Source organism: Cryptomeria japonica, chromosome 6, assembly GCF_030272615.1.
Source record: "Cryptomeria japonica chromosome 6, Sugi_1.0, whole genome shotgun sequence".
Lineage (NCBI taxonomy): Eukaryota > Viridiplantae > Streptophyta > Pinopsida > Cupressales > Cupressaceae > Cryptomeria > Cryptomeria japonica.
Genome location: NC_081410.1, coordinates 302,771,080 through 302,915,258, shown reverse-complemented (window position 1 = coordinate 302,915,258; position 144,179 = coordinate 302,771,080). Strand labels below are relative to the sequence as shown.

At 37.0% G+C, this 144,179-nt stretch overlaps 1 protein-coding gene across 4 annotated transcripts; it reads right to left on the bottom strand.

Annotated features, from left to right (window-relative positions):
* Nucleotides 1-23,349: 23,349 nt before the first annotated feature.
* LOC131031467 (uncharacterized) lies at nt 23,350-135,107 on the bottom strand. Of its 4 annotated transcripts, XM_057962607.2 has the most exons (14): nt 134,559-135,107; nt 128,035-128,209; nt 127,300-127,383; nt 126,958-127,199; nt 126,616-126,853; nt 91,872-91,951; nt 91,652-91,736; nt 70,520-70,651; nt 70,260-70,373; nt 31,337-31,384; nt 30,300-30,384; nt 29,802-29,925; nt 24,339-24,392; nt 24,086-24,223 (listed from the first exon to the last, which is right to left on the bottom strand). In XM_057962607.2, exons 1-13 carry the CDS (start codon nt 134,774-134,776, stop codon nt 24,371-24,373), a joined length of 1,647 nt encoding a protein of 548 aa, XP_057818590.1. In that variant the 5' UTR covers nt 134,777-135,107; the 3' UTR covers nt 24,086-24,223; nt 24,339-24,370. The 4 variants fall into 4 exon arrangements, with proteins under 4 accessions (XP_057818571.1, XP_057818580.1, XP_057818590.1 ...); XM_057962588.2 differs by lacking the exon at nt 29,802-29,925 and having other exon boundaries at nt 23,350-24,223; nt 134,559-135,106; XM_057962597.2 differs by lacking the exon at nt 29,802-29,925 and having other exon boundaries at nt 23,350-24,223; nt 24,339-24,389; nt 134,559-135,106.
* Nucleotides 135,108-144,179: the final 9,072 nt, after the last annotated feature.

Below are 144,179 nucleotides of genomic sequence, written 5' to 3'. Positions count from 1 at the left end.
AACCCCTTTGACGAGGATCCTGCACAGTCTCATGGATCGACAGGTATAAGTCAATACACCTTATAGAAATAATATATTTTAAAAAAATTACAAAAAAAACAAACTTCCTCAGTTTTTCAAACCTCAACATTAGTAGCAAATCTAATACAGTTATCAACACTTGAGGCCCCAGTTGGACTTACTCAAATTTTAATCTCAACATCAACTTTATGGCTGACTTCTTCATCAATACTACCCTCATTTGCAAAATATCTCTCTCATTACCAACTAACTCTCTCATTTGATGGTGCACAGGTATCACCAAATAGGTATTTGTCAGATGTGTCTTCCTCGAGTGAGGGAAATGCAGGAATAAAAGAGGAAAGTGAGACATGTAGTAGATCTCAAATAGGGAGATCAACTAGAGGTCAAAAGATTAGAAGAAAATTCAATAAACGCATGGAATTTTTTCTTGCTCAAGGGGGGTCATGTTCTTATGATGATGAGACCAAAGGCGACATTGAGGTGCCCTTGAGGTACAAACATCTACTGAAACAATGTGTACCCAAGGAACTTCCTCCAATAAACACTGATTTTTGTGTTAATGAGAGGATATATCGCATAGCACCTTCATCGTTACATGGTTTGGGCCTATTTTCCATGGACAGCATAAAGGTTTGTTACAACAAAGTTGTTGAATTGATGGAGTTTGTTGGACCTTGTTACAATTATAATGATTGGATGCAGATTGTTTGATATAAAAAAAGTATGCGTAGGTATGCACTGTCAGCCAATTATATACAACAAAAAGATAATGATCAAAGTAAACGAATGGTTGTATACATTGATGGAAAGCCAAAAGCAACAGGGAATATTGCAGGTTTTATAAAGAGTACACGACCTGGGTCAACTAATAAGCAACCTAATTGCATATTTGAGACACATGAGGGAAATTGTGTGTTTGTATGTGCGATAAAATCAATAAGTGCAGGGGAAGAGCTGCTAATCGATTACAATTTGAATCATATAGATACAAACAAAGTTACTATCATGGGGGTGGTACGTACTATATATATATACCATTTAAGCCAACTTCCAATTAATGAATCCAATAAACCATTGTATTATTAAGTTTTTTTGCTAAGTCTATTGGTTTCATTTCGCTAACGTTTTTATATTTTTTCTTTGTCACAGGGCCACATGGATCCACCACATAGCACAGATAGGGGTGTAGGTCCCGACACTTCTATGGAGCAGGTAAACCTTATTGTAATTGTACAAATTAGATAGAATCAAACTGTTACATTATGATCTTTTCTTGAGTGTTTTGAATTAATTTTGATAGTGTTAATTATATTCTTGTCACAGACGGATGTTTGGGATAAGGGAAAGGAACCTGCAGTACCTCAGCACCTCCATAGGGATGTGGGGCGCTCGACAATGTTATGCGTTGATGACATCGCACTTAGCGCAAACTCTATGCAATTTGTACAAAAGAATATTAGAAAAATTAGGCAAGAGATTGTTGATTTGGCAACCATAAGTCCTCAGACTGATGAGATAACAAAGAGGGTGCAACTATTGTTGACGACAATGGAAAACTTGCAAGTAAGCAGTAATGAAAGATTTAATCATAACAAAAGTTCAATAATGGTTTATATTTTTATCTCTTTTATGTCATTAACTAAAATATGTATGTGTTGTTTTTACAAAAATTTATAGGGCCTCATCATCCTGGTGGCAATGATCAGGGTATTGCGAGTAGTTCAGGTGATGACCATGTTCTATATATTAAAACCACTCATTTGGACTTGTGAACTTGCTTTTTTAATGTTTTACATATTTAATGTATTACTCTTCAGGTGCTGACATGGGTCCGAGGTCAAGCCCAACTGTATTGCTGACTGCAATGTCGACAACACGTAGCATGCAGACATTATCTGTTGCACCGGCTCGTGTTGACCCACCCACTCGTGGTAGATCCCTCTTTTTCTCTCTCTTTCATTATGTGTTTATTACCCTTGAAGTGTTCTTTCTTGGAGGCATTTCATAGTGGATTCATTTACTGTGGCAGGAGATGCACATGAGGATGCGCCAGAGGCGAGTACTGCTGATAACATACCATCATTTCCTGGATCTTCCCGTATTGCTAGTACGAGAACGTTGCAGGCCACATTGGTGGTGAGCGATGAAGAATTGATTCCCTTGAAGATACAGAAGGTTCCAGGTACTTTAAAAATATTATTATATATAGTCTAATTGTAATTTACTTACTGATCACTCATTTTGGACTAATGATCCCATGTTTTTTTTGCAGGAAATGATATTTTTTATAAAAATCTTAATGACATTTCATTGCAGATATTTGGGCCCACCATACGTAAAAGGTGGAACATCATATGTGAACTAACCCTTATCCACTATTTTGATTAAATATCATTGCTAGAATAGTTTTCCTTTTATCCATTTCTTGAACTATATCAAAGGTAGCTTCAGTTTCTTTCTAAATCTAACAGGTTTGTTTTTGCTTTAAAGGTGGAATGACCAAGAAAAAAAGTTAAAAGATGAACTCACAAACCGTATGGTAGGGTTGTTTGGAAATGACACATTCGATAAGACTAAGCTCCTGGAAAAAGCTGGCACATATCTAAAGTATGTGAGGGACCAATACAAGACACATTTAGAGAAGAACGTAAAGTATGAGCATCCCCCCATGATTCCAGAGAGGGAGTGGAAGGACCTGATTTTGGATGCAAAGGAGAGAATTGAAAGGAAAAAAGGAAATACACCACCAGACGCCAGAAGAAGGTATGTGATACTATTAAGAATGTGAATATGTACTAATTATTCATTATATTTATATAATCTAACATATTTCAAACTTTTCATAGATTGAGTGACATGTCAAAGGCAACCAAGGCAAGACAAGAAAAGCATGGGCAACACAAACTCGGCTCTGGTGGTTATATGAAACTTGCCGCATGAATTGTAAGAATCAGTAAATTAAGTATCACATCAAAATATTTATAAATTGTAAACAATTTTTTTTTTATCAAACAATACAAGCAAAATTCACAATACTAAGCAAAAATGCAGGGCTCTGAATTCAATAGAGCGCCCATGGAAGATGACAAGAGAATTGGCTACCAGCAAGGCTATATAGCCATGGCTAAATGGCTACGAGAATTGAGTGGGCAAACACGAGATTCAGATGCATCTGTCACAATGGTAATTAAGCTAAATGAAAATTATTTCAAATTGAATACTTAACCAATAATCTATTTGATGTTAAGTTTCAACATAAAGTGACTATATTTTTTTTAAATAAGCAAGCAATGATAACACTGCGCGTGACATTGGAATGCAGCATGATAATCGTGGAACAGAACCTGTACATGAAGGTCTGCATGTGCATCCTAGTAGTGGAGGTATTCATTTGCTATTCAAATTTTTTTATGTAATTATTAATACAATTAAACATCTTAAATTGAAAATTAGTGTAGTAATTAATGTAACTTTTATTGTTAATATTTTAGAGCATGTAGTCGGTGGTGACCGAGTGGAGCATGATCCGGGTAGACAACATCAGGAACGTGATGTTCCCCAATCAAGTAAAGAGGACCACTGTTATTCCTTTAAACAAATTTAATTGCAATTGGTGTATTGATTAATGTAACGTTTCGTATTTCAACTCCAGAGGATCTAGAGGGTGCTCAGCATGTCGAGGTTGAGGCTAGACAAAATGATGTGGAACATGATGTGGCTCCATCAGGTAAAGAGTGTAACGGTTGTGTTCTTTAAATTAATGAAATACTTGTAACAATAAAAAAAAAATGTTTTGAATTTAACCCAATTCTTTGTTATTGCAGAGGACCCCCCTTTGGTTCAGCATCCTTGTCCTTTGTATAGGACTAGGCATACATCAAGAGCATGAAAAGAGGGCATAACATCCGCAGATGGGGGAAATGATGAAGAAACCGATGTTCCACTTAGTCTTTTCATAGCTTCAAAGAAAAAAAAAAGAAAGAAATGATTGTAATCTACTTTATTTGATAATGACTGATTTTTATGTGTAATGAATGTAATTATGTGCTAATGAATGTTCATGAATGATATGTGTTGATGATTATTGATGAATGTTGTGTTTTAATGAAAGTTAATGAATTTTATGTGTTAATGAACGTTATGTGATAATGAATGAATGTTATATTTTAATAATGGATGAAATAATGAATGAATGAATGTTAGATGTTAACGGGGAATTTAGAGTGATGTTGGGGGGGGGGGGAGGTGCCAAATGAGCTTCCACCTTCACATGGTTGGCCCTGTTAAGTAGAGAATATTAAACTATTCTCGAAACAAAGCGAAGCTCACCTTCACATGGTTGGCCCTGTTAAGTAGAGAATATTAAACTATTCTTGAAACAAAGCGAAGCTAAATTATAAGATGTAAAATGTTTGAAAGGTGAGAGTCCACAAACAGATGTGAAATGTTTAAGTAGGCCTCCCAATGAAGTGGATCTCATAGACACGAAGAATCCTATATAGAGAATCATTGAGAGCCCTTGAAGAAGAAAATTTGAACTTCGATGAAGCAATACATGATGGAGGAATATCTTGCAAGAGGAAATCAAAGTCATTATGGTGTCATCTAGATCTGAAATGTGGTCTACTTTTCAAAAAAGTAAAGATGCTTGATATGAATGTGTCCTAGTGGGGTGAATCTAGAAGACATATAATCCTATTGCAAAGAATCATGGAAAGTTCTAGAAGAAGCAACTTTTAATTTTGAAGTAGCAACGTGTACAAGAGATGTTCTCATTTGTAGATGGAGTATCAAGAGGAGGATCACTAGTCCATGGACCATGTGATTGTTGTTAAATACCTACTCTTTTGTTCATAGTCACTTGGTGTAGGAATGAATTCAACGAGATAGGGTAGGAGATCCTACATAATGTAATTGTGGTTTCCCCATCAACCTCTACCATTGTGATTAAAGGGGTCTCAATCATAGAGGGGTGGATAAGGTAGCATGGATAGGGAGGGCAGGTACAAGTTTACCCACTAAGCACACCACCTCATATGGATGGTGGACTGCCACATGGGGCCAAGAGGGATGGTATATCCGCTCTTGGGCTTAGCATGTGGACAGCTTTGGGTGCCCTATCATGTTTCTCATCTAAGCCGTATTATGGTTTAACTCCAATTATGCATTATAGATATTGTGTAGTTCACATAAAATTGAAATAGTTATGAATATATGCTATCTAAACCTAGTTGAAATGGTTGCTCTATGAATTATACTTTCAATACTTGTCTAACATTATTGCAGGTTTTATCTAACATGATTGCAGGTTTCAAAATTTATTCTAATACCCTGACGGTATTGTTTCTTCATTGGGACTACTCACATGCATTCGAGGACTGCTAAACTATCATATTCACATAATATTGTCTCAATAATAAAAAGAGAACCCTAGGTCATCTTTACCATTATATGTTTTTGATCTTGCAACTCTGCGACTGCAAATAAGATTTTAGTGGGATTCTAGGACTTCTCCTATGTTTTGATTTTTTCTCTCTCCATTGGGGCTATATTGTTCTAGGGTCTTAAACTAAGACAGTGATTGTCTCCTGTAGCTTCATCCCTAGTTGTCATTTGTATAATTTGATGCCAATAAGGATTGATATGTTTCTCCTTTCAGTCAAGTGTCGTAGTTCTTTGGACTGCTCATACCATATTCTAAAATTTTATGAAAACCCTACAATGAATGACTCCTTGACTATCATCGTTGTTTGTATCTTACCATTGTGGATTTGAGTCTTGATTTGACTATATGGCTTCTCTCAATAGAAAACTGTTTAAGGCATTTGTAACTTCTAATCCATGACTTCTCATCAAGCTTTGGCACATTGAGATTGGAATAGGGATCCTATACACCATCACTAGAGATTATCAACAAGAGAAGATTCACCTATTGATCCTTTGAACTGATAATTCTTGATTGCCTTTTTGACTCATCGTGCTTTGTAATGGTGATTATCTTATTTATGGCTTGATGGATATTGATCTCTCTCTCACAAGTGTTTCAACTAATCTTTGATGAATACAAACCCTTCTCTTTTGTTGAGTGCAAATTATCATGAATGCATTTATTTTTCTTAACTATCCATAATGACATTTTCAAATATCTGAGACTACACTTAGGCCTGTTGTCTCTTGATTCTTCATTGGACTGTGGTTTCTTTGATAGTTCTTTGTAGCTTTATCTTTGAATGGTCGCTGTCTTATTTGTAGCTTTGTATTTCCTTTATGGTGGCAGACCTCATGCAATGTTTTCACCTTTAAAACCAACACTAAACCTTTCAACAACCATCTTCATAGACAGTTTGATATCAAATTGTGATACAACATTAATCATTTCACCACTGTTATCAATTATATTTTTGCATGCTCAGTGTCCATGCCTTCATTATGCTTGAGTTGATGACTGCTGCAACTTTATTACTGTCAAATCTGCTTCATGATGTCCTGTATGCATATGACATAATGCTAACCTATTTATAAGTGCTATAGACTTTTCACTTTGTGTCATGGCATCCTTTTATCTTTCATCAAGATCTGGGGGTGAAGAAAATAATTATGACACTAAATACCTATGACCTTGCACTATGAACTGCCCTTTCACATCTTCTAGAACTTCATGGGCTATGGAAATACTGTGATTTTGACCTTTCACAGCCTTTTGATTCTTTTTTGGGCTGCTAGATGGTTGTCTCTGATCTGACTGTAGACCTTGGTGCTTCATATTTATTGTTCTCTCTTGAAAAGACTCAGATTAGGACCTCTATTCATGCTTTGACAGTGATACTCGACACTGTCATCTCCATATCATGGCCACTATCATTCATCAAATCTCATATATTGTTTCTCGTAGTGTTATACCTATCAGTTATCCATGTTGAAGACTCTCACACACCTTCTAACACTATCTTAGACTTGGCTTTTTCTATTTAATACAACATAAGATTGTAATGAAGCTGCTATGTGTCATTGATTTGACAATTTCTAATGTCTGGTAGATGACTTTGATGCTCTCAAATTGTTCTTGAAGCTTATATGGCTTGGTTCTGATCCTTATAAGCTTTTAGACTGATTTAGGCACTATGATCTCACTGCAAATTTATCATTTATTGGTTGTTCTTTTGTTGATAGTGACATTTATCACTACTTTCATCTGAGGCAATCACTTCTCGACAGTCAAAAGGTTGCCCATCAATTAGTTTTCATTGTCTTTAGCTTCTTGAGACCTCTTATTTATTGATAGAGAAACACAATAAATTCTTCAATAATCAATCAAACCTACTCAAATAAAGAAGGAGCTTCTTCTAAAGTTGGCAATGATCCCATACTCTAAGAAGAGGGTTTCCATTTCTTATCCATGTTGATTGTTACAAGTCCTATGAGCTGTTCACGTGGCTATAACAGTGAATGTTACTACAAAAATTCTAAAATCCACCTTTCTATTTCAATGTAACCCTATAACTTGTAATTTTCTGTTGTGATTGTCTTTGTGTTTTGAACCGTAAAAAAACTCTTATCATTGTCTTTTTAATTAAAAACCCTTCTTCATTACAAGCTCTAAGTAATCTATTCCTTGCTATACTTATGATTATCTATTAATGCTATTCAAGAATTGGGGAAAACCTAGACACTATTATCAATGTCTAAACCTTCTAACAGACTACTCTACTAGTCCTTACTGTCATTGTTATTTTGGTGGAGGCTGGACTATACTTCATTTGAAACAAACAAACCATCCATACAAATCATGCTTTCTCAAAAATGTGAAATCCTAGACTAGAGTAAAGAAGATAGCTAGCCCAGACATGAAATGCTTTGAATGTTCCAGACACGTAGCTACTCTTTGTTAGAATTTCCCTTCTAATTTTGCAACATGTCATGGTTCTCCTTCTACATGGTTGTCATACTGCACTTTCGACTAGAGCTTACCAAACTGAATACTAGGGTTTTCTCCCATCAAAAGTGGAGTCCTCTACCAATGAACTCGAGATCCTCATCTTTACCATAGGTTTATCTTGAATTTTGATTGACCTTAGTTAGAATGAGCATTGAATAGTCTAAGAAAATTACCTCCAAAATGTTAAACTCAAACCTCAACTCATGAATTATAAGGCCACGCAAGTTTTTATTTCTCTTTTGATGAAAGTTTAGCTCCCCACTTTAAATATTTTGACAATATTACCATAAAACAAATGTGACACCTTTGAATAAATTAAGGCTTTAAAAACCTTAATAAAACTTGGAATGAGCCTGAAGCTTAGAATATGAAAAAGAACTCTAACAAAGAAGCCTATAGAAAATGTGTTCCACAACAGAAAGGCAGATTCAAATTCAATTTTGACATTGCTCGAAAGGACAACCCAGGTATTGCAGGAAGTGGAGGACTCATTATGGATAGTGAATGTAAAGCCCTTCGCATTAATAAGCTTTAGCCCTCCACTTTGGCATTAGGGGACTAGAGATAGAAGAACGCTCACTCCTTGTGATCAAAGGAATGCAAAAGAAGGGAGTGACCAGCAGGAGGTTATATAATATTAGAACAGTATCAGTGCTAAGCACAGACATAACTTTTGCACATTGTTATGAATAGGCAAAGTTGGCAAACAAACCAGCGGAACTCCTCGTCTCCAGAGGAACCCTTCAAAGCAATCAAATAATTTACTAACGTCATTACAGAACTATCCAAAAGCAAACATTGGATTTCACTTATAAGACGAATAATTTCAATAATTTGAGCGAACAGCCGTCTATGAGTTCATCACCTTCATTCTTCATCATTTTGATGTCTTTTGTACATTGGAAGGTAATTCTTGACCACCATACCTCAATCTTGACCTATGCTACCATAAAACCCTACAATCTAGTCATGTTTACAATTGAGATCTTGGTGACTTGATCACTTAATACAACTTAATCATGCAGGTCTCATCTAACTCCGACTCCAACACTTAAGCAAATCAACCCTACCAGCCAAGTACTTTGGGAAATATCTTGCAACTTGACAACATGGGTAATGATGGAGGAATGGAAGGTGAGACCTATAGAGGTGAGAGAGAGAGAGAGGGTTAGAGGAAGAGATAATAACCTGGAGAGGGTAGAGAAAGAGAAGTAGAGAGGGAGAGAAGAAGAGAGGGATGGAGAAAGAGACCTAGAGAGGGGAGAGAGAAGAGAGATAGTAGAGAGGGATAGAGAAGAGAGATAGAAGAGAGATACCAATGTCAATCTTTTTCTATAAAAAAAAATTCTGAAAATCAGCCTACCATCAGAATTCCGACATCAAAGGGTAAAAGTTCCGAAAGAGGAGTGTCATTGGATGCACAGCATCCTCATCGGAATTCTCCTGGAGGCCGTCGTAATTCCGACACAGAAGGGTTAAAATTACGACGGCCTCCAGAAGAGTTCCGACGAGGATGTTGTGCATCTGACGGCACTACTCTGTCGGAATTTTTACCCTTTGATGTCGGAATTCCGACGCTAGGCCGAGATCGCGACGGTATTCTTTCTGGGTATGAGCATCCATGGCGGCCGTCGGAAAGGTTGGAGCTTATGTCAGAATTGCGATGACCACAAGGATAGTCAGAACTTCTAACAAAAAGTTTTCGACAGCTTTTTTTGTCGATAGTGCGACGAAATTGCGTCGGAATGCCAACGATTTGCCGTCGAAATTTTGACCAGAATGTACTAGTGTATATATATGAAGATTTTTATTGTAATAAGGATATTTTTCCATCATTATTTTTTGCAACAAAACTCTGCCAAAGTGAAGAGCAAAGTGAGACTTGGTGTTCATATTGTGAATTTGCAAACTTAATAAAAGAGAAGATAAGTTAGGCTTTCAAAATTTGTGTTGGAATCAATCTTGAGTATGATATAAATTTTCTTATGCCATTTGTGTTATATGTTCTTGAAAGATCTAAGTTGTGTATTTTTATTGCTGCAAAATATTGAGGAGAAACTTAAGTTTATAAAAGTAGACTTTGTGTTACTTTGAGGATTCAAGAATAGGAAATTGGTGTCGATAATATTGTGAAGTCCTTGAAATTTTGAAAATTCTTTTTAAAGTTTATATTAAGTGAATAAGAAGGTAAAGTCTTTGTGCTATACTGAGTTATCTTGTTAGAGAAGAAAATCTTACGATATATTTGAGAGTCTTTGAGCTAGCAATATATCAAATTGTGGGCTACAATAGTTGATAGGACTTAGGTATTTGAAAGAGCCTTTAAATTCTTCGTATATATAAGGCTTGTCCCTAAGTCATTTTCAAGAAAGGGAAGTAATAGAAGACTTTTTTCATTCACAGACACTTTACTTCCTAATTAGCATAGTTTTAATATTACTGCAAAGTTGAGTTGTTTCGATTGAAAGAAGAAATATGTTCAAAATAGAGAATTAGATAAAACTTGTTTTGTAAAAAGAGAACAAAGTTGTGGCATCTTGGATTAGTGTAAAGTTAGCAGGTAGAATAGGGAAAATAGAAATTGTAGTGGAAAGGGGGAGCCTTCCCTTATAATTAGGAGAGATTGTACTTTGCCTTCTGAGAAGTATCATCTCATGTACTGTTGTGAAACTCAAATTTTGTAACCCTTCACAAGCTTACAAAAAATTTCACCCAACACTACCATAAAATTTTCTGATGGAGTTTGTGAAGGTTGTGCTCTTGGAAATCATCCTCAAGAAACGATTCAGAAGAGGAATGCATAGAGAGCCTCTTCTCCTTTAGAACTTGTTCATAGTGATCTTATGGGTCCTTTTCCAGAACCTTCCACGAGCAAAGCCAAATATATTCTTACATTCATTGATGATTGCACATGATACACAAGGGTGTATTTTCTCAAATTCTACTATTAAGTGTTTAAGAATCTCAAGGTTCTCAAAGCCCATGCAAAGAAGCAGTCTGGGAATTGAATCAAGATCCTTCGAACAAATAATGGGGCGGAGTATATCAATAATGATACCCAACAATTTTGTGATGAAGTAGGAATACATTTGTAGAACATGGTTCCTTAGACTCCACATCAAAATAAGGTAGTTGCTAGGAAGAATCGATCCTTGAAAGAGATGGCCAGTTGCATGTTGTATGTAGGATCTCGTAAAACAACTGTGCTTCATACATACAAAATAGATTTCCTCACAAATCTATTACTGAAAAAACACCCTTTGAAATAAGGAGAGGGATGCAACTAAAAGTCATACATTTTTTGGATTTTTGGATCATGAGCATGGACCTGCATTCTCGTAGACAAGAGGGAGGTCTTACAGCCTCAAAGAAAAGAATGTATCATATTTGGATATCCAAATGGTGTTAAAGGATACAAACTACTAGATATTTCAACAAAAACACAATTTATTGAGAGGAGTGTCTACTTTGATGAAAGTCCCATGCATGCATCTCTGGAACAACATACCACCACTTTTGTGATTCCTTTCTTACAGATCTTAGAGATGACACATGTATTCATTTAGATCTAATTTCATATACTTATGAATCTGATATAAAGGAACATTAAGCATGTATGTGTTGATCCACATCCAATTCCTAAATGAGCTTCCGATGATGATTCAATATACCTATGAGAAATCAAAGAACAAGAAGCTTAGTTGAGATATATGATGTCCCCATGCACTCTCAACTACCAAGCCCATCATGCTTATGCATGTCTATGTGGTTCTATCATCTAGCCCTCAGGGTTATGCATAAACTACAAGGAATCCTCTTTCTAAAGCAACCATGGACGAGGAGTACAACTCCCTCATTGCTAACCATACTTGAGATTTGGCTTTGCTTCCTTTCAATCGCAAGTTTGTCAAATGTAAGTGTGGGTCTATGGGACAAAGAAAGCAGCAGATGGACATGTGAGAAGATATAAAGTAAGAATGGTAGCTAAAGGATTTTAACAAGTTTATGGCATCAACTATGACGAAACTTTTGCACCAGTGGAAAAAATTGACTCCATTTGCTTAGCTCTTGCCATTGCAATAGAAAGAAGGTGAGAGGTTCATCACATGGATGTGAAGAATACATTTCTTCACGGTAATCGCGAGGAAATATACATGGAGTAGCCACAAGGGTATGTACAAAATTCATCTTTGGTATGCAAACTCAAGAAGTCACTCTATGGCCTCAAGTAGAAACCTAGAGCTTGGTATGCTAAAATGAACTCTTTTCTTCTGTCTCAAAATTTCATGTGATGCAAATTTGATCCAAATGTTTATATGATGAGAACATCTGACTCTTTGTTGAACATAGTGCTCTATGTAGATGATCTATTAATAACAAGCAGTTCAGCCACAACCATTGTTGCAATTAAAACTACTTTGTACAACAAATTTTCCATGACAGACATGGGTCTCCTACATTTTTCCTTAGACTTGAAATCAGCCAAAACAAATCAAGAATCAATGTTGCTTAATCCAAGTATGCAAGAGATTTCCTAGCTTGGTTTCACCTGATTGAGTACAAGCCACCAGCCACACCTTTCCTATTGGGGGTAAAGCGTGAGGATGGAAGGGATACAACATTGGTTGATTGCACTTAGTACCAGCAACTTGTGGAGAGTCTTTTTTATCTCACTCACTCTAATTCAAATCTATCATATGTAGTGGGGGTTATTTATAGATACGTGTAGGAGTCACATGAGCTACATTAGAAAGCTACCAAGCAAATACTTCAAAATGTTTGGGGAATCATCATTTATGGGATTCACTATTAAGTAGGATGTACTTTGGATCTCATTGGCTACACTATTTTCGATTGGGATGGAAATAACATTGATCACAATTCCACTTCAAGATGTGCTCTTAGTTTGGGATTTGGCCCCATTTGTTGGTCAACCAAGAAGCAATCCACCATTGCTTTATCATCAGTAGAGGTCGAATATAGAGGTGCAATTAACGTTACCATTCAATCCATTTGGTTGCAAAACTTCCTAACTAAGCTCAAACTTCTTTTCCATCCTCTTAACTATCATTTGGTGTGACAATTAGAGTACATTGAAGTTTAGTAGAGATCAAGTACATCAACAATGAACCAAAGACATCAAGATCCACATGCACTACATCCGAGGATTGATCCATGATGTGGTCATCGACTTACAGTTACATTGAAGTTTAGTAGAGATCTAGTACATCAACAATGAACCAAACACATCAAGATCCACATGCACTACATCTAAGGATTGATTCATGATGTGATCATCGACTTACAGTATTGTCCAACTTCTGAATAGACTATTGACACCTTCATAAAGTCTTTCACTGAACAAAAGTTTCACTTTCTATGAGACCTTCTTGGGGTGAATGACACTACAACATAGTGTTGCGATACACAAATAGTGTATATTTTAAGGGGGATTTGTTCCCACAAGGTTTTTCCCTTTGTCCTTAGGCTTTTGTCTCCTTAGCTAGACTTAAGGGGGGGTGTTAGCGCATATAGAATCTTTCCCAACTTAGCAATTGTTGTTTTCTTTTCCTTGTTTAACAAGTGATTTGTTTAAACACGGGTTATTTCCTTCATGTGGGTGCTTTGTTTATTTTAAGAAAACTAAGGAGGATTCCAGGCTTTAAAACTATTGTTTCCATATTTTTTCTTTTCCTCTATTTTTTATCCTACATTGGGGTTCATCATTTGTAATTATATACTTTATAATTTCTGCATTTCATAGTTAATGAAATAGTTTTATTCAACTTGCTCTAAAGTCCTCTCTGATCTAAAACTTTTCTTCTTATTTTCTAGCCACATCCTACTATATTTTTCAAGATTAGATAAAATTTTACACATTCAAATGCCCAATTTTATTTATGCAATATAAGAGAGGTGATTACAGAGCATTGTTTTCAATTTTCTACCATATACATGGGCCCAAAAACTTCATACATCCCATGCGTATAGAGTGACTAATCTGTGTGATCTTCCAATGATTGATTGAACCTTCCATAGTGTCTTACTTTACAAAACACCACTCCCTATGCCTGTTACGAAATCCAGCCTTCTTTGTTTTCAAACTTTATTTTAAAAAGCCCTCTGATCCATCATTCTATCCAAAACAACCACCAAAAATTGACACACCTCTCTCTCTTCTCATTTGTTTCAAACTAACCCAATTGCCCAGCCCATGGAACCATGCAACCCATAACTGATTGTCAATGAGTAACAGATTGATAAAGAGGTATTTTGTTCCACAAAAGTATAAACATGTTGACAGAGTTTGGAAAAATTCAACTGAAAGAAAGAGAAGCAAATTCCAACCCCTAAACCCTCAACAAACTAAAACTTAAGAAAAGATATAAAAACAAAAACAAAATAGAGGATCGATGCCCTTGCATCAAGCTCCCCCTAGAACAAAAAGAATAATGAGCTCTAACTCACAAGGTCATTAATGGAATGACCATAGGTGGATATTTTAGATGCAATGAACCAAGAGGCATCCTCCAAACAATCCTCTCTTTCACCAAATATTTTAAATACTCCTTTCCATAGGTCTTCTCCAATAGTTGTTTCTCTAAAATGCATTTGATGTCTAGTGGAGTTGGGTTGATCACTTGTTGATCCTCATCCATTATCAACTTCATCTCTCCTACTTCCTCATCTTCAACACCTTTGTATGGATACAAATCACCTACATTAAGGATGGGGAAAATGCCCATGCTTGGAGGAAGGTCATTCTCGTAGGCATTCACTAAAAAATTTCAGAGAATCTTGCAAGGACTAGTCTTCTTCATTTTCAGTTTGTTATATTCACTCATAGGAAATCTTTCTTTCCTAAGATGAGACAAAACAAGATCACCCACCTAAAATTGAACTTATTTTTGCTTCTTATCAGCATACTACGTGTATTGTTGGTTACTTCCTTCAATGTTCATCTTAACCTCTTCATGAAGGTCATGGATGACTTTAGAAGTCTTCTCCATTTGCACCTCTCTTATACAATGCACCAAGATCTCTGAGTTTGAATACACCCTTAAGATGCATGCCATAGACAATACAAAATCAGCTAAAACATGCACTCCTATTTAGTGAATCATTATAGGAAAATTCACCTTGTGCTAAAGGCATATACCAACTCCCTGGTGTGTTTCCAATAAGACACCTCAACATATTACCCAAACTTCTATTTACCACCTTAGTTTGGTCATTCGTTTGGGGGTGATAGGATAAACTAAAAATTGAGATGAATTCTCAACTTCTTTCAAAGGGTTCTTCAAAAATGCCCTTTAAACTTTGTGTCTCTATTTAATATACTTTTCGGAATATCATGATATTTGACCACTTCTTTGAAAAATAAATTAGCAATATTGGTTGCATCAATATTCGTCTTGCAAGGAATTAAATGGACCATTTTAGAGAACATATCCACATTTATAGATATAGAATCATTGCCTCTTTGAGTCCTAGGCAAGCCCATAACAAAATTCATATGTATAGAATCCCACGGTTTAGATGGAACTAGTAATGGTTGGTACAAACTAGTGTTTTCACTTTGTCCTTTTGCATGTCAACATACTCTCCATCTTTCCACATACTTCTTAACATCAACCTGCATCTTTGGCCAATAATAATATGTACCTAACTATAGTTAAGTCTTATCTTGTCCAAAATGTCCTGCTAGGCTACTACAAATCTTCTCCTTTAAGAGATTCTTGTTGGCAAAAGACATTGTTCCAGTGGTGTTCCGGTAAGGATTGATGATGTTAGATGCATAGGGGTTGCCATTGATGGCAACTCGGCCTAGTAATCCTATCCGGTATATGGAGATTGGGATTACCAGAAGTCTTAAGTCAGTTTGGTTATTCATGAGCATGAGTCTAGTCGGTGTAAAACAGTGTATGAATCCGGTAAGCATTATTCATTTCCGGTGATGCATTTTTGGTTGTGGTGATTGGAATAGTTGATTGGATATGTGAGGCAGCTTTTCATGCAATTCTAACCTTCGTTGTTGATTATAGAACAAGTTTCTTGGTCCAGTATCCGGTATTGCAAGGAGAACAGAGTTATTCTTATGTTTGATGGTGTAGCGTGTGATCTAGATTCCTTGAGGTGATTTCGGTATACGTTGATGAGTTTGAGGTGATTGGGCCGGCCTATTTAAAGCTTTTGATTATATGTTTTAGGTTCGGTATAAGGATTTGCAATGGTTTGAGACGACATGAGCCTACACGTTTCATATTTTTTAGTTTTGAGAAGTCGACTAGTTGGAGATCTATTTTGGTGTTGCGGATATATAAGACCGACTTAAATGATCATTTTTGGTGATAGTAGATATGCGAGATAGTGTTGGGAAGCGATCGAGTGCAATTTCACGTGTGCATCTTATGTTTTCATTATACGGTACATGTAGCAGAGCAAAGCAAAGCAAAACAGAACGGTGACAGCATATCATTCTTGAGCCTAACCGGGACTGTATTTTGGCATAGTCAAATGTTATTCTTTAGTTCTTTTATTATTGTAATCATTTTGTAATAGTGTATACGGCAGTGAGCCTTCCTCCGGGGTTGCAGCCCTGCTTTGTAATTGAGCAATCAGCTCTAAGCAGTGAGCCTGAATGCAAGTGCATTCCAACTTTTGTAATATTGTTCTACTACTGGCCATAGTATAATAATATTGTGAATACTCAATCCCACCGTGGTTTTTCCCTTTCCGGGTTTCCACGCAAAAATTTCGGTGTTATGGTTGTGTGGTTATTTGCTTTATGTTTCTACATTATAGTTTTCGTTCTTTGCATCCAGTGGTCAAAGAATCAATAAAAAAATTTGTGAATACCAGAACACTAATTCACCGCCCCACCCCCTCTCAATGTTCATTGATTCCAACAATTCTCTCTCATTGACCCTCTAGTTAAGCACAATCTATTGCCTTTGAACAAAAAACCTTCATGTAACATAAAATCCATATAATATCCTCTATCTCTATTGATATGACTATTCCAAGCTTCATATGCATCTTTGAAATCTAGATCATCCACATATAACTCCTTCAAACTATCAAACCCAATACTATTATCCTCTCATGTAACGATAAACTTCTTCTACTCAATGCATCAGCAACCTTATTTGCTTGCCCACTCTTATGTTTCAACACAAAATTAAAACTTTGAAGGTATTCCACCCATTTTGCATGCCTCTAAGTCAATTTATGTTGGTTGTTTATGAACTATAATGCATCATTATTTATATGGACAAACAAACTCCTTGGAAAGCAAATAATGCCTCCACTTCTTTAAAGATTGAACCAATGCATAAAGTTCAAGGTCATAGGCTGAATATTTCTTCTTAGCATCATTTATTTTTTCACTATAGTAAGCCATCGGTTTTCCTTCTTGACTAAGAACAACACCTATAGCCAAACAACTAGCATCACATTCAACTTGGAATACTTTACTACAAACATGTAATGCAAGGAGAGGCTACTCGGTTACCTTTTGTTTGAGAAATTTGAAACTCCTTTCAACTCCTTGAGTAATAGACTCAAGTATGGATGCAACGACATCACTGAAATTCCTTATAAAAATTTTTTAGAAACTAGCAAGTCCATGAAAAGTACATACCTTGAATGCACTCTTTGTTGTAGGCTAGTCAATAATGGGTTGAATCTTCTCCTTATCCATTTTTAGTCCATCCTTGGATACTACAAAGTCCAAATAAACCATTTTAATCTTCATAAACACACTTTTTCAAATTTATCAACTTCTCCTCATGCAACCTTGTCACGACCATCCTCAAATATTGTAGATGCTCTTCTTTAAACCTGCTTAAAACTAAAAGATTATCCAAATATACAATAAAAAACTTCCCTAAAAATGATTTTAAAACTTCATTCATAAGTCTCATAAAAGTGCTAGGTGCATTCGTGAGCCCAAAGGGCATAACCAGCCATTCATAAAGCCCAACATCAGATTTAAATGTTTTCCACTCATCTCCAAGTTTGATCCTAATTTGATGGTAGCCAATTTCAATCAATCTTCGAAAAATACATAAAACCACTAAAACAATCTATCAAGTCATATGTTCTAGGAATAAGAAACATATATATGATTGTAATCTTATCAATGGCCCTAGAATCCATGCACATTCTCCATTCACCTTTTTTATTAGGTACTACGACTGTAGGAACAGCACAAAGGCTAAGAATCTCCTTTATCAACCCTTTATCAAGCAAGTCTTCAACTTGCCTCTGAATCTCCTCATTCTTCTTAGGAGTCAATATATATGCAACCTTGTCTGGAAGGCTAGCTCCCCGAATCAAATCCATATGTATAAAACCGCTCATGGGTGCCAACCCATTAGGCAAATTTGCTACCACAATGTCCATGTGCTTTTTCAATATATCGTGTATCTTCGTAAGTAATTCATCTAACTTTGTAGAGAAAGTATCGACTTGGGTTTAAGTACCAAAGAAAATCCAATTTCGTCATCCTTCATGTAATGTAGAAATTTCTTTCCACTTAATAACATTGCCTTTCTACTACTGCTACTATAGTTGCCCTCTTCTTGTTCTTGCAAGGGTAACAAAGTATGCTTGACACCATCCTTCTCCAAAGTGTAAGTATTTTTCCTTCCATCATGTATGGCTAACCAGTCAAATTGCCAAGGTCTACCAAGCAACATATGACACATCCATGGGCGTGATATCACACATTACACTATCCTGATAACTAACAATTTGAAATTCTACTAAGGAATGTTCATCTACCAACAATTGATGCCCCTTCTATAGCTAAGAAACTTTATAAGAAGGATGTTTCATTCTTTTAAGGCCTCGTTCATCCACCATATCAATAGCCATGAGATTATCAGTACTACCATTGTCAATAATTAGTTTGCAACACTTACTTTTAGCCTTGTGTCTTGAATAGAGTCTTTCTTTGTACTGCTTCTTGACTCTCTTTTGTTGGCTTCGAAAATACTCTTGAACAATAGAAACTCTCCTATCTCAAGTTCCTCATTGTGATGAGTAGGTGACCCCACACTTTCTTAGTTTGGTTGCACAATTTGATTGCTTATTTCAGGCCTTGTACGTCCTTCTGAGAACTATGACATTCCCAACTTTTATGACTAACATATTGATTGCATTTTAAATATTTACCAATAAAACCTCTTCATCTTCCTTGATAACCTCGTGTACCAAATGATCTTCCTCCTTTGTTTTGATTGCCTCTTTCATGATTGGCTAGTCCACTAGAACTACTAGCCCCGTCATCTTGATGTTGTTGTTGTCCTCTACCAACCGGTCATCCTCTTCCTCTATTTTTTCCTTGCTAGTTTTTCTTCCTCACAAGCTTCTCCTCTACCTTAATGGCATCCCGGTAGGCTTCTTCAAGAGATCTAGAGGACACTAGACTCAATTCATCATGCAAACTTTATTTCAAACCATTAAGGTATCTTGATACCTTTTCCATATCCTCTTCACTATGGCCTAATCAAATCTCCAGTTAGTAGAACTCTTCGCATATTCTTTCACTTACATATCCTTTTGTTTAAGATTTTGCAATCTTTTGAAAAGATTTGTTTGGTAATCTTCGAGAAGGAACTTTTCTTTTAGTTTGACAACCATCCTATCCCAAGAATTTATCTTCTCCTTATTCTTCTTTCATCTTTCTGACTGAACATAATCCCACCACATAGTAGCATGGCCTTTAAGCCTCATATAAGCAAACTTGACTCTTCTTTCTTCTGCAGATACTTCATACTCAAAATACTTGTCAAGATCATTGATCCAATCAATGAGTTCCTCTCCATTGAGGCTTACAAAATATTTGGGAGCCTCTACCTTTGGCTTAGCTCCAACACTCGTGACTACTTTTATTAATCTCTCTTCAACTCCTTTTGGTTCTGGTAGAGCATCATCAACCACTTGAGGCTCCTCTTCTTCTTACATATTACTAACATGATATGCTACAACTCCTCTCCTTTGGGCCTGCTCCATGGCATCCAATCTTGTTGTAATGTTTTGCAACATCTTGAGAACCCCTTCTTTGTGGTCTCTTTGACCACCTCCTCTAGCACCTCTTTGTGCATCCTTCTTGGTGGCATTTTGCTCACTCCACAATCACCCCATCACTTAAGGCTCTGATACCAAATATGATGGCTACATTTTCCAAACGACGACAGATGCAAACTATTTCCAAACAACGACAGATGCAAACCATCTTTGAGTTTAGAGGTCGTAGGGTTCCGAAAAGAAAACAGAAAATCATTGAAGCGATACGAAGTTAAGAATATTAAGTAGGGCAATGTTGAATATGATTATGTGCGACAGGAAGCAAAACAATAAATCAGACATCAATGCATCCAAATGCCCAATTATATTTCTACAATATAAGAGAGGTGATTATAGAGCATTGTTTACGATCTTCTTTCATATACATGGGCCCAAAGACTTCATATATTCTCTTGCGTATGGAGTGACTAATCTGCCCGATCTTCCAATGACTGATTGCACTTTCCCTAGTGTCACTCTACAAAACACCACTCACTATGCCTGTTACCAAATTCGTCCTTTTTTGTTTTCAAACTTAATATCAAAAAATCCTTTGACGCATCGTTATGTCCAAAACAACCACCAAAAACCGACACACGTCTCTCTCCTCTCATTCATTCCAAATTGACCCATGGAACAGTGCACCAATGAGTAACGGATTGATGAAGAAGAGGTATTTTGTTCCGCAAAACTGGAAACATGTTGACAGGCTTTGAAAAAAGTCACTAAAAGAAAGAGGAGCAGATTTCGACTTCTAAACCCCCAACAAACCCAAACTTAACAAAAGAAATTTTCCAAACAACGACAGATGCAAACTATCTCTAAGTTTAGAGGGGACAGGAGTCCAAAAAGAAAACAAAAAATTATTAAAGTGACGGGAAGTTAGGAATTCAAACAAGGCAACAATAAATATGATTATGTGTGATAGGAAGCGAATCAGTAAATCAGCCATCAAAGCATCCAAATGCCCAATTATTTCTGCAATATAAGAGGTGATTACAGAGCATTGTTTTCAATCTTCTTCCATATGCGTGGGCCCAATGACTTCATACATTACCCTACGTATGAAATGACTAATTTGCCCTATGTTCCAATGACTGACTGCACTTTCCCTAGTTTCTCACTCTACAAAACACCACTCACTATTCCTGTTACCAAATCCGACCTCCTATGTTTTCAAACTTAATACCAATAATCCCTCTGACTCATTGTTTTGTTTTAAAAAAAAAAAAAAAAAACCTCCAAAAACTGACACACCTCTCTCTCATCTCATTCGTTTCAAACCGACCCTACCCATGGAACCATGCAACCCATAACTGATTATTGATGAGTAACATATTGATGAAGAAGAGGTATTTTGTTCCACAAAACTAGAAATATGCTGACAGAATCTGGAAAAAACTGACCGAAAGAAAGATCAGATTTAGACTCTTAAACCCCCAACAAACCAAAACTTGACAAAAGAAACAAAAACCAAAACAAAACATAAGATTGATGCCCCTACATCACATTCCTTTCACCTCTTCACCCTATGTAGCTACAAAAGATAATAGTAATTGTTCTTTGGCAATTTGTTTTTACCTCAACGCAGTAGTCCAAGGTAGTTAGAAATAAAATTGGTTTTCTATTTCTTTAATATCTTTTGTCCAGATGTGCATCCTTACAAATGGGAGTGACTTTGAATAATTGAATACTTAATAAACATTTTTAAAACAAATGTTGATAAAATACTATATAACGTGGCAATGGGACACGTACACAGAACTAAAATAAAATCAAACGAAATGACATTGACAACAACACAAACAAAATTGGATTGATGTGGATTGTCCTTTGTTGACCCGAATGCTCTAGCATCACATATGCATTCTAATGATTTTCAATCGATATTGACAAGTTTATTCAATTTTTTTATGATTCTCCAAGAATTAGGCTTTAATTATTTAGATTTATTCTTTCTCTACCATGGTTGTGATGGCTTGTGTTTTTAAAAGCCCTCCAATTTTCATTGGAACTTTATTAATATGTCCATCTCATAAATTGAGAGCTAATAGTTTTGTTTTTTTTTAAAATAGGAAATTCCTGAAGTAAATTCATGTTTCAATACGTAGCTTTTGATTTGCATTTGCAAGCATTTGAAGGTCAAAACCACACAAAGTTTCAATTCCTTGTACATTACACACACCAAGGAATTGTGTATGTCATGGGATAGAAGTAATTTTGAAATACAAACCTGATATTAATGTCAAACTTGACACACACTAGAAAAAAAATCCTACTTATCACTTGCTCTTCTGCATAGTTGCAGTGCTTCTGAGCTTATTAAATATAACATCTTGAAACTACTCTAGAAAATGCACCTTTATGCTTAAGTTGTGAACCAGTTTGATGACACTTCATCTTACCATCGTTAATGGTTAAAAAACCTGCAAGAGATGCATCGGATTTATGATAATATTGTAGCATTTGTCCTTCGAAGAAAAACCATCATTGTGAGGTCATTGATTCAAGAAAGAATAGGACCGGTTGCTTGATTCAACTACCGTCAGAAGATGGAAGATTGTTTTGATTGTTAGCAGACTACGGATAAGCACTAATGTGCAATAACAAGTTACTTTTGTTGTTGTCGGGAACAGAAAAGTGGGAAATTTAATTCAAACGATTAAATAATCCATGTCTCGATTCTATTGACAACACAACAGGTATGCGCTTGTCAGTTGGTCAATAAAAAATACTGTCCACGTCTACAATAGGGCAAGTCGGTTATTTTTGCCAATAAAATGACCTGTCAAAATATAATTGAAGTCATATTTTACCACTAAAATGATCTCTTAAAAAAATTATGATTTTTGGTTTTAAATATTAAGTCAATTATTCATCGGCCTCTGTTCCATTACACCATAATTACTAGTGAAGATTTTCATTAGAGTAGAAAAAGCAAAATGCATGTAACGCGCATATATACAAGTCATGATCAAAACCTTCTGAAGTTCATTTATTTCAATTAAGTGATATTTTGTATCTTATACCATGTATAAAGGGACACATTAAAAGCTTTCCTTAAAAAGAAACTCCACAAATTATAAAACCTTTCCAGTATTTTATTCGATCCAGCTCTACCATATTCAAACTTAATGTATTGAGAAAAAATACAAATCAAATGTTCTGTTTGAAATCATGTATCCAGACAAAGTTAATAATCCTAGGATGAAAATCTTTAATTCATGACAAAGAGGCAGAGCTGAAAGGTTGTATATTTTTTAAAATGCTTTACTTATAAAACATTCAAGAAACAAAAATGGGCATGACATGAATGAATCTAAATAGAATAATAAATTTGAAAAACCTGATCTTTTTTGGTCTTTCTCCAAGATCATCGCTACATTTGACGAAACAATGTGGCTACGAATCTAGGTTCACATGTCACCACGTGCATGTTCACCAAGCAAAGAAGAAATGTTCTGAAGATGAAAATATTGGCATGCCAACTTCTCATACAAACAGCTGCAAATTGAGGAAGAGAACCTCACCTTGATTTACTATATGAAGCTTCAAGTGAATAGATCATAGAACAACAGGCACAGAGCCCTGGCAATAATATATGACACAAATTGAAAGAATTTCTGAGGTAGTTCAAACTCATATACAGAACTCCTCATTCAATTAGACAAGGCAACTGAAAAAACTGCTTAATAGCAATTTATACTTTCACGTGCAATTCACAATAGATCCTACTTAGGGTAATTCTAAATTCCAGTCTGGATCATTGGTATAGCATGTAAAGCAACAATTGACACCCAGAAAAGCTGCCTCATTTGACCAGATGCAGGCATATTTATTGCAACAATTTCATCCTAAAACTGGGAAACTTTATCCAAAAACTTACAATATCAGCATTATGTCACACTGTGGCCCACAGGTTCCTATATGATTTCCTAGATCCCAACTTGAGTACAAATATGTAGATGGTTCCTCTGCAACATTTTCGTTGTTGTATGGCAATAACTCCATAGTAGATTGTGACTGGTCATCTGGGACGCAGAGGATGTGGCTGAAAAGAAGACAACCGATTTGGTGAAGAGATACTACCTGGTGGCGATGGCTCTGGACTTTCAGATGTTTCAATTTGTGTCGGCAACATGTTTAGAAAACTTCCTTGGATTGGTTCTTTACCAACAACAGTTGGATCTGCAAATCAATGTGTCATACTATAATATGTCAGAGATAAAAAATCATAGTCTTGAACATGCCATCCATTTAGTGACCAACTGATCAATTCAATTTATATATGCTCATGCCATACCAAATAAAGTTTTGATGGAAGGCCGCTTGGGTTTACTTTTCTTCCTCAACTCTGCTGAAGAAAGAATGAAGGAATCAATTTATCAGTATTTAAATGGACGATAGCAGTGGGTCACTAACCATACAATTGTTTCATGAAACCTAAAAAACTTGCTAATTTCTTCAAAAAATATTTTACTCTAAATTGTAAGAAAATTCGAACTTGAACTATATAAAGTTTAAACAAATTCAATAAAGAGGTGCCTCCGTTAAAACAATGCTTCTTCAGTGAGAAGAATGTTAAGAAAATAGAGTTGCAACTGACAATGGAAAAACACATTGAAATTATCAGGTCCAGCATCAAGTGAAACATACTCACAAGAGACTGCTTATAAATTTATATAGTTGTCTGCCAAGTGCATTTAGTGATAAAATGCAGATTTACACAAAAAATCACAATATATCACACATCTTGGACCAGAGACCAATAATTTCATCAAAAAAATCAGACATTTTCAGTTCTTTGAGAAATATTGTTGAAACACATTTTAACCAGCATTTTCCCATCATTTTCCAATTTTTATGAGATTTTCCAATTTTCTCTGAAATTTTTAGAGTTCTGATTTATTCACCTTACTGCAATTATTTTCTTATTTAGACTGTAAAACGCTCTGATTTTTTCTGCAACAAAACAAAGTAGACTTTACAATTTCCTAAGCATGATTTCCAGCATATACATTGGAGGAATCACTCAGATATGAGGGCACATTGATCATATTGACAACTCTTCACTAAAATCTTCAAAATCCAGAAAAACGAGGAAAGGGTTTTATTTATTAATTGATTCACATGTTTTTTATTATTTTTGCTTTTATGTTAAAAATAAATAGAACTTAAAACCCTAACCCTAACCCTAACCCTAAACCCTGATATAACGGCACGATCACCTTCCCATCCCACCCAACTGTAGATATGGTGGCCGGTAGCTTGTTTGGAATAGCTTGAACTGATCGATCATCTCGCTCCAGAAGTGGATATATTCAGAAGTATTCTGTGCTCGTGAAGTCGTAAATAAAGGGGAAGTCTATTCCTTCAATTGATCGATTGCCATCCAGAGATTGATTCATGTTTGTTGATGCAGATATGGATGGCGAAGAGAGGGGAAAGAAGAAAAGACATGTCTTGGCAAACGGGTCTCATTGAGTCTACCAGCAACGGGTACACGCTTGGGATCGCAGACGGAAGGGAGAAGCAACTTTTAAGGGTTTAGGATTAGGAGTTTTTTTAAAGGGTATGCAGTATTTTTTTCTAATAATAAAAAAAATTCAAATGTTCTTTTTGTTTCGTTTTAATGGTCAAACCCTAACCCTAACCCTAAACCTGAAATTTTACACAATTTTTTTCTGAAACTGTATTATGTTATGTGTTTTGAATTTTGATTGCCCTAATCTATAATCCTAATCCTAATCCTAAGCCCAGAATTATTTTTGCAAGCCAATGGTTAGAATTAGGCCTTCTTTAGTAGCTACATTTTATGGATAGGGTTAAGGTTAGGGCAAACTAAAACCTCAAAATTAAATATTTAATACTAACTCTAAATACTGGTTTCTCTGTGTTTTAAGTTAAGGGGCAGAGAATTTTGTGCCTTTAATTTAGTATGCTCTATTGCTAACTATAAACCCTACACTTTTTGAAGGTTCAAGGCTCACACAGACAACTGAGGATAACCGTGTCTACAAATACAGTTTGAGAATGTAAGCAATGTCGTTATGTACCCCCACAAGGAGTGAGCTAGGACAAATTGCACAATAATTTCAAATGATGGACTAATGCAGTTATGGATTTAAGCAATGTCCTCACAAATCATCATAATGAGTCGACTAAAACAAGTTGCATGATAATTTCTAATGGGTGCACAAATGGGAAGAACTAAACTTAACATTTTTTTGTTACGTTAGAGCTTGGCACTTTGTCTTTGAGATCAGTGGATGCATCAAATTAAGTGAAATCATTGCAAACACTATTGACTCTATTTGACGGGGTGGCCGTTGAGATGGGGCCACAACATGTCCACTTTGTTCAACCTATGTTGCTACTAAGAGATTGTTAATGGACAAGTATTGCATTACCTCAATTAAACCCTAGAAAAGATTGTGAAAATTTCATGGGTTAAATCTATATTGAACAAAGCCAAAAGCATCATAATTCATCTACAATCATATGAGGGTGTTACATATGATATAGACCTTCATTGATGGAAAGAAACGTCTTCAATCAAGCTCACAATATTTGTGAACCACCTCCTACAATTGTAAATTATGTGATGAAAAAATGAATTTGAAATGAAAGTTTGTTTCAAATGAGTGGTTATAATTTCGCTTTGCCAAGCATACAGATGGTTAGAATGTGGCATAACATGCTTTTGCAATGAGTTTTTTGGCAGAGGCGAAAGAGATCATGCTATTTTTTAAACCTTTAGTCAAATTATTGCAACTAATTGATGGGATAAACCCCATCAATTTGGGATTTTATTAGCAACATATTAAGCCCATTGTGATGTGGTGGTGGAACACTATAAACTCCCCATTTCATATGATAGCCTTTGCTCTAAATCCCAAATGGTATGCACCAAAGGCTGAAAGGTTACCTCCTTGTGATCACAAACAGGAGTTGATTTTATCAATTGTATTCTCTGCCAAAGGGAGCCACTTTTCTCTCTATTCAGTGAGATTATTAAGCATTTATATCAATTGAATTTTATATAGAATGTACTCATTCCCACCTTCAGAGAGCAGAAATCCCAAGTACAATAAAGCTTCCCAAAGTTCATATCCAAAATCCTGCATATGTCAGCTTGTAATTGGCTACTAATAGAGAAGAATGGTTTGAATTTTTCCTTATCGACCTTTTGACCAAACATTATTTCATACCTTTCTAAAGTTTATATCATCCGATGTACTTCCCAAATTTATAAAGCTCCCAGTCAAAAAACTGTCATCTACAAACAGCAGATGTAAAATTTTCTCAATTCCATTAGCAACAGCCATTACTTTTTTCATTCTAATTAAAAACCCTGAATATTCTATCCAACACTTCAGCAGCAATGATGGATAAAAAGAGGAGATAGGATCTCCTTCTCTTAATCCCCAGACGGTACTAAAACACCACCTGCAGTTTCGCTGTTTATGAACAGTGAATTTTGGAGTTCAAGTGCAATATCTTACCCAGCCTCTGTATTCTACGTAAAGCCAATTTATTATATTAAACATCCAGAAATTTTATCAGGCATTGTTCATATCTAATTTGATCATAAATCCTTCTATCTACAATTAAATAGAATTGATCATATCATTGGCAAAGATTATTCCATCTAGAACCTGTTTTTATTTGGAAAACACATTCTGTTATAATAAGATTGAATTGGGCAGAAATTCCTTAAGCTAAGTGGCCAGTACCTTCAAAATGAGATCATCTTGCAAAGAGAAGTAAGCCTATATGCATAAATATACTCAGCATTCTATGGCCATGAAAGTGATAAGTGTTGTTAATTTCCTTTAACATGGTTCAATTGCTTCTAGATCATTATACAGCTTTAGTTATGGTCCAATGTTATGCCAATATTCTTGGGAAAAATCAGCTAGGAAACTACAGAATTGCTTGGAAACGGATATGGGATCAGATACACATATGGTAACAGATACGCAAAAAGCAAATTTTGAAGATGGGCATGATGAACCATGGCAATTATGAAAAAATATATGTATATTCAATTAGTAATGCATCTAAAAGTGCATATAACATAACATTAGATACATTTATTTATATAATTTTTTGTTTTTACATTTTAGTTTATAATATTGATTTGTTTTATTAGATTTATGTCTTTAGTGTTTTAAAATACATATATGTGACCATTCTTTCTTCCCTGCAAATTTTGAATGATATTTTGTAACACTAAACCAGAGCACAGGACAGTATGGTACCATGTCCAAACAAATCGAATACAGCCAAATATGGGCTTGTATGTGGCTACATCTGGATATAGTACCTATAGCATATGCATATCCAGTATCCAATACAAGAATTAAGTGTATTTTGCAATCAGAAGTGAAGTATCTGGCAACTCTGCTTGGACACTATCAAAGCCGAGGGATTTATCCCTTTGAAAAAAAACACACTGCTTCACATCTTAGAAATTCTGGACATTTCTCTAACACAATTTACAAGGCCTCCGATCTGCCTATAACATCTTTAATGAAGAGGCACTCGAAGCATATGATAGCTTTGGATCTAATATTCTCTTTATCCTTGATCTCGTCTTCTTGACCTTGTGATCCTAGTCATCTTATTGAATTTTTTTCTCATTATAGTTACCTTATGGAAGAAGACTCTATTTTTGCTCCCTTCTCTTATCCATTAACCGCTTGTTTTCTGTTTCCAATGAATTTATTCTTGCAAAACAACCCTCTTCCTATCATCATTGATCCATGTTTCATTGTCTTTGGCATCTTTCAACATCCCATCAATTTGAATAGTTTATGCACCTCTTCAAGCTGAATTTAGATTTCTTATGTCTCCTTATTTATGTTGCTGAAGACTTCTTTAGTGAATTCTTTTATTTTTACCTTTGTGAATATCACTTTCTGGGCAATCTTAAACATTTTTGTTGGATGTCAATCCTTTTACCATCATCCACTGATATTATGTATGAAGACATTCTTCTTTAAAACACATCAATTTAAATTCAGAGCGCATCTTTTAAGACTTAGCTTCATCCAAGATTAAGAGCTTACTTTAATGAATGCTCTGATCTAGCAAAATTAAGTATGTCAGCTTCACCAAAGATATCTTCTTGGATCTCACTAGTACTCATTAAAAACTGTCAAAGCATTGTGCAAGAGAGATTTTCCAATCTCTTATTTGACTACTAGCCCTTGATTATTGACGAAGAGCCCAAATACTTTAGGTAATTGAGATAATAAGGAGAAGCCTTAATTTTTCTGTAGGAAAGAACAGATCTAAAACCCCACTACATATACACATACATTTGATTTCTATATAAAGATCCCTGAAACCTTCAAATACTTCCAGCAAATCTATCTACCCTATACAATACAGCCAAAAACTGGAGTTGGGTTTGTTTTGGGTACATCCTTACACAAAACATATAGAAGTCATAAATAAATACATATTTACAGCCTAAAAACAGGAATTAGGTTCAGAATACCACATAATATGCATATAACAAACAAAACTACCATAAACATTAAAAATACTACTCCAATGCCAATTTATAAAACTTGAATGTCATGACAAATATTAAAATAATAAAATTAACAATTAGCTATTGTTTTTAGAGTGAATTTTAGATTTATCATTGTTTTTCTTGTTGAAAGGTCAATATAGCAGGTCAAAAAGGTTTTTAAGAATAAGTGAATTGTATGCCTAGTTCTGCTCAGATCCACCCTGGTTCCTCTAAGTGCACCTGAGTTTGCCCAGGTATACTGTAGAGCATATCCAGATGAACCTAAGTGTACTTGAGAGGATATTGTCTGAGCGCACAGGGGACCTGTACCAGATCCTGGGCTGTGTACAAACTGGACTGGTATCTGGTCATAAACCCAAGAGTATCAGTAACTTAATTCCAAATCACTTTTACTGCAGATTAAGCTCAAAACTAGATCCTTCATGTATTTCTCCAATGGTAACTGACAAATAATAAGGAAGGCTATACTTGTACTTCAGAACACATATCACTTTGTAGATTCATAAACAAAAACATTTTTGAAAGAAAATTAATAGATGTCCCAAATACCCCCCTTCATATTATTTCAACTAGCAACATGTATAGAGATTAAAGGAAATACCAAAATTTAAGTGTTAAATAAATCATATATGATGTGCACATTTGCAGGCATATGTGTTTCTGTAAATGTGCATGTCTTTTATGTTTCAAGCCAAAACAAGTGGGAAGAGAACCTACCAATACCGGGTACTTGATGATCATTAACAATTTCAAAGTTTTTGTAGGTATAACCTACAAAATTTACATCCTTTGAAGAAAGCATCTGCCACCACAGGAGCCTGATATTAGACAACCATACACTCATACCATATGGCCAGTGGCCATCAACAACGACATAAGCAAATTTTAATCTATTTGCATCCAGCCATATAAACCAATTATTCTTGACGATTAAACATAACATTTTTAAGCAATCTTGTACCATCGACCAAAAGAAAAAGTTTATGCTAAAGATGACATCAATATCCTAACTGCCTTTATTTCAATTATTTAAAATTTTCAAACCAAAACATGGACTCGATAAAATGTTTTAGGAAAAAGAATTTTAGCCAGAAGGCCAAGAAATGATAACACAAGAAAGAAAGATTCAAAACTAGCAAAAAATGACTAAGTATATAGTGGAACAAGATGGAGCGTTGTTTAAGCGATCAACATCTGATGAATGGTCATGGCTAATACGAGGTTGACAAAATGCAAAAAATGAGACTGATCATTCCAAGTGGATTAAGATTACTACAAAAAAATCATTCCCAAGGCTACATAACATTCCCCTCGCCTCTAATCTGAATTCAACTCAAAAGGAAGCATTGACTGGAAATTTCTATAGATAAAACAAATAAATTTTCCAGCTTCGTATCTAAAATAAAGAGTTCAATTTAGTCCTTGCAGCAAAAATTTCACATATGCAGAATAGACAGAACCAATCATTCTATGTGGACTTAATAAAAAGTTACTATGTAAATAATTACTAGCAAATAGACTGACTTTAAACTCAGTAGGAAGGATCGACGAAAATTTCTATAAATAAGATCAATATTGTTTTAACCTTCAAAGGCAGAAAAAAGTGTTCAGTTCCATGCTTGCAAAAAAAGGTTTGCAAAATGCGACAAAGATGAGACTGATTGATCTACATGGACTAAGTATAAAATGTACTAAAATAAAATATTTCCTCATAAATGTTATATATCATTCCTCTACAGAAATCGCACACTTACCTTTCTCCATGGACCTGTCCTGGATGAAGATTGCATTTGTGATCCAGTCTGCACAGAAAATGTAATTATTTATATTTATGGCATTTTAAAACAACTCATGTCACCAAATTAATTAATTAAACACAATAACCATGTCAAAAAACTAAAGATTCATGAAATGGTAAATCCAAAGATCCATTCCAGAAATCTCAGTAAAGAATCCAAAGAGAAAGGATGTAGCGTCTGAGATAGCTGGTTTTGTGCATGTAGAAGCTGATAGAAAGGATAAAATGACTGAGACAAAGCTAAGTTTGTTTTTTGGAATATAAAAAATTACTGTTGTAATGTTCAACAATAACTCCTTTTCTATGCAATTATTGTCCTATATGTATAAGAAGTCTAATGTAAGTGCAGGCATGCACTTCAACGTAGTTTATTTTGGTTTATAGCATTTCTTCTCCCATTGAGAATTTTTTTCATAGAAGCAATTCTTACCATTTCTCCGCTGCTTATATAGAGTGCTGGAATGCTATAATATCTCTCTCATTTTTAAAAACTATACGTTATGCTGACTATGTTGATAACAATCGTTATTGTGTTTCATGGTGTTCTTATTTGAAGTTGCACTTTTCTTGCTCTCTTTCTTACTCAATGACGGAACCTGTAATTTGGTATTTATGATATCCCCAGGGAAAACTCATTAATTTATTAAATTAATATGGATTAATGTTAGCATAAGCATGTTGTTGTAAGTTGCTTCAGGTAAGTTGTAGGTTGGTGGGAGATTGCTCCTAAATGATAGGGTTGATTGTTTCATTCTTTGGCTTATATAATAAACCATTCCCTAATATTATATTCATTGGCTCAAGAATATAATGAGAAAATGGTCTCAGAGCCCAGAGAATTGCTGATCCTAGATGAAGCTGTGAGAGAGCTGTTATAGCATGCAGCTGTAAATTTATTTTGAAGAGTGGATTTGATTTTGTTTTCTTCAGTGTGAGCAGAAAGAAAAGTTAGAAGAAATAAATCAGGGTAGCAAAGTGATTTTAAACACCAGCAAATAGAGACGTGGTCTGTGAAGCACTTTGTGGCTTAGATCTGATTGTATAACATCCAATTAGAAACAAAATTTGTGTTTTCTGACGACCTGAAGGTAGCAGGTGTGACTATGGCACAAAAAGTCCTGAGAATTTGGAGTATTCCTTTGCTGTCTTGGCTAGGCAGAGTTGAAGTTCTTGTAAGATGTGGAAAGGTGTGAAAGGTGGCAATCAGAAAGAGGGAGTCAATTGTGTACAGACTAGGCATAGGCTGAGACAACAACATTCTAAAGTTTCCCCGTGGACAATAACCTGATAAAGTCCCCAATCAATTTATTTTACAGCAGCATTTTCCAGTCTCCAGTTTTAATTGTTACAGTAATTTACTTGAAAAGATATTGTTGATATCTTTTAAATCTTGAGTAATTTGTTTCCTACAAACTTGCCATATTGTAATGTCCCATTTTCGACAATTTTCTATTAAGAGACAATTACTTGATTTCTCAAAATTATCATATCTGATTTACTCGTAATAACAAGCAGATTGTTGATCTTGATATCACTCGATCGTGATATGTTACCTTTCCTAATGATGACTTTATGCACTTGCAACTTAAATGGTGCTGTCTCTGATTTGTGATTGTTTTCCTTTTGCAGCCGATATTTTGACTACAGCATTTGTTCACTGAGAGCGATCCAAACCGGATGATAAATAAAGATACAAAGTTCCACGACCCTAAAAATGAGTAGGGGTTTTGTTAATGTGTTTTTTATGCACATGCGAACACAGAATAAAATACCCAAAAGTATCTTATCCTCTCTTGAATAAAGTTTCTCAAATGCTGAAGATTGGCTTAAGGATCACTTGAGACAACTCCAAGGTTTTTATATGTCAGGTCTTGACTTGTGGATAAGCACAATTGGTTGATGTGATTGCTGGTATCACAAGGGGATTTACGTTGAATTGTCAAATGCTTGAATCGCTGGAACTTGATCATCTACTATTGCAATCTTGTGATGCTTTTCTATTCTAAACTAACTTGAGTTTGAAAAAAAAAGGCAAAAAGGAAAGGGTTGAGAGAGTCTATTCTAAGACCTAGAGTGTAAGAAGATGGATGAATGATTAGATGGAATCCGACCGAGCAAGGTCTCACCATCAAACTGAACAATTTGACACAAGCTCAGTGCAATCTTCTAAGGACGTTTGAAAGATGTTCAAATCATTACCATCAAACATTGTTCACCATTCAAGTTAACACATAAACAATGAAGCATAACAATTTGAATTTAAGCTCATATCACTCCAGTTGATCACGCAGGGCACACTTACAATCAACAAGAGGCTAGTGGTATGGACTAAACAGATTCCACACAAATACATTCAACAAATCCTTCCATTCAATCTAATCAACATGAAAATAAATTGAGAAGTAGAATCATGAGGCTTGTTGAAACAACAAATTTCACCACAACTTCAATGAAAAGAGTATCTCATTTACAAGTCATAACAACAATTCCCCCTTCTCCTAATCTATTCTAACTTCTATTCTACTTTCTATTCTATTCTTATTCACTAATTTGTCCTGCTACTAACTATTAACCTTTACAAATGAGAGACTTGAGGCTTTTATAGTGCTCTCAATACAATTCAATGGCTCAAATCAACTTGAGATCAATGGCTGAGATTTTACAATGAAAACCTTGATTAGGGTTTGTTACAACAAACTTAGTTCTGGCCAATGAAATAATTACAACACTTTGGCATGACCAATAGGTAATAGGGGTAGGTGTCTCAAAGTTTGTGCCATCACAAGTGAGTCAGGTACATTGTATCTAGACATGCTGATGTGGAACTTCTCTAATTGGTAGAGATAGTGACTGGGATGATGACTAGGATTCGACCTTCAATTTGCACTTGTAGGCTTGATAGATCATCATGAAGGAATATTTCTTGATACTCAACATTGTCCAACCTCAACGATGATGACGATGATCTTCTAACTTTGATTAACTCTTTTGAAAGTATGCTCTTGAAAACCTTGATCATGGAAATGCAAGGTATAGATCTTAGTTTCGAAGTATTGATGTTGCCTTAGAATGAACTTTTGATGTCACCATTGCTTCTCTTCTTTGGAATTCCTTCTCTATGACTCCGTGGTGCTGTGAGAGTTGAGATTCCTCTTGGGCATTCTATGCTTGTAAATGAAGTTTTCTTCCTTGCATGGTGATGTAGATCTTACAATCTTTCTCCTTCCGCTTTGCAATCACCATCCTCTCTCATCTGCAAAACAAAACAAACATGATATCAAATACCTAATATATAACCTTGATAGTTCTTCTAACTTGATATATCCCTTGATTTTGTGTTTGATAAGAGGATTTAGAGAGAATTTGCCTTCATGAGGGAGCACTTGAAGTTGTTTTCGCTCCTAGAGAGGAGCTCTTAAAGTTTACTCAACCCCTTGATGTTCATGAAATTACCCTTAAGTTGCCTTTGAACTCACTTTCATTCATTTATCTTCATTCTATGGGTTCCAACATTGAGCCTTTTAGTCATTAATTGATGACAACATGACGAACTACCTTTAGGAGAGGCCTCTTTAGGAATTTTGTTGTCAAAGTGGAGCACATGAAGTTCGCTCCTCTTCTGCTCATGAAGTTCACCTTGACCTTGAATTTTCACCTTCCATCTTCTCAACTCAAAATGACTCTTTCCAATCATCAAATCAGTCCAAGGTAGTGCCCCTTCAACTAGGAACACATGGAGTAGAGTTCACTCCATACTTGAAATTCGCTCTTGAAGCTCAGAACATGAAGTTCGCTCATCTCCCTCAACTCATGAAGTTCGCTCATCTTGTTGAGTTTGTGAAATTTGTTTCAAATTGAATCCATTCAAGGTAAATGCTATCAAATATCCTTCGCTCCTATACTTTCAATTTTGCTCATGTAGGATTGAAGGTGAAGTTGGCTCATGTGGTTGAGATCATGAAGTTCACTCATCTTGTTGAGTTTGTGAAGTTTGTTATGTGTACATGAAATTCGCTCATGTATGCCAAAACATGAAGTTCGCTCATATGACTTGATCCTTGAAGTTCGCTCATCTCCTCCAATTCATGAAGTTTGCTCATATGGCTTGATCCTTGAAGTTCGCTCATCTCCTCCAACTCATGAAGTTCGCTCATCTCCTCCAGTTCATGAAGTTCGCTCATCTCCTCCAGTTCATGAAGTTCGCTCTTGAGGGTAAGCACGTGAAGTGAAGGTTCTGACTTACTCATTTCACACCTTACACAAGACTATCCACTTGACTCCTGGCTTTTTGACCACCTATACCTCTCTAATGCAAAGGCTAATAGCTAAGGACTCAAAACACTACCTAGAAAGCAAGAAAAAAGTGGGGGGTCCCCATTTGCGATGGGGCGATGTGTGAATACCTCACAACAGGTTCCATATCAAATACCTCCTAATCCTAATCGGTTGCATCTCTTCAAATTGGTAAGATGCATCTCTCTCATTTCTCTGCATAACAAGGATGGATTAGTTTATAATATTCATCATGTCTCTTCATACGTTAATGTGGATTTGTCCTTATTGCAGTGTTCCACGGAGACGCGTCCCCCCCCCCCCTTTTTGGCCTCGTCCCCCCCCCCCCCCTTTTTGGCCTCGTCCCCCCCCCCCCCCCTTTTTGGCCTCGTCCCCCCATAAGAAACGTCTCGGGGACGGGGGAACAGGGATGCGATGTCCCCCTCGTCCCGCCACCGCCACCCAAGCACCACCGGGACGCCAAGACGCCCATTCCCGTCACCCACGTCAAAAGCAAACAAAAAAACTTTTTTTTATAAACATGTGACTTTTTGGGGGGTTAAGGGGTAACCCTAATTGGACGTGGGCCAATAGAAAAATAACACCCGACGTCTTTAGAAAATAATAATATTTTTGGGGAATGCGCAAGGGGCGCTGCCCCTTGACCCCAACTTGGGGGCGCTGCCCCCAAACCCTCGTTGAAAAATATAGGGGGAAACCGCGCCGATAGAAGTAGGGAAAATCTAACCTCCGAGTTTGATTAGGCTCCATATAACAACACAACTTAGAAATCTTGGTATTTAGATTTAGTATTTCTAATTTCCTATGGTCTCATTTGAAATGTAATTCTTATACTGTAATACTGTCATACATCTTTTCAAAACTAGTTTTTCAAGTACTATATGTATATGTATAACTATTATCAGCACCACCACCCCGCCACCCCCCCGCAGTCCCCAAACTTAGGCCCTTGGTCCCCCTGTCCCGGAAACGCGTCCCCGTGTCCCCCCTTCCCTCTGTCCCCAACGCCCATGGAACACTGCCTTATTGTCTAATCGCTGTCATTAAATCATACATGTTTTAACTGGATTGCTGATTAGTATTTGTCTCTAAATCATGATCTTATTAGTCTATCTTCATAACCAATTCGGTTTTGGCATACCGAACTCCTTGTTCAATTAATCATTTTCGATGGCATGACTAATCATTAGATTTCCTTTGATTATCACTTGATACTTTAACAAGATGCTTTCTAGACTCATTGATGTCATTATTCTCCTTCAATGCGTATGCCTGACTGAGTCAACTGATTACCAACCCCGACCTGTATTTCAGTTGATATTATATTGGCTTGATATCTTGAGTTTGTTACGTGCTGCCTTCATTTGGGAATATCGAAGAGGACTTGCTCTTATCAGAAACAGACACCTATTACTCCTTATTCAAGTGGCTATTTTCTCCCTTGATCGATGCTTAATAGGATTGCTTAATTTTTTATTGGATAGTATAAAGATAATTGTTTTCACCTTCCCTTTAACGCTTTATAATTAATTGATAGTTAATATCAATCCTCGATTTCCAGTCTTCAATTGGGATTGATCTTTTTATTCAGTGACGGTCAGTGACGGTCTGTTGATACATTGACACCATGTTATTCTTAATGGATGTCTACCCCTTTGATTAGAAACTGTAACTTCCCCTGCTAGGAGGCTGCCAATTCCTGTAACTTAATAACAGTTCTGATCAATGGTCCTGTCACTGGATGCTTTTGATTCCTTTCCTTTATATCTCTCAATGTGAGGGAGAGGTCACACCTCTTCATTATGTATGCCCTTTAGCAAGAGACACACCCTTTCACCATTAGCTCCCTTTGAAAGGGTGCAACTCTTCATCACTTGTGCCCTTTGAGAGGGACACAACCTTTCACAATCAGATCTGCACTTTTTATTTAAATCAGATCTTCACTTCTGATTCCCCCAAATCAAATGAGATTCTCTTCTCCCTTTTATATCTCATGTTTGCAGGAGTCACAACTTTTCATTTCATGTCTTTTGACCATTCATTAACTTAATTAATATTTAATTATATTTAATTATATTTAAATATACTTGTATATTTTAATTTTAAATTTTATTATTATTATTTACCATTGACTTGTATTTCGAAGGTGGGGACATGACACATATGTTGTCTAAATGCAGTCTAAAAAACCTCTATAAAGTGATTTTATTCCATTTTATTCCAGCTCACACAGATCTCTAGATTTAATTGTTTTGGTCAATCTTGAGTCTAGTGTTGTGTCCTGAAACGACAGGATATCAAACATCACTTTTTACCGGAACATAAGAAGTTGACTGAAAGGAATTATAGTTTATGGAGTCGTAAAATACACACCACTTGTTGGTATTATTTTCTTGACCAATTTGTGTTGAAGGAGTGAAGACTTGTAGATAATAATGAGGATTATGACAAGAGGCATAAGAAAGCTTTAATGCTTCTAAACTATCTGTTTCTGATGTACTAGTACTAGAGGTTAGAAATGCCACTACTGCTTCTGCATAGTGGGAGAATCTCAAGAAAAAATATCAAGCATCATAATCTGAGAGGGCTTTTTATTTTAAAAATCTTTTGATTACTACTAAGTTGTACGAAGGAAGATGCATTTCTGGCCATCTTTTGCGGTCGAAGGATCTTAGTGATCAACTGGCAGCCATTGAGAAGTCAGTAGATGGTAATAATTTGGTTGCTTTGGTAGTACATAACTTGCCATCATCATTTGATTCCTTTGTTTAGTCTTCGCACTTCATTGCAGAAACTTAAGAGCAACAACTTCAAACATCACACACAATGCATTCAATGCACAAGCAAAAATGGAGAAAATAATAATACAGCAATTAGTTCATTAGATCAATCTTCAAAGAGTAGTAAGTCAATGCAAAGATCCAAGTGTAAATTCTACTACTGTAAAGAATCGGGACACTTCAAAAAGAGATTGTCATAATCAACAAGACTTTGCAAGTGGTCATAATAAGTCATGATATGCAAATGTTGTTGAAAAGAATGAACAAAGAGCAATGGAAGAATTTACTTGTGTAGAATCACAAGACCAATCTATTGAGACTACAACTTTGTACTTTGACTTCGGCACATCACAACATTGTCTCAAAAACTAGTATGCAAGTTTTGTTGAGAGTAAGAGTACTAATGAACCCTTCTTTGGGTGATGGTTGGACTCACTTTGAAAGAGGATATGAGAATGTTAGGGTGACAATGAATGATAGTGTAAATTTTCGGTAAGTCCCTCACATGAACAAAAACCTATTATCTACAAGTCAGATTACAAAGAATACTAATCTTTGTGTAAATACTATTTTTTCACAAAAACAAATGTAACTACTCTTCAAGATAACAAAGTAACTGTTGTTTGCATTAGTGAAAGGGATTCTGTAACCCAGTTAATCCTGAAACAGCAAAGACACATACACTACCAGCAATTGAGAGTACCAATAAACTTTCGCATGAAAGGTATTCTCACTTGAATTATTAGTATTTGTCTATGCTTGGTAAGACTAATATGGTGGATGGGCTTCCATCCATTCAATAACGTTAGAATGTATGCATAGGGTGTCAAATGGGCAAACAAAGTCAACATCCATTTGATACTAATAAGGTGTGCTAAATCAAAGGGGCTTTAGATTTCATACATGTTGATTTGCATGGGCCTGAAGACTCCTATAATGTCAGGAGCAAAGCATTTCTTGTACTTGTGGATAACTTTTCTAGAAAAATGTGGGTTTATTTTTTGAAGAATAAGTTGAGTATTTTTCTAAAGCTGTGGTATGGAAAGCTTTTGTTGCAAAGCAAACAAGTGAACACATCAAGACACTTAGATCGTATAATGTCATGTCCCCTCCTTGATCATTATATATATATATATATATATATATATATATATATATATATCCTAAATAAAACAATTATTATTAATTAATATAATAATTGCCAAATAATGATTATTTGAGATTTATTTATATATTAAATATTATTATTTAATTAATATTTATTACTAATAAAATCTTGAAATATTCAAATAAAATAAATTAATATTATATTATAAACATATTTATATATTATAAATCATAAACATAATTTACATATTCTTAATTGTAAACACCATTTATTTATTAAAAATAATAAACATAAATTACACAATCAATAATAAATAATAACAATACTATTAAAATACAATAGAATAGACAATGACTAATAAGAAGCCTATTTAGGCATTACGTATATATTGTGATCCTAATAAGACTCCACAAAGGAAAGAAAAACTGTATCATTAACCCCAAATCATTTTGTAGAGGATGCGATTTGTTTATATTATAGGGAGATGCAATCTGTTTGGAACGATGCAATCCTTTCTCTGGCAAGATATAAGAAGTCACCGAAATTGTCCACAGCAGTGGGTGTGGAACTATGACAGGATTAACTATTTAGGGGAATCGATAGCTGACTGGACAAAGACAATGAATAAAAGTGGTGAATCCATCCTTGCAGACCATAAGACCCGTGAAATAAATAAATCGGTAAGAAGAGACAGCATCATCTTTCTCACAGGAATTAAGAATTATAATCAGTCATAGCGATTAGACTGAGACTAGTGTCTCTCATACAAATACTCATGTGATTACATTAATATTAATCTAAGACAATGACTATCTATATAATTCATAGATCTGTTCATATATAGATATACATTCACAAATCCACACCATAGTATTGGCATTTAGGAAGGATTGATTGGTAGATATATTAGTCATCCTTCCCTTTCTCAGATTGCGATGCATATCAGATTTCTTACTGAGAGCAGAATCTATATTAAACTCACATCTTGCCATCATAAGATCACTTAGCGATAATATTGATTGAATTCATCATTCTTTCACTAAGCCATTGATGAAACACATTTAGATATTCATATAATCATTTGTACCAAGCAACACAACTCTTGGAGATCACTGATTCATTGGCAATATTAGACACTTAACCATTAAAAGTAAGGTAAAACATAAATTGGCTCAACAAGGGGTAAATTGAATGATTTGTTTCTGAGTTTAGAGTAGATTAGGAAAGGGAACATATATGATCTGGCAGCATCGATCAGATCAGATCAGAACTGTTATTGATTTACAGGCAGTAACATCCCTGTTCTGGGTGGTATGCATAGGGGATGTGATTAGTAAGTATGCTTAATATATGTAGCCCGAATATATTTTTATGCAGAATTTAATAATAATATTACATAGACTGCAACATGTACAATAGTAATACTTCATTCATAACAGTGGCAGACCAGATCTGTCTGTCCTGTTACCAGCCACTAAAAATATTCATACTAATGTTTTAAGTACTGATAGTTTCAATAATGTATATAATAGGTATTTAGCAAATACTTCAATAATTGGTTATATTATTTGATTAATATATTTATTTATGTGTATATATTCAAACCAGAATAAGGATAAGTATATATATATAGTAATGATGTAATATCAATAATGTTATATACACACATAATGTCTTAATCAGACAAATAACCTTATTAGATTGTAAATCAGAAAGAGCTCAGAAGATAATACATGGTAAGGAGAATATGTTCATATGCCTAATCCTTGTTAGTATGTTACTATTGTCAGTGTTTAAGAACTTGGGAAAGGAGGTGTTTTCGTGTTGGGACATTACAGTTAGTTTGACACTTGCATTAAGAATTATGGATGTATGATAGATGAACGATTTATTTATAGTTAATCGAGTGAGCAGTGGAATATCACTGATTGGATTCATGTTAAGATGGAAATGTCTCCTGATATGTTTAGTGTGAGTCATAGTATATTGAAATGGATTAATTATGGTTAAAACATAGTAGGGGACATTACATATAATGGAGACGAATTCATCTCAGGCCAGTTCAAGCAAATCTGCAAGGAAAATATACTACACACACTCCACAACAAAATGGAATATTGGAAAGAAGGAATAGGATGGTTGTGGAGATGGCAAGGTGCATGGTCAGCCAATGTACCATATAGGTACTGGGAAGAAGTTTTGAATACAGCAGTCTACATCCTTGATAGTAGTCCTCATAATCCCTTGAAGAATGTCACTCTCAAGGCACCATGATCAGACAAAGAGCCTTGTGTGATTGATTTTTCAAGTTTTTGATTGTATTGTTTTTACAAATAGTCCAGAGGAAAAGAGAAATAATTTAGAGGCAAAAAGAAAAGCATATATGTTTGTTGGCCATAGCAAACAATTCAAAGCAAACTAGATGTCTCTAAAAAGAAATTTGTGGTTAATAGATATGTTATTGTAGATGAGAAAGTACCATTCTTTTTGGCTAACAGTAATTCTACAGATAATAGTGTATGAGTTACTACCACTCATTCTGAAACAAAATCTGATGTCGAAATCAAACAAGAAACATCAAAGGCACCAAATTTTAAGGGTGGATCAGGTGAAGAAGAGACTATTGCTCAATCTTCTCAACACAATTAGGAGAACAAACAAAGAAACTAAAGTGGTACCATACCACACTGAAGGATTTTCAAGAAGATAAGCTGCCAAAGGCAATGGAAGGCCAATCTACACATTTAGGAGAACAACCTGTGCAGGGTGGTGAGCAGGTAAATTATGCTCGAACTTTTGTTGTTAAAAGATATTTGAGCCACGTATTTTTGCTAAAGACCAAAGGGAAGTCTAAATGGGAAGTTGCCATGAAGGTGAAGAATGATGCTTTAATGAAAAATAACTATAAGACCTTGGGAGTTGTCAAACATTGCCCCTGGGAAAGTAATCGATTGGTTGTAAATTGATTCTTTGGAAAAGTAAACAGCACATCTTGTTACTAAAGCATATGCAAAGAAGGATGGAATAGACTATTAAGGGACCGCTGCCCTACTGTGAAGATGGTGACTTTTGAAAGGTTATTTCCATTGCTGCTCAATTTGGAAGGAAGGTATATCAAATGGATGACAAAAGTACCTTCTTATTATTAGAATATTTAATTATATTTTAGTCAGTTATATTTAATTCTTTTATTAATGGTCATTTAGCTTTTTAGCTTTTTAGTTCATTTAAGTCTTTTAAGTGTAACTATTGCTTCTTTTATAAAGACGCATAGTTAGCTTTTTATTATTTAGTTTTTTAAGCTTTATTTAGCGTTTTAAGCTTTACGCATCGTTCTTTTTAGAACACAACCTTGTAATTCCTTTATATACGGTTGTATATTCGTAATTAATTCACTCAATTATTTTTCATGGTATCAGAGCTTGGATTAAATTTTTGAATAATCTATAATTCTAAAAATTTTCCAAGTGGAATTTTTTAGTGAGATTTTTTCAAAAGTTCTTTTTCTTTCCATGGGAATACTTGTTTCTGAAAATTTTCACAGGTCTGGTTCAAGTTCGTGCTAGGGTTTTGTGGGCGGATTTTTGTGGCCCGTGTTTGTTTGCAGGTCTAATTCAAGGGTTTTCTAGATCAAAATTTTAGTGAAAATTCATGGGCGTTTTTTCTTCTCTGCTGCCCACGTGTGATTTTCTGCCGCGATTTTTTTGGTGGGAGTCTTAAGCAAATTTTTTTCTCTAGGCGCGATTTTCCTATTTCTGGGCACGATTATTTTACGGCCATCATGTGTCTTGTGATTTTTCTCTACATCAGTCCCTGCGGCCCACACGATTTTCAAGACCATGTTCTTTTTCTGCAAATTTTTTCACGATTGTTTTCGTCGCGATTTCATACTCTGCACGCACAGCAAAGTCGCAACTAGGGTTTGGAGATTTTTTCTTAGAGAAAAACAGATTTTTTTTTAGTTGAATCTACTGTTTGCCAAGGGTTTGACGATCTAGGGCACCTTTTCAAAAATCAGTGCCTCGAAATCCATGCTAGGGCTTTTTTTGCCTTGGGATTTGTGTTGCTCCTCAAGATTTGCTTGTCTATCTTGGGATATCAACAGCCTCTGTCTCAATTTTTGTGCCTTCACAAGGTTGACCTTGGTTTCTAGAATGGTGTCTTTGACCAACATCATGTTGGAGAGCAGTTAGAAGTTCAACGGCCAAAACTACAATACCTGGAAGCAGAGGATGCTCTCAATTTTTTAGTAGTGTTGCCTTGATCTGATTGTTTGAGCACGGCATCTCATCTTGCAGCGGCAAGTAAAGACCAGGACAAACATGATGCGAAAAATCGAGAGGTTATCATGCTTATCAAGTTATCTGTCACAGATGATCAACTCCCTCGGGTGCCTTCAAGGAAAACAGCTAAAGAGATCTAGGATCTCTTGAAGGGTCTTCATGAAACGTCTGACAAGAGCTGAGCTTTTTTTTTGAAGAATATGTTGTTTTCTATCATGATGGATGAAAAGATATCTATCCAGGCACATCTTACGAAGATCAAGGAAATTTGTGACCAGTTGGACGCTAGTGGCCGCACCATGGAGGAAGAGGATATGGTAGTGATCATGCTCAAAAGCTTACCCCGATCTTACGAGCATTTCATTGACATGCTCAATATCTCTTCTACTAGGATAGATCTGAAATTTCCTAATCTCTGCAACAAGCTTCTACAGCAAGATAGATGGAAGCAACAGTTTGGTAGTAACAATGTCAATGAGGAACAAGCGTTTACTACCAAGGACAAAGGCAAAGGCGAGTCCAACTCTGAGGAGGGGTTAACGAAGAACTTCACATGTCACTATTGTGGTAGACCTCGGCATATCCAGAAATTCTAAAAGAAAGAGGTTGGTTGATCAAAAGTCCAACCAAGGAGGGTCTCAGGAGCAAGTGCAGGCTCATGTTGCAAAGCATTTTGAAGAGAAGAAAGAGTTAGCCTTCTATGCTTTTTGATTTTGTCATCGGCTGCGTTTTCTTATTTTTTTCCACAAGAAATCATGGGAGGGTTTTGCTTGATTTTTCCTCAAAAATCAAGGAGTGTTGTTTTACCACGTGATCTCTAGTGTTTTGTTGCATGATGTCTGATGTTTTACCACATGATGTCTGGTGTTTTGCCGCGTGATGTCTGGTGTTTTACCACATAATGTTTGGGGTTTTGCCACGCAACATTTCAAGGTTTTGTTCGATTTTTTCCTCAAAAATTGTTTGTGTTTTGTTCCTGTTTAGGTTTTTTACCATTTTTTTCCATGAAAAATGATGATTTGTAAACTTCAGTTTTGGAGGGTTTGTTGTTTTTTGCTCAAAATTGTGGTTTCAGGTTTCCGTTACGTTAACCAACATCAAGTTGGGTGGATTTTGGTAATCTTGGTCATTAACACTTTGTAGATCCACGGAGGGTCTCTACCACAGCAAAGAGTTCTTTCCATTTGTGATCAAAAGACTTGCAGTGTCTTCTGTAGGGTAGTTAGTAGATAGAATGACCATTAAGAGAGGGTATGAGAATATTTAATTATATTTTAGTCAGTTATATTTCATTCTTTTATTAATGGTCATTTAGCTTTTTAGCTTTAACTATTGCTTCTTTTATAAAGACGCATAGTTAGCTTTTTAGCTTTTTATTATTTAGCTTTTAAGCTTCATGTTAAAGCTTTGGCTTTACGGTTCATTCTTTTTAGAACGATGTCTTATAATTCCTTTATATACGGTTGTATATTCGTAATTGATTCGCTCAATTATTTTTCACTTCTAACTCAACCAAAAGAGTTCTTCGTTCCAAGTTAAGAACATTTGTTTTCTATGTTGACAAAATACTTGTATGGACTTAAACAAGCTCCTTGAGTTTGGTATTTTAAAATTAATCGGTATCTTAGAGATAGTGGTTTTGAAAAAAGCTATCCTAAACCCACTCTATGTCAAAATCAACGATGATGACATAGTGATCCTGATTGTCTATGTTGATGATATTGCCATATTGGAAGCAGTCCTAATCTAATTTAACAAGTAAAACATGATATATGCTCCTTGTTTGAAATGACAAATCTAGGCTTGCTTCATTATTGTTTAGGTGTAGAATTTTGGCACACTGATCAAATAGTTTTTAGAAAAAATTTGAATGATTATATATAATCCTACATCCACACATATGGAAGTTGGGATAAAGATATCAGTGGTCAATAAAACAATGTATCAACAATCGGTTGGTAGTATGATTTATCTTACTACTTACTATTAAACCATATCTGTGTTTTGCAAACAATTGTCTTTGTCATTTCATGTACAAACTCAAGAGGAACATTGGAAAACTACAAAACATTCAGATTACTAATAAATCTAATATTGTTGATTATATTAATAAATGTTGGAATATTCAGATTGACAGTAAGAAATGGCAAAAACATTTCAGACTACTATGGTCCAATTGTTTAGAGACTAAAAAGGCTTGTTTCAGGTGGTTACTGTTGTTACGAAGACTGCCATACAAGGTGCAGCATGCTGATACTGAACTCTGCACTATTTGCAAGAAACCTGAGTCTATCAGGCACATCTTTTTTGAATGCTTTTTTTGCCAAGGAAATATGGAATTTTTTTGCAATGGCCTATCTGATTGGGATCTGAACAATCAAAACTCTTGGTTGGAAATTCTTACTGGAAATGTGGAAAATATTGGAAAATTTTACAATCTTTTCTGGTTATCTCTTTCTACTGAAATATTATGGACTATATGGAAGGCAAGGAATGACAAGGTATTTAACCATAGGAAGATGCTTACTGAGCATTTTAAAAGACTCGCCATTCTTCATGTTGCTATGCAGATTACACTTACCATAGAGATGTCTACTGCCAAATTCCTCAAATTGCTAGGGGATGGGTTAGTAACAGTGAACAGACAAGAGGCTAGATACGGGCATACCTGGTCATACAACAACAGCATCAACCCCACTTTTCACAAGGAGCTATTGGAATACCACAAAAAGTACAATGAGGTGGCTGAGCCAAGCAAAGCAGGCAAAAAGAAGGACCATCCTGCTGCCAGAATTTATTTCAACTCCAACAGGAATTCAGAGATTGAGGAGGTCAGATCCAATGAAGATAACTCCGTGGTCTCCTCTCCTTTGGGGTATTGGGAGTGGGAGAAATACGGCAAGAGTAGAGCTGATTGATCCTATGGGTCTCTGTATGGTTTTGCTTGTATTCAGTTGCTGATATGACAATTATCGAAATTATGTCTTATTTTGTAATCTAGGCTCTGATGCAGTTATCCAGTGAACAAAAGGCTATATGCCTCCTATGATACAGTGAACTTCAGAAACACTAAGCATTCTCAAAATGGTGAAGAATCCAATCTATCATGCTAGAACTAAGCATATTGAAATTCATCACAATTACATTCCCCAGTTGTTTGACAATAAAGACATCTGTTTACATTAGATAAAAATAGATTTATTTTTTACATTATAGAATATTTGTTAGTATTATGGGGTATATGTTAATTTCATATTTCTAATTATTGTGCTATCACTCACATTGTTGTAAGTTGTTTCACATAGGGTTGTAGATTATTCAAAGATTGTTCCAAAATAATAGGGTTGGTTGAGACAGAATGGCATTACATCATGGAATGTGCAGCTTACAAGGATATTCAGATCTACTATATTGAGATGCTAAAGATAAACAACTTGAGTTATCTCTTCGAAGAAGAAAGGATAACAAGAGTTGCAGATTTCCTAATCAAGATACACAGTAGAAGATCCAAGATGCAGAAGGAAAAGGAGGTTTATTAGGCATAATGTTTTGGAATATGCATGCTTTTCTTTGCTGGCTACCCGTGGGTCCCATAGGCTGTTTGGCCTCATGGGCGTTATTAAAAACATTCATTCATTATTTGGCTTATATAATTAGCCAGTCCACAATGTAATTAATATTCATCGGCTCAAGAATATAATGATAATAAATTGACTAGTTTACATGAAGAGCTATAAATCATTACCTATTCTTCCCCAAGGATAATGACTTTTAAAAGTATACGAGGGAATACAAAGAGTGTAATCTTTAAGTGTCGACTAAAACATCTGATTACACGAGGAACCACTAATGCCGATATTTGTAAGAGTCAATTTGCAAATTCAGTTTCTTATAAAGAAACAACTTCAACTATCAAGCCAAAAATATGTTGATAAAGTTATGTTGCTTTGGTAGGTTCCCATTAGGTGTACCACAAAAACTTTTCCCCAATTTGATCCAACTGGATATTGACACAGGCAATTTCTATTATTTCAATTTCCCTTGAGTAAACTAACTATTCCTTGCTTCAAACACAGGCAATTTCTATTGATCATAGTTTCACTGTTATAATTTCTAGTCTTACAACACTTTTCATATTCGTTATATCTTAAATGTAATGATTACCCTTAGGAGTCTAGAAATGTTATAATTCATTGTGTGATTGTATACTGATGACTGCAAAGATGAGCTTTCTCGGTCTACAATCTTATGTTGTTCTACTTGACAGGCATGATCAGAAATTGATCAACAAAATGGTTCAACATAAACACTCATGAAGCCAATATATCACTGTTAAAATAATATTAATATCTTCTATAATGGTCATCTTCTATTTTTAGCAGTCATCTTAGTTGTCGACTTATTTAGCTATTTAGCTTGTTAAGTTAGCTTTTTATTATTTAGCCTTTTAAGCTATATTTAGCTTTTTAAGCTTTTTAGCTTATTTGATTTCACTTTAACGACTAGTTCTATTTATAGAATATCATCTTGTAACCTCTATATATACGTGTGTATATCGTTCAACGTAATTATCCGATTATTGAATCATTCATTCAATTTATTTTTCATGGTATCAGAGAATGGAAATTAAAATTTCGAAAGTTTTTGTTATTAAAACTTTTTGAAGTTTTTATTGAAGAGATTTTGTAAAATTGTTTTTTTTTTTAAAAAAGAGCAGGTTCTTTTTCTCTTTCTGGGTGGATTTTTTTTATAGGTTGAAAATTTTCCTAGGGTTTCTACAATTTTCGACTAGGGTGTTGACCCTTCAGTTCAAGTCAAAATTTTATTCAGGTAGCAGATTCTTGGTGAGTTTATCGAGACCTCAACTGGGTCATCGTCAGATTTTAATGGGTGCATTGTTTTCCGTGCCTCAATTTTTGAGCTGTCAGATTTGCATTTTGACTTCAAATTCTTGGTGGGTTTTTTGAGAGCTTTTCTAGGTTGGACTCATTTTTTGGGGTGCCTCGTTTTTTGTGCCAACGAATTTGCCTTGGAATTTAAAGACAATCCACGATTTCCGCTAATTCTGTGGACGTCGGGAATTTTAATATCTTCTGGGTGTCATTTATGCTGTAAATCCGACCTAGGGTTTCTGCCCCTATTTTTTTTTTACGTTTGTTTTTTTGAAAAAAAAAACGTCTATATTTTTCTGTTTTGTTTTCAGAAAAAAATTAAGTTTGCAAAAAATTTGAACTTCTGGGTTTCTTCCAAACCTCGAAATTTGTGCCTTGGAATTCATGCCAAAATCCTCCTCCGAGGTTTCAGTTTTTTCAGCAGCTGCTTCTATTCTGATTTTTTTTTAAATCAGATTCTTCTATATTTTGCTTTCACTCGATTGACCTTATTCAACCTCAATTTCCGTGATGGCATCTTTGACCAACATCATGTTGGAACATAGTCAGAAGTTCAGTGGCCTCAACTACAACACCTGGATACAGCGCATGTTATCGATATTTGAATATCGTTGCCCTTATCAGATTGTTCTTAGCAAGGTTCCTCATCCTACAGCAGCAGGTGAAGATCAAGACAAACATGATACGAAGAATCGAGAGGCTATCATGCTTATCAAACTCTCACTCACAGATGATCAACTCCCTCAAGGGCCTTCAGGGAAAACAGCTAAAGAGATCTGGGATCTTTTGAAGGATCTTCATGAAACGTCCGACAAGAGCCGAGCTTTCTTTCTGAAGAATATGCTATTTTCTATCATAATGGATGAGAAACCTTCTATCCAAGCATATCTCACGAAGATCAAGGAGATTTGTGACCAGTTGGAAGCTATAGGCCGAACCATGGTGGACGAGGATATGGTAGTGATCACACTGAAAAGCCTTCCCAGATCATACGAGCATTTCATTGATACTCTCAATATCTCATCTACTAGTGTTGATCTGAAGTTTCCTGATCTCTGCAACAAGCTTCTACAGCAGGATCGATGTAAGCAGCACTTTGGAAGCAACACTAGTTCGTCCACTGAACAGGCCTTCACAACTACAGTTTTGAATAAGAACAAGGGTAAAGGTCAATCCTTCCAGCATAAGGGGCAAGGTCAATATTCGTAGCCTTCAAAGAAGAAAAGTGTACAGTGTAACTATTGTCACCAGTTTGGCCATATGAAGAAAGATTGCAGGAAATTGTTGGCATTCGTGCATTCGAGGCTGGGAGGGTCTCAGGAACAAGAGCCCTGATGCCAACAATTTCCTGCAATCTTTCTTCATATGGCCAAACTGGTGACAATAGTTACATTGTACACATATGATGCAATCCTTCTGTATTGTAGATTAGGAATTCGATATCAAACCTTTGACCTGTCTCCTCTATTGAGCATATCAGTATGTTTGTGTAACTGATGGTTCCCATACCTGATCTGCGTGCCTGATATTTATCATCTACAGTTTGTAATTCATCATCATCGACATTGGTACCTGGTTGTGTCACACTTTAACGTTTTTTGGTGCAACATTAGTTCTCATTCTTCCTATGGAGGAACATTTACAAGAGATTCTACATTTTTTGGAGGGCTTCATGGTCTTCCTTCGTCTCTTTTTGGAGAGGAGTTTGTTGATGTGTCTTTTGTACACGACCAAACACAGAATAAAATACCTAAAGGTACCTTATCCTCTCTTGAACAAAGCTCACGAATGCTGAAGATATCGCAAAGGATCAATCGAGGAAGCTCCAAGGTTCTGTTATGTAGGTTATCTACGTGTCGATAAGCTCTATGTGGTATGATATGATTTTGCTGGAATCACAAGGGGACTTACACTCGACAACCTGAACGTCTGATTTGCTTTGGATATCTCTGGATTGCGAGATTTTACTAGCATAGATTTTGAAAAAAAAAAAAAGGATGAGGGCGAGGAAAGGATCTAATTCTGACACTAAGAATGTAGGAGCAATGAATGACCTTTGATGAAATTCTAACTAAGTCTTGTTTTGAAATCCCAGGACCATCTCCACAAGGTTAGTGCGATCTTCTGAGGAAAGCTCTATGATGTTCAAATCATCGCTACAGGCATAGACACCATCAGGCTGATGCATGTCAATGAAGAAGCGACGATTGAAGTTAAGCTTAAGCTGAATGATTCCAGTTGACTACACAAGGCAAGTTTGCAATCAACAAACTGCTAGTAGTATGGATATACAAATTTCACCATCAATCAAACACATTTCTTCCACTCATCTAATAACATGAAATCAAATCCGAGAAGTATAGAGACCATGCAAATTGTTGAATCAACCCATAGATTTCACCATTTCTTTAATGAATTTTACAAGTCTTTTACAACAACATTTTGGCAACAATCTTTGCCTTCTCTTTCTATTCTACTCTAACTACTATTCTATTTGCTATTCATCATTAGCTATTCTAACCTCTAAGAACTAACTATTAACCTTCTAGCTATTGACTCCCTATTATCTATTCACCCACTATTAGCCTTTACAAATGAGGAGCCAGGGCTTATATAGCGCTTTCAATACAATTCAATGGCTCATATCAATTTGAGATCAATGGCCAAGATTTTACAATGAAAACCCTAATTAGGGTTTGTTATAACCAACTCTATTCTGGCCAATGAAATAATTGCATTATTTGGACACATGTCTTCTCTGGAATATTCGACCAATGGATAACCGGGGTAGGTACATCAAAGTTAGTGTCATCTTTGATGAGTTAGGTACATAGAATCTGGACCCACTGAGATGGACCAATCTGACTGGAGGAGTGATGACTGGGATGCCACCTTGTCTGACACTTGTACCTTGGTAGATATTCAATTTGATGATGCTGAGAAGCTAACTTTAATTAAATCTTCTGAAACTGTCTGCTTCTTCAACGAACCCTTGCTTTAACCTCCTTTGTCTTTGATGTGCAGGATGGATGGTGTACCTTCCCTTAAAATGCTGGACAGGAAGAGGTCTTCCTTGATGATGCTGGACTAGAGAAGGTCGTCCTTGTTGATGTCAGACTGGAGAAGGTCATCCTTGTTGATGTCGGACTGGAGGAGGTCGTCCTTGATCTGGCCTGGTCTTCTTTCATCTGCAAGACAAACCAAAAGATGATTAAGGACATGTAATAAATTCATTTCAACATAGTATTTTACACCTTAAATCATCAACAAAAGATATTAAAATGAAGCTTGCTCAAGATTCTCCCCAAGGACATGCCCTATAAGAATTTCGCCCTGGACCCTCTGGAAGGGTCAGGGGCGAAATTTGCATTCCTGGCCAACTTGGACCTCTTTTCAACGTTACCTCACAACCAGCTCCTCGCCTGGCCCAAACAAGGTGAAAAATAGGAGTTTCAAAAGATTTCGCCCTGGACCCTTTGGAAGGGTCAGGAGCGAATTTTCTTGGTTAGGCCTCAATTACTCCATTTTTTGACTTCAAAATCCTCCAGAAGGTGAGCATATGCTTGTTTTAGTCCAACAAAGTCTAGGGATCCATCCTTTTAGTTTCTCACATGGGCAAATTAGGTGATAATGGGAATTTCGCCTTGGACCCTCTGGAAGGGTCGGGAGCGAAATTCCTTCTTTAGGCTTCATTTTACACTTCCTTTACCTCAATTCATCTTGCAAGGCTTAAATAACCTCCCTCCAATCTTTTCATGCCTTAGGAATCAAAATCTTGTCTTGACACAAAGGGGAAATAGTGATTTTGATGAATTTCGCTCTGGACCCTCTGGAAGGGTCAGGAGCGAAATTCACTTTTTGCTTGCCTATTCACATCCAATTTGACTTTCTTCACTTCATTTTATCTGGATTCCCTCACATTGAATCCATTTCCCAGTTTGGCAACATTGGTTTGGTCTTCACAAGGCCTAAAAGGTCAAATTCGCTCAAACCTAGCCAAGGACAAGACCTATCCAGAATTTTGCTCTGGACCCTTTGGAAGGGTTAGGAGCGAAATTCTCATTTTAGTTCAAAATTCACACTTTTGATGGTCAAACATCTTTCCAAGGCATTCCAAATAGTTTTTCTCACCCTAGTCTAGGCCTGACTTAGCACAAAATTTGGAGAAAAGGATGGTTTTAGTGTTTTTTGCTCTGGACCCTTTGGAAGAGTCAGGAGCGAATTTCTTGTTTTGAGCTCATTTCTTCATATTTGACGACTCTTGGCAATTCAAGGACATGCCTAAAGACACCTCTAATCTTGACCCACACTAGACTTGGTATAAATTTGAGGGAAAAGATAGGCTTTGCACAATTTCGCTCTGGACCCTCTGGAAGGGTCAGAAGCGAATTTCCCTTTCTAGACCAAAATCATCATTCTTTCAATCCCAATATTCTTTGCAAGGTAAAATCTCCTCTCTCTTCGCCTTAGGAACAAGGTTTTAAGCTCAAGCAAGGTTAAAAATATATGCTTGTAAGGAATTTCGCTCTGGACCCTTTGGAAGGGTCAGGAGCGAAATTTCCTTCCTTGGCTAAAACACTCATTCCTCAACTCTTTCAAACATTCCCAAAGGCCACAACATGTTCATTCTCCCTTTCAACATGCCTTGGACATCAAAATTTGGTCGAATTAGGGAGGAAATGAGGTCTAAGTAGATTTTCGCCCTAAGCCCTCTGGAAGGGTCAGGAGCGAAATTTCCCTTTCTAGGCTTGATTTTTCATTTCTCCAATTCCAAACCACCTCAAGAGGCAAAGACATGCTATCTCAATTCCATCCATGCCACAAAAAACCCAAGACTTGACCTCCTCCAATGGAAAAATAGGTGTTTTTAGGAATTTCGTTGTGGACCCTTTGGAAGGGTCAGGAGCGAAATTCACTTTTTGGCTCAAAATCCTTCACTTTTCAATGCTTTCAAACATTTCCAATGGCAAAAGATGTCCATCCTTCCTTTCAAGATGCCTTGCAAATCAAAATCTGGTCAAACTAGGGAAGAAATGAGTCTTAGGAGGATTTTCACTCTAGACCCTTTGGAAGGGTCAGGAGCGAAAATCTTAGTTTAGGCTTGATCACTCACTTTTCCAATTTCAAACCACCTCAAGAAGCAAACTTAGATCATTTTCCACCTAAGGAACAAGGATTAATGCCCAAATCAAGAAGCAAATGAGGTTTATAGTGAATTTCGCTCTGGACCCTTTGGAAGGGTCAGGAGCGAAATTCTCTTTTAGGCTAAAATCTTGATCTTCCAAAGCATCCGACTCCCTCTCAGGGCAAGAACATACTAATTCCTTCTCCATCATGCCAAAGCTTAGCCAAAATAAGGAAGAAAATAAGAGCTACAAAGATTTTCGCTCTGGACCCTTTGGAAAGGTCAGGAGCAAAAATCATGTTTTGGGTTTGATCCTTGACTTTTCCAACTCTCATCCTCTTTGGGAGGCAAACATAGATCCCTCTCCTTTCATTTCCACCTTGGTCTTGACTCTGGCTAAAGGAAGAATGAGTGTTTTCAAGAATTTCGCTCTGGACCCTTTGGAAGGGTCAAGAGCGAAATTCCTAATCTTGGCCAAAATCCTTCACATTTTCACATCCCATCACCTCAAAAACTAGAACGTTGGTCTAAACAAGGGAGAAAATGAGGTTTTCAAGAATTTCGCTCTGGACCCTTTGGAAGGGTCAGGAGCGAAATTCCTACTTTAGGCTAATTTCCATCATTTTGTCACCTCAAATCTCCTCTCAAAGACAAATGTGCATCAAAACCTTCCCATCATGCCCCGGAAGTCAACAAACTTGGTCATGTCAAAGAGCAAAGTGGAGAAAAATGAATTTCGCTCTGGACCCTTTGGAAGGGTCAGGAGCGAAAATCATCCTTGGGCTCAAATCCTGACTTCATTTTCACATAATCTCGTTCAAACAAGCGTTTTTACCTTCATTCAAGCCTAGGAATGCATTAGTTCTAGGTTTTGGTCAAAGTAGAATGTCTTATGGAGAATTTCGCTTTGGACCCTTTACAAGGGTCAGGAGCGAAATTTGACATTTTGGTCTCTCTGTTAGGATCATTTTATGGAATATAACATTTAAGTATAAGGATCTTTCTTCTTTCTTATACTTTAAGTTATATTCCATATATACTGTCAGGATGTTTGAGAGTGGTTTCGGACCTCCAAGAGTTATATTGCAAAATCTAGTCTTTGGAGGATTCTTTAGTTTTCCAGACTTAGTCAAACTTCAGGATCAGGACATTCCAAACTTAGCCAAATTTCAGGATCAGGACATTCCAGACAGCCAAATTTTAGGGCATTTGAAGATCAGGATGACATTCCAGACTTCATCACTCACCAACTTGACCTAGCTCAGAGCTTCAAGAATGATACTCACTCACCAAGCAAGACACAATTAGCAACAAGATCAAAACCAAGCCCTAAGGAAGACTTTCAAAGAAACCCTAATTCTGGGGCCCCAAAGACTCAACCTAGCTCAAGCAGAGCCTGCTATCCAGGTGATCCCCCTGGCGACACTCAAAAAGCAAAGACTAACAGACAAAACTCTAAAACCTAAAAAGCAAAACCCCACAAAGCGAAAAAAGTAGGGGTCCCCATTTGCAATGGGGCGATGTGTGAATACGTAACAACAAAGTTTTGTTTTCACTGGGTTTTCTCATTTTCTCCACTTTACAGAGATTTGCATGTTGTGATTGGGTACCTCATCAAGCCTTGTTGTTGGGACCCAAATTTGCATGTAGTTGCCTTTGTTGCATGTAGCTGCATTCATGCACTTAGCTTTTATATTCAACATAAATACTCATGAAGCCAATATATCACTCCACTCAAGTAGAAAGAGAGGATGTGAATCAGGTAGACCCTAGGTACAAAAAACTGTGGAAGCAACACTAGTTCGTCCACTGAACAGGCCTTCACAGCTATAGTTTTGGATAAGAACAAGGGTAAAGGTCAGTCCTTCCAACAGAAGGGGCAAGGTCAATATTCGCAGTCTTCAAAGAAGAAAAGTGTACAGTGTAACTATTGTCACCAGTTTGGCCATATGAAGAAAGATTGCTGGAAACTGTTGGCATCCGTGCATTCTATGTTGGGAGGGTCTCAGGAACAGGAGCCCTGATGCCAACAATTTCCTGCAATCTTTCTTCATATGGCCAAACTAGTGACAATAGTTACACTGTACACATATGATGCAATCCTTCTGTATTGTAGATTAGGAATTCGATATCAGACCTTTGACCTGTCTCCTCTATTGAGCATATTAGTATGTTTGGGTAACCGATGGTTCCCATACCTGGTTTGTGTCCCTGATCTTTATCATCTGCAGTGAGTGATTCATCGTCATCGACATTGGTACCTGGTTGTGTCACACTTTGACGTTTTTTGGTGCAACATTAGTTCTCATTCTTCCTATGGAGGAACATTTACAAGAGATTCTACATTTTTTGGAGGGCTTCATGGTCTTCCTTCGTCTCTTTTTGGAGAGGAGTTTTGTTCTCACTGGGTTTTCTCATTTTCTCCACTTTACAGATATTTGCATGTTGTGATTGGGTACCTCATCGGGCCTTGTTGCTGGGACCCAAGTTTGCGTGTAGTTGTGTTTGTTGCATGTAGCTGCATTCATGCACTTAGCTTTTATATTCAACATAAATACTCATGAAGCCAATATATCACTCCAATCAAGTAGAAAGAGAGGATGTGAATCAGGTAAACCCTAGGTACAAAAAACTGTGGTTACTTGACTGACTCACAAGTTATTGCAAGCTGAATTGGGCCCATAATTACAAACAAATGCCACACATTTTTAAATTAAACTTGTCGAAATCACTTGAAAACCTAGTAAAACTTGTGATTTGAAGAAAAATCCAACTGCAGCTAATAAGGTAAATTTGATGATCATTTTTCTAGGTCTTGTTTTGATTGACAGTGCTTATGTGAGGTTTGTTTCACTGTGTTGACTTTGTTTAGGGCTCATGTGAGGTCCATTCAGCAGGTTTGTGCCACAAAATTGATGAGTTTTACTGCTATGTCACACTCACGAAATCGCACGGTATTTCAGGGCTGCACCATTGCATGCTTCAGGTATGTGTTAGCCTAATCCACTGGGTTTTAGAATCTTAGATTTTTAATTTGTTTTAAACTGTTAATTTGAAGTATATTATACTATATTCTGTCATGCTTGATATGTTTTACCATGTTTTTAGTAATGTAAATTTTGTGGACTCCTGAGACACCTTGGATTTAGTTTGTGCTTTGAGTACTTAGGAAAACGAAATGGTACGCTTGTGAGGAATCCACCACTTACACAGCTTGTACCTGAGGCCCCTGTTGAGGATGATGCAATTGTACCATTCAGTTCCACAAAACCCACACGGTGGCACCAAACTGTTCTGAGCATTCGTCATAGAAGAATTTATGATTTGTAATTTTTATTGATTTTGAAACTTGAAGTTCATAAGTATTGAACTCATTTTTATCTATATATGAAGAGTATCAATGGTATGTTCCATAAATTCAGATATGCATGTTTTTGAAGAATATTTTTTTAAATTAAAAACTATGTATTTTTTCAATGTTCAATAAATTTGCCACATTTTCCCCAGGTTTTTACCAAGTCCTGAGTTTTTTAAAAATTTGGTCAGCCAAGTTATTGCTGAGTCTGATTTTTTCATGTATAAAGAAACCAAACAATGGAAATGAAAAGGGGTGAACAACTATCGACTGACTAGTGGACTGCTAGTGGCTAGTGACTGTTCCTTGATAGTTTTGCACCCAAATCAAAACATGACAATTCCAAATCTCATGGGGTGATGTTTTATCTGTAAGCAAACCACACACTACAGTTCAAAACAAAACCAAGAAGAAGTAAAGTGTTTTCAACTAATGTGTTTGGATTCTTCATGGAAATCTTTGACCTTTCCAAGAAATAAAGACTTATGTCAATGTTTCTGAACTGTTTCCTAGAAGGGCCAAACACTTGAGTAGAAAGCAAAGTGTTTCCAAGGCAACTTTGTACGTGAATCTGTTTCCAAAACATTTCAAATCAATAGGGTGAAAAATAATTGAATAATCAGATAAATTAATTACAAATATACAACAGTATATAAAGGAATTACAAGACGGTGTTCTAAAAAGAATGAACCATTAATCTAAAGCTTCAACATGAAGCTAAAACACCTATTTGCTAAATAAAACTAAAAAGCTCAACAATAAAAAGCAAACTATGTGTTCTAATAAAAGAAGCAATAGTTGCACTTAAAAGACTCAAAGAACTAAAAAGCTAAATAAGTCGACAACTAAGATGACGAACTAAAAGGCTAACTGAATAATTAAATGACCATTAATCGAACAACTAAAAAGGTAACTGACTAAACGAATTAATTATTCTAATACCCTCCCTTAATGGTCATTGTATCAACTAAGTACCCGGCAGAAGACACTGCAGGTCTTTTGATCACAAAGGCAAGAGCACTCTGCTGCTGCAAAGACCCTCCCAATATCTACAAAGTGTTAATGACCAATAATAGTTGATTCCGTCTTACTGATGTAACCCTCACACGCAAATTACAAAACCCTGAAACCACGATTTTGAGGAAAAATCGATAAACCCTCCAAAGAGCAACAAACACGATTTTGATAAAACCACAAAAGCTTTTGCAGAAGAGTACTGAGCATTGTTTGCTCTAGCAACTCTAAAACAGACTACAAGATACCACAGTTGCAGATGCTCGCCCCAACAAATCTAGGTGCGACCCAAAATTGACTGCAACAAAGTACAGATTTTGAGGAAAAAATCGTCAAACCCTGAAAATTGGATTTCACAAATCATTGTTTTTTTCAAAAAAACAATAAAAACCCAAAGATAGGAACACCCATCATAAATCCAGATAATCAAAATCTCGCGTGAACTTCACGAATTACAGATGATAATTTTTAAGGTAAAAATTTAAACCCTACGAACAATTTTTACGGAAAAAATCGTGAAAACCTAGCAAACAATTTTTGAGGAAAATATCATGAAAACCCAACAATCAATTTTTGAGGAAAAAATCGTGAAAACACACAAACAATTTTTCAGGAAAAAATCGTGAAAACCATAAAACATCACGCGGCAAAACCCTGATTTTTGAGGGAAAAATCAAGCAAAGCCCTCCCATGATTTTTTGTGGAAAAAATTAACAAAACCCAAATAAACAATTATCAAAACCTACAAATAATAAAAAATTTTAAGGGAAAAATCATTAAAAACCTGTGAAAAAATAATCCACGATTGTCACAAAAAAAATCCCTTCGAAAAAAAATAATCACATGAAATTAGATGCCCACAAATTGCGGAAAACCCTATCAAAAAATTGCACGCTTGAACACAAAGCCGATGCCCTCAAAAATTCCCAAAAAACACGAAAATCTACAAAATCGTTTTTTCATTAAAAAACAATTAAAAAATTTCTAGAATAAATTCTAGGTTGCACATCCACGAATTTTATTAAAAAAATCGCCACACCTTAAAGAATCCCATCGACCCGCTCTGATACCATGAAAAATAATTGAATAATCGGATAAATTAATTACGAATATAAAACCGTATATAAAGGAATTACAAGACGGTGTTCTAAAAAGAACGAACTGTTAATCTAAAGCTTCAACATGAAGCTAAACACTAAAAAGCAAACTATGTGTTCTTATAAAAGAAGCAATAGTTGCACTTAAAAGACTAAATGAACTAAAAAGCTAAATAAGTCAGCAACTAAGATGACGAACTAAGAAGCTAAATGACTAATTAAATGACCATTAATAGAACAACTAAAAAGGTAACTGACTTAAAGAATTAATTATTCTAATATATAGGAGGAGAGGGAGTACCACTCTCTTGTTTCCTGCAACTTAGCATTTTTAAATAGATGCAACCAGAAATTCTGTTCAGGTTGCTGCAATATTTTATGAATACAAAAGGTAACTCTCTATGAGCAAGGATAACCCTAGCTGCTTAATATTTGTTGGTTTGGGCACAAAATATATAAAGCTGGTTTAATTTATATATCAAGTTTCAAACTCTAGAAATGAAAGTAGAAAAAGGTAATTGAGTAATAATATTGACAGGTTAGTTGAGATATTCAAGCCTTCTACTCTTCATATGTAATGTATATTATGTCAAGTAAATTGAGTACTTTGGTACAAGATGATTAAGAAAATCAGCTGATTATAGATTAATGAAACAAATCAGTAAGTGAAATTCTTGCAAATGTGGGATGACTTTGCTCTTGTATCTTTGTTGATGAATACAAGAGTTCATAGTTAACATGCAAACTTGTCTCCTCGCCCCATAGAATTGACACCATTACTTCAATACTTGTACGAAAGCACAGAGCCCTTTCTTGTATGTGCTATAAATTAGCAGCATCATTCATTGAATTTAGTAATGATGTGAAACTGAGCTTCATCTCTAATGGAGAAATATACCTATAACATATTGAGAAGCAAAAATAATAGCAAGCACTGGTGCTGAAAAAATGGCATATTCCAAATGTTCTGTGCATTTAATAGTGTCTGAGCAATAGAGGCTTGCCAATAAATTTACAGTATTAAGTAGTTGTTTTCATAAGTCATGATGTGTTTTTAGCAAGATAATTTGTTTGCATCTATATTATGAAATGTAGCATATGTAGTTTGTTCATATTAAAGGTCAAATTTGGAATTAGAGCACAGAATATTATCATTATTAAATCAGATCATATCCATAGCAGGTTATATCTGAATCCAATTTGCACAATTATTTATTAAATTAAAACAAAAAACATAATGTTTCTTGAGTTTCTGGCATAGAGGTACACAGGAACAAGGCAACAAGGTTTTAAGCATGCCAAAAAAAATCTCAAAAACTCTTAAAAGACACCTCTACCTTCTTCTTGCCTTCAAAAGGCCTTCTCAACAGCCCATCTCATTGCCTCTCTCATACTCAACATTCACTCTCATGGCATTAAAAACAGTCTATAGCAAATAATAAAGATGCTTAGAAGGACCTGCAACTCACTACCACCATTCTTACGGTAGACCTCTCTGTTGTACACACGACACCATCAGCACTCTGCAGATCTATTCCCGCATTCTTCATGCAACATGTAAATAGACAAACATGGCAACCAAGAACTTGTGTTATAGACATGTGGTCTGCAGAAAAGGTAACGGAAGCATGGCCACAAACATAATACTGAAACCTAAGTAAATCACAGAACAAAACTCACAGATGTCAAAATCATTCAACTGGGAACCACTAAGACATGTATCCTCAAAAAAAAACATGCAGAATCAAAAACACGACTGGCAACAACAAAACCAAGAGGTACGGCAGATTCTTTTCATGAAACAAACATCAAATCTAGAACAACCTCAGATCCAAAAGGCCAAAAAATCACCACTACAAGGAAGCACAAGTCAAAGAACCAGAAACTAATGAACAAGTCTCTAACTATGATCAAAAGCATGAATGCAACTCTAGATCTATATCCATTCATAATTCAAACAACCCTCATAAATTACAAGCCCAAAAAGAAAAAAATCACAAACTTGCAAAGACACCACAAATTTAAATAGAAAACCTACAAAATGTACATCCATTAAAAATAAATGACATGCCTGCAGCAACAAGCCTCACACAACCACTATAAGAATCTAAATCCAGTGCCATATCCAAAACACCTATGAATCTAAAACCCAAGAATCACATTTTCAATTATGGAATAAAAAAATCTACAACATGCAAACACAACACACCATGAATCCACAACATAATAAAAACATGCATCCAAAGGATCAAGGGGCTAAACAGGAGCTCCAAGTCACAACATACAACTAACTCCACAACCTTCACATGACAAACTATAAGTTCCATACTACCAAATAGGAGCTCCAAGTCACCATATCACCAACTCCAATAATATGAGGGTGAACTCCAAGGAAACCATACCACCAAATAGGAGCTCCAAGTCACCATATGACCAACCCAACAATATGAGGATGAACTCCATGGAAGTCATACCATGAAAGAAGAGTTTTGGGTCATTATATGACCCATTCTGATAGTATGGCACAATCCACAATCAACAAGCACATCTTCTATCTTGAGCTTCTAGAGCTCAAAATTTGTTCCATTGAATCTATCCACCTCTATTCTAGAAGTGTTTATTATAACCATATCCTAAAAAAATATCAACTACAACAGACACTCACTGAAAAAGGGATCATACAGAAAAAGGCCATACTCTAATGGATCTAAAAAGTTAGCCAAACTCTAATACCAAATAAAGAGAAATATGAAATAATTTCTTGCTTAATCCTACAAGAGATGTCACAAGTAATCCTATCTATACAAATTCCAGCAAAATGTTCACATAGTAATAGCTCTAAAGAAATAACAAGAATGAAAGAAAGAATAGAACAACAACAAGACAAACAAACACTAATATACCTTGCAAAACCCCTTTCGGAAAAGAAAAGCCTCAAATGAAACCAATATATTATGAACAATAAGTTGCAATACAATATCAAGCTCCAAGCCTTCATAGGAGATCAACACTCTCAAGCAAGGAAGAAACCATCAAGCTATGGCCTTCTTCAGCAACAATGAGCAGCACTTGTTGCATTCCTCACCAGACCAACCCAAGAACAAATGAAATCCATATTGATAAGCACACAGAAAATGCAAACACAAATTTTTTTCTCGTGGAAAACCCTTTCGGGAAAAAAACCACGGTACATCAATTTTGAATTACTAACTGAAATAAACAAGTGAGCACCAACTCACTAAGAGCACCAACTCACTGACAAGCACCAACTTCTTACAGCTAAAGCACCAACTTTAGTTTTCAAGATGAAACACAGAGGACTGTCTTAACATTTCAAAAGCTTCTCTTACTCAATTAATGTGTACACTTCAACAAAGATACTCCACCACAAATCTGAAAATTCACTCCATGAAACATGCCTAAGAGATTATACATTTCCAACACTGTTAGTCTTCAATCAGCATTGTTGTTACTTTACAAACTCTATATACATTCCTTTCATGTTTTAATGATCCCCCTGCATATTCAACTAAAATGTCTATTTCATTTTTCATACTAGTCGGCTCATAAGAATAAAGGACTACATTCATTCCAAACAAAAACACAGCTCAACCAGTAAAAAAAAACTCCCAAAAAAAACCCTTCAAACATAATCAACTCCTCGATGGGTTTACTAACCCCATTTTTTATTAAAAAATGCCTCTGCAGCTTGTAAGAACCCTGTTTTTTAATTCTGAAAATGCTGCCTTTTGTCCACTATAGTAACACACATGTCCAAAAAAGTATCGAACCAAATACACGAGTCCCTTGAGGACTTTTCAGTTTCTCTCCTTTTTTGTAACATGTAAAAATCTGCCAACCACCTGTAATACTTTCAAAGTTCGTGCTCAAAAAAAAATTTGAAGTCTGCCAACCATATCACACTTTCTGCACTTCCAGAATACGAAAAAATAATACTATTCCGTTAAGCTCCTTCCGTAACTCCAAAACCATGATATTTCATATTCCCAACAAAAATAAGAACCACAATGTCCTTTATAAAAACTGTTGAAAACTATTTTAAAAAACCTCAACGCCAACACAGCTCATGTAATAAACGTTTTACTTTGCATCATATCCAAAACACGTCGTGTATCTTTTTCTTCACACCTTCAACAGCTCACGATAGACATTGAAAACAAAACGGCAACCTACCATTCTTCATTGAATAATTATGAAAAGAAAATTCTGCCGTTAGCACCCAACCAACTCGGATAAATTAAAGAAGTTCTACCGTTACAGAGGCAAGAACAAAAAACAGATCAATGTAACAAAGAAAAACTAAAAACTTTAATGATGAAATTCTGCCATAATAGAAAGCCATGAGACAGCCACGTTTTAATAAAAAAAATCTGCCCACACCAAAAACAATCCTATATACTAACGCACAAAGGAGTGATCTGACTTGGCACAAGTCAACAAACAAACAGCTAGCTGATGCAGACAACCAACCAGGTGAAGTAGACAAGCATCCAGCCTAAGCACACACACAGGCTGCTCAACCAAGCAAGCAAGCAGCTCAAGCAAGTAAAACCTTTGACATCAATGACAAAATGTTTAACACATATATGCCACATCATGCTCCTCATGATAACTCAACAAGCAACTCAAACCTCCATATCCACACACTAAGCTTCACTCCCAAGGAATGTGCACAAGATGATGTCTAACCTCCATCCCAAGCCTTCTATTTATAAGCATCAGAACAACAAGAATGGGAAAACTTAATAAGTTTTATAGCCACCAATAATTAAGGCACACAAGTGAGATATACCTTGGTGGGCACTTGAGTTTGACTCTTCACCCAAGAGTCATTACAACCTCCAAGGAAAGCCAAATGCTCTCTCCAATTCAAATTTTATCTCAATGCAGCCCCATATTAAATGCTTTTTACAAGAGATCCAATTATTAAAATCCTTTCTCCAATGTGCATATTAAATTATGAGCCCATTAATCCAAGTGCTCAATACACCATGAACTCCAACATTAGACACATTTCAACAAGTGCCTACCACATTAAATGTATTTCCAATGTCCCATATGAAAACTACCAAAGAACATATTGCACCCCATAAAGTGTGCCACCCCACTTCAAAGTGGACCACAACTTCACAAAATATTATACATCTTACGCAAAGTGTACAAACACCCCATTTCATATTACTCTTAACCCTAATTAGTAAGCACCTAGAGTTGGCACAGTTCTTCATTTTGAAGATGACGACGTAAAGGAAGGGTGGATGCATGAAGGCCCACTGAAAGATGTTCAATGTTGAGAATACATCTATACTATTGAACCAATGGATTCCACTTTGTCAATTTTCTGGGTTGGACATTTTACAAACCAAAGGGGTGAGGGCAAATTGAGCTACTCTTGCTCAAAAAGACCTTGCTAGATTATCTGTTGCAAAGAGGAATAAAGAGACACCTACAACTTCATCCACTCTATGAAGAGAAACAGGTTTGCCTTTAGACAACTGAAAAAATTAGTCATAGTTCATAATGACTTGTTACTTCAAGATCAATAGACTTCAAAACATTGTGATGTTGAAATTGACGATGCTTCAAAAATTGATGAGGAGATGCAACGGGATTGGTTGGGTTTCATTAGATGAGTTACAATTTGATGAGGGTGACTTAAAGACAAAAGCTGATTTTGATATTGATAGTCTACAATCTACATGAGGTGCCATTAAAAGAGGTCTACCTGTTAATGGTTGTATATTTTTATATAAGATAGTACTATTCCTATTGTTGGAAATATTTTCATATTGTAGTGTTGGGGCCTTCTACTGTAAAAAAAAACAATGAAATTTTTAATTTTTATTTCTGCTATAATTTAATTTAAGTTACCGGGTATGCCCAGAACCTACCTGTTGTGACGTTTTCACACATCGCCCCATTGCAAATGGGGACCCCTGCTTTTTTTTGCTTTTTAGGGTTTGTTTTCTAGGTTTTTTAGGGTTTTGTTCGTTAGCCTTTGCATTTTGAGTGTCGCCAAGAGGATCACATGGATAGCAAGTCCGGCTTGAGTGATGTCGTGATCCTGAAATTTGGCTAAGTCTGGAATGTCCTGATCCTGAAATTGGACTAAGTCTGGAAAACTGAAAACCTCAAAAAACTAGAATTTGCAATATAACTCCTGGAGGTCTGAAACCACTCTCAAACATCCTGAAAGTATATATGGAATATAACTTAAAGTATAAGATTTCTTATACTTAAATGTTATATTCCATAAAAATTATCCTGATAGAGAATTCAAAAAGTCAAATTTCGCTCCTGACCCGTCCTGAGGGTCCAAAGCGAATTTCGCTCCTGACCCTCTCAAGAGGTCCAAGGCGAATCTCGCCCCTGACCCTTCCAGAGGGTCCAAGGCAAAAATCAACCTAGGACTCATTCCTGGCCTTATTTGACCAAATTTTGATTTGCAAAGCATTTTGTTTGGACTTTGGAATTGATTGAACACCTTGAAGAAAATGATGAATTTTGGCCAAGATTGGGAATTTCGCTCCTAACCCTTGCTGAGGGTCCAGAGCGAAATTCATTGTAGATTTTGTTTGCCAACTCGCTTGAATTTGAAACCTTGTTCCTGGCCTTGAAAATGATCTTACCTTGCCCTATGAAGTGATTTGAAACTAAAAGATTGAGCAATTTAGCCTAGATTGTAAATTTCGCTCCTGACCCTCACTGAAGGTCCAGGGCGAAAATGTGGTTCAAGTTTATTTCTCGCTAATTTTGGCTAACTTGTTTTGTGCAAGGTTTCTTGGAGAGAAGATTGGACGTTATTGGATGCATCTGAAAGTTTGAAAGTTTGAAAATTGTTGAATTTTGGGCAACAAAGATACTTTCGCCCCTGACCCTTACTGAAGGCCCAAGGCGAAATTCTCCATGAAGGTCATTTTTAGCATTGTTGTGGTCAAGATGAGGTATTAAAGGCAAGAAGAGCGGTGGAATGAGCATGATGAAGCCCCAAACCCGTTTGAAGACCAAAGGATGAAGGAGTTTTGCCTAGAGAAGGCAAATTCGCTCCTGACCCTCTCTGAGGGCCCAGGGCAAATTTCTTGTGGACACACTATTTTATCCTTTTTTGGACATGAGAATTTATTCATAGCATGAAACAAGATAACATCTTCCTTAGCCAAGGAATTTCGAGATGAAAAGTGAAACAATTTGATCATGATGGCAAAAAGCACTCCTGACCCTCACTGAAGGTCCGGAGCTTGATTTTCAAATTTGCACTGTTCTTGCAGGATCAAAGTGATTTTATGATTGGAAGAGATCAAGGAAAGCATGTTCTATCCGTTGAATATAATTTGAGTGGTCAACAAAAGAGGAAATCAACCCAAAAAACAAAAGGCGCTCCTGACCCTCACTGAAGGTCCGGAGCTAGATTCTGAAAGTACAATTTTCTTGCAAGGACAAAACAAGTTTTGTGATTAAAATAAATGGAAGAGGGTGTGTTCTATCCATTGAAGAAAATTTGGAGGACTAACAAAAGATGGATAAGCTTGAATTTGCAAAATCGCTCCTGACCCTCTCTAAGGGTCCAGGGCGAAAAAGGAATAAATACACTTTCCTCCTAAATATCAAATGAAATCAAACTCAAAATTCCAGTTAAAAATGCCATTTAAATGTCTAGATGAAGTTTTGGGTGGAAAAAAGGAGGTATGCAAGGTCTAGATTGAAAAATCGCTCCTGGCCTGCACCAAGGGTCCAAGGCGAAATTGATGATATCCTTCATTTTTTGCATTAATTGAACGTTGACATTCCTTGAAATTCACCAAAATTTGCTAACTTTGGGGCATTTGAAAAAATTAAAATTAAATTGGCATTAAATAAAGACATTTTGGCATTTAATAAATTGATTTTAGGCCTTAAAAATCGAACTTTTATTGTGAAGGCATTTAAGATTAATTTTTATTAAATTAAAAATGTGGAGGGCACAAGGTCTTATTTTCACTTATTTTGCCAAGTCGGCCCCCCTTTTTTTTGGAAATTTATTTATTTTTAACCTCTTTTTACCAAGTCGGCCTAGGGGGAGCAAGGTGGTGAGCGCTCTATATATATTGGAGGTGTGTTTTTTTTCATCATTCAAATCATTCAATCATCCTTTCAAGTGCGAATTTGGAGAGCTAATTGAAGGTGCAAAATCTAGCTGGAGTGGAGCGAATTTCTAAGTAGTGTGGAGACTAAGGAGGGCGAAATTCATCTTGAAGGCTATTGGAGAGGCGAATTTCTTGCTAGATTGAAGGATAATTTCCAGATGTTTTGAAGATATTTGAAGGCGAATTTCCAGATTTTTGAAGAGGCTAGTGGAGATTATTCTTTTCCAAGCTAGAGGAGGCGCAATTTGTTCAAGAGAGGGCTTTGATCTACATTTTGCCTAGCGAAATTCATCTATTTTTGCATCATTTCTTAGAGTTTAATACTCAAAGAGGAGGTATGGCGAAATCATCTTGACACCATTGTTGAAGATTTGAATTTTGAACTTTTATTTTGAAAATTCTAAGTTTGGCATAGTTAATTAGGAAATGATAACTCAAGATTTATCATGAAGTTTCCTAATTAAAATCTTAAATCTTCCTTTTGAATCCTATTTTCTACACTTCAAGATATAATACTAATTGTGAAATGTTGTGTAGGCATCAAATGGAGATCCCGGAGTTGGAAAATCAAGCCAGATCAAGGACGGCATCCTCCAGCCTAGCATCGACAAGGACGACCTTCTTTGATCCAGCATCATCAGGATAAGGGCGACCTCTTCCAGTCCAGTATTCCAAGGCGAGGTACATCATCATCCTGCAAATCAAGGACACAAGAAGTCAGAGCAAAGGGTTCGTTGAAGAAGCAGATAGTTCCAGAAGAGTTAATTAAAGCTAGCTTCTCAGTAACATCAAATTGGCATCAACCAAGTGTCAGGCAAGGTGGCATCCCAGTCATCACTTCTACAGTCGGATTGGTCCACCTCAGCATGTCCAGATTCAATGTACCTAACTCATGGGAGGTGGCACAAACTTCGAAGTACCTACCCCAGCTATCCATTGGTTGAATTTTCTAGAGAGGACACGTGTCCAAGCAATACAATTTTATCATTGGTCAAGCATTAAATGTTATGTAATGGTTGTAACAAACCCTAATTAGGGTTTTCACTATTGAATCTTGGCCATTGATCTCAAATGGATCTGAGCCATCGAATTGTATTCAGGGCACTATATAAGCCCCGACTCTTCATTTTGTAAAGGCAGTTGGAAGCAGTTAGAGAGTAGTTAGAGAGTGAGTAGTCAATTGATAGAATAGCAATTAGAGTAGAATAGGAGGACAAGGCAAGAAATTGTTGCCATTGATTGTAAACAAACTCCATTTTCATTGAAGTAATGGTGAAGTGTGTCGTTTCTTGCAATATGCATGGTTTCTTGTTGAATCTTCAATCCTAGATGGTAGATGATTAGATGAGTGGAAGAAATGTGCTTGATTGATGGTGAAATTCGTATATCCATACTACTAGCAGTTTGTTGATTGTAGACTTGCCTTGTGTAGTCAACTGGAATCGTTCAACTTAAGCCTAACTTCAATTATCGCTTCTTCATTGATATGCATCAGCCTGATGGTGTCTATGCCTGCAGTGATGATTTGAACATCATAAAGCTTTCCTTCGAAGATCGCACTAGCCTTGTGGAGATGGTCCTGCAATGTCAAAACAAGACTTAGTTAGAATTTCATCAAAGATCATTCATTGCTCCTACATTCTTAGTATTAGAATTAGATCCTTTCCTCACCCTCATCTTTTTTCCATTTTTTCAAATCAAAGCTAGTAAGAGCCTATGTTCCAGCAATATTCAAAGCAGATCAGACGTTCAATCATCAAATGTAAGTCCCCTTGTGATTCCAGCAAATCACATCATACCACTGGTGCTTGTCCACACGTAGAGATCCTACATCGAAGAACCTTGAAGTCACCCTGATTGATCCTTTTCACGATATCTTCAGCATTCAAAGACTTTACTCAAGAGAGGATAAGGTACCCTTGGGTATTTTATTCTGTGTTCGCATGTGCGTAAAAAACACATCAACACTACCCCACACCTGTACTGAGTACGAGTTTGCCTAGGTACACCTGGGTACACCCAGGGTGCATGGGTGTACCCAGGTGTACCTACGGTACCCAAAGGTGCTGAGTGCCAAAAAGTAACAAAAAAGACATTTTTTAACATTTTTTGTAGTTAAAAACCCTAAAAGCATCATTTCACCTAATGTATATCTGTGTGTGGGTGCACCTGCATGTGCGTGTGTGTACCATACCCAAATGTACAGTACCCAAGCAAAAAAAAATTTGCAATTAAAAACCCTAAAAGCATCATTTCACCTGATGTATATTTGTGTGTGGGTGCACCTGCGTGTGCGTGTGTGTGTACCATACCCAAATTTACAGTACCCAAGCAAAAAAAATTGTCGTACCAGCGTACCGGTATCCCATATTGACAACTTGGACTTTAATCAGTGAACATGGACTGTTAAATTCTGAATTTGATCCATTATCATGTATAACTTACAAAATTTTGAGTTTCACTATACATTATTGTTATTGTTATTACTCTTATTATTATACATTGTTGTCCCCTAACATCTCCAAAAGAATGGCCTCCCAAACTGTCATTCCAAAAGGCATCCTACCATCACCTCTCGTCCCTACCTTGGATATGCAATGGAACACAGATGATTATTGGGGTCTATTTCTCCTAGTTAGTGTACCGAATACAATGTTGATCCCAATAAGTTAAATGAAATTCCTTATTTTCTTTGATATAAGAGGAAATCATTCATTCTCATCTACATACCTCTGGTAAAATTTAAATACATGGTTGAAAAGAAATGGAAAAGATGCCACCATCTAACCTCTTCAAATTTCTCAAAATTTTGAGTGTCAAGCTCATCATTCACTTCTGGCAAAAATGCTGCCTCCATTTGATATAATTTGTCCCATTGAATGCCTTTAAACCATGGATGTGCCTAAATAATCAACTTACATTAAGTTAGACAAAAAGCCCAATAGAAGAGAGAATAAACCATATATAAGATAATATAAAATAAAGTAGTTCCCATTCAAGTTAATGCATTATTAAAATAATAGAGAAAATACAAGAAATGTCTCCAACCTTTAATTCATGAGCGCCTTTAGTTCCAAGCCTCTGCTCTACATTGCAAAGCAGTTTACTAATAAGATCTTTTGCCTCTGCTGACAACTTGGCTTCTTCTGGGAATTTAAGGTGAGTTCTCCAGTTCACTATCTGCCATCAAAGAGGAATTCAGAGAACAAGCTGATACAACATTATTTCATTATGTAAGACTAAATTACTACTGAATTAAACCTGGTATATATCTAGAGACAAGAAACAATTAACATCCAGTATCAACATTAGCTATATTTTCAAAACATAGTTACAAATCTCAGTTTACACTTCACAGTCATCAGGATTTTCATGTACAGATGATTCTCTGAAGGCGAGGCAAGCCAGAAATGGAAGAGTCACCAAATCCATAGGCCAAAATTTCTGTTCTTCATTTATAAATTTTCTTTCCTCTGGTTTTTCGCTAAGAGAGGAGGATTCAATACCTTATAATCCATGTCAAAATGTCATTCTATCTTTATTTTGTGTGGAAGGGAAGAGACAGGTGGAAGGCAGATTCAGTCAGTATTTCCACAATAAATGCAGTTTATCGTTAGAGTTGGTCAGTAAGTGCTGTATAATAATTCTGTGCTGCAATCCTGCCCCTCGTCTTTCACCATTTTCATCTTTAGACTTCATTTTGCTGTTCTTTGTTTTTGCGAATGTAGGGTTTTATCATTTATTGGGAAAATTTTAATTAATGTACAATATGACATACACTATCTAAAATAAATTTAAATAACTTAATTCCTGCTGACATCTTAATATGAAAATCAAAACCCTCTCACAATGCTCCTGGAGACAAAACTATGATGAAACCTCTATCATTAGAGTTGGTCAGAGTGTACTGTAAAGTGATTCTGTGCCACAATCTTGCCCCTCTCTTATTTCCATCTTTAGACTTTATCGCTTGCTGTTCCTTTTATTGGGTTGTGGGGTTTATCATTTTTGGGAAAAAATGAATATATCAGACACTGTCTAAAATAATGTGGGCATGAATCAAGTTGTTGGGCCATCAAAATTAAATAATAGATTCACCTGGACAAATCTTTCTCTTGTGAGATACTATATTAATCATCATAAACTGGCATATGAATTTGCTCATGGTAATCCCCTCCATTGACATTTAGCCTCCAAGTCTCATCAGCCATCCAAGGGCATTTCACAGTCATCGCATGATGGTATCTAATCAATGATGTTTCCCATTTCAAACAAACAAAGAAGACTTTGCTACATGATGCTCAACCCCATTCCTTTCTGTGAGAATTTTGATGGTATCTTTACCTAACTAAGAGGCAAATCAAATGCAAAATTACATTATTTCAAGAGAAATCAACTCAGACTGAATAGCAAAGTGTATTTCTTCCTTTTTTTTCTTCTAAAGCCATGCATGTAAAAAAAAAAAAATCAAGGAAATCATATCTGGGGATAGAACATCATTTAGAACCATACCTCTCCTCTTCATCAATGGGCTGACTTGGACTGTCTAAACCATCCACCTCCAAAATTCTCACTTTTTTATTTTCTTCTTCAAATTTCTCTTTCCCTATAATAATGCAACTGGGTTCTTGATATGCATACAAGGGCTCACAATCAAGTTCAATGTTCAAATTTAATTATTGCAGAGATTGAATGGCATATCAATGCAAGGCTAATTCCACTGATAACAAATCTTCATCCCAAGAACAAAGGGCAATGCCTGTAAAGTCACCACAATTATATCTCCTTTTAGCTCCCAAGAACAAAGGCCAATGCCTGTAAAGTCACCACAATTATATCTCCTTTCAGCATGGTAGAATCTATGTTACCAATTCCCTCAGGTGTATACTAGTATCTAGGTCCAGTTTGTAGCCAGTCTGGGTTATGGTACCAGGTTTCTCATGGGGCTCAGACACAATCCACCAAAGTACACCAGCATTCACCCAAGTATGCTCTGCAGCACACCCAGGCAAACCCAGACGTGCTTGGAAGGACCCATGGCAAACCCAGTAAGAACCAGATGCCCAAGTTATCTTTTTTACGTTCTTTTCTTATTCTTTTTTCTTTTCACCTACATCAACTGGTCAACTTAAAAACCCACCATAAACCTAAAATTCACCCTCCAAACGAATTGTTGACTGTTAATTTTATTATTTAATCTAATTTACCAGTTAAGGTTCAAGACTTCAAGTACACTCGTCCAGGGAAAATGTTTTCTGGGGTTGAGTTCACTTTGGGTATGTCCATACAAACATTGTGTTCATTAAAGCCAATTAATAAAGGGCTCATTCATCCAAAAGTTTTGCCCTTGGGAGCTCATGTCATTTTGTGGAGAAGAAATTTGAACCAGTGAATAGACTATCACATGCTTAGCAAGGCAACTATTAAGAACAGATGTTGTTCCCCACATTAATTTTCTTTTTTATCAAATTAAAGGCACTCCCATAGTCTTGAAAATAGATATGTAATCAAGTTACCACCAATTAAGAATTAAGGATGAGTATGTGCCTAAATCAGCATTTAGAACTTGCTACAAGCATTATGAATTTTAGTTATGCCTTATATGTTAAGAATACTCTACTTGTTTTCATGAATTTGCTGAGCAACATATTTAAATAACATTTGAATCATTTTGTTTTGGTCTTTCTAAACAATATATTAAAACACTCCAAGAAAGGAAAGGGGCATGAAAATCAAGGTTGGCTTTGCCACACAAAAGAGAAATTAGTTATATACCAATCACTTGAAAATTATATCTGAGCAGAAAATCTATTATTTAGGCCAAATATTGTCTACAAAAGGAATTGCAGTTGATCCCAAAAATGATAAAAGCAATCATCGAAATGGCCTGCTCCTAAGAATGTACCTCAGGTAAGAAGTTTTAAGCACCTCACAGGTAATTATTGGAAATTAATTGAAAATTTCTCTAATATAGCCAACCCTATAACATTTCTCAAATAAAAGGGCAAGACTTTGATTAGAATTCACAATTTGAAAATTTTCAAAAGCTGAAATGGATTTAAACTACAGGTCAAGTTTGCAAGATCCAAATCCTAATGGAGAGTTTGTAATATGCACACATGCAACCATAGGTAGCATTGGGGTATTTCTACATGGAATGACATGGTAGAGATATTTGAATCTAGGAAATTGAAAATGTGTGTTTGTGTGTACATATAATATGTCCATTGAAATATTAAATTAAATAGATGATTATAAAATCATATTATAATAGATGATTGAGATGGCAAAGAGTGAAAAAAAAGCAAGATAAAAAGCGCAGGTGAAGAAAAGAGATAAGGTAGAAAGAATATGTGTATGTGTGCGCGCATGTGCGTGTGTGTCATGTGTCCATTGAAATATTAAATTAAATATAAGATTATAAAATCATATTCTAATAGATGAGATGGCAAAGAGTGAAAAAAAAAGCAAGATAAAAGACAGGTGCCCAAAAAAAAGACAAGGTTAGGAGAATGTCAGCCTCTCATATGGCAAAATAGCACAGCCCGAGAATCTCAATAAGGCAGAGAATGACAGCTCCAAGAGATCACTAAGAGAAGACAACCCAATCAAGTTGGACTCCCCAAAGATAATCAGGAACTGGCAAAAAAATTGGAATAAGCAGTAAGAAGTGCTTACAGAATCGTGTTCATCCCATGCAGAAGCAAAGGCTCACAAGCTTTTAGTCTCTAATGTAAATATTGAAGTTCACGATAAAGTGTAAAATCCCACACCAAAATGGCTCCAGATTTTTCTACCTTTTTATGCTTAAGGAATTGAAGGTTTGGTTTCTGTTTGTAGATTTCATTTATTTCTGATTTCTGTAGCAGATGTGACATATAACGAATGTACAACTTGCTATGCAAATAAGACTACTGAACCAGCATATAATCACTGTAATTTCGTTTTGATGAACAGCAGATTAAAGAATATAGCAAAGATTAAACCTGACCACATATATTGCAGAAATACTGGAACACAATTAAGAGCATAGGTCTGAAATAATCTTATTAACAAGCTGTAGCGGTATATCTGACACCATGAACTCACGGTTTATGAATAGCAGCGATAAACAGTGACATACAAATAAGAGCCAATGGCACCCTTCTTTCCACCACAGATTGTTTATCACAGAATATAGCTAACCCAACTGTAGCCCCAAATGTCTTGCAAGAAGTTTTGGTTGGTAAAATACTCTCAGGACCTTGCAGAGGGAACATGTCCAGCAAACAAAGACCATGTCCCACTTCAAGTCACTTGACCTGCCAATGAAAAGCATTATGCCTAACTACAATGCTCCTTCAACTTCATGTCCAGCTTCATTCCTTTCAGCGCCCAGCTTTTCCACAGTCATGGCTAGCGTATACCTCTACGTCCACCATAAATAGAGTAAATCTCCATGACCAAGCAACTCTTCACTTGCTCCTTCAATATTCCCAAGCAAATCGATTGTTCAATGATTGGAATAGTGGCACTTAACTTAGTTCAATAAATATTTAATAAAGTCTGCTTCTGAAGAAGAATCCACACGTCCAGAATGAATAGATCAAAAATCTCCATAAAAGGCATGAACTACCAAGCAACCCATATATATGTAATATTCTGCAATAAAAATTTATAAAAACAAGGTGACCTTCCTGAAGCTGAAGACAATGCACTATCCAGAAACTTGTCTTTCCAAAGACTTCACAAATTTTATTAACTTCAGTTGTTCATTCCATGCGAGAAATCTGAATGACCTCTCCAGCAACCAGCTAGGGTAGAATCTTGCACTACAGAAACCAGTATCCCTTAGGGTTGCCGTCCTAGAGTTCCTGCTTCCAAGAAGCTCCTCAACATCATAAAAGAGAAATAATCCAAGCATAGCATAAGGAGCTCCAAAAGCGTTCTTTTATAATAACCCCAAGAAGCCTCTTGATAGACTTTTGAAATTCCCACACTTTTTAATAATTCATTAAGTCTCCAAAATAAAGTGACTTTAATATTTCCCCTTTATTATTTCAGTGTTTCACTTAAGTCACTTACCCTTAACATTACCCTTAAAATGTACTTGACAAATAATATTAAATAACTAATTTAAATTATTCCCTTACTACAAACTTTAGTCTATGGGAATAATATAGGCTAAATGTCTATGGGAATAATATAGGCTAAATGATCTCCTGGGCTACTCGAAAAGGGAGATTACATAAAATCCCACTTTTACTAATTCTGGACACCATGACGAATCCCTTTAATGAGGCATTTAAAAAGAAATTATTATTGCCACATCCGTTGCAATATGACCTCCTATAGACAAGGTCAAAGCTTGGATAAGACAATATTGAACGGCCTACCCACAACCAAGCATCAACATTTCAGAACTAGGGTTTCTACAAATCACTTTTCTATCAGAAAAGCATAGGGATAAAATTCTAAAAGGAGGCAACTAACTCGTGAACAATGTCGGAAAGTATGCCTGCATGATCTCCAATCTTCGATATTAGCTGAGGAGGTGCCCCTATGGACCCAAATGTATAAATTGCTGCCAAAATATTGATCTGAAATGTCTTAAGAGAAAATGCAACACTTTAGGGTCATATACGTTTACTCCAAGCTATATAGACTCTTAGGAATTAACTTCTTATGTCAGGATTTATGTTTAGATCAACCTTAGCAAGCTATTAAACAAGTGTAGTGTCGAAAATTGCATACCCCTTTGCAATTCCACCAACAGTTTTTTATCCACTTTAGTTTCCATTCCCCTAGCATTTGTGTAGGCTCATTTCAGCCCTTTGCATCAGCCTTTCCCCTCTCAGCATGCTTAGGACACCTTTTCCAGCACCTATCTTTCAACTTCAGTTTCGTGTTAGCCGCATGTCTCTCTTGCCACTCGTCGTTTTTGAGCATGATTCATCTGGACACTAGCACGTCATGCAGACGTCCACGCACCACGCATTCATCCCGCAACATCTTAACGTTCAAATGTTGGTTCTATGCGTTTCAACACTTGTCACCTACCTTGGTCAATGGAAACAGTTCAAAATCTTTTAAACAGATCACTAGCCTCTTCTTTCCCTCCTATTCTCTCTTTTAGAATCCATCTTCTCACTTCTAGCAATCTCTCTAGCTCTCTAAAACTCTCTTGGTTCTTTCAGCAATCTCTAGTGCTCTCTCAACTCTCACAGCTTTCTCTTGCTCTTTGCTACAGCTATCTCTAACTTGTCACAAAACTCTTTGTATCTCTCTTGGCTTTCTCAAGCCTTGCTGGTAATATATTTCTATCTCTCTTGTGCCTTTGAGCATCTTGGGATTTATTACATCCCCTATCTATTTGATCATTTATCATTGTATCTATTTATCTTTTAATCTATCTATCTATTTGGCTGTCCGTGGAGGTGGAAACACCAAAGCGGGGGTTTGACTAAGGTAAACCCCTATACAGCTCCAACAATTTTCCACTTTTGTATCTGTGTAGGTTTTGGGAAGGCATTCAACCGTACGGAGGTTTGCTATATTTATTTGTTATTCATTTCTTTTATTTAAATCTTCATTATACTTTTGTGTATCTCTATATATTAATATATAGTATTTGTTGGTATATTTCTGATTCTGGGTTTCTCAAGTTCTCTGGAACATAGAGTTGGGTTTTCTCTATTTCTGAGTTTTCTATTTGCAGTCTGTACAAGACTACAGCGCGCCGCGCAGATGTCTACGAACAGCGCTAGCATCCTTGACCGAGACACTTAGACTCTGACCGAAGACTCTATCGTCTGCTCTTTGCATTTTTGTAATTAGATATCTTCACTAGTTGAAGATATCTGAAGGTATGTTGTGAAATTGGCTCTCAAGGGAACCTAGTTCTTCCTTTCGTAGGGTCACTTTTGCACCACTACAACAAGCAATCAAATTATACTCTTCCCTATGCTCTTGGACACAAGAGCACAGGATTATGAATGCTCAAAGATGTTTTTTTGTGTTGGCAAGTGGGGCACACAACCAAAAAGTGTAACAAAGACAAGTACTACTTGCGAAAACCTAAGCAATTGAAAAACGTCTAGGTGGTGTTATTCTCGAAATATGTTAAGTCCTCAATTATATTCAGTTTTCACTCCATTTTGTAAGGCAAGTTCAAGCGATGAATTTTCATTATAAACATTTAGTCTAAAAAAGTGTAATGTCCCTTAGGGAAAATAACTGGAAATGCCCTAGTTATGGGTCCTAGTAGGGTTGAAAGTACGTACCTTACTTTCTGCTTGTCCAAACTTGCAAAACCAGGTTAGAAGATGCTATGAATTATTGAAGTAATTAACATATAAGTATATTCAGAATTAATTATAAACTAAAATTAAGGTAGCAGTGCCAAATACTAAATTATAGATTAGGAATAATGGGAAAATATACTAATGTAGGGTGTCTTATCAACAGTTTCCCATACTCAGTACTACCATGTAGGGTGCCCCCATAGCAGTTCTCCCTTCCTAGTGATCTTGTAGGGTGCCCTATAGCAGTTCTCCCTACACATTTATCATGTAGGGTGCCCTCCAGCAGTTCTCCCCACTTAATGATCTCGTAGGGTGCCCTATAGCAGTTCTCCCTACCCATTTATCAGGTAGGGTGCCCTATAGCAGTTCTCCCCACTTAATGATCTTGTAGGGTGCCCTATAGCAGTTCTCCCTACCCATTTATCAGGTAGGGTGCCCTCCAGCATTTCTCCCCACTTAATGATCTTGTAGGGTGCCCTATAGCAGTTCTCCCTACCCATTTATCAGGTAGGGTGCCCTCCAGCAGTTCTCCCTACTTCTCAGGGATGGATTTGGTTCAGACTGTCATTAGTAAATATATTATTATCAATGTTCGTGTCTTATTATCATTCTGTTTATTATCAGTTAATTTCCAGAATATTTACTCATATCAATTTCCGCCAAATACCAATTGTTCAAATATTTGTCATGACTTAATTCACTGTATATTTTACTCTATTACCCTTATTTTCCAGTCATGTACCGTATTCCCAGAATGATTCAATACGTATTTAATTTATTACTGTTATTTATGAATATTCAGTGACTAATATTGATATTGCAGAATGATTCGATATAAATTAATACTTCTATTTCTAAATACGTCAACAGTATGTTAATATCCAAAAGTGTTATAGTGTTTGCAGCATATGAATTATCAGAGTATTATATAGTATATTATTACAGACTAAGAAAATGATTTAGAATACTATAGCGTTTGCACAGAATATCATTTCAGATTGAGAAGTGACATGTATATATCGAAAGGAGGACATGCTCTTATATAAACATTATTAAACCTTCATTATTCGGTCATACGTATGCATACCTGTACAGACTGTGGGCCAGTGTGTGGATATGGGCGTAGTTTTTTGTCTTTTTTTTTCCTTCCTTCTATATCTCTCAATTTGAGGGAGAGGTCACGCATCTTCATCATGTATGCCCTTTGGCAAGAGACAAACCCTTTCACCATTAGCACTCTTTGAAAGAGTGCAATTCTTCATTATTTCTACCCTTTGAAAGGGGGACAGCCTTTCATAATCAGATCTGCACTTATTATTTAAATCAGATCTACACTTCTCATTTCCAAATTATCCCCCCCTCAAATGAGGTTCTCTTCTCCCTTTTATATCTCATTGTTGAGGGAGTCACAACTTTTCCTTTCATGTCTTTTGACTTTTCATTAACTTAATTAATTTTTAATTAATCATATTTAATTATATTATTTTATATTTTAATTTTATTTTTTAGGTTTAAATTTTATTATTAAATTCTATTTCAAGGTGGGGACATTACAAAAAGTTGATTTTGAGTCTCACATGTTTAGTTCTAATGACCCTCAAATTGATCAATCCAATTGTTCACAAAAGCAAATTGATTGCCCTTCTTAGAAGTTTTCCTATCCCAACAACCAATAGGCTCTTGGGACTCCACAATAGGATCTTTTAAACTCTTAGAACTCCATTCTTGGGACTCTACAATAGGATCTTTTAAGCTGTTGTGAGCCATTCTCCCAATTGATTTCATTATATTACCCTTGCCCTAGGGTTGTCTAGTAAAAAATGCTATTATAGCTATTCTGTTTCATTTAGTGGTTGTGCAAAACTTTTGAATTTGAGGCCTTGGGAAGAAAATTTGTCCCGCAAAACCTTTGCTCCCCCAAGTTTCCAGGATGGAATGGCAAATTACGAAGGGGCACATTTCCAAGATGGTTTTTTTAAGGGCACTTTTTTGGGGATGGTAGGTTACAGTTATTAAAATAATGAAAAAATAATTTAAATATAAAAAAATTTCATATATTCATATAATAAAATTGATCAAGCTTCGTAATAGACATTATAGGACCTTTGCAACAATAAATAATTAAATAAAAATTATGATTTCTGTATGTGTGTGTGTGTGTGCATGAGTTACTAAAGACATCTCTGATTGGGGTGTATATTCAGATGAAAGATTTATTATTGAAGTTGTCTTTAAGCCTTCAAGACTGCATGTTCTGGTTGAGTAAAAATTATATATATAGGAGTTGGTGCTCTTTCTATGGGGCTGGATACCAAGTGCCATTGGGGTACTGGCTATAGTGCTTACAAGCCTAGCTATAAATGACATAAAAATTCAAGTTTAGACATTCATATAATCATAATGTATGAAATTTGCTATTCAATGCAAAATGTGCACTGGTTCAAGTATATCAGCAATAAAAAATAGAAATTTCCAATTTCATACTTGAATTTTTCATTACAACAAAGGGTGTGAAATGTCAAAAATATAAATGAAAGTGTAACAATGGCATACATTTCTTACAACTGTATGCTTTCATTTGACATGTGAATGGTTTAACTTTACAATGATATGCAATCATGCTTTAGCTGATTCCACACCTTTATGCTCTCAATTTATAATTGTCTGCTCTCTGACAGCTCTATGCAGTCATAGAATTGCCCAGTGATGAGAAGGGTGAATTTGTATGTTGCCATTCAATAGAGAAAAAATTTCATTGCATAGTTGTATGCAGTCCCTCAACAATAGTAACTTTCAATAATTACAAAAAACTGACTAAATGACTCTTTTAATAAATAGATTTTATGTCTAAAATTTAGAAAAGGGGATGAATCCCTGATTTTCCTAGAAGACAGGGTTGTCCAGGTCATTCCCTGAAATCCCCAGCACAGTAATGGGAGCAGAGGACTTGGGGATGGACATGCATCCCCATGTATCACAGAACATAATCCTTAAGCTTTTGCTCACAAGTTTGTGAAATAAAATGTTGTTACAACAATGCCAGAGAATAATTTCCGACATATACAAACTATTGACATTGTGATTTTGGATGACCTTGACAGCTACCTTTGCACATGGTTGAACTTTAGTTCGTCATACCATCTGAAGAGTAATGGGCAGTCTGAAAGGATGAATCAAGTATTGAAGGATATGTTACATATTTTCATTATGGATCAGCAAGATAAATAAGAAGACTACCCTTCATTTGGTGAAATTTGCTATAACAACATTTATCATTCTTCAATGAGAATGGCTCCAGTTGAGGCCTTGTATGGTCACAAGCGTAGAACCTAACCTAGATAGGATAGTTTGGAATATTTTGTGACAAAAGGCCCTGAATTGCCTCATGAATATGACACCCATATCAGCACTATTTAACAAAGGCTCAAGGAGGCCTCAGGCAGGTAAAGGTGCTATGTTGATCTCAGCACTAATTTGCTATAACAATATTAATCATTCTTCAATGAGAATGGCTCCAGCTAAGCCCTTGTATGGTCACAAGAGTAGAACTTCACCTACATAGGATAATTTGGAATATTTTGTGACAAAAGTCCCTGAATTGCTTCATGAATATGACACCCCTATTGTTGGTGTTGGAAATAAGCCACACCCGGACCGACGATGGACTGGTCCAAGAGGGGCCAGTAGCTCAGTGGTAGAGCACTCCAGTAGCGTATGGAAGGTCCTAGGTTCGAGTCCTAGCTGGTCCATGTCTCAACATGGTATCAGAGCCAGGTCCAGGCTAGGAGCCCCAAGCACACGAGAGGTGTGGCTTAAGGGGGGGTGTTGGTGTTGGAAATAAGCCACACCCGGACCGACGATGGACTGGTCCAAGAGGGGCCAGTAGCTCAGTGGTAGAGCACTCCAGCAGCGTATGGAAGGTCCTAGGTTCGAGTCCTAGCTGGTCCATGTCTCAACACCTATCAGCACTATTTACCAAAGGCTCAAGGAGGCCTCAGGTAGGTAAAGGTGCTATGTTGATCTCAAAAGAACTCCCAGAAAATTACAGATTGGAGACAAAATATTTCTCCAAGCTAGGTAAAGGTGCCATGTTGATCTCAGCACTAATTTGCCATAACAATATTTATCATTCTTCAATGAGAATGGGTCCAGTTGAGGCCTTGTATGGTCACAAGCATAGAACTTCACCTAGATAGGATAGTTTGGAATATTTTGTGACAAAAGGCCCCAAATTACTTCATGAATATGACACCCATATCAGCACTATTTACCGAAGGCTCAAGGAGGCCTCAGGTAGGTAAAGGTGCGATGTTGATCTCAGCACTAATTTGCTATAACAATATTTATCATTCTTCAATGAGAATGGCTCTAGTTGAGGCCTTGTATGGTCGCAAGCATAGAACTTCACCTAGATAGGATAGCTTGGAATATTTTGTGACAAGAGGCCCTGAATTGCTTTATGAATGACACCCATATCAGAACTACTTACCAAAGGCTCAAGGAGGCCTCAGGTAGGTAAAGGTGCTATGTTGATCTCAAAAGAACTCCCAGAAAATTACAGATTGGAGACAAAATATTTCTCCAAGCAAGACTGATAAAATGCTCAATTAAATTCAGAAAAACCTCAAAACTTGTTTTGACATTTGTTTGTCCATTTGATATAGGGGCAAAAAATCAGTCTTGTGGCATATAAAGTAGCCTTACCACCCTCGATCTATCATTCATGATGTTTTTCAACTTCATATAGTGTTATTGAGAAAGTATTGTTCTAAGTTCTAACTCGTGATATGTGTTTCATTGGTATAGGTTATAAGAGGAAGGTGAGGACTAAATCTGGGCAGAATCAGTATGGATTTTGAACAGCCACCCCATTAAGCTACTGAACAGAGACATCTGCCAGGTAATGGTATAGTGGAAGAAATTTGATGAGTATGGTGATACCTGGGAGGATGAGGCAATTATTTGTACTAAGTATCCATTCTTACTGGACAAAATACCAGACCAATTTTTTGTTAAGGAGGAGGATATATTGTCCCCTTTCCCAAGAACTTTTATTATTTAGTTATATTAAGACATTAATTAGATTACCATGCCATTATTTGTATCTCAAACAATTCCAAACACAATATTATTGGTATGTTGCCCAGATTAAATAAATGATTGATTAATATTGGAAAATTTTCAATATGAATGACTAAACTAAGTGATATTTAAGTTTTAATAAATACAAACAAGTTTTTACTTTATTGTTTTTCCAATAGAAGTTACTGCACTTTTGACATATGTGTAAATGGAAAAAGGGATGGAAGACTAGCTATGTCAATAGCCCAACCATGGTTGAAACAGTTCACAAAAAATTGCCATGACAATAGATTCTAGTGGGTTTAACCATTTCTGTGTACGTCTAAACTTTAATTAATATGAGCTGCAGCCATGTGTTCCACATTTTTACAAAAATAAATAAAAGTTATTTATAAACTATTCCCATTTTATAGATCCAGATAAATAAATAAATGCTGTTTTAAATCACTTAGTTTGTTTATGAGAGAAATAAAAAAGACAATTTAAATTTCCTAGAAAAGTGCAACCCATTTGAAGGCAGAAATAAAAGTTGTTTTAAAGAGCAATAGAATAACTGAAGAATGATTCGAGTTGTCAATCCATGAGCAACTTACTCATTCAAATTAGTTATTGAAATGAAAAAACAATTTAGTAAATGAAGGTTCAAACTGCAGTTAATTACCCATGCAAATTTATTATTGAAATAAAGAAACGGTGAACTAAAAGAGGATTCAACATAGATGTTTATCATATGAAAGACTGGAAAAATTATAAAAGATGAAAAAAGGAAAAGGGTCAGTGCTCCCTTGCATTGACAGAAGGCTGGCTTGAGAAGAAGTTGATAGAAAAAATTGTGCAAAGGAAGGGAGGCCAACCAACAAAAGGAAGAGGACATTCTCAGTTCTTGCATAATCCTTTGTATCAAAGTTTTAATACTCGGACTCGCCACGGACTCAGCAAACCAAAAATTGGACTTGGACTCGAACTCGCGAAAGACTTGGCAAGGACTCGGCAAAAAAAAACCGTAGTTTTTCAAAAAAAACATAAAGAAATTAATGCATTTAGAGAACATAAGAGCCATAATTGAAACATTACACGTCCTATGATCTCCAAACACTAATATTTGAGATTTCATCATTCATACTCATAGTTTCAACCTCTAAAATGTATAATAGCAGCATAAGTTTATAAATGTTTACAAAATTACATATAATGATATGTCCAACTCCAAATGTGAAAATCAACAATGAACAAACTAAAGAGAAGGGCTACATCTTCCTCTTTGTATTTCTCCTAATATAGCTCAATTTTGCAGGCCTTGAGCTAGAAGTAGCAGCAGTGGGTGTTGTGGTATCTAAATGGTGAGATGATTTAATCTTCTTTCCTCTCCTATTTCAAACCCTACAAACCTGTTTTCACCAAGAAAGAATGCCAAATGAATGAAAAAAAATTTAAAATTTAAGCTTGCTGGGCGTGTTTTCTAGGTCACGCAAGTCCAGTCAAAAGACTCGCGAGTCCGAGCAAAAGACTCATGCGAGTCCATGAAAGACTCCCGAGTACTTGGGAAGGACTCGCAAGTCCTTGGCAAGTCGACTCGTGAAGCCAATGGACTCGCGAGTCCATGGCAAGTCCACGAGTCTTAAAACTATGCTTTGTATTGACATATTCATTGTGTTTGGTTATAGAGAGTGATTCAATTGGAAGTGGTTTATATTCAAGGATTAAATATAACTATTTTAGAGTAAGCAACAGTTAAAATAGTTGTTGTAATGGATGTTATGTAGCAACTAGATACTTAAATCCCACATGCTAATTATGCTAGAACACACAGTTTCAAATAGAAAAAGGTGGAAGCAGGATATCTATAGCGCATGTGAATGGAAAATTGACACAAGGCCACCATCTTGTTTAGGTCAATCCATGGAAGAGATGACACTACTACATTGGCTCTTGAGCCACATATCTTTCAAAAATTGTATGTTTCATTTATGGAAGATGTAGAGAGAGAACAACTGATATCATGAATAGGGGGAACCAAATAAAGTAACCGTTATCCATGTACAAAGAGAAACACATAAAATGATCAATGTCCATTTATAAAAAGATTCAAAGACAGAATTATGGCCCCCTGTTGTGACGTTTTCACACATTGCCACGTTGCAAATGGGGATCTCCACCTTTTTCACTTTCCTTAGTGTTTAGCTTGGTAGGTTTAGTAGCTGTTCGCCCTTGCTTATGAAGGGGATGAGTTTAAGGATGTAGTTGTATCAAACTCGCAAAGTTGCTAAGATTGTCAAGATGCAAAAAGGTTGTCAAATTGCAAGTTAGAAGGCATTAGGGGTTTGAGATGGCATGAGCTAGGGTTTTGATGTGAAACTTGACAAAGGCATGAGTTTACTCAAAAGATTGATCTTGATAAAAGTTAGCTTAACAATTTCAAGTTTGTACAAATGAAGCTTTGATGAAGTCAAGATGCTACGAATGAAACAGAATTGCAAAGCTATCTAATTTGGCCGATCAAGTCTCAAACTGCAAAGCTACTTAAATTGGCCGATTAAGACACAAAATTGCAAAGCTAGCACAACTGACCGATCCAACCATCATGTTGCAAAGGTCTTCAATTTGGCCGATTAAGTCATGAGTTGTAAAGGTGTCTTAAAAAGCCGCCTCCAATCAAAAAATTGCAAAGGTCAAATATTGCAAAGGTCAAAAGTTGCAAAGGTGCCTTCAAAATCTACCCGAGCTTTCCAATGCAAAGGTCCTTCAAAAAGCCGCCTCAAATCAAAATTGCAAAGGTATCTAGAAAAGCCGCCTCAAATCAAAATTGCAAAGGTATCTAGAAAAGCCGCCTCAAATCAAAATTGCAAAGGTATCTAGAAAAGACGCCTCAAATCAAAATTGCAAAGCAAGTTCAAATCTCCGCCAAGATTACCAAGCTAAAAAAAGCCGAAAATGAGAGCAAAATAAGGAGGTCGATCTTCCAGGATGAGCGCTCCCCAAACAAAGAGCAAATTAAAATGTTTTTCTTTTAGGATGCAAGTCAGCCTATGGGGGAATTGGAATGAAAAGACACATCCTTAGCCCTCAGCACCTATATAAGGGAGTATTCTTGTTCATTTCAAAAACAACATCCAAGAAGCGATTTGATAACCATTTTTTATCATTACATTTGATCAAAATTCACTTGAAGGCAATGATTTTGGTTGAGAGAAGATTTCAAGATCAAATTGAAGACATCCTTTATCTACTTTGAGGGCAAAATTGTGTAAAAAAGTTCACATTGCGTCAAACCTATAGCAAGCACAAAATCAGACATTTAAAAGTGGACGGTAAGTGAAATTAGTATGTATTCTATGTATTTGACACACTTTTGTTTGCTTTGCAAGCAATTAAATGAGGAATCAAGGACAAGTCAACATCAAGATCAAGCTCGAGTCATACAAAGCAGAGATCAAAGTCAAGACCTTGGAGCATGAAAGAAAGATAAATTTCATAATGATGAAGGAAAGTTTTACTATCTTGAATTCCCTTCGGGAATCCAAGAATCAAAGACTGTACATCAGGTGCACTATTCATCAAGTGTATAATGAACAAGGGAGAATCAATCAAGGTCATTACACAGTCTACATCAAATATGATCAAGGAAACAGATAGTTTCAGAAGAGTTAATCAAAGCTCGCTTCCCATCGTCATCACATTGAGCAAATTGGAAAATGTTGAGTATCAAGAGATATTACTCAATACTCATTCATAATGATGAATCAAGTCTACAAGCAAATTGTGATGGCATCCTAGTCATCATTCCACCAATCAAAAGAATTCCACATCAGCAAGTCCAAGTTCAATGAATCTGCTTCATTTCATGGTAGAGCAAGTGACACATGGCACCTCATCAAATACTATTTTATGTACCTAACCTCAATTCTCATTGGTTAGAAATCAAGATGGACATGTGTCCAAATTATTGTAATGATCTTATTGGCTAGAAGAAAGTTTGTTATAACAAACCTTAATTAGGGTTTTCATGTTGTAAATCTCGACCATTGATCTCAAATCGATCTGAGCCTTTAAATTGTAATGAGCTTTCTATATAAGGCTCAATCTTCTCATTTGTAAGGGTGAAGAGAGAATAGTTGATGGGTGTTAGATTGTTAAATCATTAGAATAGAAGTTAGATTAGGAGAAGGCAAGGATTGTTGCTAAAATCTTGTTGTAAAGAGCATTTGATTTTATTGAAGCTCTGGTGAATTAAAGTGTCATTTCAACAAGTTGCATGGTCTTTACTTCTTAATTCATTTGCTTTCATGTTGACTAGTTGAACGATAGAACATTGTGCATGATACATGGTGAAACTCCTAATCCATACCACTAGCCATTTGTTGATTGCAAATTCGCCTTGTGTGGTCAACGGGAATACTTGAAAGAGCTTAAATTCAATTGTTATTCAATCATTGATATGCATTCAATTAATGGTGTCTATGCTTGATAATGATTTGAAAATCATCTGGTGTCTATGATTGTCCGTCGTACCTACATTCCTAGACTTCCTCAACCCTTTCCCTTTTGCCCTTTTTCTCAAACTCAAGCTAGTTTAGGATAAAAATCATCACCAGATTGCAACATCAGATGATCAAGTTCCAGCAATTCAAGCATTCATGCACAACGTAGGGCCCCTTGGAGTAACAGCAATCACAACAACCAATTGAGCTTATCCACACATCATGACCAGACATTGAGGAATCTTGGAGTTATCTCAAGTGATCCTTATGCGTATCTTCAGCATTTGAGAGACTTTGATCAAGAGAGGATAAGATACTTTTGGGTATTTTATTATGTGTTCGCATGTGCCTAAAAAACACATCAACACCGCCCACCATGAACAGACTTGGATTGTGTTATAACTTAAATAAGATTGTGTAATATTATTTTAATAAGATTGTAAAATCTCTTTATTTTACAATCTAATATTATTTAAAACATTACGAGAGCTTCACAATAGAGGTGTATGTTAAAGTCAGAGGAAATAGTACTATAAAGCCAATGCAAAAACACCAAGTGTCTGTTAAAGTCAGAAGAAATAGTACTATAAAGCCAAGGGAAGTGAAGGTAAGGATGAGTATCATTTTTTTTATCAGTAGCCGCACATTAAGTTGTTAAGAGGGCAGAGCAAAACTCTGAGATAGTAAACTTATCGTGATAAATTCTCCCGAGTAGAAAGAGGTTTAGATGTCAAGATGTTTAAGAAGATGCAGAGAGACAATTCTGATTTGGCTGAGTGTTGTTGACTCGAAGCATAACTAGATTACCCATATTGCGAAGCTGGTCACTCATTCTGAGGGGAGTCAGATGAAAAAGCAGACACACCTCCTCTGGTTTGACTGCATGCTCAAAGTAGATATTGAAATGCCCTTAAAGGTCACCTCACAAACACTCAACCCTACATATCTTAAGTTGCAATAAAATACTGATGCATTCAATTGTAGGATGATACTAACATGTTGTCTAATATATGCTCTATTTCATTATGCTAACATGTAGGCTATTATCTAGACTAGAACAACCTGCCTAGAGGAACAAAGGAGACATATTTTAATGGAAAATAGTCTCTGTAGAAATGAATATGATATTCAAATACTTGTTAAATTGAATGTTGTCTTTTGTAATGTGTATGTTCAGTGCCAGTTGTATTGAATTCTCCAATCCATTAACCAAGAGAAATTATGTATCTTGGTTACTTATTCTAGCTAATCCTGAAGTAGTTGTAAACAATTATATAAACCATTCACATCAACATGATCCAGCACGCCCTTGTCTGTGAATCTGAACCTACTAAGACATGTAATCTGAGGATTCATCTGAAAGGATGAAATGAGTCCTAGAGCTTTGATAAAGCCCATTTACTTCTGTTGAAAATTCATGTTGATCTAAATTGGATGGATAAATTGAATAACCATTGTAATGGATTAATTTATATATTGTAATATGGATTCTACAGCTACCTAAACAATGCCAAGATCCTGTAGGCAGTTTAGCTGTATGGAAAAAGAATCTAGATGACTACCCCTCCTTGTTTAAGAAATTAATCCATCCACACGATTGATAGATTTCTGTGTAGCTTACCTGACTGTAAATATATTGATTGGTCTGATATGCTTAAATATGTAAGTTCATGTTTTCCCAATTGATATACAAGGGCCCCATTCTTGCCTCATCCCTGAGATAATTACCAAACAGTTTAACAATCCAGGGGTGGCAAGCTCTAGCCACATATCCCTAGAGATAATTACCAAACAGTTTAACAATCCAGGGGTGGCAAGCTCTAGCCACATATCCCTAGAGAAATCTATAGTAGTTTTTCCCGTGAATTGTTTCTTTTGAACCGCAAAGCTGAAATCTTGATTAACCCAAATTCTATAATATTTTGCATCCCTAATCTCCTTTGACCTCTTCTATCAAACTTTTGATGAGATTGGCTCAAGAAAGCTGAGCCAAAATGATTTATCAACCCACTTGAGACCCATTTTGTATCCAACTTTTGAAGCCTTTGCCTTAGTTTTCCTTCGTAACTGGTTAAACAATGGTCTAATCTCCCAGTTAGCATCAATACAAAACCTTGGCATGTTACCTTGAAAACAACACTAGATTACACTAGGTATTATCTGGATGTCATCGTCATGAAGGTTGAGTCGTATGAGGTGGACATAAATCTTGGAAAGTAAACTGGCCAAGAGAGCCTTTTTGCATTCAAATCTACTTCAAACTCCATTTGGTATAAATTCACCTTGTTGTTCCCCATGCTAGATTTGAAATAGAATTCATCAGGGTTACATACATTCCATTCCAATTGCCTGAGTTTCTACCTTAGTTACTTTTAGATTCTAGACAACATCTATTCTCAAACTGTCGTGGCGTGCAATTGTGCAAAGCATCCATTTTACATGGTGCGAAACCATGCCACCTATTGGATGCTCGCATAGGAAACTGTTCAATACCTTGTTGATATTTTTTTCATTTCTCTTCTTGATGTCAAGAGTTTATAAACAGGGTTATAGGGGATATTGGGTCTGAAATCATTTCTAAGCTCCTCCCCTATCATTTCATTCCTGAGTAGTCCGAAGCAAATACATCAGAGTTAACCACAAGAGTACCAAGTTTTGAGTTGTGAGTGAATACCCATAGTGTGTAATCCACTCAACCTCATCCAAGCAATTACCTCAATGTGTCCAAAATAGTGCCAAATGAATGGAAGGTCACCGTTGGGAAATGTGTCCCTTCTAGTTCACCATGCCATCAATAGAACTTTTCTGCTTCGGCAGCTTCCTATACTTCAAATCCAAAATATTTTCAAAATAGGCCCTAGGACATATTTACATCATAAATCCTTGTCAGACCTCTTACATTTTTTTCCAAGAAGCACTCCAAACCCAAAAGTAGAGCCGAAACTGTAATCAGTTCCATTGAAATCTCCTTTCGGATCTGATCACTAGATCTTGAATGACTTCTGAAGCCCTAGAGCTCTGAAGAAATAATGGAGCTGACATTTGTCTAAATCTGGTTTAAAGTTCAAACAAATCCAGGATTCTAAGAAAAGAAATTCCAATGCATGTAAATGGTGCCACATAGTAGTAGGTCCTGCTAGGTCATAGATTTGTCTAAAGTCAGCCAGCCTGAAATTAAAACAAGCATATTTCACATTAGGCATGATTTCAGAGAAAATTTCAAGCTGTGAAGGATATTTCATGTGTGAAGACGAGTCAAAGCCTAAGATGTTTGGACTCCACATTGTCAATTCGATTCCAAAGCCTTAGAGTAAAGAATAATCAAACTGGCAATAATATTTAAGATGTCTTGGAATCCGAATATTGTAACTTCAATTCCAAAGCTCAACTAAGGTCAAGTCATCCCCGAATTTTAAATCAATAAAACTAGATGTAATAGATTTAAGTTGAAATTGGACCTAAAACAGCCCATTATTGAACCCCAAATCCAAATTTGAGGTCTGATATGTCAGTTCAAGTCAATAGAAAAGTTAACCCTGGTTTACTAGCAGGTAAGTATTGCATTTTCCCCCAGCAAAGCCTTTTCTCCAAACCCATTCCTATGAGACATTGGAGGAATCCTTTGAGTGCCATATGAATAAGACATCTTCATGTAAAGTGGCCCCTGCCATAAGATTGCCAAACCATCTCAAAGGATTTGCAGATCAACAGATAATCATTAAGTCCATCCTATGAAAATCCCATATCTGAAAATATTTTAGCTGCAAAACATGGGAGACTTTTGATAATCCAAATTTAATTCCCAAAATGTTCAGATATAGCTGTTTGGCTCTTAAAATTGATTTCAAATTCAAACAGATGAGAGTAATTTGACCGGATTGGTGAGTGATAACTGGAGTTTCGTTACTAGAATATCCAAGTAGCATTCTAACCAGCATTATTCTCAGCATATCAAACCATATTATGTTGAAAAATTTAACTGGAGATAATGAATCATCATGGCTTATGTAGTAGTGCATGGGTAAGGCCCTATCCTGACAAATCTGATTCGTTTTTTTTCTAAATGAAAAGATTTCAAACACAGGTATATAGGAGTTCTAAGTGTGAGTACAAAATTTTGGGTCACTGATGCACATTCACATAATTGACAAAGAATTCAGTAGTTATATTGTTAATGTTTGGCCAATCCCTAGCTTCAGAAAATGCTCTAATAGTTTTTAAATGGTTAATGAATTAGTTACGAAAAACTTTAAGAAAAATTCGAATATGTTAAATTTGAGTTTCTCACACTTTCCACAACATCAAAAGAGCTAGTACATGATAAAAGATGCATTTACCTTCCGACAAGTTGCCATTGGTTCATCAGAATAGAATGGTGGATAACCCACCAACATTTCATACATAATAGCTCCAAGTGACCACCTGATCAGACAATATTGTAAATAAATCAAAACCCAATCTCTTTAGCTAAATAGTCTAGCATAAAAATCTCTTTAGCTAAATAGTCTAGCATAAAGCAAAAGGGTTACTAGTTCAACCATTACAACATCAACTTACCAATCACACTCCATTCCATAACCTTTCTTCAATAAGACTTCAGGGGCTATATAATCTGGTGTACCAACAGTTGAATATGCCTGTGTATATAAAACAGCAAAAGTCAATGCCCAACTAAGATAAAAGGGAAATGAAATAATTTCTAAAAGTTTTGAGCAAAACATATTGTACAATACTTATCCATGTTCTCCGTGTTTTAAAGCATATGCCTGATTTTTTTCAGTTGTGCATAAATTGTATTATTACATAAGACAAAACTCGATGAATATTTAACATTGCAATTCAGAGAAATTACAATGATGAGAAATAAATATGACCATATTTAACTGAAATGATGATGACACTGTTGTTGAATGACAAATTACCTCCAATACCACACAAGTTAAAGCAGGCTATTTATTAAAAAGGCTTGAACGATGGCAAATCATCTTTACACTCATTTTTTTAATAAAAAAGTAATAACACAGTTAATAAATAATTGATGATGCATATTTCCTCATTTAAGACTAGGACTTATATATCCTGACTCAACTCATCCTAAAGAACTAACCTTCTTACACAAATGACAAATCTGAACTAGTTTAATACCACAATGGTTTCAGATTTTGATTACTTCCAACTAAATGAACACAAAATAAGATCAAGCCGTTTAACGGATTTCAAAAGAAAAATATAAAGTAGGTTTCTACTACAACAGTGCAGGAAAATATAAAATTACAAATCAAGCACTGCTGATTATTTTCTGAATATAAATTCTATTTTGAGCACAGTAACCATTTAAAGCGGAGGGTGCCAAATTTAGCAAACAACTAAAGTAAACCAATCCAAAGTTGTAGAGGATAAGCTACTAAGTGAAAGCTTTTCTAACAAAACAATAAAGATCATTTTTAAGTAAATAAGAATTTCAGCAAAACAATTGAAAAAGGCTACAATTTGATTGCTGATTACATGGAAGGGCATCAATACTTTGCTTCTGTTAAATCCTATAAATTGATATTCCCCAGCACTCAAAGTGCTGCAAGAATATGACTGGAACGTGTCTATTCTGATTGATTTCACAAAATGACTGCTAATAAGCATTTCAAGTTTATGACGTAGATTTAGAACTTTACTCTTCACACTGTCTCGTAGAAGTGTGTTTGTCACAATCCTTAAGATAATTAAGACTTATGCAGCAAACAACCAATGTAATTTCCATTTATAGTGCTGTCAAAGATTTCAATTGAAAATGACTTCATTTTAGGTTGGGTTTGTAGGATTTAGTAGAGCCTAAATGACTGCAAGCCTTTTAATCAAGGAACTACTCTTCCATAACATTCAAATTTGAACAATACAATGAGACAGCTCAGTCGAAAATGATAACAGCAAGAGCATTCATTACAGATTTCAGCTGAGATTTTGAATATAATGTTCAATCAGTTTAGTTGCAAGCCAAGAGATATTCAAATAATCTAAGAGAAATAGCTACAGCGACTCCATACCAAAAATTGTATATTTCACAGAATATTCTTTTTTTAAATCAAAGACCTTTTTAAAAAGTAAAGGTAGTTTTTTAGATTACAGGCAAGCCAAAAACAATTTTGGTATATGAGACCCCCTTGTAGAAGCCCATAAGGGGGTTGGTTTCTCTCCATTTACCTTGTAAGTTACATTAGTCAAAATTCAGATGAGGCATACATTACCCTAATGGTAACCCTTCTAGATTCAAAACTTATCCCTTCTTTATGCAATTCACAAGCCTTCCCTTTAGACCTCCTATTTTAGAACAAGTAAATCACATCTAGTCAAGTTCCTTTGAGTTACAAATGCTTGTGGTTTCTCTCCATTTACCTTGTAAGTTACATTAGTCAAAATTCAGATGAGGCATACATTACCCTAATGGTAACCCTTCTAGATTCAAAACTTATCCCTTGTCTATGCAATTCACAAGCCTTCCCATTAGACCTCCTATTTTAGAACAAGTAAATCACATCTAGTGAAGTTCCTTTGAGTTACAAATGCTTGTGGTGTGCCATTGGATTACATAACTCTTATATGGGTCCCATGTACCTTGTTTACAAAACCTAAATGTGTTAATGAGCCTCCATATGTTAATGGGCCTACATCTGCAAGTTACCTTTTATTAATATATGGATTAGTGCCTTCTTGGATCTCTATAATTACATTACAAAGAAATTTCTTTTTTTTTATGTCTTCTAACATCTTTACATATTGGCATTCATTCTCTTTTCTTGTGGAGTTTACAAATTTGTTCAATGTGGTGCAACATGTATAATTAAGGTATCGAAGCTTAGGGTTTGGTCCTTTACACAAAGTAGTGCGGAGATGAGGCAATGTTTCATTATGTACCAGGTCACAAAATTTTGTTTTGTAAAGGCTCCTTTTGTGACCCAGACATTTTTTGCAAGCAAAGAATATATTCTCACTCTAACTTCTACATTTCCTATGGAAATAGAAGGTGTAGTTCGTTTGAAAAGAAATGAGCATACGTGTCTCTTTTACAACAATATTTTGTCTACATATGTTATCAAGGGTTTCCAAAGGAAGTCTTGTTCAATACAGCATGGTTCAGATTTCATTGTATATTTTATTCTTTACAAAATCTCATCAAGGATCCATTTTTTGGCTTACTAAAATATTTGTTTGTTTACCTCCACCCTACATAGCAGTGTACCTTTGATTAAACTCTTAGCTAATCTCCAAGTGGCAATAGAGCGAAATCTTTCCATTTAGCACCATGAGTAATGTGAGATCAAGCTAGGTGTCCTAGATTTCATTTTGTACTTTCCAATCAGTTAGACATGACAGGTTGGATGGATGGAGGTCCCACATAAGCGTGAAGGGTTAATGGCTTAATGTTATACCCAAAGCCCAAATAAAATAGGAGTGGAAATTTATCCAAGTTTTCCTTTGAAAGCTTTGAAATTGAAATGGGTATAAAATCAGATGTAAAACTAGTTAATGATCCTTTTTGGATTTGGATGCCAATAAATTATCTCGGTTGCTTGGATATACATTAGTTTTAGTTAAATTCTTGGGGACTATGTAGCTAGATGAGATTATGTGTCCACCACATTCATGCAAAAATTTGACACTTGATTTTTGCCTGAATTACTTGAGTTGCCCTAGAGAGAATGCTAGGTAGCTAAGTGTTGTTTGTGGAGACTAGATCCTTGCAAATAGAATCAAGCTATACCAGTTTGAAGAAAGGGATTGCATATAGATCCATCGTGCACCCAAATTCATTAAAATGCACCCTATGTTGCTTCAAAGCTAGTTTAGAGACCAATTTTATTAAACCCATTAAATGTCCCATCAGATTTGGATTAATCAAGGTTAAGTCTGTGACCCTTAATTAATAATTGCTTTAAAATGATTAATCACAATAGAGTTCACTTGAATTTCAGAAAATGTAGAACAAGATTTAAAATAGAGTTTGGGTCGAATTTCACTTTAGCCAAATATTTGGAGTTTAAATTGTATTTAAGCTCTGAAACTCAAAAGAAGTTGACATTAAAGTCAAAATCTAGTGCCGTCTATGAAAGCGTCCAAGTTATCCAATTAAGACCCTTGCTTAACATCAATCCTTTGAACCCTAGAGAAAATTGGTGAATGTTGAATGGGAAGTAAGCATTTGAGTAAACTTGATGATCATCCAAAATTTTGTAAATTGGGTTTTCTTGGGGCAAAAAACAGTAAAGTGACTATACTATCATCCTAGTTATCTCCTGAAAGCTAATTGGAGTTTGGCTACTTGACACAAACTGAGTAACACACTAACCAGAAAATGATCGGAGCCTGAGATGTTAAAAGTGAAACCACTAAATTCAATCTACAAGATAAGTTATCGAGGATATTAATCTGCCTTTTAAATTGATAAAAAGGGGAAAAACTAGGGTGATTCTTAGTAGCCTGGTTGGGGTGCTGCATCCTTTGACATAAACTTGATTTAATTTCCATATCAGGTTTTGGAGAAAACCTTTAGTCCAATGACTAAAGTTTAATACATCAATTGATGTCACGTAGATAATTTTCTTTCTTATGATTGGCAGAAGTAATATTTTGAATCATTATAAACTCTACTTCCTAACTGATTTAGGTTAGTGGGAGAATCAGAGACATAAAGGTGAAAAGCATACAAGAACTACTCTGATAAAGAATTGAATCCACTAAGGACATCGAATCAGATTTAAATTGACCTTAGAAATAACTCCTTCACTTTTCCAAAACTTGAACCCTAATGTAACGCTTATCTATAAATTATCATATCCAAAGGGGGCATCAGAGGCAAAGATAAGACAAAGAAACTTAAAGTGCCCCAGTATTCTCTTGGACATCATATTTTATCAAAAATAGTCAATCAGATTTAATAACATTTCCCTTTGGCTGAACATGTCATACACTATGGCTTATTTAAAAACTATGGTCAAGCAATTGAATTGGCCTTCAAATCCCCCTTGGTAAGGTAGCCAATGAAAAGGAAATCAAGTTGAAAATGATAATGCATATAAATATCTTTGAACTCTAGACCTAGTCTCTTAATAAACCAGATTTCAATACCACAATGTATTAATTTTTTCATCGAAAGGCCTAGACTTGAAAACCGCACAAACTTGGTGCTATTTTTAAACTGGACTTCACCTTTCTAGCTCATCCATAGTTTCATGTCTGTGCATACCCAAACTACATAGCAGAATGTGAGCTAGTGAGATGATGACATTCATCAACCATCGCATCACCATCCTATATTGCATACCAAAGGGATTTGAAACTAACCAGAGTAATAAGACAACACTTGGCAATTGCTCGCACCATCCCTTGGATTTTAATACCTTCCAAGCTAATTAACCATAATACCTAGGCATTGACTAGACCACAACATTCAATATGTTTAATTGGTTTTCAAAATACAAGTTTGAGACACAAAAACAACCCCATGACATGAAGAACCTAGAAACATCATTCTCACAAAGTGGTTAATTTACTTTTTAAGTTCAAGAAAGAGAAAAGATTGAATGAAAGCCTCTAGCTGTCTGATGGTGCGAGATTTTTTCATGTTGCATCATTCCACATTCTAGGGTCTATTCAAATGATAGACAAATTTCTCTAAGCCAAGCTCCAAGCTTGAAATTGATTACACTACAACCCAAAGAAGTCTCAAATCCTTGTACTTCCTAGACCAGAAAAGTAAATATTTCTACACCAAGGATACAATGTCAAGATGCTTCAAGAGAGATGTTTGTCTTGATCTTGCTCAAGGCTATTCATACATGTGGCACAATCTCAGCCCATGATGTTTTATGCTTGGTATAAGCTGTTTACCTCACTGGGTAAACAGGAAGAATACAGAAATCGAACAGTAATGCACAATGCAATTACAAAAGAAGTACCAGAATAATCTTTCCATTAATGTCAAAGGATGTTCATATTATATCTGTCGTACATATTACATGTCACACGACTAACATTACATTCCTCAACACCCGAAGGTGGTACAATATATGACTGCCGAAGGGGTGCGACCCAACCGTCGCGACTCTAACTACCTACCCGTCGGCTAACTAACTATTGATAATTAACCTTACTAACTATACACTTTTTCCCGATAACATCATCCCCCCCAAAAAAGAAGTCGTCTCCGACGACTAACAACAAAATGGAGACAATGTAATATAAATATACAACCAAGTGAAAGTCAAGGAGGGGGCTGAGGAAGCGTCCCTGAAGTCGAAGGGTGAGATGCGGGTGGCTGGGCCGCCAGGCAGGCGCGGAGCTCATAGACCTGCTGGGTGCGTGCCGCCACATCCCGCTCTGCTACCAACACCTTCTCTAAGGCAGTCTTCACCATAAGCGCAGCCTCCAGTAGCTCCCTCTCCTTGGTATCGGCGGACTCCGTCATGCGAACCAACTGAGCCTGAACAACATCTAACTCCTGCTGGATGAGACTCCGCGCACCCTGTTCCTCTGAAAGACGGGCGTCCACCGCAACCTTCTCTGCACGGGCTGCCTCAAGCTGTGCGACCAACTCTGATCTCTCGGCTGCCCACGAGGCTTGTTGCCTGGCCGTGTCCCGCTCCAACTCCACTCGAGCAGCCTCGCGAACCGCGGACTCATGCTGTGTCTGGCGTAAGGTATAGTAGGCCTCCCTATAAACCTGCTCAATCTCCCGGACGAGAGTCGTCACCCTACTCTCCACGACCGGCTGAGGCACACGCCAAGCCTCCAACATCGCCTCCGTCTGGGTAACTGGCCACCCTCGTGCCTCAAAACATGAGGTAAAAGCTGCGGGACCGCCCTCTCGCATAAACTGGAGGACCTGCTCTAATTCCTCCACAACCTGCTGTAGAGACCGTGTCTGGGCCGCGGCCACCACTCGCCGGCCCCTCGTCACCATATCTGCCAGATAAACCTCAATGTCCTCTCCCTCTAGCCCCGATGTAGGTACAGGAGGCCCACGTGGTAACTCAAAAGTCTCCTCAACCACACCAACTGCATCCCGCTGGCCCAATGGTGTGTCTCCCGCCCCCTCAAGTGTAGCAGTCGCCTGCTCTGAGCCGGTAGGAACACCCTCTCCAGGGACCTGTCGCTCTGCCTGCGTCTCCGCCGAGGAATCCTCCAGATCCACCACCTCAGTGGGAGGCTCTCGCCGAGGTGAGAGTACAGCTGCTCCTACGGGTGGCGTCACTGTCATCTGGAATCTCCGGGTCAGCCAACTCCCCATAGCCGCCACTGATGGAACTGCACTCAACACCTCCGACCCTCTCGCCCCCGTGGAGACATGTCCCGTGATGGGCTCCTCCAACAAGGAGGCCGCAACCGTCACCACTGCATCGGATCCTACGACATCCAGTCGCACCTGAGGCTCCGTCTCAACTATCTCCTCTGCCAGGCCTCCCTGCGGTGGTCCACACAACTCCGCCGTGCTGTCAGTACATGCCTCCGCGGGAATCGGTCCTGCGGCTGGTATGACGGAAGGTGCTGCGGCCGGCTGCATGGGCCTGAGTGTAACGGGCGTGCGGCTCTGTCCAAATGCCGGAATCGAAGTACTACCCGCGGACGGCCCCACAAGTGTGCCAAGTGGGAGTGTGAGTGGTGCAAACAACACTCGCTCTCCGGCGGGCTCCATCCTCCCCTCGTCTGTGGCCCTACTACTGTCGTCCTCATCCTCTGAATCCTCGGAATCCTCTGCACTGCTAGAAGTTTCTCGCCCACTATCTGGTTCTGCTGCGGTGGTCTCTAACACCCGTTTCCGCTTCGCGGAAGAGTGTCCAATATCCAGATGTCGCCAATGCATGATAGGAGGCTCACCCTCCGCCAAGGGTCCCTGTGGCCGTACCTCCAACTCAGCCTCTGGCACTGCTTCTCGCGTAGCCTCCAAGAACAGTCCAATGGCATAGTGGGGCATGTAAAAGGTGCGCTGCTCCATCATCAAGAAGGCGCACATCCGCTCGGATAACAAGGTAGCCCAATCATAGACGACTCCGTTCATCAACCCGTTCATCAATACTATCTGTGGTAGAGCGATGTCTGATGCCCTACCCGACCCTGTCAACCTGCTTTTGATGACGTCCATAATACATCGCCAGTGACCCTCTGCGACAAAGGACCTGCGCATCCCACGACCCTTCGTGGCGTCTACGATGCTCGCCAACTCTGCGGGGGTCAAGTCTCGGGACACTCGCTTAATCCAATGTTCTTTTTCTTCCCGTGTCATCTTCTTCGGTTTCAAGTCCACTTTCTTGCCATGTATGCCTGGGATGCCAAATACTCTGGTGAAATCTGCAGGTTTGAAGGATATGGTGATATCCTTCTCCAAATACTCAAATGTGCTCGTCCGTGAGCGGCTATCAAAGGTATCAACCATATACCGCAATGCTCCCTCGTACTCGCGAATGGCGAACACAGGCATCCGTATAGCCCATTCTACCCCTGCTCGGCGGAGACTTGTTTTCACCAAATTATCATCCGGCGTGTCTTGCCACCATTTCCGACATTCCACCCCATTCAATCCCTCAAAAGTGATATTCTGTGAAGTGGAGGTGTTCTTCCCTCGTACAGTGGACTGCTGTGGTGTCTTTTTCTTCTGCCTGGCTTCCATTGTGCCACCTGCTATTCGAACACCTGAAGGGAGAATACGTGCATCCGGCTTCTTATGGCTGCTATCCTGCAATTGTTTTTTCCAGTTTCTTTTTCCCGCAGACTCCATTGACCTGCTAACCGCTTCTTGATTTGCCCTTGTCGGATGGAAGGCACCTAACTACCTCCTGGCAGGTAGGCCGTACGGCTGTAATCCTCAACTACCTCCGGCTAATAAAATGCTCAAAACAAATCTTCGTCCACCTCCCGCACTACACTGCACGGTAATTTTGAAAAATCCTTGCGGCTGCCAAGTTCGGTTCAAGCCCTTTGGGCTTATTCTGGTTCAGCGACTGATACTAGCAGCTCGCGGGGTGTAACATGCGAAGGTCGTTTGCCAAAATACAACACGCCCTAAGCCTACCGTAACTCCACGGGATACCCCTTCGGTAGGCGGCGTTGTTTCTCCCTTCGGTAGCTTCGTTTTATTCCCCTTCGGTTCGGCGTGGCTGTTCGGTAGGCGTGGCTGTGCGGCGTTTGTTTCCCTCCCTTCAGCGTTTTATCTCCCTTCGTTCGGTAGGCGTGGCTGTGCGGCGTTTGTTTCCCTCCCTTCAGCGTTTTATCTCCCTTCGTTCGGTAGGCGTGGCTGTGCGGCGTTAACCCTGTGCGGTGCCTTTGTCTCGTGCGGTGGCTTTGTCTTCATCCGGTGCCTTTGCTTCGCGTTTTGTCTTCGTTTTGCTTGTGCGGCTTTTATAAATCTCCGGACTACCACCGCACGGTGGCTTCCACCTACGGTGGTGTCCACCGTCGGTGGTGCCACCGCACGGTGGCTTCCACCTACGGTGGTCCCGCCGTCGGTGGTGCCACCGCACGGTGGCTTCCACCTACGGTGGTCCCACCGTCGGTGGTGCCACCGCACGGTGGTGTTCACCGTGGGTGGTGCCACCGCACGGTGGTGTCCACCGTGGGTGTCCACCTACGGTGGTGCCACCGCACGGTGGTGTCCACCGTGGGTGGTCCCACCACGTGGCCACCGCACGGTGGTGCCACTACGTGGCCACCGTGCGGTGGTCTTTTTCGCCCTTTTTCTAACTTTTTTTTTTCATTTTTTTTTTTTTTTTTTCCAATGTTTTTCAATTTTTTCCTTTATATATTTTTTCAATTTTTTTTTTTTTTTGAATTTTCTAATTATTTTTTTTTTTCCCTTCTTTTTTTTTTTTTTTCATTTATTGGCTGACTGCGACTGTGCACCTCCTGTCGGGCTACTCCTGTGCGCTTCCACCCTCTGGTGATACACTTTCAGTTTCGACCCATTGACGCCCTCTGGGATTACCTGTCCATCGAGGGTCGAGAGTTTGACGGATCCGTTGGCGGCGACCTCTTGGATCCTGTAAGGGCCTAGCCACTTCACTTTGAACTTGCCGGGCTTAATCTCGTTCCTTCCGTTATACTTTAGGACTAATTGGCCCGGTGTGAACCTCGCCCGCCGAATGTGTTGGTCATGCCAGTATTTCCTGCGTTGTTGGGCCACGTCTGTCACCCACTGTGCCATCGTCCGTCTTTCATCCAACTTATTTAAGGCGTATAGTCTCTCTCGAAGGCTTTCCATGTCACCCAGTTTGTTGTCAATGGCGATTCTGAGACTTGGCACCATGAATTCGATCGGTACCACAGCCTCCTGGCCATACATCAATTGGAAAGGTGTCTGCCCGGTGGTTACTTTGTAAGTTGTGCGGTACGCCCAAAGTACCGAAGGCAGACGCTCTTCCCAGTCTTCCTTTTCCACCCCACAGGACTTATAAATTACCGACACGATGATTTTGTTGGTTGCCTCGGCCTGACCGTTTGCCCTGGGATAGTACGGACTCGATAGAGAATGAAAAATTTTGAACTCGGTTGTCAGTAGTCGAACAATATGATTTACAAAGTGCCCTCCTCTATCACTTGTCAGTTGAATCGGTATTCCGTACCGGGTGATAATCTGTTCATAAATGAATTTCGCCGTGCTGACGGCGGAGTTGTCTGCCAACGCCCTGGCTTCCACCCATTTGGTCAAATATTCTGTCGCCACGACAATGTATCTACATCGTCGGGCGCGACTCGGTTTTAATGGACCAACGAAGTCTAACCCCCATCTTTCGAACAATTCTTGAGCATGCGCCGGGTTAAGTGGCATGAAATCTCTTTTTAATGGTCGCCCAGCACGCTGACATGTATCACAACTTGTCACCCATTCTCTGGCGTCATTATGCAGTGTCGGCCACCACAAGCCAGCTAGTAGGACCTTCCTTGCTGTCGTATCCGGTCCCATGTGCCCTCCAGCAGCCCCTTCATGGGCTTCTCTCAATACTCCTGGGATTTCCTCTTCCAAGACGCATCGTCGTAGGATCTGATCAGGTCCCATTTTGTAGAGAAGACCATTTATAAGTTGGAATGTTCGGCTTCTTAATGCAAGTTTCCGTCTTTCACCTGGTGGCATTTCCTTCGGAAATTTTGATGTTGACAGATATTCACCCACACTGGTGTACCAATGAGGAAGGATGGCAATGCGGAAAAGATGGGTGTCCGGAAAATCCTCGCTAATGCCTTCGGCCGGCTCTCCCGACTTGATCCGTGATAGCTGGTCGGCTATGACGTGGCTCCTGCCAGGTCTGACAATGATGTTGAACGTAAATTCTTGTAACAGCAACAGCCATCGACTAATCCGCCCCTGGATGATTGGCTTGTTCACCAAATACATCAATGCCTGGTGATCCACATAAAATGTGAATGGTGTCGCCAGTAAATAATGTCTGAATTTTTGGACGGAGTATACCATGCCGAGGGCTTCTCTCTCCGTCGTGCTGTAGTTCCTCTCCGCGTTTGACAAGAGTCGACTTGCAAAATATACTGGGTGGTCCAGCCCGTGGCTGCCGACCTGTGCTAGGGTGGCCCCTATGGCGAAGTTGGATGCGTCGACATGTACATGGAACTCTTTGTCCCAATCTGGGTATGTCAAGATTGGCGCACCCACCAATCGTGATTTTAACTCTTGAAAAGCCTCTTCTTGGGCCGTCCCCCAGACGTAGGGCTCCCCCCTTCGTGTCAGCTTATCAAGTGGGTATGATACTTGGGCAAAGTTCTTAATAAACCGCCTATAATACCCGATGTGTCCAAGAAATGACTTGACGCCGGTAACATCGTCGGGCGCCTCCATCTCCACGATGACTCGTATTTTGTCAGGGTCCGTCTTCAGTCCAGCCTTGCAGACGATGTGCCCTAGTAACTTGCCCTGAGGCACCATGAATCTGCATTTCTTGGGATTTAGGGCGAGGCGGGCTCGTCGGCATCTCTCCATGCATTCGCCAAGTGCGGCCAGATGTGCCTCCTCCGTGCTGTAAATGGACCAATCATCCAAGAATGCTTTGAAGTTTCCCACGGACATTTTATCGAAGATATGGAGGATTATCCGTTGAAAGGTAGCTGGCGCGTTGCACAACCCGAATGGCATCCGGTTGTATGCATAGACGCCATCTTCTACGATAAAGGTGGTCTTCAATTTGTCCTCCTCTGCAATGGAAATTTGATTATATCCGGAGAATCCATCCATAAATGAATAAATTTCGTGACCCGCGACTTCCTCGAGGATGGTGTCTGTGAATGGTATGGGAAATGGGTCTTTAATTGTGACAGCATTCAAACACCTGAAGTCTACACAGATTCTTATCTGATCGGCCTCCTTTTTCAAAGATATTACAATGGGTGATACCCATTCACTCGTCTGGACCTTGAAGATAATCCCTGCTTCCAGCATGCGGTCAATTTCATTATTTACCCTGGCCGCATAATTTTTGTTCATTCTGTATGGCCTCTTCCGTACGGGCACGGCCCCGGGAACCAAAGGGATCCGATGTACACAGAGTTCTTGTGGTACCCCCTTGAGGTCCTTATATGTCCAAGCGAACACGTCTTTGTATTCTGTAAAAATTTTGAACGCCGCCGTCTTTAAGACGGGATTCCAGTCGTCGCCGACTAGAATATTTTTCTGTTCTGAAGGTTCTCCAAGGTTTGTAACTTGAAGTGCGGATTCTTCATACCTTATGGGCTTACTTTTGTCAAACTTGTGCGCTGGTGCGTCATCCACAGGGACATCCCCTTCCTTGTATTGTCCGTACTCTGGCGGAAACTCGTTCATGTCAGGTCCTTCGATCCCCAACATATTGCACCCATACAATAATTCATAGTCTTCCATTTGCCAATGGAAGAGCCCTCTCAAAGAATCCGTCTCATCCTCAGAACAGGCTTGAATTCCTAAGATGCCTTCATCATTTGGTTCCCTGCCCTCCTTCCCTTCGTCGGTATCGTCTCTGTCGGACTCTGACTCCGACGCCAACTCTTCACTGACCTGTTGAGTTTTGAGGTCAATGGTATACCTTCGGCCAGCCTTTTCCATGGACAAGGTGTTTTTCTTCCAATTGTGATTTGCTTTGGCCGCCACCAACCAGCCTCTGCCGAGGATGGCGTCGTACCCCTTCTTCTTCAATGGGATGACCACAAAATTCAGGACGAATGGCTGTGTTCCGATCGTCACCTGTTGCGCCATGAGTGTGCCCAGCGGCTTGATGCCGTGTTGGTCTGCTCCCAATAAAGTAAAGGTGGACGGCCAGAGAGTAGGTTTACCCAATTTTTTCCATGTTTCCTCTGGCAAGACATTTACTCCCGACCCGCCATCGACAATTGTGTCGGTCAGGATGGTGCCCAATATACCCATTTCCACCACTGCTGGGTGTCTACCATTGTTGATCGTCAGGGTTAATGGGTCTGCTGCTGTCTCGCCAAGGTTGTCCTTGCCATGTATTGGTTGGCCTACTGGGGTTACTATTGCGGATTGCAACAACGTCGCTCGCAAGTGCGGCATACTTTCTAGGAGGTCCTTCATTTTGACAGGTATCTCGACCTGTAACAGTTGGTTTATAATGTTTGTTTCTCCTTCAGAGCGAGAAGTACCCGCCAGCTTTTGTGCACCCTTGCTCCTCAACATCTCCCTCTCCAATTCCGCTCGTGCCTCCAGTGCCTTTTGTTTTTCCGTACGGGGGTCTGGATAAGTGGCTGCTTTCGTCTTGGACCTTGTTATGGCGAGTGCATCCTCCGTTTCTACATTCAACAGGTTCACGCCAGATTTGGGACAATTGCCATCATCATGGTCCCCGGGACCGCACCACTTGCAAAGTTTTTGTGGTGCTTCCTCCACCGTACAGTCTCTAGCGAAATGCCCCCAGTGATTGCAAGCTCGGCATTGTATCATCGGCCGCCCTTTAGCGTCGTATTGGATTCGGCTTCTATTATTCGTATTGTTATTATTGCCTCTTCCTCGCCTGTTGTTTCGGTAGCCGCCAGACGAGGCGTTGTTGCTCGCAGGCTGAGACGTGCCAGCTGACGCAGATGGTTCTGCAAAGAGGACCTGTTGGCTACGAGTCCTCATATTGTACGGACACTCCTTGGTAAGATGTCCGGCAATCTGACAAATATCACAAAATGCTTTTTTCGGACAAGACCCCTTGGTGTGTCCGTCGGTACGGCAGTCCGTGCACCATAACTCCCCTTCGTCGCCCTTGCTTGTGCTTCCTTTCGTTGCCTTTATCTCTCTCATCATTCGCTCCATATCTTTTTGGAGAGCCCGTACCTTCCGATTAGAGTCGTCATCACTACTATCACTTTTGTCCGAGGAGGAATCATCGTCCGTCGAGGATTTATTTTTCTTCTTCTTGGACGTCTTCTGTTCACTCTCTAAATCCATTGCCCTGTTATAGGCGTCCGAATATGAAGAAGGGGGTACTATCTTCATTTTTCGTCTAAGGGATTTCTTTAGGCCTTCCACGAACCACCGTTTTTTCAATCCGTCTGCCGGCTGGTTCTCCATCTTTCCTAGCAGCTCTTTGAGCCGCCGGCTGTAGGTTCGGACAGTCTCGTCCTTCCTCTGTTTCGTGCTGTAGATTTCGGCTACGATCTCATTATCGTCTCTTAGGAGACGAAACTCTGCTTGAAATTCCTTCTTTAGGTCTGCCCATGTGCCAATTTTGGCCTTGTCCGCATCCGAAAACCAGTCGATGGCTACGCCCCTCAGTGTTGCGGGAAACTGTGTTACCCAATCGTCCTCGTCGGTAACACCATTCGCTCCCCAAATTGTTTCACACGTGCGACAGTGGCGGACAGGGTCTTCTTTCCCATCCCCATGGAACTTTGGAAGTTTTTGTTTTTGTGCCATACCTTGCCTTTTTACCACTGGTGGTGGCTGTTGTCCTACTCCTGATGGGTCAGATCCTATAAGGGGTGCTTGACCGCCGTGCCCCGGTGTCCCTCCGACACTCCTGGCAGCCCCGGTGTCTTCTCCCTCTACTACCTCCTCCCCACTCCTTGGAGTTTTGCTAGCCTCTGGTGTGTGTGGCAAGTCCCTCAACTCCCTCAACTGAGTTTGGGTACACTCTATCCTGCGGCGGGTTTCCGCAAGTAACTCCTCCCGACTCCGTGGGTGGCCTCTGGCCTCACCGTCCCCTTCGGAGCGTTCCTCCTCTCTTCGCTTATACCTCTGTCGCCTTTCCGCTTGCTGTTCAAGGATCAAGGCACGTTGGGCTACTGCACGTTCATCTATATATTGTTGCTTATTTTTGTCTTTATTCAGTGTATTGGGCATTAATTGCCAGACCGCTTTGATGACATAAAAAGTAGAACACTTTTATTCATTCATAATGTGGAAGACAAGTTTATGCCAACAATATGACATAATTATTACAGTAAGTGTTCTTTATTCCGTCCCGTATGGGTCACGGTTCAAATGCCCCTCGCGCCATCTCGTTCTGCTTCCCGTTCCTCGTACTGTTGCAAAATTTCTTGGCGTCGGTCCTCCCGGGCAATCTCCTCCAGGCGAGCTTGTTGTGCCAACGATGCTTGTGCTAGCAGTCGAGGGAGATGGTTCATCAACCGATTTACCTCCGGACTCACTTCCAACGCTGTCCACACGGCACTTGGTGGGACTCCTGCCTCCGCCGCCTCTCGTCGCACGTGGGTCTGAATGGCTACTTGGAGTAGAATCGAAAATTCTCTCGTCGCAGTGTCTTCTCCTATATAGAGTTCTGTTTGGGCATCGTCGACCTCGGGATTCACCTCACCAACGGGTAGGCCCATTGTCTCTGTGCGCCATCCGTGTCTTCCGGTCCTGAGTTCGTGTCGGCAACGGCGCCAAATGTTTACCTCACTGGGTAAACAGGAAGAATACAGAAATCGAACAGTAATGCACAATGCAATTACAAAAGAAGTACCAGAATAATCTTTCCATTAATGTCAAAGGATGTTCATATTATATCTGTCGTACATATTACATGTCACACGACTAACATTACATTCCTCAACACCCGAAGGTGGTACAATATATGACTGCCGAAGGGGTGCGACCCAACCGTCGCGACTCTAACTACCTACCCGTCGGCTAACTAACTATTGATAATTAACCTTACTAACTATACACTTTTTCCCGATAACATAAGCCACTTCTAAACCATGATTAAAGAATTCAAAAGAACCATACCAGATAGTGAACCTTATCAAGATCTTTGTGACTCTAAGTTTAAATTACAAGTTAAGGAACGTATGGCTATGCCAACAATTGAAGAAAACAACTATGTTAAGATATTGACACCTACCTTGATCTTGCTAATCCTACCCAAGGCATGTGATATGATCATACACAGGTTGATTCAAAACAACTCAAGGGATGAACAACTAAGGGAAAAAAAGTTCAATCTCTACAAGAATGATCCACAACATCTCAGCGAAATTGTGTAGTAGATGATTGCAGCTATGATCAAGGAAAGTGGCTAAGTTGTGCCTCTAAGGCGATAGAGTTGCAAGAATCCCTCCTACATCTATTACTACATATAGTATATGCACATGGTTTCCTTGTAATGTCATCCTATTCTAGGGCATGCAGATCTAACCAATGCAACACCAAAACACGTAGGTGCAGAGCAAAAAGTTCCCATCTTGTGCTATCACAAGTTCAAAACTTGATCTTGCATTGTGTGTACTTATTGAGGATCATAAATACGGCATCACTAAAACCTAGAAACCCATACTGACTTCTTAATTGGACTTGTCGATTTACACAATTAAGCATCCATGCAAATGCCAAGGGCAAACATTTAGGCACTTTATTTCCAACACTCATTTGACATAATTCAACTACATTTATTTTCTTAATTCATTTATGCAATGTATACTTCTTAATTTCATAGACTTAACCTAAGTTCCTTAATACACTTGCATAGATTATAAATTACAAGTATCCAATAAAACACATAAATTCCTTCCAAGCGGCAAGCCTCATTCAGAGGACAAGAATACATTATTTAACCCCTATATTGAAATCTAACAACTTTTAGAGACTAATATAGCATGTTAATTAACTTAGTAATGTGTTTCAACTATCAAAGCCATCCAATCTTGCCCAATTTTAGTTACATTTATTCATTTACAAATATACCAAGCACGTATTTTTCCGTCAAAGCATTGGAAGCAAAAATGCTTAACTAGTTTTAGAAATCAATGGACTATCTTAAAGATTACTTCACTATAAGCTAAGTTAGCAAACATAGATATCATTGATAAAATAGAACCATCATACTTTTTGCATTTTATCTAGAAACATCCTAGATATTCAAAATTCTAGAAGACTAGTATTGGTTAAATACATGAAAGTAAACATCATCTTCTTCTTTGTTGATGCTCCTCCAAATGGTAACAAGATATGGCATCCTCTTCATCTACAAGTAGGTCGCATTCAACCTTCCCCTACAAGTTAATCTATAATAATATGGCATAAAACATTCATTATACGAGGGTTAGGATTGCATCAAGCACCACTAGCTAGTAATTTATATCTAAAACTTAAGAATTAACCAGGTTAAAAATTTAACAGCAATAGTTCCAACATATTCTCCAAGCTCAAACCAAACCAAATGAAGTGGTACAGTTGTTCCAACTGACCACCATCAACATGGGTGTCTATCTTGCAGTGAATAAAATGATCCAATAGTTGAGTGACGCTTCCCCATATTCCATGAATAACTGACATGTTGTCATCCTCCAAAAAATGGCTGATCTTGATAAGTATGTTTCACTTGGTTTTACAAAAATTCTTCCCTTAGTTCTTGAGCACACCTCGGTAATTTTTGCTAGTTCCTCTCTTTGGCATATTTAATGTCCAATTATAATTCTCTCAAGTTCATTTGCCATTGACTACAAGATTACATTTCCCTTGGATGATTTGACCTTAACTTCTTCTCTAATGCATTTTAATCACACCTAAGTTTCATCAACTGGTTCTACATTTTGCGAGTCTCATCAAATAGTTCTACATTTTGCATTTCCACTCATGGATTGCTCATTGCATCCACATTCATGTAGGTTTTCCCCCTATTCATATCCCCCTCATTATTAATGCTCTGATTACTTTATTTCATAAGTTTCTTTCACTATATTCCTTTTCTTAGACTTCTTAAACCACCCTCTAGCTTCATACAATTTCACCAATTTATTCCTTGCTTGTTAATGTTTTGCATGGCCTACCAACAATTTTTTAATCACTTGGATGCCTAATTGTATTCCACATATATAACACATACTCCCTCCGGTTGTGATTATTTAGGTTATCAAATTCTCCAAGCTCTCAATAATTACTTTCTACAAATTCCTTGTCTCAATCCAAGTGTGTTGTTTAATATGTTGTCCTGCAAAATAATTTTCTATCTTTAGCCTTCACTACACCATCCAATGTGCCATCGAATTTTTTGTCATGCTAGCATCCTATTGACTCAATCACCATGTGGTTATCCCATATAGATTAGACACCCTTGTTGGCTCTCCACATTTGAAAACCAACCAATCCAAATAACCAATCTAAAGCCCTTAATTTGATTTTAGGGCTAATAATAATTTCTTTTTGGTAGCTAAGTCAATATTTTTAAGTTGGCCCAAATCAATGGAGGCAATAAATTAAAAACCGCTACTGATCAAAATAAATGAATAAAATACTGCCTCCCCTAACATCAGCACCAGCAACTTATTCAACTTAGATATAAATCTAATCACTTTCTACGACTTCAATATCAATAATTCACATTATCAACTTAGATGTCAATTTGGAGATTCGCACATGGACCTCCACAATGAGAGCACAATGAGCTCAATCCTTTCAACAACTTCCTACAATTATTAACCATGGTTTCAATCATGATTTAATATTCTATATTCATCAAAACCACAAAATATGATTACACCAACCTTAGATTAATTCAACATTCATCTAACAAAATCATGATCATTTGCATAAACTAATTCCGTCTTTAATCTCAAATAATCTATATTAGGTATTCACCAATCATTGCCTGTTTATTTTAATTTATAATTTGTAATATCCCCACAATTTTTTCAATTTATTTCCAGTTACAATCACAACAAGAACCCGTTAAGGTTAGGAAATCAAGATACAATAATGCTGAAATTGTAACCCTTCCACTTTCTAATCACTAAGTGCCCAATATGGGAAGGTGAGAGCATACGGTGTTGAGGGGATCCTTAGCTTCAAATAACTGGAAATATTACAATGCTTGGGCGGCAAGCCAGCCCCTTCCACTTATACAGTGGATGACAGAAAAACTAAGAAATCACTTGGCGGTAAACCAGCCAAGGACAAGCCAAGAAACTGAAATAACAATCACTCAACCGCTTATCCGGCGGGAGGACAGTAATAAAAAATAAGATATAGGCGGCAAGCCAGCCTCTTCCACTTGTTCAGTGGGAAGTGAAGAGCAATTCCAAACACAACTTGCCAATAGTACTACTATTCAACATTACAATAATTATCATGTCTACAACAAAGGTAAATCACTGAACACAGATTGCTCAATCAGCTCCACAAGGTACAAGGGACTCTCTACACAAGAAAAATACTCCAAACTCAGAAATCTCTAAATCTGATAAATTTCCAGCACGCTGAAAACACACAGACCGGCAACACCAAATCCCACTAAAACACTCACAACTCTCTCAATTCTTATTGGAATGACATGAGACTGAAAGCATATGACTCCTAGGAGGTAGGCGATCAAGCCTAGAACAACAAACTATAGCAAACTGACCCAAATACATTATGCACGCATCCCAAAGCACTCAACCACATGGTGCGACCAGCTAAGGGGGCGATTTGCTAAAATAAAATCCAAGACACCAATTTAGGCTCTATAAACTCACAAAATATATTGCCTAAACCAGACAAAGAGATAGAGGAAATACCCAGAACGAGAAGAATAACACACAGTGACTTACGAACAGAAACATTCTTCAGCACACCACACGAACAGCAACCTGGACGCTCTAAACCACTTCCAAAGATCAGAAAACAATACTGAAAACTGTAACATTATATTCAATCCACTCATCTGAGATAAAGAGCAGGCTCTGGCTCGACTAGTTGCTATATTGCAAGCAAGAAATCAAGAAATAGCTAGGAGGTAAGCGTTCCCCGAAGCTTCACTCTGCATTTTGACAACACTTTGTTATAATATTTGCTCAAAGACCCCAAAACAAGAGCCCAACACTCTTATTTATAACTTTTTGTGTCTCCAAATTCAAATTCACATTCCCTCCAAATGGATACCAAACCCAAATGCACATTCACTTCATATTATTTTGAAATTTACATTTCATTCCTCTTTTTCCCCAAATCGACCTTCACTAAGAGGCAAATATACTTTATAAAAATATCAATAAAGCATAATGTAGCGTCCAAAGGTGATAAAGTGCATTATATTATAAAATCAACTTATTCCTCCTTAGGTGTCCAATATGAATAAGTGAAATATATTGCAAAATTAACTTATTTCTCCCTTAGGTGTCCATTATGCCTTAGCTAATATTTCACTTAATAATACATTTTTCCTCAACAAGGAATCGCCCAACATAAGCACTTGTTTACACATTTTTAAAGATTAAAATCTTTAATAAAATATTTTTAAGATGGACGCCCCCAAAAAGCAAAAATAACTTAAGTCATTTAATTAATAAATGACTAGGTCCATTTGATCATACAATCAAGCTAAAGAAGCTGAATTCAATGTCTGCCAGAAATAGAACTCAATCTTTGGATCATCATGCCAAGCTGGACTACCATAAATAGCCTGTGTTGCATTGGCTCAACCCAAAACCCTAAAAATAGTAAGTGTCTCCAAACTCTATTAGGGCACAAACCAAGAAGCAACTATCACTTACTAAAAATAGCACCTACTAAAAATAGCATACTACTAAAAATAGTAAGTGTGTCCAAATGCAGTTTAACCACATATTGAGCAACCCTTACAACTTACTAAAAATAGTAAGTCCGAAAAAGTCTTCAGATTCGTTTTGCATGTCACACCATCGCGAGGCTCTCTGAAAACCCAGAAAAGTAAGTTGTCCTCGTCCCCACTTACTAAAAATAGTAAGTTCAGAAAAGTCCTCAGATTCAGTTGCATGTCACACCATCGTGAAGCTCTCTAAAAACCCAGAAGGAATCCAGAATCAAAACTGTAAAATTCCAACATGCAAGCCACCAAAAATGCCAAAACATCCTCCTAGAAAATAAGAAACCCTAATTCTGCCTCTGACTGACCAACGGGTCTTGGAATTGGCCAACAGTCCCCAAAACAAACTAGAGCGGAAAAGGGGACATTACATAATTCCAAATCTAGTTCACGAATCATGGAGAAAATCAATTACTACATTACTTCCCTCCTTCAGAGTTCTTTGGGAACTCCAAATTATAATCCAAAATCAAATCAATTTTTCAAGATTTGTTCTTAAGTAATGGATTATGGACCCACTGGCCCATTAAGGGGCGTGGCTGGGTTCAATCTAGCAAAGATTGTTTTTCCATTGACAATTGGATGAGACCTTCGAGAGGATGGGTGAAAATTAATTTTAATGGGGCCTCTAAAGGTAATCCTGGACCATCAGGAGCGGGCTTATAGTTCGAGATTGGAAGGGAGAAGTAGTTGCTCTAGGTGCTCAGAAACTTGAAAATGGCACAAATAATGTTGCAAAGGCAATGGTGGCGTTGTTAGCAGTCAAAGTAGGAAAGAGTTTAGGTGTTAGGAAGTTACATCTTGAGGGGGATCCGTTGTTACTCATTCAAGCTCTAATGAAGGGAAGTGCAGAGGCGTGGCATTTACAAAATCTGATTGCTAATGTTATAGAGGAGCTTAAATTTTTTGAAGAATATCAAATTAGCCATGTTAGGAGAACAGGTAATATGGAGGCAGATATACTATCGAAATAGGCTCTGTCATTTAATGAGGTGGGAGTTTTAAGACTCAAAGACTTTAGGCAGAAGTTTTTTGAAGATGATTAGGATGGCAGGCAGATTATAATTACTTCGCACGGAGGAGCACACGGATTGCAATGTAGTAAATGCTAGAGACGACGGGCACTTAAAGTGGTAGTTATTGTTGGAGGATGAGTGATTGCAAAGAGCTTTGAAGTGATTGCCTTTCCAGTTTAGTGTTGTTTTTAGGAAGAAAGTCGAGAGATTTTTAGGGTTTCTTTGCAAGGAAGGTATGAAACAGAGCAAAGTTGTGTGAGGTGGTGAAGCGGTGTGGAAGGAAAAAATGGAGGCCAACTTCACTTTGCATTCCAAACGCCAACTTTGTCCTTTTTATGGTGATATAACTGTCAGGAGACTCCAAGGTTTTTTCAAGTTCTCAGACGAGTTATCGCCACAATGTGTGGCTCCTATTTTGGGGAATGCTTTCTGCCTGGCAAAGCACAGATATAAGACGCGAATGGACATCTAGTTGCTGATCATGGCATGGGGCTTGGAGTTTGCGGAGAGTACAGGAACGGTGAGGAAAGTGATGGAGATGACAATCCATGAAGATTTCTTGGTTGGGATGGACTCGTTCCTGGAGTGGGCGGTGTCAGGTGTGGGTTTTCATATGTGGAAAGGATTGGCGAAAGATGTTTTTGGTTGCAGAGCAGGTGTTATTCTGTTTTTACGATGGCCGAAGGGGCTTTGTCAGTTTCACCATTGAGAGGAGGCGAGGCGGGGATGGGAGGCTTTAAAATTACTGGTTAAAATCAAAGAATTGGAGATGGTGATCCCAATCGCAAAGGCGGAAGTAGATGGTGGTGGGAGGAGAATTCTGTGATCGTTATTTGTGAAAATATGCAGAATCAATGTTGCATGCAAACTATTTTACAAAGTTCCTGCTTAACTAAAATTGTGAAAATTGTGAGGTTTGATTAAAATTTTCTGGAATGGTTATTAAACATTTAAGGCAACTCAACAAATTAGCTCATAATAGCAATCGATAAATATTCTGAAATCAAACGGCATATGCCCAAGAACACTGAAAATAATCATTGATGGCAACTGTCTAAATTTCAGCAATAACATAAATCCAGGATATCACCAAAGTGGTCGAATTCAATATCACATTCTGAGTCAACAAAAGGTGACCTGCCAAGTTATCCAATAATCATCAATATATAATTTTACTTTTATGTACTGAAATCATTCTGAAAAAGCTACCGGTTTAGTAATTGATAGTGGCAATCATCAAAATTCCAAAACTAAATGCAAAATTCCGAAGGAAAACAATTGTGGTAAGAAGAATCAATTGATCAGTAGTCAACAAGAACAATTGCAAAAAATTCTTCAATAGAATATTAAAATTTCAAGAGGTGACAAAAGCAATCATTCTGGGTTACAATTCATCAACTCATGTGACAATTTTGGTAGATCACCAAATAAATAAATAGAAAATCAACAGCAATCATCCAGACTTATTCAATAGCATCAATCCAAGAAATACCAGACAATTATTTTGAGGCAGAGAATTTCAATAATCAAGGAACCATAAGGTAGATTGTTAAATAAAATTGGCATCTAATAATAGGAATAAGTTGAGGAAAGTTCTCGAATAACGGTTCTTGCAACAACCTCTGTATTCACAAGCTCAGGGAAACACTGAAACAAGTAACAAACAGATGAAAAACATAAATGATCGTCAATCCAGTTTTCATTATCACCTGCTTGCCAAGATTTTTCCCACTCTCTTGCAGTGGTGCTACCTTCTGTGTTGGGCGGTAGTTTCAACATTTACATTATCTTCATGCCAAACCAGACCTCGAAGACAAAATATCCACTCAAATCATAAATTGGCAATATCAAATTCAAGTGCCACATTAATTAGAAAAAGACATCAAGCCTTTTCCAGCATTAATTCTTAGTATCATAAAAATCATCCATTCATATAATCAAGAACAAAATGTTTTAGCCAAGCAATTTGAAGGGCGAGTCTCAAATAACATAAAGATATCCAACACAGATAACAATAGCATGCAAACAACTGTAAAACATTCAATGTCGAGCACCCACACACTAACAACTGCTAGCCACAAGTCTCCACCTCTTTTGCACTAGCATCACAGCACTAGCCAGGATTTTATCCTGCAACTAGTTAAAGCTTCCTTCACAACAGTTGTGGCAGCAACTAATAGTTCAGGCATTTTCATTTTTTCCCCATGCCACATAGGACCTTGGGTGCCGAAATCCCCTCAAAAAATTTCCTTCTCATTTCTTCTTCCAAATATTACATATCATATTTAAAAAACAAAGACAGGAAAACAAAATAACAGTCAATTTTAAAACATCTCAAGGCCTCCACAACAATTTAATTCATGAATTCATATATCAGTGAATTGCCTCCAAAAATATGAAAGCAATTTGATCATTTCATAGAGCCTGGAATAAACATGCCTATTTTTTAAAACCAACTATAAGCCACAGGCTTCACATTTAATAATGTTTTTTTTTCATTTTTTTGTCTTATAGACCAGGGGGCAATTTATCCATTTCAATTTCTAATTTCCAGACATTAATAATCAGGCAGGCTCCATTCATCAAAAAAATCAAGCTTTTCAATTTCTAATAGAACCATCTTTAGCCCACACTTGGGTCAGACTAAAACTTTGTGGCAATTCATATTCATCAAAAAAGATATCAATGATTCATCCATTTTCAACACAAAACCATCTTCACGGCAAAATGAGAAAGGCAAGATTTAAGTTGTGTTAAACATAAGGGGCAGAGATATGCAATCTATTGGTATGAACAGTACATCAGAAATGAATCACACATATTAACACAAGGGATTAAGCAAGCTTCAAAAGGTCAGTAGCTAATGAAAGTAAACAATCAGATCCAAGCAACAGTCATTTACAAACATGCTTTCTCTGACTAATGAAGCTTAACCACCTCTCCTACACTAGCTGGGAACACATACATTTAGCCAGGATTACACACCCTTCTACACTAGAATTGGTTTCTCTCCCCTTGGACATCTCAATTACCCAGATTTTCCCCTCTCCTTGTGGCAGTGGATAAATTCCAGGAGACTAACCAACATAAACCCCCAGTTGCACTAGTGGTTGCCCCCAATCAACCAGTCACACTTATCCCATTCCCCATGCTAATGACACCCATGAATATATTTAAAATTTATAAATGTTTCTAGAGCCTATTGCCCTATGGTGCCTTTCCCCTATGCACATGATGTTGAATGATCCTTCTCTTGACAACCCTGTGTATCATCATGTCTTGGCAAATGCATAAACTAAGACAACATCTCAATTAACTGCTAATGACTCCCCATAGAATCAGAATAAAGCTTGCAAAGCACCTGCCCATTCAACAAACCAAAATCCCTCATCACAAAGTTGTCATGACTGACACATGCCACAATTCTTGAAATTGGACTGAAATTGAAAAAGAGGCTACCTTAACAAGAATGCTATCCCACTATCTCTAAAAGCTTGTTTCCTTTCAGAATGAGCTCTCCCAAATCCAATTATTGTATACCTAAAAGACTCCATATCCTAACAAATTTTATTAAATCCTACTGATGCTAATTGGACCTCAAGACCCCTCCTTATCATTATCAAAGAGAACAGTGTTAAAGTCACCCCCAGGGATTGCTAGTTTTTTCATCAATTTATGGAGTTCTTGGGATAATTGATCCCACAATATTTTTTTGAGAATGTGCAAAACAAGGACATTAATGTTGAATAAACAAAGCAGAACTTCTCTTTGAAATTTCTAATCCTATAGAGTTGCCAAATGGATCCCTAGGTGAGGATGTCCACCTTAACAATTACTGGGGACCACAAGATTCCTAGCCCTTCTGAAGCACCTTCAACACCAGCAAAATCATCCTCCCATCTTTTCCATCTTTAAATCAAAAGACCACATCTTCCTTTGACAATATTGACTCTTGGACAACTAAAATGCCTCCTCTCTATAGTTCAAGTTGACATTTTAACGAGTGTTTTTTGTTAGAAGCATTGAGGCCCTTAGCATTCCATGAAAAGTCTTATGGCTGTTGTGGAAGAACTTCCACCCTCCTAGTTCTCTAACTTATATATATGGAAGCATCTTCTTGTTTGTTTGCCTTAACTTATTTAGCAGCTTTGCCCTTAACAAATTTGTGGCCTCTTTTACCCTTTGTCCCACAATTAAGTTTAGTATTTAATGATTTTGATTAAAAGATAGTTAAAAAATATTTTATTTACAATTCAAGGTATTCATCTTAAGCCTCATCTTCTTTCACAACATTTTGGATTTAGATGGAATTCCTCAAGGGCTATATTGGAATGCAAATCATCTAGGCTTGGTAGGAGATCAAGTTTCTCCAAATCTGAACATTCTTCACGCATGGCTAGGGAAGAGATGTTATCCACATTCACCTTATCCGTGGAAAGGGACAACTCAATAGATTTCGGTTGTTAATACTCCATCTATCCACCTCCTTTAGTTGTTTGCTACTCAAAAAAATTGACCTCTCCTAGAGTTTTGTCAAACTCTTCCCCCCTTATTCTTTTGACCCTCCTTTGAAGCTTCACACAATTTTTTTCACCTCAATTTTTTTCCAAATCCATTTCTTTTCTTTTAAATGCTTCAAGCATTCATGTTTTCGGTGTTCAAAACTCCAATATCTTTGGCAAACAAAGGAAAACTTTTCCAATTCAACTGTCTGTAACCAAATGTCATCCTTTGTCTGAATTTTGATTGTTTTGGGGAAGGGCTTTGACCTATCAATCTTGACACATAACCTAGCATAGATTCTTAAACTATATTCTTGAACATTGTCATCCACCTTCACGAAATCTTCCAAGTTGTTACCAATTTTTGAGAGGGCTTTGTTGTCCCAATATTTCGTTGGCAGATTGTGAAGCTTGATTGTGATAAACCCCAGATATCATTTTGAGGGATCGAAATTTGGACTCCACTTATCTGAGAAGAGGCTAGTTCCATCCAGCATCCATATTACTTCTAACAAGATATGTTATCTCAACTTTCCATCTAGACAGATGAAATGAAAGAAATCATTTGGCAATGTCCTGAACTTGAAATCTTCCCCACAGTTTTCCAAGATCTAGTATTTTGTGCATGAATCAAAAATCATTATGCCAACAAATTTAACAGTGTGGTCTCTTTTGTTAAAATCCTTGATTTTATCTTCCATCTTCTCCTTGCTCAAAAAAATTTACAAGTACGTAAAATCCAAAGAAACTTATAGAACCTGACTATTTTTTGCATTCACTCTGCAAAAAGGGAAATGTTTGGAAAGGAAAAAGGCAAGAAGGGTTTTCCTCTATCTCAAGTAACACCCTAGCCCAAATCTGTGGGATTAAGCCTTCTCATTTTTGATCTCCCACTTCTCAAGACCTTTCATGTGGATTCTACTCCATCAGTTCACTAAATGTTTTTTTCGCTCTTTGACCATCCAAGACCTTCACTAAATCCTTCACCTTCTATTTCATCCCCCATCCTTTCCTTCAAATCCTCTTATAATGACACGGGATGTTATTTATTCATTCATAATAAACCTATATTCCATTTTTTCCACCATCTAATTAGCATTGATGATAAAAGAAGATATGGGATATTATTTATTTAAACTCAAAAAAAATCAGTGCTCTTTAGGGATCATTACAATTTTTAAGACATAATGATGAACCTGCATTTTGGAAAACTTTTAAACCCAGATAAGTTGGGTGCTTGTATGGATAGAGAGTTCTTTTCAAGCATAATAGCTCCATGATGCCACAAAACCCAATCATGAAAAGACGTAAATGATAGATCCCTTGCCCTTTTATGAGGTTTTGGCATCCCACCTAGCTGCTGAATTTCATAGACTCATTCAAACATTGGACTATCTTAATTCAATGGCAAGCATATTTAACCTCCATTAATATTGCCAAAAAGTAAAAACACATCTGGTGAAAATCACTTCAATAAATTGACCACTTCAACAAAATGGCCCTCATCCTCTAGGCTACTGATTTGAACAGCATCCTCAAGCAAAATTTCATTTAAGTCTCTACCTAAATCGACAATGAACTTTCTCACATTACATCTCTCAACAAGCTAACATTACCAGTATCTCTAGTAAAAGCAATTACCAGCTACAAAACATCTAACTTCTACCCCGCTACTGGTATTCCTCTTTCAAAAGATTTCAGTTCTTCCTATTTTCCTTTATACTCAAGCCAGGCTACATGGCTATTGTAAATTATTATTATTATCACAAAACAAATAACTATTCAAGTGAAAAATAAAAGAACTTAATGCAACAAAAGTTCTGACTAACCAAGCTTAGAAAGATGAGCTAGATCCAATGATCCCAAGTCAATATCTAGGCATTTCAAACACCCAGCATGTTTACATAGGAAAAAGCCATGTTGTTATAAGCTACATCTAAGCTTGAATCTGCTAAAATTAGAACAGTTCAGCATAGGAGAACAAAAGTAACAGCAAAACCTTGTCCACATGGAACCTTTGATATAAGTTAGTTTATGACTGAAATCAGGATTTTATGCACATCAACATAAGTCACAATAAACTTCAATGGTAGTATGGGGACTACACTTGACCATGGACTAGTCTTCCACTGAGTATCAACACACAACTACTCACAAGCACACAATCTTCTCTAAGTCTTAGAGGCACTTTATAGTAATTCGTCATCTTTTATTGTTTTGTCTTTCACATATGAAATAAATATCTTCGATTTACCACTTCCTTCTTTTTACCTCTTACATCTCAGCTAGATAACTTAATTTTACTTATTCCCCTTTATGCTTTGTATCAACTTGAAGTTGTGTTTTCCCATTTTTCTCTATTTTTTACTTCTTCCCTTTTACCCTCTGTATAATTTCAAATTTCATTTTTCCCACTTTGTCTCTCATAGATGGCTACTAGGATTGTACACATAATTTCTTAGACAAGCTTACCAATCTGTTCTGCACTGTATTAAATTATAGAAAGCCTTTACTTTCAACTAATAATAGATTGGAAGATCTAGAGATATAAAAAAATCAATCAATTTAGTCATGCTTCAGTAGCATAATAGCATTAATTAAAAATATGGAAGATAATCACAAACCTTCTTGTTTGATGCTGTTATTTGTTAAGATATAGCCCTCGTGAATCTAATTGATGGTAAATCGGTTATTATCTGGAGAGTGATATATTAACAAAGCATACAGTTCGGAAATTAAACATAAATAAACTAATTGTTATGAACGGTTGCCTCCGTAGGGGCATGTCCATACGTGGCAACTGCCATGTATGGACATGTCCCTACATAGGCAACCTTTCCTCTTGTATTTAAACCGGAATCAATGATGGAGACGATCAATAACTCACGGCAATCAGTCTTCCAGAATCGCTGTCATTATTCTTCGATACATATTTCACAACATGGTATCAGAGCCAGCATATTAAGAGAATAAATTAGACATCCATATTACTCATAAGCATTTATCGGAAGTAAATAACAAATCGACGCAAAGGCTATATACGCAGAGGATATATCCTATGTTACCCCAAGTTTCCGGGACAGCGGGACGGGGGGACGGGGGGACGAGTTTCCGGGACGGCAAATTTTTTTGCCAACTTTGGGGACGGGGGGGGACGGCAAAGGGGACAGCTGTATAAAATATAGGGAAAATTTAAAATATATAGGAAAATTCTAAATGTTCATATGAAAACATGGATAAAGCATGCATCTATACATTATATTCATATGAAAACATGGATATAGCATGTGTATGATACTATGAAAACATTTTAGAATGCAAACATCGAACATACAACATTATCAATAGACTCAATACTCAATATGCACTCATAATTCAGAATTTCAATTCATTCACATTGTCAATATGCATATCATAATAGATATTAAAGAAATAAAATACATAATGGAGCCTAATCAGACTCAGAGGTTAAATTTTCACTACTTCCATCAGCGCAGTTCCCCCCTATATTTTTTGACGGGGGTTTGGGGGCAGCGCCCCCAACTTGGGGTCAAGGGGCATTCATATCTGTACGACTTTTTTTATTTTAATATTTTTCCCTAGCCCTAGATGTGGGGGACGTCTGGCCGTCCCCGGGATGGCTGGGACGTCCCCAATCCGTCCCCAACCGTCCCCGGGACGTACGGACGTCCCCCACAGCTAGGGAAGCCGTCCCCCCGTTTCGGGGACGTCCCCTCAAAATTTTGACAATTTGGGGACGGGGGGGGGATGTCCCCTGGCCGTCCCCAAGTCCCCGAAACGTCCCCGGGACTGGGACGGGGGTTTTCAGGTAGGGGACGCGTCCCCGGGTTTCGTAGGATATATCCGACTAAGAAAATATTCAAAATGTCAAGTAATATGAGAGTGGAAGATAGACTCGGAGGAGCCTCCAACTTCATTTCCTGGAAGATACGAATCATTGCTTGAAGAACTAGAATTAGAGTCTTACATAGAAGAAAATCTAGACATGCCAAATGATGAACCAGAGAAATCTACCTGGAAAAGGCGTAATAATAAAGCAAAGAAAATAATTATTGACTCAGTCAAAGATCATATTCTTCCATCTATAGCCAGACTGCCTAAAGCATATGAAGTATTTAAAACCATTAAAAATAAATATGAAGTTAACAATGCGAGCAGAATGTTAACCTTGAAACAACAACTTTTAAACATAAAGATGAATAAAGATGATACAATATCTACTTACTTTTCAAGGATATCTAAAGTAAAAGACCAATTACAAACTATTGGAAATGAGGTAGATGATCAAGAAATCTCTCTCATTGCCCTAAGAGGATTACCAATTTCATGGGAATCCTACATTCAATGTATTAGCAGAACACCCCCCTTACCCAAATTTGAACAACTAAAGAATGAGTGCATTCAAGAGGAATCTCGACTAATCTCAAGAGGATTAGGGCCAAATAAAGAAGGAGAAATCCAAGCACTTAATACAAATACCTTCAACAAAAAGAAAAAGTTCTCCAAACGGAACAAAGGAAATAAAAACCATTAGAAAAGAGATATGTCTAAAATTCAGTGTTACAAATGCGACAAATATGGGCACACTCACAGGAATTGTCCAGAAAGGAAGAAAACACAAGCTACTCTAGCCGAAGTCAAAGGAGAAAACTCACTTTTCTTCTTAGCCCTATCAAGCGAAATAAATACAAATAAAAACACTTGGATCGTAGACAGTGGAGCATCAAGGCATATAACTGGATTCAGAAATCATTTTGAAACACTTAACGGGCACTCAAGTGAAGAGGTTACTATTGGAGATAACTCCACATATCCTGTGAAAGGAATTGGGACCTATACTATCAAACTAAAAAATGGAGTATCTCTACAATTAAAGGATGTTTTGTTTGTACCTGGAATAAAAAGAAATCTAGTCTCAATCTCAGGCCTAGCTGATCAAGGATATCGGGTTACCTTCAATGAAGATAAAGTTCTACTCTGGCCTAAAAATACAAATATCAAAAATGCCATAACAGTAGGTTCAAGAGATGGTAGCCTATACAAACTATGCAGTGATCAAAAGGAAGCACTAAATCTTTAAGTTTCAAATAATAATGAATTATGGCACAAAAGATTAGGACACCTAAGATATAGTGCTCTATCCAACATAAAGAAGATTACTTCAGGACTGCCCCAACTAAAATCTGAACACACTGGCATTTGCAAAGGATGTGCCTTGGGAAAGAATGTGAAAGTTTCTTTTCCCTCAAGCGAGCACAAATCAAAAGTTATTTTAGAACTAATTCACTCAGACCTATGCGGTCCCATGTCAACACCATCCCTAACTGGATCCTTATACTACATAATCTTTGTTGACGACTACTCTCGAAAAACATGGATATATTTTCTGAAGTGCAAAGACTCAAATGAAGTACTATCTAAGTTCAAAGAATTCAAGGCACTAGTAGAAAACCAGTCAGGGAAGAAAATTAAGGTGTTAAGATCTGAAAATGGGGGAGAATATACATCTGACAACTTCAAAGACTTTTGTAATTCTGTTGGGATTAAGAGGGAGTATACTGTATCATATAATCCACTACAGAATGGAGTAGCAGAAAGAAAGAATAGAACCATAATTGAAGCAGCAAAAGCCATGACGCATGACCAAAACTTACACACTTCATTCTGGGCAGAAGCTTCAAATACAACAGTCTACATTCAATGTCCGCAGTCAGTTCTAGAAAACATAACACCTGAAGAAGCTTTTATAGGGAACAAACCAGACTTAAGTCATTTAAGGATATTTGGCTGTCCCGTATATATACATGTTTCTAAAGAAAAGAGGACAAAACTAGAACCATCCGGAAAAAGAGGTATCTTCATTGGCTATAGTGAAAATACTAAAGGATATCGCATTTACATTCCAGGGAAAAAATCTATTGAGATAAGTAGAGATATAAAGTTTGAAGAAAACACTACACTGAAAGAACCTGAGAATGATAACATTACTAAATAAGAAGAAGATCACATAACTGAGATTGAGAGGGAGAATATCATAGAAAATTCCGAACCTTCAGACATTGAGAGGGAGGACATCATAAGAGCTTCTGAACCTCTTGTTGATGAAAATATTGAAACACTCAATAACAAGAAAAGACCTCTATGGGCAAGGAAAATGATTGAAGAGAATAATGTAGAACCAAATGAAATTTCCAAAGAAAATAAGAGAACAAGAACTCTAAAATGTTAGGCTGCACTTCTAACCAAACTCACAAATTCTGAACCAACAAATGTCAGAGAAGCCTTATCAAAACAGGCTTGGAAATATTCTATGGTTGAAGAATATCAATCTATACTAAAGAATGATGTTTGGGATATAGTGCCTAGACCAAAAGACAAATCAGTTGTCTCATCCAAGTGGTTATTCAAGATCAAATATGCGTCTGATGGCAGCATTGAAAAACATAAAGCTCGCTTTGTGGCCAGGGGATTCTCTCAGAAAGCAGGAATTGATTATGAAGAGACATTTGCCCCAGTTGCCCGGTATACGTCAATAAGAACAATCATTGCAATTGCAGCATCCAAAGGATGGAAAATTCACCAAATTGACGTAAAGACTGCCTTCCTAAATGGTTCAATTGAAGAAGAAGTATATATAGAACAACCAGAAGGATTCACCATACACAATAAAAATTGCTATGTTTGTAAACTAAAGAAAGCTCTCTATGCGTTAAAACAAGCACCTAGGGCCTGGTATGCAAGGATAGACAACTATCTCTCCAAACGAGGGTACTCCAAGAAGCTAGCAGATCCCAACATCTACTTCAAGGCTTCAAATGGCAATATGATTATATTGGTCCTTTACGTGGATGATCTTTTGATAACAGGAGAGGATAATCTCATTGAGAAATGTAAGCAAGATCTTGCAGCAGAATTCGATATGAAGGATCTAGTGCTTCTACATTATTTTCTGGGATTAGAAGTATGGCAGAAGAAAAACTACATCTTCCTAAATCAAGGAAAGTACACCACAGATATTCTAACTAGATTTGGGATGATGGAGTGTAAGCCATTAGCTACACCAATGGAAACTAATTTGCACAAGCTGAAAATTGAGGCAGAAGATTCAGAACCTACAGATCCCACACTCTACAGACAAATCGTCGATTCACTCATGTATTTGGTAAATACTCGTCCTAATATCTGCTATGCAACCAATGTATTAAGTCACTTCATGTGTGAACCTAAGAAGATACATCTAATGGCTGCTAAACACATTCTAAGATATTTACAAGACACAATCGGACTTGGCTTAAAGTATGAAAATGTTGAGATTCAAGTTGAAGGATATTCTGATTCTGATTGGGCCGGAAGTACCACTAACCGTAAAAGTACTACAGGGTGTTGCTTCAGTCTTGGTTCTGCTATGATATCTTGGTTCAGCAAAAATCAGTCAGCAGTTGCACAAAGCTCCACCAAAGTAGAATATATGGCAGCCTCCATGGGAGCTCGTGAAGCGGTATGGCTAAGAAAGTTATTATTTGGATTATTTGGAAAAACTCTGAATTCAACAATAATTCACTGTGATAATCAAAGTTGTATCAAGCTCTCAGTAAATCCAGTTTTTCACAATCGATCCAAACATATTGAGATCCCTTATCACTACATAAGAGATATGGTAGATCGAAACGTCATAAAACTAGTGTACATCAGTACTGAAGAACAAAATGCTGATATCTTCACCAAGCCACTTGCAAGATTGAAGATACAATACTTCAGAAGTAAACTTGGTATGACTAGATTATAATTGAGATTATTAGGATGAAATTCCTACCATGTGTAATTTGTTCATGAATAAATAAATAAAATGTATATTGCAATATTCTAACTGTGTTCAAGAAGATGACGATCTTCTTATGTTTAAGGTTACTATTTCAAGGTGACGATCTTGACAATAGTTGACCAAGTGTCAAGATTGACTACATTAAGTTGTTGTCCTGGACTGTGCCGGATATCTTGATCCTAAAGTATGTGATCATCTCATGATTGACTTCTTAAGTGATTGTCCCGGACTGAGCCGAATATCATGATATTGAGTTTATTGTCATGACAAGACTATATTAAATGTTGTCCCGAATTGTGTCGGAAGTCATGACAGAATATGCTCCCAAGAAAATTACTTAGATCCACTCCTGCTAAGAGGGACTGTTAAGATATAGCCCTCGTGAATCTAACTGATGGTAAATCGGTTATTATCTGGAGAGTGATATATTAACAAAGCATACAGTTCGGAAATTAAACATAAATAAACTAATTGATATGAACGGTTGCCTCCGTAGGGGCATGTCCATACGTGGCAACTGCCATGTATGGACATGTCCCTACGTAGGCGACCTTTCCTCTTGTATTTAAACCGGATTCAATGATGGAGACGATCAATAACTCACGGCAATCAGTCTTCCAGAATCGCTGTCATTATTCTTCGATTAATATTTCACGACATTATTTAATTATATAAAAAGATAATGAAAAGTTAGCCCTGAGAATATAAGATATAAGACACGAGAAACTTTAACAAGGTCCATAGGGCAAGGTAAGGTGTTTGAATAAAAGTCTTAAATTAGAAAATAAGATCTGTAATGTGACCACTCTATCAAAAGTAGAATGTGACAAAAATAATGAGGCCTTTTCCCTCTGCTTGAAGCCATATTGTTTACATCACATTTTTATGTTACTCAGTATATGTAATATACTTCATGTAAACAGTAAGAGTCATTACCAGCATACGTCTGTTTCGTTGCCAGTGTTGGAGCTGCTCCTGTTGAGTACGTTTGGGAGTGGATGATGCATTTGAACGCCCATCTAGAACCAAAACTTCTTTTAGATTGTTTGCAGTTGTAAATTCATTTTCATGGAGAGTAGGCAAATTGCTGCAGTCCAATGGTTTACACAAGCCAAAATCTGACAGCTTCATATGTCCATATTTGTCAAGTAATAAGTTATCCGGTTTAATATCCCTGCCAAATGCCAGGTACAAAGAAAAAGGTGATTCTCTTGTTTCACAAGCAGTCCTCTCCCCCGTGAATGACAAAACTGGAAATAACGGAAACACAAAGTAAACCTGTGAATATAATTGTGCTTGTGAATTGATTCAATGGCCAAAACTGTCTGTCCAACATAAAACCTTGCCTCATCTTCTGTCAAAGTATCCTTCCGCATCAGCAATGTCATCATATCTCCTCCAGGCAAATATTCCATTATGAGGTACAGGTATTCATCATCTTGGAAAGAGCAATAGAGTTTAACAATGCAAGTGCTGTCTACCTCAGCAAGAAGATTCCTTTCAGCCTTGACATGCTCCACCTACACAAAATTCAAAAGATTCAGTCAGACATGATTGCATTAAAAAGGTAATAGAAAAGCTTCTCATACATCATGAAAATGCACATTGTGTAGATATAACCTGGCCTCTACGAAGCATCTCTGACTTCTTGAGCTTTTTCATTGCATAAACATGTCCTGTTGTTTTTTCTCTGCACAACCTCACCTGAACAGAAGATATTGTTATTGCTGATCTAGGGAGTAGCAACTCGAAACTATAACAAAAAATCCATCAATACACCTGTAAGTTAGTATACATTGCATGATTATATGTTGCATCCTGACAAGCTGCTTAGGTATATGCATTTAAAAACACAATACACTCAGTGTACACCCGATATTGTTAATTTGACAAGATATGGCACCTGACATTCAGTATTCGTATTCAGGCAGAAGGAATTCTCTATGATAGACCAATGAGAGAAAAAAGCTTCACCCCATTATATGGACATAAGTGCACAGTCAACAATCACCACAAGGATTCCTTACACATGAAGCACCAGGAGACCTCTTTGCATGAAATTCATGGATAAACTATAAGAAAATTGAGATATAAAAATGCCCAAAAATTCTTTAATTGCCAGAACTCATACATACTAGGGATAGATAATCCAGTGACTCCTAATTAAATTGAAAATGTAACATCTTTAATTAAAATGCAAAGTCATATCCATTAATCACCAAACATGATGTTGACTTGGTCATTCTGGTAATCTATCATAGCTTACGCAGAAAAGAAATCAAGCATATACATGACAGAGAATGTCAGCACATCTGTATATAAAGAGTACACTGAGAGACAGACAGACAGACTAACCTCCCCAAATGCTCCCCTGCCTATAATGGTCAATAGCTCAAAGTCATCAACACCCATTTTGTGTCGTTGAAGACGCATGTATTCTGTCTCCTTTTTTTCAAGATATTTTAGAAGATTATTTTGCTCCTCTTCAGACACTTCAGCATCTGCCAGTTTACGTTCCAAAATCCACCTTCTGAAGAAAGACAAAGCCAACAGACATGTTGCAAGTATTAGTACTTGTCTCTTAAGATTCAGTATCAGCTGCAGTAAATTTAACTGTTAATAAGGTTTGGACAATCAAGATTTAGCCAATGCCATAAATCTTTTTGATAGATTCAAGGAAATGGAGATATCAACATTTATAACATAACAATTACAATTCACAGATGACCAAGAAAGCATACAACTTTAAACCTTATGATGAGTATTCTAGAAATTTGTGAAACCCAAATGGGGCAGAGCTATGTGGTTTGCTTAGAGAAAAAATAAAAAATTGTCAAAGAGAAAACCAATTAAACTTCTTCTTGGTCTGATTCCCATTCCTCATAAGAAATAGGGACTCAGCTTTTTACGATAGAACACCCATACCTTATTTGAAAAACGAGTCAATTATAACTAGTTAAAACTATTAACAGATTTCAAATGTATTAACACCAATGAAAAGAATTCACCCTAGTGAATGTATGTAATAATTCCTTTATAAGTATCATGCATAACTATCAATCAAAATCAATCCCTTTATTTGGCCAGATTTTACATTAGAGAGCAGGAATTATACGAAAGAACATGGTACAATTCTATTCACGTGGTGTGGAAAAAGTCTAAGTGTAATTCAATTACTTGAATACAGGAAAAACTCAACAAAAACTTGGGAAACAAAGAAAGTACTAGTTGTACCTATATAAAAAAAAAAAAATTAGTTATAGTGTGTAGAGATAAAATTAGCCATAATAAGTTATTATAATGCTAATCATTAAATAAATAAAAAACTTGTAGGACTGACGATACTATTTTATTCACCTGAGGGTGTATGAATTTAAAAAACTTGGCCCAAAAGTTGTAAGAGCATGCATCATGGAGCAAGGCCTAACATTGTAGGGGCAGCCCAGTGTTTTTTATTTTTTAACTAAACACTTATTAGAGTATAATTTAATAGGCAAACCTTTGTTATGGTTTAATACTTAACACGTAGAAAAAACCATAGCAGCAAAAAACGTTCTTGGGAATAAATTGGCAAATGAAAAAATAGAGATGACAAGTCACATATCAACAATCAAAAAATTAAAAAATATACTAAAAAGTAAAATTTAAATTACTTCCAACAACTCCAAGTTGAAGATGGTTCTGGGGATGCCTTGAAACATATGATGACTAGTCAGAAATATTTAAATCTCCCAAACATCCATATAGATTTTTTTGACTCTCTCGATCTTCATGCCAATCTTTTGCAATATCAACTGAAGGAGTAGACAGCACATAGTGTCCAAAAAATATGCCTACACATACCCTCCAGTATTAAGCAAACTGCCATACAATTTTTAGTGTTGTTCGTTATGATTTGAACAACATTTTTGGGGCCCACCATTTCAATGAAAGTTGCATCCTTCACTTGCTCCTCACTGCTCTCAAAAACATTTCCCTTTTGGGGGACACTCTAATGACATTGATCAATGGTCTATTTTGATTTTTTGCAATCTTTAACTCCATCAGAAATGATGGACACACCTGTATTAAGCCATGTGACCTTAATTGCTCTCAATGATGCCTCTACTGAAGCTTTCTCCTTCACCAATAAGGTGGTTCGCACCTTTTCATTCCCAGGACTAAAGTATCGGCATGGGCATTGGCAATGACCATCACCATATCCTAACAATATGGTGATCTAACAAGGTTGAAAGGAAGCTCATTGCCATAAATGCAACAAGCAATGCTCTCATCTTCAACCTCCCTCACTTAATTCTTGAAGGCCTTTTCCAATGTGCCTCTTTTATGCAGAACATTCTCTTCTCAAGAAGATGGTGACAAGGGTATGAAAGGATGTCGGCCAACCAATTGTGATAAGCCACTGTGAGGTTTCTATGGGCTTTTTTTAGCAAGAGGATGTGATCTTTCCTTTGATCTATGACTCACCATGTTGGCATCCTCTTGTTCTTTAGTAGACCCTCTTATTTGTTGCTTTTGAAACCTTTTTTTAATTCAACCCAAAACAAATTTTAATTCCCAATCGAGGAATAGTTGCACGCGTGAGATTTCACTTGCCTATTCAAGCTCTTATACTCAATTCCACATTAGCTAAAACACCAACAACAACCCCCATCAATAGGAAGTTGTTCAATCATTGTCATATGTCACCAAAGAGGTGATTCTGCATCAAATTTAAATGAACTCTCAGCATTGAGGAAAATTAAACTAGAGCTACCAGCCATTCTATGTGAACATAAACAAAACAAACATTACAAAATTACAACCCTACAATTAACAAATCGAAGAAAAAAATGGCATTTTAGCCCCTTATTATATATTAAAAGTTCAAAAAAAGATTCAAAACTTTTTTTTTAAAAATCACTCACCTTCCAATCCTGACTCATCCACGGGAAAGCATTTCAGTGGATTTTGTTGGAGGGCTACTCAGGACACAGAAAGGGCATTGTTATTTGTTTGTGGTAGCTGAAAGACTTAGCATAATATGTGTTATATTTCCATGTCAAAAAACATTGCTAGGGAAGACTGCAGCAAAATTATTTTTGTTGCAAATGTACGAATTCACTTTGGTTTGCCTCAAAGGATCATGTCAAACTGACATTCCCGATTTTTTTGTAAGTTTTGGAGCACACTTTGCGAGTAAAAGGATACCCCACATTGAAGTGAAGCATGGCTTTCCATCCACAAATGGATGGACAAACTAAAATGGTAAGCAGGACTTTAGTTTAGTTATTTAATGGTTATAATCTGAAGCATCCAAAGCCATGGGAGGAAAGCCTGACATATAAGCAGCATTCCTAAAACCCAGACATGCATTCATCTACAACTCTTTCGCCATTTAAAATATGTTAGATTTTTTACCTCTTAGCCTGTTTGATGTACTTGTGGGACAGCCATGTAAGAAAGGTTAAAATATTAACATAGAGGCAGAGAAAACTGGAAAATTCTATTATATCAGACAAGTGCAGCTCAAAGTGAAAGAGATGGCATAACCAATACCACACCAAACACATTGTCAAGGTGGGTTATCAAGTTTGGTTGTACTTGTGCAAGGACAGAACCCAGGGAGCACCAAGAAAGATGAAGCCTTTGAGATATGGACCCTTATCAATTCTGGAACAAATAGTAAAAGTGCCTTTTGGGTGAATATATTTGGTTGTTAATGTGGGAAATTTAAGACTAATTAAACCTCCAATATTGGATGAGGAAGAGGAATTAGTTTTACAATCCGTGGAAGACCTTAGTCCAAGACCATCGGAGGAGCTTCAGCAGGATGTAGTATCTCAAAAGAAAGAAAGGAAAGTGCACAGGGGCCTACATGAAACATGGTTGGTTGGACTAAAAATCAATGTCCATCCAAAACAAAGTGGTACCACAAAAATGCTGTTGAGAATAAATTTCCACATCTTTTAGGTTGCTGAGCTTTTAGGGACCAAAAGCCCCTCTAAATGCAGAGGAGTGATCCAAAAATCAGTTCCCATTTTACAATTGAGAGGTCAATTTTAATCCAAATCAATCAAAGACTTCAATTTAAGCATATTTTAGCATTGGTGAGTCATTTCTGAGAGTTACGACATTGAGGCATGTATATAAGGTTGTTGAAGACTCTGACTGATCTGAAGCATCCTGGGGATGAAAACACTTTTTGTAAACAGACTGTGTAAAATGAAATTTTGGCTAACATCAGCAGGTTCACCCATGTTGACAGTCTAGTCAACTTCGTGAACAATACCAGCAAAAGAGGCAACTGTAGACAATTTAAACATGGCAATAATTATAAAACTAAAAAGAATTGTCAATTTGTTTCGACTTCAATAAGTCGGAGTTCATGATTTCCATTACTTAGAAAGTTCAAGCATCTACTTAGGGAATTTGGTAATCCATTTTCTAGTTGGCACTATCATTTAACTTCATTTAAAGAGAAATTATGCAGGTTTAGAAATTGTTGGAACAGGGCTTAAAGGAAAGTAGCTTGTGGATGGATGGAACCACTCTTATCACTTGTTGAAGGTTGTAAAGGTCAAAATTAGACTGGCATTCATTCATATTGATCGTACTTAATTGGTTATTGTGGATTCTAGGGAGTATTTAATCATCAACGTAGAGTTTTTCCCTTTTGAGGCTTATCTCAACCAAATCTTGTGTCTCTGTGACTGCCAAGTGTTTTCGCTTCTATTTCTATACTTCCCATTGTTTTAGTTATGGTACTGTACTTCTTGTTTTGTACTCACTTCTTAAATGTTTGAGTAGCTAACATTACAAATCCATAATTCGTGAGCTGCATTGGAATATCTAGAGCACCTTACAGATCCCATATTATCCAACTTGTTAGTTCCACTTATTTTATATTTAACAACCAAGTAAGATTGTTGTATTACACCCAAGAATTCATGCTGACATGTTTTTGTAATTTCAAATGTGCTTGCAAATATTCAACAGGTTTATGATTCATGTAAATAGTGGTTTCTTTCCCAATTAAATAATGTTCTATTTCTTAACCACTCAAGCAAGAGTATAGCATAATCATTAAAAAGTGTTTCCACATAGGATTATCTTCAGTATACTATTATTGATATTATTATACTGTTTATTTTGGTTTATCAGTACTATATTATTGTAGGTGTGTATTATATTATCAAGATTACATTAAATTATAGAACTACATCCTAGGTTTATTATTTACATTATTTTTATTATAATCTTACCACAATTGAATATATCATATTGTTCCTTTCCTCATCATTCTCTTGTTATATTGTTGCTTTTCTGTTAGCCCAGATTTATCAGTTAGCGTGGATCCTAAGTTCCCCTTCCCTGCTTGGCATCTTGGTCACTTTTTGTCAAGCTAAATCTGCAAACCATCCAGTTTTCCTCTTTCATTCCAATGGTGCATCACACAGTGTGATCAAAACGTTGATGAAAATAAAATAAACAAAGTTATTTCCGGAAGCCATTGTACTCATCTTGAACATTGACAGAATTTTCTAGCAGGTGATGTTAGCGCACCTGGAAAACAAAGGCCAGTACAAATTTACTGGTATTAAATGTTCAATACAAACCAGAATTTATAGAATCTGTGATTTTAATCATTAGAACCATATTCTTACTTATATCATCCAATGTTCCATGAGAACTTATTCTTGGGGTCCAGGTGACGTCTCCAATATCTCAGACACTTGGATGGTACATCCCCTTTATTTAGGACCAGATAGCCTGCTATATTTGGTCATAAAAAAAAGTAAGCTTTTAAAGGAAAATAATGCTAAAACCCCCTGAAATTTAAAAGGAGGAGCATAATTGTTGCAAACGCAGCACATTGTATTTACTGTTTAAAATTTCAAATTCTTTAGGTTTGTTTACTTTATTTTAATTTGGAAAAAAATTCGTTGCTGAAACTTCGTCCCAAAGTCCCTACCTGTGCCAGAAAACTCAATGGAACATTGATGTTATGGTATGAAAGCAGAAGTTTTACTCGTGATGTGTTCTGATTGCTTAACAGAGACAGCAACGTAACACATTTATCTTGACCACTGTTATGACGAATGGTGAACAATTGCCGCTAATCTGCATACGAGATGCCTTGAATTTGCAATTGCCAAAGCTTGAGAAAATATTATCTCAAACTGCCACAGGGAAAGCTTCCAGAAGCTTCATATTGTTGATAGAATTATGAATAAGGTGCGTTTCCCCCAATGTCATCAACACAAGCAAGGTTAACAAATACAGTTGATCGAGGCTGTTTTCAATTAATATGTTTTTTTTATTCAACCGGAATAAACGTAAATAAACAAAGATTTTGATATTAAAGAAATTGAACGGGAGGTTTTTATTAAAGAAACAGCAGACACCAAAAAAAACCATACTTTTTTAAATCATTAAGACAGATTTAAGAACTGGTAGAGAATATTTTTTTATGACTAGCATATAAATATTTATGTCTGTATAGTCTAGAGTTATGTTGGATTTTTATAAATTATATATATTAACATTTTTTGAATAGGTATTTTATTGTATTCGTATTTTTCTGATTACATCGTAAAAATTTTAAATATAATGGTTTCTTTCATATTTAAGGTCCACCATAGAAACGCCCTAGAAAGTGGCTACAAGTGATCCAATTCATCTGGCTACCTTGCTCCTTACTTGAACTTGACTCACTCTCTGGTAAAGATTAACGTAGCTTTACTTCTACCCCGTCACGCAGGTCAATTAGGGAAGTTGAAAGTTGAGTAGAGACAAATGTCGGAGAAGGATTTCCTTCAAGAGAGCAGGGAATTGAGGCAGAAAATTTAGTAGAAGAATATACAGAGAAGGCAAGGAAGAGGAGAAATTGAAAATACCTTTCCTTGCGCTCCTGCAAACTCTTCATTTGAGCCTTGTAATGGTTTTCTATGTACTGTTTGGCTGCAGCTACTCTCTGCTTGGTTACGTTAGAAGGAGCTTCGTCGTTGGGAGGCCGAGGGCAATTGTTGGTGTTATTGTCGTCTTTCTTCTTCCCCAGCGCGGCTTTCATTGCTTTGGGCTGAAAGCGCTGAAACCAGCCCTTGGTGGCCTCCATGGATGATAGATCGTCTTAATAATGCTTGTATTCTTAATAATGCTTACTTAATGGATGAAGAATGATGAATGAAGCCCTATCCTCCCCCTCCTCCAACTCCTGCCGGATCCATTTCCCTTTCCAATTGCATTTCATCAAACACTTGTCTTCCGCCTCTCCGATTACAATTACATTCGCTCGAGAAGACCTTGCCCATAAATGTCTCGCGACTCTTTCGTCCCCCCACACCCCACAACAGTCCTTTTACGATCAACTAAACACCATCCATCCCTTCCCAACCATCCAACATGCTCGACATTTACCACGAGAGTTTCGCGTAGCAATATAACAAAAATAATTGCAGGTAAACTGACATAAATAGAACCGTGGAGTCCGCCCAGCATTTTCGTTGTTTGCTGATTTATTCAACCCTGACCGGCACGTGTCAATGAAAGCGCGGGTTTTATTACCGGGTCGCGGGATGAGACGGCCGTCAAGTGGACCGCGTCCTCATTTGCTTTCCTCCCAATTTAAGCAAATTTCCTCCCTTCGCCGCCTTACTAGTTACGCACCCTAAACTAACTTCGCCACAAAACAAGTGCCGCCACGCTTCTAAATTAATTCTATTTCTAATGGACTCGCCAAATTACTATTTTACTCCTCCTATTCTTTTATTTCGTTTTCTCTTTTATTTTTATTTTTTTGGGTTAGAAATGTTCTAATGTAATATAATATATGTTGTTAGAAATGTTCTAATGTAATACAATATATTAGTATATGTTTTCAAAGGAGAGCAAGGATTATCTCGATAGAACATTAATTATAATATATTATTTACATTATAAATGTTTGAATGTAATATAATATATTAGTATTTATTTATAAATGAAGGGTAAGAGTTAGCTTGATAGAAAATTATATTTAAATTATGCTCGAGAAACTAATTATATTTGTGCATAGAAGATATAATAGTTTTATTTATCAATTTTTGTATGTAACATAACATTTAAAATATGGTGCATAGTTGTATTTCATTTTTTTGTGTAAATAGTCTATTTGCAGCTTTATATTTTGGAGAATGATGATACTATTGACATAAGAAGATCTTATGGATAGACACGTACTTCAAAATTTTGAATATTTTTTCACTTAAAATAATTATGAAATGGCATTCAAGGGGACACAAATAAAAAATTAACTTGTAAATCAAATTGACATATCTATTTAGAAGACTAAGAATGAACTTGGTCATTTATTGTAGTTATAAGAGGTTAAACAAGGTGTAGGAGAAAAACCAATTCTATTTTAGGGTTATTTTTTAGAATAATGTATATTATTTTCAAAGTAAGATAAAATATAATATAAAAATATCTAAGTTAAAGCCATCAATTTTGAATTCTTTAGAATGGCTCGCAATGAGATCAATCTCAAATTTTCATTACACTAAACAATTGCACTCTTATTGTGCTTCAAAGCCTTGAAAGGCAGTCTTCTAGCCATGAAAGCTTGAGATGTTGGTGTCTATGATATGAGAAGTAAAATAATGGTTAGTATCATGTAAAGGGATGATCTCCTCTTGCGCAAAAGAATCACTACCCTCTAGTTTGGATGGTGAGGGGTTTCTTTCTTCAAAAGCTTAAAGGTGGTGCTAGGTTTTATTAGAATAACAATAAAACAACAAAACATTCATTCTAAAAACAAGTAGATTTAAGGCATGGAGTGACTAGTTTGCACTTTACACATATGTAAATGAATTTATCTAAGGTAACACTTTGATTTCTAGTTTCAATGTAAAAAAGAAAAGGCTTATTTTATCTTAGAATATAGAGTAGTGAAAATCTTATGACCACTTCACATTTCACCATATATATAATTGTATTTAGAGTTCCAATTTAAGATTGAAGAAAGTTCTTGATCTCATAGTGAAGACACTATTAGGACTGCAAAATAATGTTTTTGGTTATGTTCCTTAGGTAGACTGCATTTTTGGTCTTTGAATTTTATATGAGTATAAGTTTAGTGAAGGGGTTTTATTTTTCTATGGTTTTGTATCTTTCATTAATTTCCCCTTTATTTATTCTCAAATAGCAACGACCCCATGACCCATGTTTTAGGTGGCACGTGGCCATTTCTTGCCTTAATCCTTGACCCCATTTCTGTGCAGATCACCTTTATTGCCTCACTATTTGTCTCGTGGGCTTGCGGAAGCATTGTTTGGGTTCCCAAAGTGAATGCCCGCGTCCCCGCAACATGGTATGTTTTCGTAGGGTCTTTTGTTGCGGGTGCGCAAATAGATGTCAAGTGACCAAGAAGCAAGGCCCTACTTTCCCACGTGGCAATGATGATGTAAACAAAAATTTAGCGGGCACGCGAGGGAAGGGTTTTTTGTTGAAAGTGTTAAAGATGTAGCCCACGGCTCTGCAGGTGAATTTCATTAAGCTCAAAGTCTATTGCAGGGATGTGAAAGGAGGAGTGTTGGACCCCATGCTCCTATGGGGTTATTTCATGGAGTAAAAGAGATTTGCGAGAGAGAGGAATGAACGAATGCCCGAAGTAAATGCCCACGTCCCTGCGAGGATGAATTAAAGAAGACAAAGAGGCTCGAGGGCATGCAAGGTAAAAGGAATTAAGGAGTGTGGATCCTACACCACCGCGAGGATGAAATTGAAGGAAATGAAAGACTAGCGAGCGTGCAGAATCTTAGTCTCGAAAAACAATTGCAGGTTGTGGTCAAATTGATAAATGGATCGATAGAGGAAACTGGCACGAGTGAGGTGGAATACACAGCACCCCAAAAGTTTGAAATGTGTGATGTGAAGGTCATGGCAGAACCTCTTGTCCACGATGAATTTCAAAAGGACAAGTAATACTTACATGCGTATGAATAGGACAAGAAATTCAAAACGACGGAGATTGAGGCTACATGTAGAAGAGACTTTGACAGGGACAACTGAGTTGGCGGTGATGAAAGAACAAGAGAAGTTTTGAGAGCTTAAAGTGGGAAATAACATGCATGTCAGAATTACAAAAGAATAATCTATTTTTAGAAATCTCAGTTTCCTATAAAGAGAAACAATCTGAGTCTTGGCTAAGCAATTATCGAGGTGTTTTTTGTGATTGTCTAAGGATGGTTCTAAATATGGGAATTATAATTACAAGGCAAGGTTGTGCATTTCTCCATTTTAGGTTTTGTGACACATGGTGGAGAATGTTCAAGCGAGTAACCAAAGGGGTCTTGAGAGGCCTTTTCAGGCGCAAGGAATCTCTCAAGGGTTATCCACATTTTCCCCTGCACCACCAAATAGCACAGAGGCAATGGAAGAAGAGAGGAAATGGGAAATTGGGGAAGGTGGATGGTTCAGATGCAACTTTGGTATGATGTTGTAAGCTCATGGAAGTTGCCACCTCTTCTTTGTTCACAAGATTTGTGATTGAGCTCCTCTTTCCACTTTCATTGCTGTCAATCTGGGACTGTGATCTTCCCCTTTTGGGTTTTGAGATGCTCCATTCCTTCTGTGTCGAGTGAAACTAGGCGTGCTTCTAAGAAGGCAGTTGTAATGCAATGGTGGCACAGCTCAAAACATGCGACAATAGAAAATTATTCTCTATCAAGGCAAAAATGATGCGCATATATTTGTGTCTTTTCTCTTGCTTCTTTTGAAATCAAGCAATAAGTTTTTTCTCTAGTCCATGGGGTTGACGTGTCAATCTGCAAGGAAGCCAATTGTAAAACAGCCTATAGCTTGTTGCATTCCTTGTTGTTATAAAAGGAATACCAAGGCTGTAAAAGGGGGATTCTGATTCTGGGATTTTGATAGCTAACATATACTAGGAAAATGTTCAGAGTTCAGAGTTATGTATTAGCCTGAAATGTGCATTTGTAATTTTGAATCAATGAATTAATTCTATCGTGTTTTGTCTCTCTTTCTTGTTTTGTTATCTTTCATGATTTCTGTTTATCAAGGATATTGTCTTCGCAGCTATGTGAATGTGTAATTGCATAGTTAGGGTTCTTTTCTAGGAAAATATTAAATGCTTGCTAATTGTAGGGGATAATGAAATAATAGGAGATTTCATAAGTGTGATCCACGATGGGAAATATCTAGTGTTGGTGTAAGGCATCAATATCTGTGAATGAAATCGCTAAACTCAGGAGATGCTGACTCTGTTACCTTAGGATAGGCACTGGTCTATATGTCACTACAATGTTTCAGACAGTCTTGAATTGATAATCACTTCAACTTTTCTTTATTTCCAATTTAGTGTTGTTTGTTCTTATTTGCTCTGAAACTAATCCAAATCCCATTAACTGAGAGTGGAATGAGATTTTGCTCATATGTCTACATGCATTGGTATGAGTTTATGGGGATTGTCTTCTTGTGAGGGATATTCCAGGTCAATTGTGTTATATTTGTGAATGCCCTATAGGTCCACTCGTCTGGGTTTTGCAAGGCCCGAAGTGCAGAAGAATTTTATCCTTGGGATTCTTGTTAGTTGGTTGTCTAGTTCAAAACCATCTAGTTCAGAATGGCAAATGTAATGAAGCTTAGAATCATTCCTATTTTGACTGATAGCTAGAAAAAATTGCCAACAAAGTGGCGACTTTGCTGGGGAGTCCATAGAATTATCCATGTGGGAAGAGTCCAGAAATTAAAGAATCTAAAAATTCATTTCAGATTTGGAGTTTATAGCCTGGAGAAAGTGATTCATTGCAGATCATTTAAAAATTGATATGTGTGATTCTATTGCTGAAAGAAACCCAGAATGAAATGTCATTTCAAGTGGCTTCCAGTTATTTGAGAATCTTTCCTCTATCAAGGAGGTGGTGACTCTAAATAAAGAACCAGATATTTGACGAAGATCTTAAAAAAAAATTCAACTAGAAAGAAAGCAATAGCAACTGCAATGTTCCAGGTATTCTCCAAAATTTATGTTAAGGCATCAATTGTTCCCTTCAAATGAGTTGAGCACTAAATTAGGGAAAGAATAAAAGGAGTTTTAACATACTTCTCGGTTGTCATCTATTTTATTTGTATAGAGAAATTTGTAAGTTTTGTAGATCTATGTGAGAACTATGCTCGTAAGTGAGGTCTCAAAGTCATTATAATATTATTCTCGAGTTGAATATTTATTTAAAATAAATAGAGCATATCTTATTGATTGTAATTTATTTATTTAACACGTCTTTATTGAATCAAAATATTTATTATCATTAACATAGCACATAACTTCTCGTCATCTACTTTTCTAAAGTATATATTATTGTTATCAATATTGACCTAGAGAGAGTGACATGTTGACTCTCTTCTTAGTTGATAACATGGAAACATCCTGAGGCTTGTGGGTTGCCTATAGATCAAGATGAATCTCCAAAGAGGGCGAGTTCCCTTGGTTTATTGCCTAAAACGCTCTATTCTATTGTTGCTTGCTAAAGAAAAGGGAAGAGAAATGACCTAAAATTTGAAACCCAAGACATAAAGAGGTGGTGCACCAAATTGCTTATGACATGTAGTATTGTTTGACATACACAATAAATTCAATATACAAGTTTTGTATAATACATGACTCAATTTTTCTATCATATTTATGCATGAATGCTTCATAGGAAAGTTAGAGTTCAATAGTCTTAAGAAGAAATCAATTATTTTCATAGCTAAGAGCTATGTAGGAAAATAACATAACCCACAACCTACATAAAATGTACATATTTTTGCATGACAGTTCTTCGAAATGAGACATGAATTAAGGAATACCTATGTTGTCACAAAACCGCATCAACCATTTGTAGTTGCACATAAAATACAATATTGAGAAGATAAAAGTGTTTGTTTTATTGATAAAAGGTAATTTTATAGCTACATACAAACCTAAAAAAATACATCTTTTTTAGTGGCGAATTTTTTATAATTGATGAATAGCCAGGATCAAGGATTTTGAAAATGGCGAATATGACGGATCGAGGGTATATCTCTCATTTGCCTGATTTTTACGTGTTTTGGGCCATAGGTAAGGTATTTCGCCATCGTATTTTGTGGACCAGACATACTTATTGAATTTTTTTATCAATAGCTTCAAAAGGTTCCAATGTACGTCCACCCATTTATTCGCCAATACTAGCTAAGTGGTTCAATACCACAATTGTTTAGGAGGACCCATTTCACCAATCATGTTGTAAGTTATTGTTTAGAATGACCCACTTCATCAGTCATGTTGTAAGTTAATAGTAATTATAGGTCCATGGTCACCTTGGAAAATCAAAACGTATACCATGACAAAATCCCACTTAAATTAGCCAAAATTTAAGATTAATTTTAAAATGCCCCACATAATTCACTAAATATGAATTGGTATAATTACAATCAAAAGTTGGTACTTTTTTGACACATTTTGTTATGTGTTAATTTTTTGACACATTTTGTTATGTGTTAAGCTTTGTATAGTCGATTCAGATCAAAGACAACTTGCTACTACAAACATTGTTGTACAATAGACTTCAACAAAACCAATCTGTAAGTGACAATGAAAATTTATTTTATAGTATTATAAGATTATTTATCCTCCGAGTTTGTGAATTTTATTTTGTTTTTAATAATTATTTAATAGGGTTTCATTCATTGCTTGAGGAATTAGGATCCAAGGATCTATCTTCTTAGATTCTATTTCTTGCAGTTTGTATTTCTTGAGAGATGTCAAGCAACTAGAGTCATGAAAGTGTTGAGGGGAGGCCATTAAAATGCATAAATAAAAGCATAATGTCATACTTCTATAATGTTATTATTGGCGGTCCATCAGACAAAAGTACAACATCAATAGTTGCAAATGCACCAAAAAATATTGACAAAGGACAAACCTCTGGGAAAGACTGAAATGAGTTAATTGAGTCAAATGAAAATGATGCAGATAATGTTCTAATGGAATTGGATTCCCAAAATAGTCGAAATAAGTCAATTGAGGTTTATGACAATGTCGCAAGCAATGTTGATGTGAATGATGCAAATGATTTTGCTAAGAAAGGCGCAGATGATGTTGTTGGAAGTACACGAAAGGGGAAAAGAAAAAGGAAAATCAAAATCGGGGCGCGAATGGGAAATGACAAGGAATTTCCAGTTGGATTGGGTGTCAACGTACCCATTCATTGAAGAAGTGAAAAATCCAAACAAAGACGAGCCTTCAACAAAATGCAAGTGTACGATCTGTAGTTCAAAACTAAAAAGGGACGAGAAGTTGCTGCTAAAATTGGACACCATAGAGAAGCATATCAGTAAAGTGTATGAAAAATAAATCATAGATGGAAAAGAACGATCAGTGATTAGATGGAAAACAAAGGAAGAATGTAAACGTGTTAAGTGTGAAGAAGACTATAAAGAGCATATGCAAAGAGAGGAGAAGAATGTTAAGCATTGAGGTTCGATTGAGGCTCAATTCAAACATCCGATGACAAAAACAATCAAGTAAAAAATAATTCAGTTAAGCGTTGTTTTTCCAACTTTTGAAAAATGGGTGTCCTATGTCAGACTACCCTAACTTTGCTACTTTATTAAGATTTTTGAATTTTTCTAGATTTTCCTCAGACACATTGGTCAAAAACTAGTGGATGGGAATGGGCAAGTTGTCTTGTTGAGGTAGAAAAATATGATGTAAAGGAAAATATTAAACAGTCAAACTTTATTGCATTATCTTTAGACGAAGTTATAGCAATAGGTAATACTTCTTGGATATGTATGCATGTATAAGGAAACATGTCTGTCAACCTCATTTACTCTATCTTGTTAAAATGAAGGAGAATTCCACAGTGCAAAATATATTTGAGGTAGTTAAAATATCTTTAAAACAATTTGGCGGTATGCATGACTTATCAATTGCCTAAAAGTTGGTATGTGTAGGAGTTGATGGAGCTATAGTGTTTCAAGGTCACAGGAATGGATTTTTCATAAAGCTACAAACTTCTATAACACCACACATGATTGGCACTCACTGCATGGCAAATAGATTGAATTTAACTTTTAGAATTGTGAACAAATTTAATTTAGTAGCTAAAGTTGAAATAATAGTTCGCAAGTTGTACTTATTCTTCCGTCGAAGTCCCAATCGATTTTCAAGAATATCAAAAATTTGTCGAGGGAATAACCGATGGAAACAAGCTTCTTAAGGATGTTGATACTAGATGGATCTCCTTGTGGGGACCAATAGGAATAGTTTTCTTTGAATATAAATCCCTAATTGGACTAATGTACAAACAACAAGAGTCGAAAGGCAAAGCTTTTGAGAATTTACATAGGTTAAGTGATGTAGAGACACTCTTAACTTTGGCTAGTATTCTCTGTTGGCAAATGCACACTCCAATGAGAAATTGTAGGTGATTGAAGGTATTGTCATTGATGACAACCTTGCAATCATGTGATACCAGCAGGCAGACACAGGCACCGACACTGGCAGACTCTACACCGGCACACAGAACACTGGCAACAAAAAGGAAGAATACCGACACCCTGGCCGACAAGAATTTTATGTATTTATACTTTGTAATTAATTGTAAAATCTTTTATAAGCCGACATGGTGGATTGAAATATGACTCATATATGTATGAGATCATTGTAGATCATTTCATAGAGCAGAGAGACATGAGATAGGATGTGAAATATACACACCTAATATGTGAATTATTGGTTAAGGGTTTATGTTGTAGCAGAGCTTAAACCGGTACTGAATCTGGCATAGCAGATGCTGATCTGAAGCAGTACAAGACATTGGATTAGTATAATCCATTTTGTAAGTCAGTGAGACTTCATTTATAATTGAACAATGAGCTCTAGGCACTTGGCCTTCCTCCATGTGCAGGCCCCTATTGTAAAGAGTAATATTCCCTTATTGGCCAGTTAGCGAATATTGTGGGTCACAAATCCCACTGAGGTTTTTCCCACACCAGGTTTCCTCGTTAAAATACTATGTTATGGTGTGCTTCTCATGTTGTTGTTATTGTTCTTATTTACTGCATTATTTATGGTTTACCGGTACTCAGTTTTAATATGTTTTTCATGTTTTAAATCAAGTAATTTGATATACCAGTTAGATACTGATTCACACCCCCCCCCCCCCTCTCAGTATCTTTGGGAATCCTAACAATTGGTATCAAAGCTTGGTCCTCTATTTTCAAAATCCTAACGGCTTGAGGAAGATCTTGTCACCGGTAGAGATGGAAAACTTGAGAAAGCAATTGGAAACAACTCTTCCAGACTATGATGCAGAAAAAAGTGAAGAATATCAAACTTGAGGATGATCTGAAGGCTGCTCAGGATATTATTCAAGCACTTCAAGAGAATTTTACTATTGCAAGGAACAAGAGGAGAGAACTTTGTGAAAAGATGCAGAATGAGGAAAAGGAAAAGGAAACTCTTAATGATTTGGTAAACAAGCTAAGACAAG

Excerpts from the sequence above, each read along its gene's own strand:
- LOC131031467 (XM_057962588.2), bottom strand. The coding sequence starts at position 134,776 with ATGGAGGCCACCAAGGGCTGGTTTCAGCGCTTTCAGCCCAAAGCAATG. Across the intron at positions 70,652-91,651 it reads CAATGGCAACTTGTCGGAAG|ATAGTGAACTGGAGAACTCA; the intron begins GTAAATGCATCT and ends CTTTGATGGCAG. Across the intron at positions 30,385-31,336 it reads GGACAGGTCCATGGAGAAAG|ATGCTTTCTTCAAAGGATGT; the intron begins GTAAGTGTGCGA and ends CTGTGGTGGCAG.